At 40.3% G+C, this 144,179-nt stretch overlaps 3 protein-coding genes across 4 annotated transcripts; 2 read left to right on the top strand and 1 right to left on the bottom strand.

Annotated features, from left to right (window-relative positions):
- Positions 1-7,146: 7,146 nt before the first annotated feature.
- arhgap36 (Rho GTPase activating protein 36) lies at positions 7,147-100,263 on the top strand. Of its 2 annotated transcripts, none has more exons than XM_055156273.1 (12): positions 7,147-7,398; positions 49,439-49,595; positions 56,761-56,829; positions 81,682-81,980; positions 91,271-91,481; positions 92,861-92,916; positions 93,259-93,409; positions 93,587-93,735; positions 94,638-94,805; positions 94,889-94,977; positions 96,078-96,298; positions 98,814-100,263. In XM_055156273.1, exons 1-12 carry the CDS (start codon positions 7,345-7,347, stop codon positions 99,395-99,397), a joined length of 2,208 nt encoding a protein of 735 aa, XP_055012248.1. In that variant the 5' UTR covers positions 7,147-7,344; the 3' UTR covers positions 99,398-100,263. The 2 variants fall into 2 exon arrangements, with proteins under 2 accessions (XP_055012248.1, XP_055012249.1); XM_055156274.1 differs by lacking the exon at positions 7,147-7,398 and adding an exon at positions 33,848-33,914.
- An 8,691-nt stretch (positions 100,264-108,954) lies between these two features.
- Positions 108,955-123,416, bottom strand: usp12b (ubiquitin specific peptidase 12b). The gene is made up of 10 exons (XM_020917791.2): positions 123,219-123,416; positions 120,304-120,384; positions 119,374-119,457; positions 119,068-119,197; positions 118,197-118,474; positions 117,354-117,430; positions 117,173-117,256; positions 116,584-116,781; positions 115,896-115,974; positions 108,955-110,517 (listed from the first exon to the last, which is right to left on the bottom strand). Exons 1-10 carry the CDS (start codon positions 123,264-123,266, stop codon positions 110,416-110,418), a joined length of 1,161 nt encoding a protein of 386 aa, XP_020773450.1. The 5' UTR covers positions 123,267-123,416; the 3' UTR covers positions 108,955-110,415.
- A 4,131-nt stretch (positions 123,417-127,547) lies between these two features.
- Positions 127,548-143,607, top strand: rasl11a (RAS-like, family 11, member A). The gene is made up of 8 exons (XM_020917798.2): positions 127,548-127,903; positions 134,146-134,202; positions 134,325-134,407; positions 138,238-138,275; positions 138,560-138,689; positions 140,564-140,639; positions 142,791-142,867; positions 142,986-143,607. The coding sequence occupies exons 1-8, from the start codon at positions 127,780-127,782 to the stop codon at positions 143,130-143,132; spliced, it is 732 nt and encodes a 243-aa protein (XP_020773457.1). The 5' UTR covers positions 127,548-127,779; the 3' UTR covers positions 143,133-143,607.
- Positions 143,608-144,179: the final 572 nt, after the last annotated feature.

The raw sequence follows: 144,179 nt of genomic DNA on the forward strand, positions 1-144,179 counted from the left end.
GATATATGTCCAAAATTCTGAACTGTCCCTTTAAACTGCACTAAAGACTGAGAGAATCTGACAGGAGCCACAGAAAAGGCTCCGTCACCTCTCGTCTTGAGTCTAGTTTTGGTTACAATATTGTATATACTTTATACAGTATATACAGTCTATATCTGCTATGTACTAAATAATATCCATAACGCGGTTGTCTTAAGTCCAAAAAGCACATTTAAAACACAAGATTTAGTGATATGTTTTAATAACTCTGCAGTGATTTTTAATAAAGTGATAGCTCTTGGGTCATTTGTTACAACATAGCTGGTTAGCCCTGAGCTTTCAAATGTTTAATATAATTAATTTCAGAAAGTCTATGGGAAAAATTAATGGGAAGTTTACGGGGAGTCGGCGTGCTCACTGTTGTGCTCCATTCGTTTATTTTTATAGCTATAGAACCGAAAAATGAAAAACAAATTATATATTTCCTTAGGTAAATGTTGCATAATGGTGCTTTAATTCAAACAAACAAAATGCCAAGGAGTCCATCTGATCTGATCAGAAATATTATCAATTTAAAAACAAACAGAACATTTTTAAACAGGTTTTGTATTAGATGTTTTCCATCGTCATTCTCATGACCTCATCCTGAGCTGAGCGCAGGGGATTATAAAACTCTGTGGGTGATTTACTGTTTTTGAAAGAAATCTACAAACTTTATCATTATTTGTTTGACATTGGCTCCACAAACTTGTCATATTTTATTAATCTTATGGTTTAAAGGTGCACTGTGTAACTTTTCTGGTGGAGCGTCCGTCAAATGATTTTCTCCATGCAGATGTTGTTGCTTTATCTGGAATGTTTCACAGTGTGGCACTGAAGCTTTCTATCTTCACGGAGACCAAACCAGACCAAGTTACAGGTCAGATCTGTGGAGAGGTGACCCCGCTCACCGTCAGAAAGTCTGTTTTCTATGTATTTTTGAGCTATAAAACCACCTGTAATTGAATACATGTAAGTTATAACTGTTTAATGTCATACTGCGGAACATTCCAGGCAGAACAATAACATCCATAAAAACAAGAAGCTGACAGACCACTAGAAAAGTTACACAATTCATCTTTAAACAGCAAATTCCACCTCAGAGCTCTGACCTGTCCTCCAGCCCAGTTTAAAACATTTCAACGTTTCACATAATTTAAAGCATTTTTGAGTAATTTTCCATGTTTTTGTCGATTTTCGTGTTCACATTCAGTCTATGCATCCGCCGTATGAATGTACTCGAATGACTGTTACAGGAAATGATCTCGCTTGATTTTTGATTTCTTGATTTCAGAACAGAGATCAGGAGGTAAAAAGACGATATATGGCACAAACACGGGACGATTTGTGCAAAAACGGACCTTAAATTTGAACTCTGATTGTTTGAAAGTTTGAATCATCTTTTTTTTTTTCACTTTTTCAGAGAAGGCCAAAATGTAATGTTTGTAGCTTTTGAACAAACCACTTTAAATTATAGAGATGTTGTTATTATTATTATAACAATGAATGCCCGATTTATTACGTATTGCACAACGATATTTTTTAGTGTAGGCAACATTTTAAAGGGCCCATATTACGCTGTTTTCTGATCTATGTTATAATGTTGTTTCCTCATCACAAACAGACCTGGAGTTGTGTTTTGTTTCATTCACACATGTTTAACACACACTCCCCTCAAACTGAAAACACTCTGTTCCACCTTGTGATGTCACGTGGTAATACAGGAAGTGCTCCATTGAGTCATTGAGTCTTTTAACTCCATAATTTCAACCCTGGAATACTCTGCTGAACTAAAAGTAAAAGTAGCTGTTAACTTGAAAACTTCATGACATCACAAGGTGGGACAGAGCATTGGTGGGGGCAGTTTATGGGGAGCCCAGTCCTTACTTATGTGTGTGTCAACTTGTGTGATGATTGGATGAATATTTTAGCCTGCAGATGGTTCAGAAATTGATGAAATTGCCTGTCCTTTATAATGGTGTGACCTTTCAATTGACCCGTGTGACCTCAAATGACCTCGGATTGTCACTAAACTTTTTTTTTTTTTTTTTTTTTTTTTTTTTTTTTTGCGGTTTCGGGCACGGGGGCTTGACCCACGTACCAAATTTGGCGACGATCGGTCCATAAATGGTGGATTTATTGTGGGTGGACAGACACACACACACAGAGAGACACACAAAGAGACAGACACACACACACAGAGACACACACACACAGACAGACACACACACACACAGACACCCCCACACAGAGACACACACACACAGACACACGCACACAGACACACACACACAGAAATGCACACACATGCACACAGACACATGCACACACACAGACACACATGCACACAGACACACATGCACACAGACACACACACACACGCAAACAGACATACACACACAGAGACACATGCTCACAGACACAGAGACACACACACACATGCAAACAGACACACACACAGACACGCACAGAGACACACACACACACATACACACACACACACAGAGACACACACACAGGCACACACACAGAGACACACATACACACACACAGACACACACACAGAGACACACATATGCACACAGACACACACACACAGGCACACACACAGAGACACACACACACATACACACACACAGACACACACACAGAGACACACATATGCACACAGACACACACACACAGAGACACACACACACAGACACACACACAGACACACACAGACACACAGGTTGAATACACAACCTGGTCAACCCTTCGGGGACCAGGTAATAAAGGATTACTCAAACTTGTGAATGAAACAAAACACAACTGTAGGAGTGTTTTTGAGGGATAACAGTTTTCTAACTTGACTCAAAGCTCACAAGAAGCAGTTTTGTGTAATATAGGACCTTTAAGAACAAAGGAGGCCAAAAAAGAATAAAGCATGAAAATAGCAAAATGATATTGAAACCTGTTGGTTGAGATCACTACTGGAAACTGGACTAAATCCAGTTTAATCTGGTGCAGCGAGAGCGCCCCCCGGTGAGACCTTGTTTATTGAATATTTTACATTTGCTCAAATGATCTTGAATATATTTTCATACATTTAAACTCACGTGCAATGCTTTAAAACTAAATACAATTTAATGAAATGTAATAAAATATATTATAAATGTGCAATGGTCAAAACGTTTATCAGGGTAAAAGTAAATAAAGAAAATAACTTCTAAGAATTATTAAAATGAATAATAATAGAAATGTTATAATATTTATAAAGGACACCTAGTCCAAAAATAGGACAAAAACATATATGCTAAAAGTTAAGGTGAAATTAAACAAAAATATTACAATTCATAGCATATTATTAAAAGTATACTATAATAAAGTTCTATAAATCAGCAGATGCATAAACACAGATTCATGAAGCTCTTGAATGTTGATTTGACTTTTCCTTTTGTCACTGGTGCAAAGACACAAACATGAGAAGTGACCACAGAAACCTTTGGAATCATGAGATCTGATGATTTTGATGATTTTTGATTCTATTTGATTCTATTTTTGTTATTTTCATTTGAGGAGACATGTGGAGTATTGTGTCTGTGAAAGGCCGAAGAGCACAGCCTGATAAATGAAATATCCTATGAATAAATTATTTTCGGGACGTCGGTGTTTGGATTCTTGTTCATGTCTGAAAGTGATTTGAATGTTTCACTTTTGAATTATACGTTCGTAACTTTGGCACTAGAGGGCGCCCAAGATCTGTATGCTCTGGTTTTGTGGAGAGAAGAGACTTGGCACCAAAAAATGTAGCAAGAAACACAATCATTTTGCTTTCTGGAGGTGGCACATCAGTTAAAACAAATTAAAACCATACTTCAAAACATTAGACATAGACAGGTTTAATGCCGTACTGTGGAATATTATAACTAAAGCAACGACATTCACATGGAAACAAACAGGAGGTTCTCTTCCAGATCAAATAAGAGTCAGGTTTATGGAGATGCAAGCCCGCTCACTGTGAGAACACATGTTTTTCTATGTTTTTAGTGCAAAAAATGCAACCAAAATGATAAAACATGCCTTTATTTTAGATTATTTTTTGGTGAAAAAGTGAAATACTGTTGCTTTAAATTCTTTCTTTATTACAGAAAGCTTTTGCCAATTATAAACTGGTTTAGCTTGAGTTTAGAGGTTTTTGATAACTGAATAAATCCGGGTTTACTACGAGGAATCTGGTGCCATCTGGTGGAAATATTAGGAAACTACAACCACACAAAATCAAACTTTTACACACCTTTTTTGTTGAAAATCAATCAGTTTTTATCACTGGCTCCTGAAAATGTGCTGTTTAAATCCATTTTGTATTTTTCTTGAACTTTCAGACGATCTTAACACTTTTTTTGACAGGTCAAATTGAGATGTTTTTACAGTGAGTCCAGTGAGCAAGAATCAGAAGAAGACAGAGGAACGAGAGAAAGGCAGAGAAAGTAGAGTAGAGGAAGAGACTGGGCAAACAGAGAGAGGAAGAGGAGGGAGAAAGGAGTGAAAGAGGAAGAAAAGGAGTGGATGAAAGAGGAGGATGAGTCTTATCAGTGAAATCCAAATGAAGAGGTGTGGACAGAAGAGGAAACTCCAACTGACCCCAGCAGAGTTCAGTCCTGGTTCAGTTGTGGTTGAGTAATGGTTCATTCCTGGTTTAGACCTGGTTTAGTCATGGCTCAGTCTTGGTTAAGTCCTGATGCAGTCCTGGTTTAGTCCTGGTTCAGTCCTGTTTTAGCCCTGGTTTATGGAAGTATAGTTGTGCCAGAAGTTTTGAATTAGAATATTTCATAATGAATGAAATAACTTGAATAAAAAATTGTTGAAATGGAAATAATTTGGGGGAAAAAAGCATTAACATGGGATAGGTGGGTGTGATTTTACATTACTTTTCAGCATCTTTAATTCAGACAGATAACATTCAAGTTGAGAAATTCAAGGACTGAACCAGAACTAAACCAGGACTAAACCAAGGCTAAACCAGGACTAAATCAAGACTAATCCAGGACTAAACCAGGACTAAACCAGAACTAAACCAGGACTGAATCAGGACTTAACCAAGACTGAACATGACTAAACCAGGACTAAACCAGGAATGAACCAGAAGTGAACCAGGACCGGGGGGGTTACTTTTCAGACTGATAACATTCAAGTTGAGAAATTCAAGTTGAGAAATTCAAGATTGAAAACATTCAGGTCAAAGTTCACTGCACATTCTGTTACTATGGGAACTTGCTAACACCAGGGGGCGCCGTGCTCATAGAGGCCAAAAAGCAGAAGACATTCAACATTGACATACACCATGAACAACCAAGCAGTAAGTATTTTTAAAATGACTGTGTTACTTATACTTTAGTGGTTTGTGTTTTTTATGTATATTCAATTTGAGTTATTCTTCCTCCGTTATGAAATCAGATCTCTTTAACTGTGTTGGGTACGACGAGCCAGTTCAGTCGAACAAAATACAAAAAAACAATATAGCCTAGTGATCGATGTTCATGTTTTCCACTGGGCTATTTGGAGCCGTGACTTAAACTGTGATGCCAGACTTTTGCGACGCATACGGACTGATAAAACAGGACTCTATGAGCACGGCGCCCCCTGGTGTTAGCAAGTTCCCATAGTAACAGATTGTGTGGTGAACTTTGACCTGAATGTTTTCAATCTGAATTTCTCTACTTGAATTTCTCAACTTGAATGTTATCAGTCTGAATTAAAGATGCTGGAAAGTAATGTAAAATCACACCCACCTGTCACATGATAATGCTTTTCTCTCCCAATTATTTTCATTTCAGCAATTTTTTATTCAAGTTATTTCATTCATTATGAAATATTCTAATTTAAAACTTCTGGCACAGCTATACTTTCATACTGATTCAGCTCTGATTCAGTCCTGGTTTAGTCCTGGTTTAGTCCTGAATCAGTCCTGGTTTAGTCTTGGTTTAGCCCGGATTCAGTCCTGGTTTAGTCTTGGTTCAGTCCTGGTTTAGTCTTGGTTTAGTCCTGGTTTAGCCCTGATTCAGTCCTGGTTTAGTCTTGATTCAGTCCTGGTTTAGTCTTGGTTCAGTCCTGGTTTAGTCTTTGTTCAACTCTGGTTCAGTCCTGGTTTAGTCCTGATTCAGTCCTGGTTTAGTCCTGGTTTAGCCCTGATTCAGTCCTGGTTTAGTCCTGGTTTAGCCCTGATTCAGTCCTGGTTTAGTCTTGGTTCAGTCCTGGTTTAGTCTTGGTTTTAGTCCTGGTTTAGTCCTGATTCAGTCCTGGTTTAAGTCCTGATTCAGTCCTGTTTAGTCTGGTTTAGTCCCTGGTTTAGTCTTGGTTTAGTCCTGATTCAGTCCTGGTTTAGTCCTGGTTTAGCAGTCTGGTTTATTCAGTCCTGGTTTAGTCCTGGTTTAGTCCCTGATTTCAGTCCTGGTTTAGTTCAGTCCTGGTTTAGTCCTGATTCAGTCCTGGTTTAGTCTTGGTTTAGTCCTGATTCAGTCCTGGTTTAGTCCTGGTTTAGTCCTGATTCAGTCCTGGTTTAGTCCTGGTTTAGTCCCTGATTCAGTCCTGGTTTAGTCCTGATTCAGTCCTGGTTTAGTCAGTTGGTTTAGTCCTGGTTCAGTCCTGGTTAGTTTGGTCTTGGTTCAGTCCTGGTTTAGTCTTGGTTAGTCCTTGGTTTAGTCCTTGGTTTAGTCCTGGTTTAGCCTTGGTTTAGTCCTGGTTTCCCTGAGGTGCTTGTCTTAAATTAAACCCATAGTTCCAATGAGTCTCATGAAACAAAATTTTAACTCATCAAAATGTATCAAGTACAAAACACGAGCCTCTATTAAAGCTACAGTGCGTAACTTTTCTTAGTTAAGAATGACAGCCACTTAAACTTTTCCCCACTTCAGTAATTTTAGAATTTTCTATGACTGAATGTGTCTCTACTTCACTGTTCATCTGTGGTCAGAGTTTGCAGACAGGCTCTTATCAGATCTGCATCAATAAAAATAAGGAAATGACTGAAATCCAAACATGGGCGAGAGGAAGCGTGAGGGGGCGGGGTTTGAGCTGAGTGGGAGGGGCCAGACAAGTGAATGACAGAGCTAGACAGAGATAAAGACAGAAAGAGAAGAGGAGTGAGGTGTAGACCTGGTTTAGACCTGGTTTAGGTTCAGGGGAGGAGAGGTAAACACAAGAGAGACACAGGAGAGAAAAAAAGAGGGAGAGAGGAGAGGAAGAGAGAGAGAAAGAGTGGAGGGAGGAAAAAAAAGAGCAGAGAATTACAACCAGACCACGAGGAGAACCTGAAGGACCTGAGAGCGTCCGGACTCATGAGATCTGATGAGACCTGCAGGTTTTTCCACACAACAGCCCAGCATGAAGTTCTACTATGTGGTGAGTACTAGTCCTGGTTTAGTCCTGGTTTAGTTCTGGTTTAGTTCTGGTTAAGTCCTAGTTCTGTTTTTCTGTAAAGCATGTTGAATTACTTTGTGTACGAATTGTGCTGTACAAATAAACTTGCCTGGTTCAATTCTGGTTGAGTCCTGGTTTTAGTAATGGTTTAGTTCTGCTTTGGTCCTGGTTTAGTTCTGCTTTGGTCCTGGTTTAGTTCTGCTTTGGTCCTTGTTCAGTCCTGGTTTAGTCCTGATTCTGTTCTGGTTCAGTCCTGGTTTAGTCCTGATTCAGTCCTGGTTCAATCTTGGTTCAGTCCTGGTTTAGTCCTGGCTCAGTCCTGGTTTGGTCCTGGTTCAGTCCTGGTTCAGTCTTGGTTTAGTTCTGGTTTAGTACTGGTTTAGTCCTGGTTTGGTCCTGGTTCAGTCCTGGTTCAGTCTTGGTTTAGTTCTGGTTCAGTCCTGGTTCAGTCTTGGTTTAGTTCTGGTTTAGTCCAGGTTTAGTCCTGGTTTGGTCCTGGTTCAGTCTTGGTTCACTCTTGGCTTTGTCCTGGTTTAGTCCTGGTTCAGTCCTGCTTTAGTCCTGCTTTAGTTCTGGTTTAGTCCTGGTTTAGTCCTGGTTTGGTCCTGATTCCATCCTGGTTTAGTCCTGGTTTAGTCCTGGTTTGGTCCTGGTTCAGTCCTGATTCACTCTTGGTTTAGTCCTGGTTTAGTCCTGGTTTGGTCCTGGTTCAGTCCTGATTCACTCTTGGTTTAGTCCTGGTTAAGTCCTGGTCTAGTCCTGGTTTAGTTCTGGTTTGGTCCTGATTCAGTCCTGGTCTAGTCCTGCTTTAGTCCTGGTTCAGTTCTGGTTTAGTCACTTTACTGGACTCAAAGGTGAAAGTGATTTGGTTTTATAGTTTTATGACTGTTTTGTTTAATCGTGAGTCTGAACCACTGTGTGCATAGTCAAAATAATAATACAAATAACTAAACTAAAATAAGATACAAGTAAATAAATCAGGTTTTCTCATTTGTTTTGTCCAAATAGTGGATTTTGAGGCGGCTCCAGTGATTTTAATAGAAAACATCTTGATGAAAATGAGCCTAATATTATATTACATTGTATTACATAACCCATAAGCACATGTGCATATATTTATCATGAGTTTGGAACAGAACCAGGACTTCACTGCACATAAACACCACGAGCTTCTAGTGCAGGTCTGGGCCTGGTTCAGTCCTGGTTTAGTCTTGGTTGAGTCATGGTTTGGTCCTGCTGCTATAGTCGTGGCTCAGTTCTGGTTTAGTCCTGGTTCAGTCTTGATTCAGTCCAACTTCAGACCTGGTTTAGGCCTCGTTCAGTCCTGGTTCAATCTTGGTTCAGTCCTGGTTTAGTCTTAGTTGAGTTCTGGATAAGTGCTAGTTGAATCTTGGTTTAGTCCTGGTTTAGTTCTGTTTTAATCATGGCTGAGTCCCGGTTGAGTCCTGGTTTAGGCTCTGCTATATAGTCCTGGCTCAGTTCTGGTTTGGGCCTGGTTTAGTCCTAGTTTATTTCTGGTTGAGTCTTGGTTTAGTTCTGCTATAGACCTGGCTCAGTTCTGGTTCATTTCTGGTTTAGTCCTGGTTCAGTCTTGGTTTAGTCCTGGTTTAGTCCTGGTTCGGTCCTTGTTTAGTCCTGGTTCGGTCCTTGTTTAGTCCTGGTTTAGTCCTGGTTCGGTCCTGGGTTAGTCCTGGTTTAGTCCTTGTTTAGTCCTTGTTTAGTCCTGCTGTAGTTGTGGCTCAGATCTGGTTTAGTCCTGTTTCGGTCCTGGTTCAGTCCTGGTTGAGTCCTGCTATTTAGTCCTGGTTCAGTCTTGGTTCAGTCCAACTTCAGCCATGGTTTAGTCCTGGTTCAGTCCTGGTCCAATCCTGGTCCAGTCCTGGTTCAGTCCTGGTTAAGTCCTGGTCCAGTCCTGGTCCAATCCTGGTTAAGTCCTGGTCCAGTCCTGGTCCAATCCTGGTTAAGTCCTGGTTCAGTCCTGGTTCAAGCTCGGTTTAGTCCTGGTCCAGTCCCGTCTCAGTCCTGGTCCAGTCCTGGTCCAGTCCTGGTTCAGTCCTGGTTAAGTCCTGGTTCAGTCCTGGTTCAAGCTCGGTTTAGTCCTGGTCCAGTCCTGTCTCAGTCCTGGTTCAGTCCTGTCTCAGTCCTGGTCCAGTCCTGGTCCAGTTCTGGTTTTGCTGAGGCGTGCTTGTCTCATATAAAAACACACTGGTTCAGATGCAGGCCTGGTGTTTCCAGGATGTGAAATATGTGTGTGATTTTCCAAAACTTTGCACTTTTCTGTGTAAAAACAGAAACAGGAGCAGGACACGAGAGCAAACTCTGACAGAACTTTGGACCGGAGGATGATCGGAATCCTTTTATCTCTGAATAACTTTGCGTGGTTTTCGTATTAACTCTACATGACCCTGGTGTTTTTATTTCTCTATTTTGTCCATAAACCAAGATTTGAACATTAATAAAAGACTAATCAGGCATCTTCTTTTCTTTCTTAGCAATGGGTTTGATTGACAGCGTTGCTAAGATAAAAAAGGGGCGTTACTTTCAACAACCTTCCTTCCGATCGGCTGTTTTAGTCGCTCTTAGGAGTGGGACGAGATACAATTTCCACAATACGAGACGAGAAATGAGATTGGATCGACGAGAATGAGACAAGATGAGATTTTTTACATTCTTTATAATAATACATTTTGCAATTTAGTTTCCAGTTTTGGCCTCACCGTTTTTGATTTACTTTATTTGATATTTGATATTTCTGCTGTCATTGTAGCAGTGTTTTTCGGGACTACGGCTTCTCTAAAAATGTAACTCATCAGTACTTAACTCGATTTTTGTATCCAATCCAAATGTAAAAACATGGGGAAAAATCTCAAGTGATAATTTTCAGGATGTGTGTACAATCTCGCTGCAATTTTGTCTCACAAGATCTTTAGTTATTCCATCCCATCGGAATTCTAAATAAACCCGGCTCCAAATTCGCGCCTATAACTGTAAGCCTCGATGAGCTTCATTTGACTGGAGCTGAACGCTATGGGTGACTCTTTATAAAAGTCTATGGTGTAGTTTCTTCAGTGACTCAGTTCAGACCAGAAGTTTCGCTGCAGTGGTTGAATTTCACAAGTGTATTATTTGTTTTCTTGTTCTTCAGACAGTGAGTGCTTCCATCTGTTCTGGAGCCTCTTTGAGCCTGTTCCAAAATCTGTCCAGAAATCTTATATTATTCTGTTTTCTGATCTGTTAAAATAGCTAGATAGTTTTTTTTCCATTAAAACAAAACACAAAAACTTAAAACAATACCTACAACAAATATGAAACAACAAAACTCCCCTTCTCTTCCTTCCAACACACACACACATTTAAGAAAATAAAACAAAAGTTATGTGGTAGTACTGCATAACCATTGGCCCCCTTATATTTATATTTTGGCCAGTTTATAATTTAATTTCACTTTCTCTTTTTTCTCTTTGTTTTTCTTCCCATTTTAGTCACTACAACTAATATTATTTTCACCATCATCATTTATTTCATCATCTTTTACTTTTTACTACAGTATTGAAGCGTGTTGTTGTTATTATCATTATTATTATTATTATTATTATTATTATTATTAGTAGTAGTAGTAGTAGTAGTAGTAGTATTAGTAGTAGTATTATAAGTATTATTATTGTTCGTAGTAGTAGTAGTAATAGTAGAGGTAGTAATAGTATTAGTAGTAGTAATAGTAGTAATAGTAGTAGTAGTATTATAAGTATTATTATTATTATTATTATTAGTAGTAGTAGTAGTAGTAGTAGTAGTAGTAGTAGTAGTAGTAGTAGTAAGTAGTAGTAGTAGTAGTAGTAGTAGTAGTAGTAGTAGTAATAGTAGTAGTAGTAGTAGTAGTAGTAGTAGTAGTAGTAGTAGTAGTAGTAGTAGTAGTAGTAGTAGTAGTAGTAGTAGTAATAGTAGTAGTAGTAGTAATAGTAGTAGTAGTAATAGTATTAGTAGTAGTAATAGTAGTAGTAGTAGTAGTAGTAGTAGTTGTAGTATTAGTAGTAGTAGTAGTAATAGTATTACTACTACTGCTACTAATACTACTACTACTACTACTATTACTACTACAGTAATAGTAGTAGTAGTAGTAGTCATAGTAGTAGTAGTTGTAGTATTAGTAGCAGTAGTAGTAATAGTAGTAGTAGTAGTAGTAGTCATAGTAGTAGTAGTAGTAGTAGTCATAGTAGTAGTAGTAGTAGTAATAGTAGTAGTAGTAGTAGTAGTAGTAGTAGTAGTAGTAGTAGTAGTAGTAGTAATAGTAGTAGTAGTAGTAGTAATAGTAGTAGTAGTAGTAATAGTAGTAGTAGTAGTTGTAGTTTTTTCCATTACTTATTTAATAACAAAATTGAAAAATAAAAAATCGAATCTTTATCTGTTTTTTTCATTTTGGTTTTGGAGACCAATAATGAAGAAAACATTTTATTTTTTTTTCTCCTAACTTTTGGTTTTATCTTGAAAAACAAATGCACAACAACACCCGGCAGCATCACTGTCAGCGTCACTACTTCCTGTCAAAGTTTATCTCTGTGGTTTGCTGAGTTGTGCTAAAATGAATAAATATGTAAAGATAAGACAGGAGGAAAGAGAGAAGAGATGTTTGTCTCAGCGCTCACACTAATCCTCATTTTGAAGCTTAATAAATATGAAAACAACGCCACATACTTCAGTTTGTGGGTGACTCAAAAAGCGAATGAAACAAAACACAACTCCAGGTGTGTTTTTGAGGAGGAAACAACATTAGAACATGACTTAAAGCTCACAAGAGTCTATGTTGAGTAATATAAGACTTTTAAATTAATCTTTTCAGTCTGCTTCCTGTAGCTTCATCTTCTTTGCTCCAGATCTGAGATGATTTGTTGCAATATATGAGCTTAATAAAGATAACTTTTATGTGCATTTTCTGGTTATACATCTTTTTTTCAATAACTAATGTTTTTTATTGCCAAAACCACACTGTAAAACATGCATTCTTCTCCGCAGATCTGGCTTGTGACTTGGCCTGGCTGCTTTTTTCCTCCGTGGTTTTATTCTAGTTGGGGCCTTTCTGTGTGGAGTTTGCATGTTCTCCCTGTTTCTGCCCTCCATCCAGGTTTAAATACAGTTAGTAACATTCAGGAGCGGAGGATGAGGAGACATGAGTTTGGGACCGTTTTGTCCACAGCTAAAGTTACATGTTGTGGCTTTAATTACCACCTCGTCTGGTCCCGCCCTGGTCTTAGCTTTCATGTACCCAGCTCCTGTTACTCTGACTCTGAGTTTACAAGAGCAAATGAATACAATAGAAATAAGTAACACATATAAAAAAGAATAGTCAGATATACCAATTAGATCACCATGTTTCCTTTTATTCTTTTGAAAATGCTATATTCGCCAAAAACAACGTACTGACATGTTTTATAAGTTTCTCTTTCATTTCTGACACTTGTTTCTGAGTCTCCCCAAACTTTGCTCCTCGCACTAAGTCACTCTCCCTTCAGAGCACTGCAGCGTTGGGAGTAACGCGTTATAAAAGTAACGAATTACTGTAATGCATTGATTTTTGCTGTAACGCACTAATGTAAGGTATTACAGGGAAAAAACTTTTTATATTTTACTCGGTACAAATGTCAGTAATGCGCGTTACACTGCTTTTTTAACCTGGATTGAAGTGGTGGATTTTTCTTCATACAAATTTGCTAAAATCACCGCAGTATCAGCAGCGATAAAACGCCGGAGATGCGCCCATGTAGACCATCAGGTGACCGCGAGTGAAAGGACCGGCGCAGAACTCCATGCTCCACGGGGCTAAATGCAGCTGACGCCCGATCGCACCTTGTAGACATCCTGTTCCACAGACTCGGGGTTCTCTCAGGGGTGGTCCTATATTCCAAGTTCTAGTCCAAGATTAGTCCTGGTTTGGTTCTGGTTTAGTCCTGGTTCAGTCCACGTACGGCGTAAAAGTTCAGCATATTTTGGTGAAAGTAACTTAAAAGTAATGCAATAGTAAATCATGCGTTGCATTTTAAATACAGTAATATTGTAAAGTAACAAATGACTTTGAAATGACAGTAATAAGTCATAAATAACACATTACAGTTTTAAAGTCACTTGCCCAACAGTGGAGCACTATCACAAACGTCATAAACCAGGAAGTCGTTTGGAAAGATGCGATTACAACTTCCCAGGCCAAGTTTTCTTCATCTCCATGTCACTGTAATGTTCTGTTTTGTTCGGCAAATCAACAGTTACAACCACACGTCAGTTTTCATCATTTCCCCACTGACTCACAACTCCCTCCGAGCACACTGGGTACATGCGATTAGAAATCCTGATCCCTCGCTCCACCTTTGCTATGAATTTAAAAAGTCAACACCAAAGTGAAAGGCACCAACTGTTCATCAAAAAACACCTTCCACTGCAAAGCGACCAAGACGTGATGTTGCTGTAAAACCACAAGAACAAGAAAGTGCAGCTCAGCCTGTTTGTCTTCTGTAACTCTCACTTAACAAACGGGATCCCGCTTTGATGTTGCTCCACATACAAAATGTTCACTGCAAACTCGGGATGATTTAGTCAGTCAAAGGTTTCCTTTTTCGTCCTTCCTTTGCATCAATCCTGCCCATCGCCTTCACCTTTCACTATTTTTCAATTCCGCTGGGAAGGGAAACAGTTTGAACAGAGGTTTGCAGTCACACACATCTGATTCCCTTTTGCAGTTGTGAAGTTCACAAACTAATTTCTCGAGCCGTTTTCCACTGTTAGAACATCCAACAAACACACAATTACAATGTCCGAATCCTAGAACTAAAATATGACAATATCAGAACCAGAAACAAAAGTGATATGGTTCAAAAGACTAGAAAAGACTTTGACAATAGACACATCCCACTGGGAAAACAAACATGGCAGTTTGATGCTCACTTTTTCGGAAAATCCTTCCCAGTATGCATTGCGTGAATACTGGAAGTCTGAAATTCTTGATGCATCTATTACAACAGAAATCTGCATTAGAAGAATATTCACATCTGTATGAAATATCATCGTCATCATAGAATGTGGTGATGTCATCTGAAACTCTCGCGTGTGCAGCCAATAAAGTACGTGACATAAATCTAAAATTAGCACTGGTTTACTAAGACTTATTATAACTGATTTGATGCGATTAAAGTCAAATAAAGTATAATTATGTTTAAATCTCTCCAAATCCCACAAAAGACGGAAGCAACTGTTTTAGAGCACTGTTAATCTGAGAAAAGGAGGGAGAGAAAGAGAGAGAGAAGAGAGAGGCTCTACCCCCCTCTCCCATTTTCTCTCTCTTTCTCTCTGATTAAACTCTCATGAACTGTTCCTGGTTTTAAGCAGATTTCCTCAAGTCCAGGGTTGGTCCAAAAACTAGACTTCTTAAAAGGTTAGAGGTTACACAAGCAGCGAGCGAGCGGTCAGTCCTGGTTTAGACCTGGTTTAGTCCTGGTTTAGCCCTGGTTAGGTTAGGTTAGGTTTGGTTCAGTCTTAGGTCTTGATCTAATCCTGTTGTAGTCCTGGTTTAGTTCTGGTTTAGTCCTGATTTAATCTTTTTGTAGTCCTGGTTTAGTTCTGGTTTAGTCCTGGTTTTGGCCTGGTTTTGTACTGATTTTATCCTGTTGTTTTCCTTGATTATTCCTGGTTTAGTCCTGGTTTTGTCCTAATTTAATTCTGTTGTAGTCCTGGTTTAGTTCTGGTTTAATCCTGGTTTTGTCCTGACTTAATCCTGTTGTAGTCCTGTTTATTTCCTGTTTTTTTCTTGTTTTTTTTTTTCCTGATTTAATCCTATTGTGGTCCTGGTTTTGTCCTGATTTAATCCTGTTGTAGTCCTGGTTTAGTTCTGGTTTAGTCCTGGTTTAGTTCTGGTTTAGTCCTGGTTTAGTTCTGGTCTAGTCCTGGTTTAGTCCTGGTTTTGGCCTAATTTAATCCTGTTGTAGTCCTGGTTTAGATCTGGTTTAGTCCTGATTTAATCCTGTTGTAGTCCTGGTTAGTCCCTGTTGTAATTTGGTCCTGGTTTAATTCTGTTGTAGTCCTGGTTTTAGTCCTGATTTAATCCTGTTGTAGTCCTGTTGTAGTCCTGTTGTAGTCCTGGTTTAGTCCTGGTTTGGTCCTGGTTGAGTTTGTCAGACACAGGATGAGCTCTGATCAAAGTTCATATTTCCTCTGGGACTCAGCTGGATCTGAACCGGATTTGGACTGGACCATCATCAGTCTGAGCTGTCATCACGTCGACCTGGTGACCTCTGACCTCCCCTGCCCTCTAACCTCTGCTCGTGACCCCTGCCCACACAGAGACAGACTTTAGTGCGACGATTATTTTGATTATTAACAAGAGTGAAGTCCTTCATTCACTTTGATGCACACTGTCTACGGACTAAACCAGGACTAAACCAGGACTAAACCAGGACTAAATCAGGACTACTAAAAGCAGAACTAAACCAGGATTAGACCAGAAATAACCAGGACTGCACCAGGACTCAAACAAGACTAAACCAGGTCTAATCCAGAACTAAACCAGGACTGAATCAACATTAGATTAGAGCTAAACCAGGACTAAATGAGGACTAAACCAGGACCAAGATTAAACCAAGATGGGGACTGGGACAGGATCAGAACTGCGCCAGGACTGAACCAAGATTAAACCAGGTATAAACTAGGACTAAACAACTACTAGACCAGGACTAAATGAGGACTAAACCAGAACTGAATCAGGACTAAACCAAGACCAGCAAGTACTTCATTCACTTTCATTCACATTAAGACTAAACCAGGACTAAAACAAGACTAAAACCAGGACTAAACCAAGATTAGACTAGAACTAAACGAGAACAGAACCAGGACTGAACCCAGACTAAACCAGGATTAGACCAGGACTAAACTAGGACTAAACCAGGATTGAGGAGTAAACCAGGACTGAATCAGGACTAAACCAGGACCAGCTAATCCTCCAGTCACTTTCATTCCCATTAAGACTAAACAAGGACTAAACCAGCACCTAACCAGGACTAAATTAGGACTAAACCAGACCTAATTGAGGACTAAGCCAGGACTGAATCAGGACTAAACCAGGTCTAAACCAGGACCTGCAAATCCTTCAGTCACTTTCATTCCCATTAATAAGGACTAAACCAAGACTAACCGAGGTCTAGACCAGGACCAAACCAGGATTACGTCAGAACTAAACCAGGACTAAACCAGGTCTACATCAGGACTATCTTCTCTTCTCTAACTACTCAGACATGTGACCTTTTCAAACCTGTTCTCTTTAATTGTATTTGAGAAAACCGTTTTAAATCCGTGGAGAAGAATGTCCCACGAGTTTGATCTCATTACGATAAACTAACCCTGGACATGTGAGCGCCTCCACAGACCTGACGCCACGCTCGCAAACCGCAAATCTCGAATCAAAAAATCTCAAAATCCTGGTCCGACCTGAGCTGAGAACTGTACAGATACAAGAGGACCGTGACGAGAAGAGAATATGATTATCACAAAATCTACATTGCTTAAAAAAAAAAGACGAGTTTTATCTTAATTTAATTTGTCTTACTCGACCTTCTCTAACAGGCTGGACATTCCAAAAGTAAGGAGCAAATTGATAAAGAATCTGAAGAATCTGAATTGAAGATAAAACGTACGCAATAAAGTTACAGTTAATTTAATTGTGAGGGTTTTAAATTGGGGCATCCGTGATTAAAGGTTCTGGATTACGCAAAAAAACGACTCTTGTGAGCTTTAAGTTTCCTCTTCAAAAAACACACCTGGAGTTGTTTTTTGTTTCGTTCCCACTTTATTATTAGAGATGTAACAAAAACCAAAATACCGTGAGATCGTATTGTCAAAGTTCTCACAATAATATCGTAGAACACGGGTGTCAAACATAAGGCCCGGGGGCCAGATCCGGCCCTCCAAGACTTTTAATGTGGCCCTTGGGTGATTTTCTACTAAAATATTTTAATTATATTTTCTATTAAAATATTGGTAATTTTCTGTGGTGCTTAGCATAGCAGCGTCTCCAGAGTCTCTGTGCGTGGCCCCTCCCACCAGAGCAGCACAAATGAAGACTTGTCTCTGTCCAAACACTTTTAAAGGTTGTATAGAGGATTTTTTTAAGGGAAGAGAAATACAGCGACAGTCCTTGTGTGCATTCAGAATTACTGTTGAAGTTTCCTGTCTAGAAGTAATTCAGCGACCGACGCGTCAGTTTTTAGACCCTTCGTCTTCTTCGGTTGCGCCATCGCTGGACGAGATCTCCAAGAATCACCTCAGTTTGGCTTTGCTCCTTTTCCTCTTCTCTTCTTCTTTCAGCGACCTCAAAAACTGACTTTTTCTTCTTTCTTTTGCGGCGAACCGGTCGGATTCTCGTCCGCCGTCGCGACAAACTTTGTGCGAAATGCGAGGAAGCGACAGTTCGAAAAAGCCTCTAAGAACCGCTGCGTAAACCACGAAATCCCCGCGCTCCGACGAGTCAGTTATACTAGGGAGTTTGATTGACAACCTAACAGCCAATAGAAAATGAGGGAGCCTCGTTTTCTATTGGCTGATGTTTATCTGGCCTCAACACGTCCACAGTTGATAGATTTTTATTTTTATTTTTTTTGGTCATCATAATTACAAAGCTGCTGCGTCTCTGTAATGGTATTTTAATCTTTCACTGACAGTTTGAAACAAAAAAAAATCCTCCATACAACCTTTAAAGGACGATCATTTTGACTGTTGACGTGACACCCTCATCAGAAAAATGTCCAACATGAGAAAAGTGGAGCCGAGTGAAAGATTTTCCAAGAAAAATTGACTTATTCCTGTTTGCATACAAGTTCATGTTAAAACTTTGTGTTGAAATTGAATTTTTCTTAAAGTTTCAGGTTGTTCATAATATTATAAACTTATAATAAGAAAAGAGTTCATCAATTAAAAAAGATTTCTGTAATAGATTTGTGTTCTCTGCACAAATATTTGAACTTATTGATTTTTGGGGTTTATATGACATGAGTTTTCTGATCCGGCCCCTTTGGGATCAAAGTAGGTTGGATACGGCCCCTGAACCAAAATGAGTTTGACACCCCTGTCGTAGAACATCACAATATATTGAATTACAAGTCTCTTTGCTTAAACTGAGAGTTATGGTGCAGCGATAGATAAAAAAAAGACAAAGGGAACTACATAAATCCGTGTGTCATTCCTTCATTCGTTATTCAATATAAAACCAAAAGTTAGAAAACTAAAGAACAACTATTTTCTTCATTATTTGTCTCCAAAACCAAAATGAAAAAACAGATAATGATTTGGTTTTTTCAGTTTTTGATTTTGTGTTTAAACGACTAATGGAAAAAAAAATAGATAATGGACGTTTCCCGTTTACGTGACTTAACTGGTCAGTCTGGTCCTGGTCTGGTCCTGGTCCTGTTCTTGATTTCAATCCTGGTCTCAGTTCTGGTCTGGTACCAGTCTCAGTCCTAGGCTCAATCCTGGTCTGGTCCCGGTTTCAATCACAGTCTGGTCCTTGTCTGGTCCTGGCCTCAGTCTTGGTCTGGTTCCGGTCTGGTCCTGGTCTTCTCAGTCCCAGTCTCAGTCCTGGTCCTGTTCCCGGTCTGGTCCTGGTCTCAGTCATGGTCTTGTTCCCGGTCTGGTCCTGGTCCTGGTCTCAGTCCTGGTCTGGTCCCGGACCTGGTTTAGTCCTGGTTCAGTCCGGCATCGCAGTCACAGAAGTCACGTAAACAGGAAACGGCCGTTATCCGTTTTTTAACACAAAATCGAAAACTGAAAAAATTAATCATTATCCGTTTTTTCATTTTGGTTTTGGAGACAAATAATGGAGAAAATAGTAGTTTTTTTTTTCATTTTCTTATTTTTGGTTTTATTTTGAAAAAACAAATGAAGGAATGATACACGGATTTACATAGACCATGATCCTTTGCTCCATTTCAGTGTAAACTACATGAAGAAATAACACTTCTAAAATCTTTTACGTCTTAGTTCTTTGGATTAAGTCTTGTCAAGGCATTTTAAGAGGGAAAAGTAGCATATTAACAGTTTTGTTAGACTCCACAAAATATCGCAATAAATATCGTACCGTGAGATGTATATCGTGAAAATATCGTACCGAGACATTTGAATATTGTTACATTTTTAATCGTGAGCCTCCCCATCATATCGTGAGCTTTCCTATGATATCGCAATAAATATCGTACTGTCAGGTTCATACAGTGATGATATCGTATTGTGAGACTTGATTATTGTTACACCCCTATTTATTATCAATCTTTCTACATCTCCAAAGCTCAAAATGCTCTGTTCCACCTTGTGATGTCATGAAACTGTAATTTTTAAGTTAACAGCTTCTTTTATCTTTAGTTCAGTAGAGATAGGCAATTCCAGAGCTGAAATGAACCATGTGTGAATGAAACAAAACACAACTCCAGGTTTGTTTATGATCAGCAAACAACATTAGGACATAGCTCAGAAATGAACATAATTTAAAATAAAAATAAAAATAGTAGGAGTGTGAAGAGCTGAACAGAAACCTGATCTTTTTAAGCTTGTTTTCTTGTTGTGGTAAAATAAACGAGCGGAGAGTCTGTTGTGAATGAGCTGTTGTTGTGTCCTTGGGCAAGACACTTAACACTTTTGACATGCACATTGTTGGGTTCTTATGATGTCATGGACGAGACTTGACTTTTACAATGCTTAAGTTAAAGGTGGACTGTGCAACTTGATTTATGGATGCGGCTTTAAAAGCCCATATTAACACTATTTCAGTTGTGTTTTAGTTTCATTCACACATGTTTGAGTAACTGTTTATTATTAGTCTGTCTACTTCTGAAAGCTCAAAATGCTCTGTTCCACCTTGTGATGTCACGAAGAGGTAGTTTTCAAGTTAACAGCTCCTTTTACTTTTATAAATTTCATTTATATATGCAGCTGATCTATGTTATAATGTAGTTTCCTCATCACAAACAGACCTGGAATTGTGTTTTGTTTCATTCACACATGTTTAATTCACAGATCCTGCGTATTTACATTTAGAGAGTTCTCTGGCCCACCTTGTGATGTCATACTGGTAATACAGGAAGTGCTTCACTATGTTTTTAAACTCCATACAGTTTCACCAGAATCATTTGGATCATTTCAGATCTGGAATTGCCAATCTCTACTGAACTAATGCAAGGCAAGTTTATTTGTGTAGCACAATTCGTACACAAAGTAATTTAAAGTGCTTTACAGAATAAGAAATATATTTAAATCACAATACAAACAAATCAAAACATACATAATCATCATCAAATTAAAAAGAGAGAGAGAAGAGTGTGGAATGAAAAATGAAAACCTTTCAGTCATGTGCAGCTGAACAGACTGTTTTGAGCCTGGATTTAAACAGCGTCAAATGAGAGGCCTGACTCACATGTTCAGGAAGACTGTTTCAGGTTTTAGATGCATGAATCTGAAATGCTGATTCCCCGTGTTTAGTCGTGACTCTGGGCACCAGCAGGAGGCCGGTCCCTGAGCTCCTCAGAGTGCGAGATGGTTCATATGTCACTAACATGTCACAGATGTACTTTGGTGCTCGGCCGTGGAGAGACTTGTACACAAGCTATGAAACCGCTTTTAAGTCTATTCTCTGAGCCTAAAGGTAAACTAAAGGTAAAAAGAGCTGTTAAGTTGAAAGCTACCTCTTCGTGACATCACAAGGTGGAACAGAGCAGTTTGAGCTTTGGAGATGGAGACAGACTAATAAACCAGGGTTGCTCAAACATGTGTGAATGAAACAAAACACAACTCCAGGTCTGTTTGTGATGAGGAAAACAACATTATAACAGAAATCAGAAAATAGTGTCCTATTTAAAGCTGCATCCATAAATACATTTGTAAATGTAAAAGGAGCTGTTAACTTGAAAACTACATGATGACATCCTAAGGTGGAACAAAGCCGGACCTAAATTAAATATGTGGAATATCTATGACTTATTGATTTACTTAAAAATATCTACCTTCCATTTCTGCTCTATTTGCTGATTTCGGCAAATCTAAACTATTGGAGTCAATAATGAGAAAGCAGTATGAGCATGTGTAGTGACGATGCTGATGATGTTGAAGAGCCTGTCTCCTGTTTAGACCCTCAGAGGGCGGACATGTTTAAAACTCTCCTGTTTACATCAGGGCGGTATTTCCTTTGGACCAAACCCACAGAGACCACAGCCTTGTCTGACCGGGTTTGTGGCTCTGCTATTGTATCAGATGCCCTACCACATAGATATCTTTGTTTATCATCGTTAAAGCATTACGCGAAATGGACTGTGTAACTTTTCTGGTGGTGGGTCCGACAAACGCTTTTCTCCATGCAGATGTTGTTTTGTCTGGAATGTTTCACAATATGGCATTAAACCTTTCTATCTTCATGGAGACAAATCAGACCAAGTTACAGGTCAGATCTGTGGAGAGGGGACCCCACTCACAGTCAGAATGCCTGTTTTTCGAGGTATTTTTGAGCTATAAACTCACCTGTAATTGAATAAATGTAAAGTATTGCTGTTTAATGTCATACTGTGGAACATTCCAGGCCAAACAATAACATATCTATAGAAATGCTCCGCCACAAAAGTTACACAATGCACCCTTAAGACAATATTTTGAAATCTTTTTGCTCTTGTTCTCGTGACAGTTGTGACGTCTTTTTGTTTTTGTTGTCATGAAATCTGCACTGACCTTTAACTGAGTAATTTTACCTTCAACACAATGGTTCCTTAAGGCGAGAAACTAAAAATAAATATTGGTGTTAAGTGGAAAGTGAGAGACAGAGAGAGGGAAAGGAGGGTGAAAGTATAGTTTTCTTCTCCTCTTTGTAAACTCTATGGTTCCTCCAGGTGAGAAGCTCAAAATAAGCACAGGTGTTAGTGAGAGAACAGAGGGAGGAGAGGGAGAAAAAAGAGGAGAGGAAGTATTTCTTTTCCTCTTTGTAAATTTTATTGCTCCTTCAGGCTAGAGGTTAAAATAATCTAGTTTTAGTGTTGATACTTTGCAGCTGATGTCATTTCATGTGTTTTATGATTATAACTGTGACAAGTACACATTTTAAGTATCTGTACTTTACTTACTTTATTTTTAAGTGGACACTGTTTACTTTTTACTGTTTACTACTATTTTATTTTATTTTTTTTTTTTTAACTTGGCTGAAAAGTAAAAGTATTTTTATTATAGTTTGTGTAAATAACCTATAGTATAATTTGTCTTGGTTAAAATCTCTTGTGACATTTTAAATGATTAATTTTATATTGCACTATTTTCTGTTGTTAACCATTAACTTATGTGTTTATGTTTAGCACTTTTATTTTGAAGGGTTTATTTTCATTTACTGTATTTTCTGCACTATAGGAGCTCTGGATTATAAGGCGCACTGTTACTGAATGGTCTATTTTCAAACTTTTTTCACATATAAACCACACCGGACTATAAGGCGCATTAAACGAAACACAACAGTTAGATAAGTCAGTCAAACTTTATTTAACGCGTTCACAATAACTCTCAACTTTGTTCAATTGTAATGTGTAAAAAAATACTGTCTGAGACGCTAAATTGTTAGTGTTTTCACAATAACTCATAATTGTTCAAACAGTTGGGTGATTACAGCGTCCAGCACGCCCACATCCCTCTCGTCATTATCTGAGTCAGTGTGGTTACTGTTACCTGCAGTTCAGTGATGATTCTGGTCTTGGTGAAAGCTCAGACCACAGTTGATACTGATCCTTAGCCCAGGCGTCCACGATCCATTGGCAGATCGTGGCGCAAGTCGCTCGGCGCTGTCTCTCTGTCTTGGTGAATGTGTGTTCGTCTTCTCTCATCCACTGCTCCCACACAGCTCACACTTTCACTTTATAATAGCCTTGAGTTTAAAGTGGGCGTTGTAAGCGTGTCTCTTGACAGGTGCATTTTGATATCAAAAGGAATCACAGTATGTATTACTCCTGATGCTCCTGACTACAGGAGCCGTAATGCTGCAAGTGGTGCGGCTTTGTAGTTTACTAAAGTCGTACTAAGACACTTGAATAAATTCATATATAAAGCGCTCTGGATTATAAGGCACGCAGTCGTTTTTTGATGAAATTAATGGCTTTTAAGTGCGCCCTATAGTGTGGAAAATACGGTAATTACCTTGACAACGAGAACGGAAAAAAAGTTATATGGAGCAAATGTATACATATATATATTTTTTGGTATTTTCTTTGTTTAGCTTCCCCTCTGAAGAGGCACAAAGGTATGTTATCGATTTAAATATTTATTTTGAATAACTTTGTGTCTCTAGCTGTTATTGTTGATTGGTGTTGTCAAGATGAATGTAAATAATAATCAAACTTGCGTTGAGTTTTGTTTATGCGTATTTACAGCCTGTATTTTGTATTCCTTATAGCTCTTATAGCAGATTGGAGGATTTATTGCCGTTAAACCCAAAAATCACCAGTATACAAAGAATAAAAACAGCTAGAAAAACACTATTGATTCAAATGTTTCTGTTGAACAAAATTCAGCACAAATCTTAAAATAAAAAAATCAATATTTGAAGTTTTATAAGATCTCAAAATCATGACATACGTTTACTTTTAATTCTTTCAGTATATTTTCAAACAGGTACTTTAATAATAATGCATCAGTTTTTATACAGTGTTTTTTTGGACACTCAAAGACACTTTACAGTTCATTATTCATTCACACCATACTCAGGGATGGTAAGATACTACTGTAGCCACAGTTGCCCTGGGGCAGACTGACGGAAGCGAGGCTGCCAATCTGCGCCATCGGCCCCTCCAACCATCACTCACACACACCACTTTCATACTAGGCAATGTAGGTGAAGTGTCTTGCCTAAGGACACAACAACAGGTTTTACAACTGGCGCCCCACTGTGGCACCTGATTTTCCCAGCGGTCTCCCATTCAAGTACAAACCAGTCTCAGCCTTACTGAGCTTGTGAGACCTGACGGGATCAGGCTTTCACAAGCTGGTATGACCACATACTTGCAATACTTTTACATAAGTTGATTTTTTTCATGTGATACTTTTACTTGAAGATTATTTTACTCCAGTATTTGTACTTTTACTTAAGTTAAAAGTTAAAATTGAGTACTTCTTCCATCACTGTGTGACGGAAAGTGTGCAGAACCTTTTCTAAATCTATTCAAGGTCTAAAACAGAACTAAACCTTTGTCATAGAACCAAATGAGGTTCAATATGAACATGCAGTGGGCTCTCTATATCACTCTGGCTCCAGTTCACTTTCTGTTGCTGTCAGGCTTGTCATTTATAGTCTTATAATGTTCAAATTAACCAACTCTACATGATCCTGATGTGTTTATTTCACTATTTTGTCTATAAATCAAGATATGGACATTAATTACAGACATATCAGGTGTCTTCTTTACCCTGGTTGCTCCCACAAGCATTAGATAAAGGTTTGATTGACAGCCCAATGAGGTTCATTTGGTCTTCCTATAATTTGTGTTATTGGGTTTTTTCTTCAGATCAAGAGTTTGTTTTAATACCTGACAGTTTCGACTGCTTCCGTCCTCAGAGTGGTCACGTGATGTTGCTGTGACGTGTCCAATCAGCTTATTTATATGGGTTTTAGCGTCATCTTCCTACTAGAGGAGGTTGGACGACAGCGCCATCTACAGTCAGACTTCCTCAGGACAGTAATCCCATTTGTGTGAGATAAAAAGGTGTTAGCTCCGTCCGATGAGCTTCATTTGACTGGAGCCAAACACTATAGGTGACGTCACACTCACTTAGTCCACTTCTTTATACAGTCCATGAGTCCGCCCCAGGGCAGCTGTGGCTCCTTCTGCAGACAGAGGAAAATGACTGAACTTTTTGTGGAGCAAGTTTATGGAATCAGATGTGATTTTGTGATTTTTTTTTGATCTGGCCCATCCTGTTATGAAGCCCGAATCTACCCTGACCTTCTGACTCGGAAGTGCCCGCTGTCCCGCAGGAAGTGACTGATCAAAGATGGCGCTGAGTGACACAGATCAGGCAGAGAACAGGAAATCACTTTGACTGTAACACGCATTTTTCGCGCTTTATATAACTCCAGTCTTTGTGTTCTAATTGCTTTGTCTGGAACGTTTCACAGACCAAACCAGACCAGACCAGGTCAGATCTGTGGAGAGGCAACCCTGCTCACGGGCAGAATATATGTTTTTGTAGGTATTTTTAAGCTATACAACCACCTGTAATTGAATAAATGTAAGGCAGAGCTGTTTAAGGTCATACTGTCTCCATAGGAACAAGCAGGTGATGGATTTATTAATATATGCAGTCGGGTTGCCCAAATTTATGGACTAGATTCTGTTCAGATTTCAAGTTTAACCCTCGTAGAGCACCCATACTGCTACTTTTGACTTTTTTATGACCCAGTGATGCTCTCTACCTCTTCTCTTCACCTGACAACTCCAGATAGGTTTATGATGAAGAAACAACATTAAAACCTAGATTAGCTAAACAACATGTCCAAACTAAATCTGACAATTAACGATCATCGCATATTACTAGCAGGTCTTACAGCTGCCAGAAAAATGGTAATATGCCGGTGGAAATCAGTTCAACCTCTGACTGTGAGAGAATGGCTCCTATTTTTCGGAGAAATCGTTCAACTGGAGCTTTCTGCCGCTTGAATGCATGGAGCAAAAACCAAAAACATCTCTTGCTGGTACAATCTACTGGTCAAATTGAGATCTGAATCTACCTGGAGATTTTTCATTATAATATATGTTCTTAGAATGTACACAATGTATATACTCTTTGTCAAATTTCTATGCATGGTATGTAATAAGAATGTGTAACGCAATTTCTGCTGATGTCTTTGACGGAGGAAATTTGCTCTTGTTTTGTATAGAGGGAATATAAACCTGGACATGTTTGTCTTTCTTTATATATATATGTGTGTGTGCGTGTGTGTGTGTGTGTGTGTGTGTGTGTGTGGGGGTGTGTGTGTATATACATGTATATATAATATATATACTATAATATGTGTATATGGGTATGTGTGTTTCTGTAGATGCTGTATATGTGTATTATAAATGTATATGTGTGTATTCTGTATATGTATTTATGTGTATGTATGTGTGTGTACATATGTTTTCTGCAGATACCCATCAGCTGGGAGTTTAAGGGTGGGGGTTGTGGGGTTCAAAAGGGAGAAAAATGTCATGCTAACTGGAATATATATAGCTACAAATAATAGCACTTGAATAAAAATTTGATCACAACAACAACAAAAAAAGAAAACATAGATCCGAAAATAGCATAACATGGGCCCTATCATTTAAAAGTGGAAAAAAATTAATAAATATTATTTTTTTGTATTTTGAGCTCAGAAATGTTTTAGCGTTCTCCTGCAGGGGGCACTGTGAGGCTGTAGATACATAGGGAGATTTTTAGATGTTTGTTACTGTGAAATCACTTATCAGGAGTAACCCAAGGTGCACTTTTAGACCTTTTTTTTCCCCAGCAGATCCATAAATAACAATGATACACATGTTTTCCTGCCATAATCTGTTTTTTAAGTAGTGGCCCCATAAATGACTCAAGTCAGAGTAAAAAAGTACTTTGGAAAACTACTACTTGAGTAAAAGTAACTTAAAGGCGCACTATGTAAATTTTGGTTGGGCATCCATCACCTGCTTGTTTCTATGGAGATGCCATTGCTCTGCCTGGAATGTTCCACAGTGTGACTTTAAACAGCTCTACTTTACATTTATTCAATTACAGGTGGTTTTGCAGCTCAAAAATACCTAGAAAACATTCTGACTCTCCACAGATCTGACCTGTAACTTGGTCTTGTTTGTAACTTGATTGGTCAAGTTGCATTTTATCTTAAGTACTGTTACTTCAATACAAATATTACTCACATAAGGAATAAAAGTATGCTGGAAAAGTACAGTTTCTTTAAAAAGTTACTAATGTATCAGACTATGAATACCACTTAAACTTAGATTTAGACAAACTTTATTGATCCACAAGAGGAATTATTTGGACACAGTAGCTCACACATCACAGTATATTATAAGAACAGAGAGACTGGTGTCAAATAAAGAATAATTCTATAAATACAAGTAAAAGTCCCCGCTCTGTGCACTTTCTTCATGTTTGAATAGTTCTGGAGGGTGCAGTGTCAGGTCCAGACTGATATATCTCCTCCTCAAGTGTTTTTGGACCTGAAGTTCCTGTGACTCAATTTCGAAATATTTCTGAAATGAGGCAAGGTTTAGACCAGGATTGGAAAAGAGAGGAAAAAGTCTTAGGAGTGACTCTGAGGAAAACAAAACATACTTTACTACTACTGGAATTACGAAGGCTTTTTCCGTGGTAACTGCAGAACATTCCACCTCGGGAATAGAGTTGGAACACACCCAACGTGATGTCAAGTATCAGTATTTAGTGCATATTTCTAAATTTGTGCTGCAGGCATGGGGTAACCAGAACAAGAGCAAAATTTTGATTAAAAATAGGCAAGGCAAGGCAAGTTTATTTGTATAGCACAATTCGTACACAAAGTAATTCAAAGTGCTTTACAGAATAAGAAATACATTAAAATCATAATAAAAACAAATCAAAACATAAATAATCATGAAGATTAAAATTAAAAAAGAGAGACATAAATTGGAGAGAAGAGTGCGGAATGAAAACCTTTCAGTTATTTGCACAGTTAAACAGAAATGTTTTGAGCCTGGATTTAAACAGCGTCACAGAAGAGTCTGTCTCACATGTTCAGACTGTTCCAGGTTTTAGCTGCATGAACCTGAAATTCTGACTCCCCTTGTTTAGTCGTGACTCTGGGCACCAGCAGGAGGCCGGTCCCTGAGGCTCCTCAGAGTGCGAGATGGTTCATATGACACTAACATGTCACAGATGGACTTTGGTGCTCGGCCATGGAGAGACTTGTACAAGCAGAGCTGCTTTAAAGTCTATTCTCTGAGGCACAGGAGCCAGTGCAGAGACCTGAGCACAGGACTTATGTGCTCGTACTTCCTAGTTCAAGTAAGAACCTGAGCTGCAGCGTTCTGGATGTTCTGGATGTTCTGGATGTTCTGGATGTTCTGGATGTTCTGCAGCGTCTCACAGCTCGTTTGGAGAGACCAGTGAGCAGACCATTACAGTATCTAATCTACTGGAGACAAACGCATGGATAAGTTTCTCCAAGTCTGCTTTAGACAGTAAACCTTTGATTTTTGCTATGTTTTTTAGATGGTAAAAGGCTGCAGATGTTATTGATTTGATGTGGCTGTTAAAGTTCAAGTCTGAGTCCATTATTACCCCTAGATTTCTTGCCTGATTTGAAGGTTTTAGAGAGAGAGACTGGAGGTGACTGCTGACACTGTCCCTTTGTTTCTGTGGACCAAACACTATGACTTCAGTCTTGTCCGAGTTTAGCTGGAGAAAGTTGTTTTGCATCCACACACTGATCTGTTGGATGCAGTGACCAAGTGAGTCCACTGGTCCATAGTCTCCTGCTGCCAGAGAGACGTAGATCTGAGTGTCATCTGCATAATTGTGGTAGGACACATTATTGCTGCTTATTAACTGGCCTAATGGCAGCATGTAGAGATTGAACAACAGGGGGCCCAGGATTGACCCCTGAGGCACCCCACAGGTCAGGCCACAAATAATGTAAAAACAGGACCAGACAGGGTTTGCATTGCGTCATCATAGTAACTACTGAACATTCCACCATAGAGATACATGTAGAGCTCCTCCATTGTGATGTCACTGCAAAGTATCAACACAAAAAGACTGATTATTTAAGTATTAAAGGGAAAATGATAAAACCAAGCTCCCTGTTTGTATGTTTGAGTTTTTGATTAGAGTCCTACATGTCTGCTGCAACTGGACAGTCTTTACTACAGGTTACCATGACAACGATTTCTCTAATTCATTATTTTATTTCATTGGCTGTAAAAAAGGTCGTGGGTCAATTGTTTTTTGGAGTCTAAACAGCACAGCCACATAAGGGGTTCAGAAATGAATGGAATTTTCTTTGATTTCACCAAGTCAGAGCTATTTGGTCCATGTACCATTTGTTCTTTTGGATTTCAGTTAAGAATGAAAAACAATAAAATGGGAAAACAGTTTAATATTTCATTATTCTGTTTTAGTGTCAAACATAAAATTGATTTCAACCTCTATTTCCAATATTTAATTAAAGTTTATTTCAAATAACACCGATCAAAAACGTTCTCAGTGCCTATTTTAATTTGGATATTTTGTTCTCTTTGGTTTATTTGCCCTGCTTAGCGCATGTGAATTCAATGTGAATTCAATGTCAACTGAGGAGATTCCTACTGACATAAATACACACAAGCAGCATTTTCACTGAAATTGACATAAAACACCTTTTACAGTATCACAACTAGAATGTAGATACTTAAATTTAAAGCCTCAATAAACCTCATAAACCTCAACAATTCAAAGTTGGATCAGTGATAAATCTCATTAGTTAACAAAAGAAGAAGCGGAAATTTTACAATGTAAACAATGTTTATTTTGTTATTTGGCTATACCAGCTTGTAAAAGCCTGATCCTGTCAGATCACAGAAGCTAAGCAGGGCTGGGCCTGGTTAGTACTTGGATGGGAGACACTGGGAAAATCAGGTGCCACAGGGGAAAGCCAGTCGCAAAAAACTGCCGTAGTGTCCTTAGGCAAGACACTTTGCCTTGTATGAAAGTGGTGTGTGCATGAGTGATGGTGGTGGTCGGAGGGACCAATGGCGCCGATTGGCATGGCAGCCACGCTTCTGTCACTATGCCCCAGGGCAGCTGTGGATACAATTGTAGCTTACCATCACCGGGTGTGGAGAAGAAGAAGAATAAATAATGAAAAAAAAAAAACAAAAAAAAGCTCTGTAAAGTGTCTTTGTGACATGTCTGTGAAAAGCACTATATACATAAAAAAGACTTACTTATTTAAATCATTATTTAGAAATCTTAGGACATGAGTAATTATTATTCACAGTATAGAAATATATATATACCCTTAACCAATGCTTCATTCTAAATATTAAAATGACAGTTTACAGTACTTTACTGTACTAAAATTAGTTCATGTGAAGCAAAGTCTGAAAAAGCAAAAAATAAATATAAGCCTTATGAGTAAAAGTATGGACAGATGAGACTGAGTGTAGCCTCCTTTGTTCAGCTGACACTGAATTCACACACGGCATCTGGGGCCAATAAACCAGAATAAAATATCTACATTAAAATAGGCTCTGAGACTGTATTTTTTATTTTTATTTTTTTTGACAGGTATATGAAATAACAAACTGTTTTCCCATTTTATTGTTTTTCATTCTTAATTGAAATTCAAAAGAACAAATGACACAGACCCTGTTTGATTGAAGTTGTGTATTGTTGTATTTGACTCATTGCTCTGCTGAATGTTTTTGTAATATCAGAAGTGACCACCAGGGGGAGGTGTGACACGGCTCAGATTCAAACTTCACATGTTTACGTCTTTGTAAATAGGTCAAAGGTCCCAGTTTGGCACTTTATTTGATGTTTACATCCTCCTCTAAGAGTTACCACCACCTCTCTCTCTCTCTCTTTATTTCTTCTCTATTTATCATTCTTCTCTCTTATACTCTCTTTCTCTCCTTCTTCCCCTCACTTTCTTCCATCATTCTGTCTATCTCTCTTTATTTCCATCTACTTTCTGCCTCTCTTTCTCTTCACTTTCTGTCTTAGTCTCTCTATCCTGTCTCGCTTTGTTGTCTTCTCCTCTTTCTGCCTCCGTTCTTCTCCTTCTCTCTCCTCACTTTCTCACTTGCTCTCTCTCTGTTCCGTCTCTCCTCCTCTCCTCTTGCAACCTCCTCTCCTCTCCGTCCCCCTCTTTCTCTTTTGCTTTCTCTCTCGCTCCCTCTTTTCTCTTCTGCTCTTTCTCTATTCACTTTCTCCTTCTCCTCTTTCTGTCTCCTTTCCTCATCCTTCCATCCTTCTCCCTGTCTCTCTCTTTCTCTCTGTTTATGCTGTCCGTTCCTCGAAGCATGTGGAGTGTTGATCTAACTCACAGCGTGCCTCCTCCTCCTCCTCCCCCTCTCTTTTCCTCTCTCCTACTGTTTTAAATTATCTCCTTACCCTTCTCTCTTCTTCCCCTCCACCCCTCCTTCCTTCACATCTTTCGCTTCCTCTCTCCTTCCACTTTGGGCTCTTAAATCAGACCGATTCTGCAAAATCAATCTCCTCTATATCCTCCCCCTCTCTCCTTATGTCTCTTTTCTCTCTCTCATCCCTTTCTCTCTCCTGTCTCCTCCCCATCTCTCTCTTTTCCTCTCTTCTTCTTCTCTCTCTCTCTCCTCCCTTTCTCTCCCCTCTGTGCTCTCGTCCTCTCTTTCTCTCTCTCCACTGTCTCCTCCTCCTCTCTCCCTCTCTTTCTCCACTGTCCCCCTTTCCTTCTTTCTCTTCTTCTCTCTCACTCTCCTTTCTTTCTCTCTCTTTCTCCTTCCCCTCTGTGCTCTCTCATCCTCTCTCTGTCTCTCTCTCCTTCTCTCTCTTCTTTTTCTTTCTCTCCTCCCTTTCTCTCCTCTGTCTCCTCTGTGCTTTCTCCTCTTCCCCCCTTCTTTCTTTTTTCTCCTCTCCCTCTGTGCTCTCTCCTTCTCTCTCCTTTTTCCCTCGCTCTCTCCTCTCCCTCTGTGCTCTCTCCTCCCCTCTTTCTCTTCCTCTCTCTATTGTCTCCTGCCCCTCTCTCCTTCTCTCTGTTCTTCTTCTCTCTCGCTCTCCTCTCTTTCTCCCTCCTGTGTCCTAACCCTATGTGCTCTCTCCTCTCTCCCCCTTTCTCTCTCTCTCTCCTCCATCCTCCTTCTTTCTCTTCTTCTTCTCTCTCTCCTTCCCCTCTGTGCTTTCTCCTCTCTTCCCCCTCTCTATTTTTAACATCTCCCTCTGTGCTCTCTCTCCTCCTCTCTCTTCCTCTCTCCACTGTCTCCTCCTCCTCTCTCCTTCTCTCTCTTCCTCCCTCCACTGTCTCCTCCTCCTCTCTCCTTCTCTCTCTTCCTCCCTCCACTGTCTCCTCCTCCTCTCTCCTTCTCTCTTCCTCCCTCCACTGTCTCCTCCTCCTCTCTCCTCCTCTCTCTCTCCCTCCACTGTCTCCTCCTCCTCTCTCCTTCTCTCTCTTCCTTTTCTCTCTTTTTTCTCCTGTGCTCTCTCTCTTTCTCTCTCTCTCCTCCTCCTCTCATCTTTTCTCCCTTCTTCATCTCTCTCCTGTCTCCTCCCCCTCTGTGTGCTCTTCTCCTCTCTTTCTCTCTCTCTCTTTCTCCTCCGTCCTCTGTATTCTCTTTCTCTCTCTCCACTGTCTCCTCACCCTCTCTCACTCCATCTCTCTCCACTGACCCCCTCTCCTTCTCTCTTCTTCTTCTCTCTCTCATCCTCTTTCTCTCTACTGTCTCCTCCCCCTTCCTCTTCTTTTTCTTCCTCTCCTCCCTTTCTTTCTCCTGTGCTTTCACCTCCTCTCTCCTTCTCTCTCTCTTTCTCCTCCCCCTCTGTCCTCTCTCCTCTCTCTCTCTCTCTTCTTCTCTGTCTCTCTCTACTGTGTCGTCCTCTCTCCTTCTCTCTTATTTTTCTTCCTCTCCTCCCTTTCTCTCTCCTGTGCTTTTTCCTCCTCCTCTCTCTCTCTTCCCCCTCTGTGCTTTCTCCTCCTCTCTCCCTCTCTCTCTTCTTCTTCTTCTCTCTCTTTCTCCCCCTCTGTGCTCTCCTTCTTCTCTCTCTCTCTCTCTCTCTGTCTCTCTCTACTGTCTCCTCCTCCTCTCTCTCTCTTTCTCTCTTCTTTTTCTTCCTCTCCTCCTTTTCTCTCTCCTGTGCTTTCTCCTCTCTCTCTCTTTCTCTTCCCCCTCTGTGCTTTCTCCTCCTCTCTCCTTCTCTCTCTTCTTCTTCTTCTCTCTCTCCTCCCCCCGTGCTCTCTCCTTTCTCTCTTCCTCTCTCTACTGTCTCCTCCTCCTCTCTCCTTCTCTCTCTTCTTCCCTCTTTCTCCTCCCCCTCTGTGCTCTCTCTCTCTCCCTCTCTACTGTCTCCTTCTCCTCTCCCCTTCTCTCTCTTCTTCTTCTTCTCTCTCTTTCTCCTCCCCCTCTGTGCCCTCTCTCTCTCTGTCTCTCTCTTCCTCTCTGTCTTTTTCTACTGTCTCCTCCTCCTCTCTCCTTCTCTCTTCTTTTTCTTCCTCTTCTCCCTTTCTCTCTCCTGTGCTTTCTCCTTCTCTCTCCTTCTCTCTTTTTCCTCCTCCTCTGTGCTCTCTCCTCTTTCTCCACTGCCCCCCTCCTTTCCTTCTCTCTCTCTCCCTCTCTCTCTGGACTGTCTCCTCCCCCTCTCTGCTCTCTCCTCCCCTCTCGTTCTTTTATCCTCTCTGTCTCCTCCCTCTCTCACTTCAGTCCGTCGCTCTGTTCAAGTCACATTCACCATTTAAACCTGTGGATTTTATTTCAGCAAATTCCCAACAAAAACAGGTAGAATTTCACAACTTTTGACCAAAATTGTGTTTGTAAATTTGTTTTTTCTTTGGCTCTTTGGGTTCAGTTTCGTTGGATGGTGAAATATAAATGTAAAATGACTTTATAAAGCAGCATGTTTCACTTGACAGGACTGAGGACGGCTTTTATTTCTTCACTAAAATGATTTTTATTCACAATATTTTACTTCAAATATACTATATACTGCACTTTTTTTAGTAGTAGTGTTAGTATTTTAGAATTGGTCACCCTGAGTATTTCATTAAAGCCACAGTGTGTAACTTTTACGCTCAAAAACAGATTCAGTAAAAGCATGTTATTTTTTCATGTGTTCATGTGCATTCGGGCTCGCCTCTCCACAAACCCGACTCTTATTTGGCCCGGAGGAGGGTCTTGTCCTGCTTGTTTCCATGGAAATGTTGTTGCTTTGGCTGTAATATTCCACAGTACGGCATTAAACGTATCTGAAGTATGGTTTTAACTTTCTATTTCCAAGCAGGTGATGTTTGATTTAAAAATAATATTCGGACGACATCATCTTTTCGTTGTTTGATTTCGTCTGAATTTTAAAGCTGCACCATGTAACTTTTCCGTTGAAGCTGGTTGTCTCCATGGAGATGTTATTGCTTGGCCCTGAATGTTCCATAAAGTGGCATTAATCTTATTTATCGCCATAGAAAAAGAGTCAGAATGCATGTTTTGTCCATTTTATTGACTGAACCAAGACTAAACCATACTGAACCAGGACTAAACCAGGACTGAACCAGAACTAAACCAGGACTAAACCAGGACTGAACCAGGACTAAACCAGGACTAAACCAGACTTGAACCAGGACTGAACCAGACTAAACCAGGACTGAACCAGAACTAAACCAGGTCTAAACCAGGACTAAACCAGTCTAAAACCAGGACTAAACCAGGACTGAACCAAGACTAAACCAGGTCTAAACCAGGACTAAACCAGGTCTAAACCAGGACTAAACCAGGACTGAACCAGACTAAACCAGGTCTAAAACAGGACTAAACCAGGACTAAACCAGGACTGAACCAGGTCTAAACCAGGACTAAACCAGGACTGAACCAAGACTAAACCAGGACTGAACCAGGGCTAAACCAGGACTGAACCAGAACTAAACCAGGTCTAAACCAGGACTAAACCAGGTCTAACCAGGACTAAACCAGGACTGAACCAGGACTAAACCAGGTCTAAACCAGGACTAAACCAGGTCTAAACCAGGACTAAACCAGGACTGAAACCAAGGACTAAACCAGGTCTAAACCAGGACTAAACCAGGACTAAACCAGGACTGAACCAGGACTAAACCAGGACTAAACCAGGTCTAAACCAGGACTAAACCAGGACTGAACCAAGACTAAACCAGTCTAAACCAGGACTAAACCAGGACTAAACCAGGACTGAACCAGACTGAACCAGGACTAAACCAGGTCTAAACCAGGACTAAACCAGGACTGAACCAAGACTAAACTAGGTCTAAACCAGGACTAAACCAGGAACTGAACCAGGACTAAACCAGGTCTAAACCAGGACTAAACCAGGACTGAACCAGGACTAAACCAGGACTACACCAGGACTACACCAGGACTGAACCAGGACTGAACCGAGGACTGAACTGAGGACTAAACCAGAACTGAACTAGGTCTAAACCAGGACTAAACCAAAAGTGAACCAGAGCTAAACCAGAACTGAACCAGGACTAAACTAGGACTAAACAAGGACTGAACCAGGACTAAACTAGGACTAAACCAGGACTGAACCAGGACTAAACTAGGACTAAACCAGGACTGAACCAGGACTGAACCAGGACTAAACCAGGACTAAACCAGGACCGAACCAGGTCTGCTGCTGATATTGCTGTGATTTTAGCAAATTTGTATGAAGAAAAGCCCACCACTTCAATCCAGGATAAAAAAGCAGTGTAACGCGCGACATTGACATTTGTTCAGAGTAAAATATTATAATTTTTTTCCCCTGTAATGTCTGCGTTACAGCAAAAAGCAATGCATTACAGTAATTTGTTACTTTTATAACGTGTTACTAACACTGATTATTACAGGCAATAATCATAAACCATATTTAAAGGTCCAATGTTACACAAAATTGTGAGCTTTTCGCCGTGTTATAATGTTGTTTCCTTCTCAAAAACATACCTGGAGTTGTGTTTTGTTTCATTCAGTTACCATTTATTATTAGTCTGTCTACATCTCCAAAGCTCGTCCTACATCTCCTAATGCTCTGTTCCACCTTGTGATGTCATGTGGTGGCAGTTTAGCAGTTAAAATCAACCTTTTTACCTTTAGTTTAGTAAATTCCAGAGCTGAAATGATCCAAATGATTCCAGTGAAGGTGTTTGGAGTTTAAAAACACAGTGGAGCACTTTCAGTATTACCGCATGACATCACAAGGTGGAACAGAATGTGTGAATGTGTGAATGAAACAAAACACAACTCCAGGTGTGTTTGTGATGAGGAAACAACACTAGAACATACAGTAGATCAAAACATTGCGTAATATGGCTTTTTAAGCTTAAACTGATTTCCTCACTAATCCTTAAATTGCGAGAACCTCTTTCATTCATTGTCCTCTGTTGCGTTAGCTCTCAAAGATTCTTCTGGTGCATTGGCTCAAAGGCACAAAGGCAATCCCATTTCCTGCTGGAGTCAATCTCACCTCAGTCCAGTGGAGTCTGGAATGTGACCCGTGCTCAGAGTGTAACGCACAAACCCACAACCCATCAGACAAATTAGAACAAAAGACGACAACTGACCTCATACTTTTACTCCTACTTGAGTACAGAGCTCTTTCAGATAGAATTTAGTTTGTCTCATGTTTGTATCTGTTCTTTGAAAACACTAAATTTTGTGGATTCTTTAATGTTTTCTCCTTCACATTACATTCACACACCTAAATGAGTTACTTAAAGGGCCTGTATTGCATTATTTTCTGATCTACAATGTTGTTTCCTCGTCACAAACAGACCTGGAGTTGAGTTTAGTTTCAGTCCCACATGCACAGAAAAAAGTAGTGTTAAAATTGGCCCCTCACAGAATCAATTTTGACATTTTCTCTCTCATTTTCTCTCTCAGGGTTTATATGAGTCCGATCTGTTCTAGAGTTAATTTAACGTTTTTGGAAGTTTTGGAGTTATATTAACACTTTGAGAGTAAACAGTAAACACTTTGTACGGGTTATCCTGATTTAGCTAAACAACACAGAGGTCTTTTAGTTTTACGCTTTATTTTAGTTAATTTAAAATGAAATTATGTACCAGACTAGTTTGAACTGGTCTTCTCTTGTGGGAGTTTGAAGTGGTTGGTGGGAGGTGCCAAATTAACACTAAGTTGAATGAACTTCAAATAAATCAACTCAATAACAGAACCCCCATTTAACTTTCAAATAGTTAAAATAACACTTTTTTTTTGTTAAAACACACAAATTCTGCATATTTAGTTTTTTCTTTAGTTTAGTTTTTAGTTTTCTCTCAAACGCAAAACACCTAGTGATGTCATGTGGTGATACAGGAAGAGCTCCACTGAGTTTTTTAAACTCCATGCACCTTCACTAGAATCATTTGGATGATTTCAGTTCTTGAATTGCCGATCTCTACTGAATAAAAGATAAAAGATATAGCCATAAACTACCACTTCATGACATCACAAGATGGAACAGAGCATGTTGAGCTTTGGAAATGTAGACAGATTAATAATAAAGAGTTACTTAAACATGTGTGAATGAAACAAAACACAACTCCAGGTCTGTTTTTGAGGAGCAACATTATAACAAAGCTCACACAAGAGACAATTTTGTGTAATATAGCATCTTTAAAGCTGAATTGTGTAACTTTTCTGGTGGAATCTTTGCCTCCTGCTTACTAATACATAGCTAATGTGCAAGCCGCCGTGTTCCAAACAGGAACATGCAGGTTCATCCAACTCCTACTGACCCTGACTCCCTTTGACTCACATTGCAATATTGTATTAACCCGCTCTACATGATCCTGCTGTTTTTATTTCTATTTTTATTTCTATTTTGTCTGTAAATCAATTCCTATTCCTAATAAGGACCTGGCTCCAAATTCACCTCTACAACTACCAGCCTCAATGAGCTTCATTTGACTGGAGTGAGCACTATGGGTGACGTCACACTCCCTTAGCCCGCTTCTTTATACAGTCTCTGGCATGGAGATGTTATTTACCTAGAAAGATCCGCAGTTAAATTGATTTCTCTTAGATGTATTAAATGACAAGTGTTTTTATTGCTCATAAATCTCACTCGTCTCCACGGTGATAGACAAGTTTAATATCTTGGCGCATGAACATTTCAGGTAAAGCAATTCAATCTTGATGCAGACCAGCAGAAAAGTTACATAAAGCAGCTTTAATAAGGATACAGATATGATTTAGTGCAGCTGTTGTTGCCGATATTCAAGTCATGATTCTAGTCCAGACCTGGAGATGGGTGCTATTCAAAACATTTTAAAACAACAATCAAACAACAATCCCTCAAATTCAAAATGTGTGCTGTTGGAGGGTCCGCCACCCCCTTGTCAGATCTGTGAAGAAGCGAGCCTGCACACGGTAAGAATTCATGTTTTTAAAGTTTCCACCGTCCACCTTAAAAGTTACACAGTGCACCTTTAACAACAAATCTCATATTACTAGGGATGTAACAATATCCAAATCTCTCGGTACGATATTGTCACGATATGGATCTCAAGGTACGATATTTATTTCGATATTTTGGAGAGGCTGATATAATTATAGATAGGACACTTTTTTTGCTTTTTAAATTCCCTGACAAGATTTTGGTGTGAATTATTTCGGTCATAATCCCAAGAATTCAAGTAAAAAACATATTTTTTCATGTTGTCTGCACTGAAATGAATCATGGGATATGTAGTTCCTGATGTTTTTAAGCTGTTGCTTCTATAAAACCATGCATTATAGCAAAGGAACTTGTAATCCGATATATTGTGACAGCCCACGATATTATTGTGAGACTTTTAACGATATGATATAACGATATTTCGGTTATTGTTACATATTTTTACAGTCTCTGGCATGGAGATGTTATTTACCTAGAAAGATCCACAGTTAAATTGATTGTGTGTTTTTATTGCTCATAAATCTCACTCGTCTCCACGGTGATAGACAAGTTTAATATCTTGGCACATGAACATTTCAGGTAAAGCAATTCAATCTTGATGCAGACCAGCAGAAAAGTTACATAAAGCAGCTTTAATAAGGATACAGATATGATTTAATGCAGCTGTTGTTGCCGGTCGGTGCCAGATCTCCCGCGGTGTGTTTTTTCAACAAGTAACCACCTGTTTATGGGGCGTAACCCTGGAGCCGTGAGTGTGCATAAAATCCCTCAGTGTCCCGGGTTTGGGTTAATGGAAACTCTGTGTTCTGTTTCATAATGATGTTCTTTATGTTAATGAGATGGTCATTTCATTTGTATTTGGGACACTTTGGTTTGGTCTAATTTTTCATCCTAAATTTCCAGAACAAAAACAGTACAGACTTAAAGTTCCTAGATTACTCACAATGTATTCTTATGAGCCTTAAGCCATGTTAGAATGTTGTAATCACATCAAAAACACATCCAGGCTTGTGTTTTGTTTTATTTACACACGCTTGAGGAACCTTTTATTATTAGTCTATCTACATCTCCAAAGCTCAAAATGCTCCGTTCCACCTTGTGATGTCAGCAATATTTTATCTTTTGTTTAGCAGAGATTCCAGAACTGAAATCATCCTCCAGGAGAACTCCAGGTCTGTTTTTGAGGAGGTAAAATATTGTAACATGGTTTAAAAATCCATGTGTCATTTGTTCATTTGTTTTTCAATATAAAACCAAAAATAAGAAAATGAAAAAAACAACTATTTTCTTCATTATTTGTCTCCAAAATCAAAATGAAAAAAACAAAAAAACAGACAGCAATTTGTTTTTTCAGTTTTCGATTTTGTGTTTAAATGAATAATGGAAAAAACGGATAACGGATAATGGTTGTTTCCCGTTTATGTGACTTAAACTGAGATGGTGGACTGAACCAGGACTAAACGAGGACTAAATCAGGACTAAATCAGGACTAAATTAGGACTAAATTAGGACTGAACCAGGACTGAACCAGGACTGAACCAGGACTGAACCAGGACTAAACCAGGACTAAACCAGGAGTAAACTGGTCTCAGTCCTAGTCATGGTCTTAGTTTTGGCCTTGTCCCGGTCTGGTCCTGATCTGGTCCCGGTCTAATTTCTGGTCTCAGTCCCGGTCTGGTCCCGGTCTCAGTCCTGGCCTCCTTTCTGGTCTCAGTCCCGGTCTGGTCCTGGTCTCAGTCCCGGTCTCATTTCTGGTCTCAGTCCCAGTCTTATTTCTGGTCTCAGTCCCGGTCTGGTCCCGGTCTCATTTCTGGTCTCAGTCCCGGTCTGATCCCGGTCTCATTTCTGGTCTCAGTCCCGGTCTGGTCCCGGTCTCAGTCCTGGTTCAGACCTGGTTTAGTCCTGGTTTAGTCTGGCAACGCAGTTTAAGTCACATAAACAGGTTGTTATATGTTTTTTCCACTATTCATTTAAACAAAAAATTTTAAATTGAAAAAAACAAATCGTTATCCATTTGGAGACAAATAATGAAGAAAATTGTTGTTTTTTTCATTTTTTTTAATTTTTGGTTTGATTTTAAAAAAATGAATGAACGAATGATACACAGATTCTTAAAGCTCACAGGAGTCAATTTTGTGCAGTCTAGGATCTTTAAGTGAGTAAAGAACTTGGTGAAAATGGAACTTCTTGTCCTCAACTTTAAGCCTTCAGGCGGTCGGTGTGTTTACTCAGAATAAACATGGACTGAACCTGGACTAAACCTGGATTTAGCCTGGATTTAGCCTGGATTAAATCTGGTTCTATAGTAAACACTGACCCCCTGTCCAAAATATACTGCATTTCTTTTAGCGCCTTCTGTTTGTTTTCTGTACTTTTAGTTTTTATGTGGAAGAGTTAACTGGTTTACTGAATTACTGATTGTACAATGATCTACTACTACTGCTACTACTACTACTGCTACTACTGCTACTACTACTACTACTACTACTGCTACTACTACTACAGCTACTACTGCTACAGCTGCTACTGCTATTACTACTACAGCTGCTACTACTGCTACTACTACTACAGCTACTACAGCTACTACTACTACTACTACTACAACTACTACAGCTGCTACTACTACTACTACTGCTACTACTACTACTACTACTACTACTACTACTATTGCTACTACTGCTACAGCTGCTACTGCTACTACTACTGCTACTACTACTACTACTACAACTACAACTACTACTACTACTACTACTATTGCTACTACTGCTACAGCTTCTACTACTCTTACTACTACTACTACTACTACTGCTACTACTACTACTATTACTGGTGCCGCTGCTACTGCTACTACTACTACTACTACTACTACTACTACTACTACTACTACTACTACTACTACTACTACTACTACTACTACTACTATTGCTACTACTACTATTGCTACTACTGCTACAGCTTCTACTACTACTACTACTACTGCTACTACTACTACTATTACTGGTGCCACTGCTACTACTACTACTGCTACTACTACTACTACTACTACTACTACTACTACTACTACTACTACTACTACTACTACTACTACTACTACTACTGCTACAGCTGCTACTACTACTACTACTACTGCTACTACTACTGCTACTACTACTACTACTACTACTACTACTACTACTACTACTACTACTACTACTACTACTACTACTACTACTACTACTACTACTACTACTACTACTGCTACTACTACTACTACTACTACTACTACTACTACTACTGCTACTGCTACTACTATTACTGGTGCCACTGTTACTGCTACTACTGCTACTACTACTACTGTTACTATTACTACTACTACTACTACTACTACTACTACTACTACTACTACTACTACTACTACTACTGCTACTGCTACTACTATTACTGGTGCCACTGTTACTGCTACTACTGCTACTACTACTACTGTTACTACTACTACTACTACTACTACTACTACTGTTACTACTACTACTACTGCTGCTGCTTTAGTTCTTGGTATTTGTATGTGTTGTATCTTCTCCATTGTCGTCAGTGTTGTTCTGTCCCATTGTTTCGTGTGGGCTTTGGTGTGGTCTACTTCCTGGTTTGGTGCGGTCTACTTCCTGGTTTGGTGCGGTCTACTTCGTGGTTCCGGCTCAGACCTCACACAGATGAGAGCTTCTGGAGTTTACAATGACCATGCTCGCTCAGCGCACAAAATATAAACCATTTTCTCTTGTTCCATCGTTCTACCTAAAGAGACACATATCAGATTATAAAAATACAAATCAGGAAATAGCGATATGTGGGAACTAAAAAAATAAAAAAATAAAATTAAAGTCATACTCTAAAATAGGCAAAACTCTTAAAATAAAGCTGTAAAAGGCCAAGTGCCTCTTACAGTTGGGAACAGGGATGACTGAACAGAGAAGGTATTTTAAAAATGCAGTTTGCGCCAGAAATCCAAAAGACACAAAATGTTTGGACAAAATGAGGGTAACTTGAGTAAACCTTTGAAATGCCACAAAGTAAATTTATTTTTTACACTTTAAAATAAAATTCACTAAAGCTTAAAATAACTTGAATTAAGAATGTTTCTGAATGTTCTGAATCTGTTTTGACGGTTATATTTAAAGGTGTATTGTGTAACTTTTCTGGTGGAAATGTATGGAAATGTCACTTCTCTGTGTAGAATGTTCCACAGTATGACTTTAAACAGCTCTACTTTACATTTATTCAATTACAGGTGGTTTTATAGCTCAAAAATACCTCGAAAAACAGACATTCTGACTGTGAGCGGCATCGCCTCTCCACAGATCTGACCTTTAACTTGGTTGGTTTGGTGGTATGTGCAGGATTCAGAAGCGTCTCGTTGTCATTTTGGTACAAATGAAAAAAGTTTGCTACTCTTTAGTGTGATGTGCAGGTTTCTATTCAAGTCGCTTCTTTGTTCTGATGATGTTTATTAAGTCGTTTTAGATGAATATTGCGATTTAAAATGTCCAAATTGTAACTGTATATTAGATTATAGATTATATAACTGTAGAGAGGAGTACAATATGTCTTCTTTAAGAATACTCCCACAGACTTCCACTGAAAGTTCACTTTGGGCCGTTTTTGTTTATTTGAGTTTTACAGGGAAATAATAATAATAATTCAAATAATAGTCTTTACAGGGACATTAAGCTCATAAAAACAGATGTACTGCTCCAGATCAGAGCTAAAGATCTGCTTTAATCCCTGTGTCATTTGTTCATTCGCTACAACTATTTTCTTCATTATCTGTTTCCAAAACCAAAATGAAAAAAATGATAACGATTTTTTTCAGTTTTCGATTTGATAATGGAAAAAACGGATAACGACCATTTCCCGTTTTCGTGACTTAAACTGTGATGCCAAATTTTTGTGCCACATACGAACTGAAACAGGACTAATACAGGTCCAGGACCAGACCAGGACTGAGTCCAGGACCAGGACTAAGACCAGGACTGAGATCGGGAACATGACCAGGACTGAGACCGGGACTGAAACCAGGACCAGACCAGGACCAGACCAGGACTGAAAAAGGTCCTGGTTCAGTCCTGGTTCAGTCCTGGTTCAGTCCATATGCGGCGCAAAAGTCCAGCATCACAGTTTAAGTCACTTAAACGGGAAACAGTCGTTATCCTTTTTTTTAAATTTTATTTCCATTATTAATTTAAACACAAAATCGAAAACTGAATATCGTACATATTGTTATCCGTTTTTTTGTTTTGTTTTTCATTTTGGATTTGGAGACAAATAATGAAGAAAATAGTTGGTTTTTAATTTTCTTATTTTAGATTTTAGATTGAAAACCAAATTCTGTTTTTATCTGCAGTTTGATTGATTGTTCAGATTTTCCCTCGACCTCCTGTTTCCCGTCTGTCTGTTTCTCTCTCTGTTTTTGTCTGTGTGTCTGAGTGATTTAAAGGTGCACAATGCAGCTTTTCGAAGCTCCAAACACTTGATCCTCATCAGAGATAAACTCTTCCAGATGAGCTGTGTGTGTGTGTGTGTGTGTGTGTGTGTGTGTGTGTGTCATAAAAGAAATAAAATAAAACACTTCAAATGAGTCATTCTGAAAACTGTGTCAAAACTGTGTACCTGCTGCTGTGAACCTGCTCTTAAAATGTTCATATCGACGTGCTCTCTGTGATCCTGTTTTTTCTTTTTCTTTTATTTTGGTGTTTTGAATGTAGGATTCTGACTGAACATAATGTTATTCTCACTCTAGGCTCTATCAGTTGACAATGAAGTTCAAACTGGATTAAAGCAGGTCAGAGCAAACAAGAGTCATATTTTGAGGCTTAATCTAGAACTAAAACCAGCTATAGGGTCTAAACCAGGACTAAACCAGGACTAAACCAGGACTAAACCAGGACTAAACCAGGACTAAACCAGGACTAAACCAGGACTAAACCAGGACTAAACCAGGACTAAACCAGGTCTAAACCAGGACTAAACCAGGACTAAACCAGGACTAAACCAGGTCTCTAAACCAGGACTAAACCAGGTCTAAACCAGGACTAAACCAGGACTAAACCAGGACTAAACCAGGACTAAAACCAGGTCTAAACCCCAGGACTAAACCAGGACTAAACCCAGGACTAAACCAGGTCTAAACCAGGACTAAACCGTCTAAACCAACCAGGTCTAAACCAGGACTAAACCAGGTCTAAACCAGGTCTAAACCAGGTCTAAACCAGGACTAAACCAGGTCTAAACCAGGACTAAACCGGACTAAACCAGGAGGTCTAAAACCAGGTCTAAACCAGGTCTAAACCAGGACTAAACCAGGTCTAAACAGGTCTAAACCAGGTCTAAACCAGGTCTAAACCAGGTCTAAAACTAAACCAGGATCTAAACCAGGACTAAACCAGGTCTAAAACCAGGACTAAACCAGGTCTAAACCAGGACTAAACTAGGACAATACCAGGTCTAAACCAGAACTAAACCAGGATTAAACTAGGACTAAACCAGGACTAAACCAGGTCTAAACACGGACTAATCCAGGACTGAGCCAGGACTAAACCAGGTCTAAATCAGGACTAAACCAGGACTAGACCAGGTCTAAACCAGGATTAAACCAAAACTAAACTAGGACTAAACCAGGTCTAAACCAGGACTAAACCAGGTCTAAACCAGGTTTAAACCAGGACTAAACCAGGTCTAAACCAGGACTAAACCAGGTCTAAACCAGGTTTAAACCAGGACTAAACTCCTTTCACAACATCAGCCACGATCAAAAACAAACTGGAATTTATTTAATGGCCTTCCTAAAAATGTGTTTATGAGAAGAGAGAGAAGGAGAGAAGATGGAGAGAGAGGAGAAGAGACGAGAAGAGCTGAGGAGAGACGAGAAAATAAGAGGAGAGAGGAGAAGAGACGAGAAGAGAAGAGGAGAGGATAGAGGAGAGACAAACGTTATCTTATCTTATGGACTTCCCAAGTGTTTTTACGATGTGACATGTTCTCGGAAACTCTTAAACTTAATCAGATTCTCCTGTGTTCCTCCATAAACAGACACACATTTCTTTCTTTCTTTTCATTTGAGTCACAGATCTTCACCAGAGTCGTCCTCATGGTTCCTCACAGTCTCTGGGTTTGTCTGTGGGTTTAAGTTGAGTCCTTCTTTTTGTCGCAGATCTGCTCCTTCAACACACTCAAACAGCATCTCTGCTTTTCTACTGTGTTTTTAGTCTTGGTTCAGTTCTGATTTAGTCTTAGTTTAGTCAAGTCCTGGTTTAGTCCTGGTTCAATCCTGCTCTAGTTCTTGTTTAGTCCTGTCTCAGTCCTGTTTATTTGTTTCTGTTTTAGTTGTTTTAGTTCTGATTTAGCCCCAGTTTAGTCCTGGTTCAGTCCTGGTTTAGTCCTGCTTTAGTCCTGGTTTAGTCCTGCTTTAGTCCTTTAGCTTTAGTCCTGCTTTAGTCCCTGGTTTAGTCCTGGTTTAGTCCTGGTTTAGTCCTGCTTTAGTCCTCCCTTTAGTCCTGGTTTAGTCCTGTTTAGTCCTGCTTTAGTCCTGGTTTAGTCCTGTTTAGTCCTCAGCTTTAGTCCTGCTTTAGTCCTGGTTTAGTCCTGCCTTTAGTCCTGCTTTAGTCCTTTAGTCCTTTCCTGGTTTAGTCCTGGTTTAGTCCTGGTTTAGTCCTTAGTCCCTTTAGTCCTGGTTTAGTCCTGGTTTAGTCCTGGTTTAGTCCTGGTTTAGTCCCTGGTTTAGTCCTGGTTTAGTCCTGGTTTAGTCCTTTAGTCCTTTAGTCCTTTAGTCCTTTAGTCCTTTAGTCCTGTTTAGTCCTGGTTTAGTCTTTAGTCCTTTAGTCCTGGTTTAGTCCTGCTTTAGTTTAGTCCCTTTAGTCCTGCTTTAGTCCTTTAGTCCTTTAGTCCTTTAGTCCTTTAGTCCTGCTTTAGTCCTTTAGTCCTGTTTAGTCCTTTAGTCCTAGGTTTAGTCCTTTAGTCCTGGTTTAGTCCTGGTTTAGTCCTGCTTTAGTCCTGGTTTAGTCCTGCTTTAGTCCTTTAGTTTAGTCCTGGTTTAGTCCTGGTTTAGTCCTTTAGTCCTTTAGTCCTGCTTTAGTCCTTTAGTCCTTTAGTTAGTTTAGTCCTTTAGTCCTTTAGTCCTGTTTAGTCCTGGTTTAGTCCTAGTCTGTCCTTTTAGTCCTTTAGTCCTTTAGTCCTGTTTAGTCCTTTAGTCCTGGTTTAGTCCTGTTTAGTCCTGTTTAGTCCTGGTTTAGTCCTGGTTTAGTCCTAGCTTTAGTCCTGGTTTAGTCCTGGTTTAGTTTAGTCCTGGTTTAGTCCTGGTTTAGTCCTTAGTCCTGGTTTAGTCCTGGTTTAGTCCTGGTTTAGTCCTGCTTTAGTCCTGGTTTAGTCCTGTTTAGTCCTTTAGTCCTTTAGTCCTTTAGTCCTGGTTTAGTCCTGCTTTAGTCCTGGTTTAGTTTAGTCCTGCTTTAGTCCTTTAGTCCTGTTTAGTCCTGCTTTAGTCCTGGTTTAGTCCTGGTTTAGTCCTGGTTTAGTCCTGTCCTGTTTAGTCTTTAGTCCTGGTTTAGTCCTAGTTTACATTCTGAATATTTGTAGGTAAAATTCTCTAAACGGAGCTTTGACCTTTTGACCCAAACTCCTGGTGAGTTTTTCCGAGCCTGACACCAGGCTCCTGTTTGTGGTTTAATGAAGTAAAATAATCATCTGAAATATGTCCGACTCTCATCATCTACGTCATTCCTCCAGAGCGCCACCTGCAGGTCACACGGTCACTGCACACTAGGGTAAACTGAGGTGAAAAATGAAGGGATCTGCTGTTTTTCCGAGACATATTTGAAGAAAAGTCGTACATTTTTCTTTAATCTTTTGAGATCCTGGTGGTTCCTCACAGTTGGAGCACCAGGCTGGGTCGCTCCATGAACCTTCACCCCCTCACCTCTTCTATCCTCTTCTCCTTCTCTTTCCTTTTCTCCTCTCACCTCTCGTCTTTTCCTCATCTCCTTCTCTCTTCCTCTCTTCTCTGGTTCTCTGACCCCCCCTCAATCTTCTCCTCAGGGTGCAGACATTTGGAGCGTGATGCTGGGTCGCTCCTCTCCTCCTCTCTCTCTCCTTCTCTCCTCCTTTCTCCTCTCCTCTTTTCTTTCTCTCTCCTCTCTGGTTTTATGTCTGGTCCTCTCCTCTCTCCTCAAGGTGTCCACAGTTGGAGCACCTCCTTCCTCTGTTTCTCTGACCCTCTCTTCTTTCTCCTCTTTTCCTCTCCTCCTCTCTCCTCATCTCCTTTCTACTCTCTCCTTTCCTCTCAGTTCCTCTGGTTCTTTGAGCACAATGCTGGGTCTCTCTTCTTCCTCCTCCTCTCTCGTCTCCTTCTCTTTTCCTCTCCCTCTCCTCGGGGTGCAGACATTTGGAGCACGACGCTGGGTCACTCTCCTCCTCCTCTCTCTCTTCTTCTCTCCTCCTTTCTCCTCCTCTCTCTCCTCTCTAGGTTTATCTCTGGTCCTCTCCTCTCTCCTCAGGGTGCCCACAGCTGGAGCACCAGGCGGGGACACTCCTGACCTTCATCTTTCTCTGTTTCTCTGGCCCGCTCTTCTTTCTGCTCTTTTCCTCTCCTCCTCTCTCTCTTCCTCTCTCCTTATCTCTTTTCTTCTCTGGTTCTCTGACCCCCTCTCCTCTCTCCTCTGGGTCCTCACATTTGGAGCATGATGCTGGGTCACTCCTCTCCTCCTCACTGCTCTCCTCCTCACTCCTCCTCACTCCTCTCCTCCTCACTCCTCCTCACTCCTCTCCTCCTCATTCCTCCTCACTCCTCTCCTCCTCACTCCTCTCCTCCTCACTCCTTCTCACTCCTCTCCTCCTCACTCCTCCTCACTCCTCTCCTCCTCACTCCTATCCTCCTCACTCCTTCTCACTCCTATCCTCCTCACTCCTCTCCTCCTCACTCCTCCTCACTCCTCTCCTCCTCACTCCTCCTCACTCCTCTCCTCCTCACTCCTATCCTCTTCACTCCTCCTCACTCCTATCCTCCTCACTCCTATCCTCCTCACTCCTCTCCTCCTCCTCCTCCTCCTCTCCTCCTCACTCCTCTCCTCCTCTCTCCTCTCCTCCTCACTCTTATCCTCCTCACTCCTCCTCACTCCTATTCTCCTCACATCTCTCCTCCTCACTCCTCTCCTCCTCACTCATTTCCTCCTCACTCCTTTCCTCCTCTCTCCTCTCCTCCTCACTCCTCTCCTCCTCACTGCTATCCTCCTCACTCCTCTCCTCCTCACTCCTTTCCTCCTCTCTCCTCTCCTCCTCACTCCTTTCCTCCTCTCTCCTCTTCTGGTTGTATCTCAGACCCCCTCTCTTCTCCTCTCCTCCTCACTCCTCTCCTCTCTCTCCTCTCTCTCTCTCTCTGGTTGTATCTCTGACCCTCTCTCCTCTCTCTCACTTCTCTCCTCCTCTCTCCTCCTATGGTTGTATCTCTGGTTCTCTGATCCCCTCTTTTTCCCCCAGGGTGCTCTCATTTGGAGCATGATGCTGGGTCACTCCTCTCCTCTCTCTCTTCTTCTCTCCTCCTTTCTCCTCCTCTCTGTCTTCTCTGGGTCCTCACAGTTGAAGCTCGATACTGAGTCATTCCTCTCTCCTCCTCTTCTCTCTTCCTCTCTCCTCTCTGGTTGTTCCTCTGGTTCTCTGACCCCCTCTCTCCACCTCAGGGAGCCCATATTTGGAGCGTGATGCTGGGTCACTTCTCTCCTCCTCTCTCCTCCTCTGGTTGTATTTTTGGTTGTATCTCTGATCCCCTCTCTTCTCCTCATGGTGCCCACATTTGGAGCACGATGCTGGGTCACTCCTCTCCTCTTCTCTCCTCATCTCTCTTCTCTCTGGTTGTATCTCTGACCCCCTGTTTCCTCTCCAGGGTGCCCACATTTGGAGCACGATGCTGGGTCACTCGGTGCACCTGTCCCCCGTCCCGGTGCAGAGCCTGTCGGAGCTGGAGAGAGCTCGTCTCCAGGAGGTGGCGCTGTGGCATCTGGAGGAGAGAGAGTTGGACTTAAAGATCTGCATCCCCAAAGGTACACAACAAATACTACTACTACTACTACTGATAAGTCTTGTATTGATCACAGGCTCCTGGAAATGGGTTTTTTAAATCCATTTTGTATTTATGTGTCTCCATGGACACCGCTGAACATTTCACCATAGAGATACATGGTAGACACCCCAAGCATGATGTCACCGCAAAGGATTGATTACTACTGCTACTACCTTTGGAATAACTAAAGTATTATCTGTCTTATCTATCTACTGCTGCTACTACTGATAGTACTACTACTGCTTCTGCTGCTAATACTACTACTAACGCTGTTGCTACAAATACTACGAGTACTGGTACTGCTACTCCTATTACTGCTACTAATAATAATACAAATACTACTGCATGCTTACTGCTACTACTAATACTACTAACTCTTCTACCAAGTCTATTTATCCAGACGCCAGACGCAGCCAGTGACAGTGTTTTGGAGTATTTGATCTGCTCCTGTCTGCACACTTCACTTCTCAATAAACATGAGGGGGGGGGGGGCATCAGAAAGGTCAAAGGTCACCTGAGTCATGGATCACATGAACCTCACATTCCACAGATAAGAAATACACACAGTTTTATACTCGTTTTACTACTTTAACCGCTGCCCATTCAAATTCAGAAAAAGCGTTTGTACTTTGGACTTTGGACTGTTCTCCAAAACAAAGTAAACAAAGTCTATATATGTTTATTATTTTACCACAGATATTGTCTAGTTTTTATAGCTTTATAATTCTGGTGAAGTTTATCATTTCACTTCCTGAACACGGGCAGCACATGTGACATCGATTCTACAACTGTTATCGTAAAGTTAACAAGGGCCAGAACTTGTCTAAATGACTCCTCAATAGATATGATTAGACTAATTAAAAAAAAAAAAAAATCTTTATTTTGTGGGGAAAAAAAAAAAAACTTTGTATGTTTAAACTGACATAAAAATGTTTTAGTGGATTGTTTAACAGCACAGATCAGCCCACTTATTGTAGTTCCTGTTAAATCAGTTCTTTCTGATCAGATTGTGTTTAAATAAAACTCAGATTAAAGTCTAACAAAGCCTCAGACAGAGCAGTGCCTACAGTGAGCATCACACCCTCAGAAAATGTTGTTCCCATCAGCTGCAGAATGCAGAATGTGGATTTAGTGAGATCAGGGGAATAGTTACTAAATGATCAGGTTCAATACATTTTCACTGGAAATTTGTCTCAAAAATAAATAATTCAATATTCTCTTTAACCAGCTGGCTCTGGTCCTGTGGGAAAATGAGACAATCACAATCTGTAAACAACAGCTCCTCTGTCACTTTTTTGCTAATTTTGTGCTTCTGGATTTTCTGGTCCTTTCTGGTGTTGTTCTCAGCTCATGTGGTCATCAGGGACTTTGGAAATAGAACCAGACCCTCCCATTACTGCATGTTTCCCAGGGCTGTTACTGTAAATGAAGTGCAAAGAATAAAGCAACGGTTTCCATAAAAGTTGAATAAAAAAACAAAAAAAAAAAACCAAAAAAAAGATATTGTACTATAATTAACAAAATAGTTGTAGCCAGGATTAAACCAGGACTAAACCTGGACTAAACCAGGATTTAAATAAACCATCAGTAAACCAAATCTAAACCAAGATTAAAACAAGAAAAATTCCAAGATTAAACCAGTACCAAACCAGAACTAAAACAAGACTAAACTTGGACTGAACCAGGACTACACCAGGTCAAATTCAGGTTTAACCCAGTGACACCGAACAATGGGTCAAATGCAGAGGATGCATTTCCTTATGGGGATAATAAAGTCTGCCTAAACCTTAACCAATAAACCCGGTCTAAACCAGGTCTAGATTAGTACTAAACCAGGACTCAGTCAGCCCTAACCAGGTCTAAACCAGGTCTGAACCAGAACTAAACCAGGTCTAAACCAGGACTAAACCTGGACTAAACCAGGACTAAACCAGCAGTAAACGAGGACTAAACCAGGACTAAACCTGGACTAAACCAGGACTAAACCAGCAGTAAACGAGGACTAAACCAGGACTAAACCTGGACTAAACCTGGACTAAACCAGGACTAAACCAGGACTAAACCAGGTCTAAACCAGCAGTAAACGAGGACTAAGCCAGGTCTAAACCAGGTCTAAACCAGGTCTAAACCAGGACTAAACTAAATCTAAACCAGGATTAAATCAGGACTACAGCAGGTCTAAGCCTCATCTAAACCAGGACTAAGCCAAGTCTAAACCAGGTCTAAACCAGGACTAAACTAAATCTAAACCAGGATAAAATCAGGACTACACCAGGTCTAAGCCTCATCTAAACCAGGACTAAGCCAAGTCTAAACCAGGTTCAAACAAGGTCTAAACCAGGACTGGACCAGTACTTACAAAAGCCTTAACTAGGGCTAAACCAGGTCTAAACCAGGACTAAACTAGATCTAAACCAGGACTAAATGAGGACTACACCAGGTCTAAACCATCACTTAACTCTGTCCGTCCTGCAGTAGGGGCCATTTCCATTTCTTGTTCTAAAGTCTAAATCGCTTTGGGGCGTTTTGTAAATAAACTTTTAATTTCCGTTTTCTCTGAGAATCTGACCTTTGACCTCTGACCCCTGGAGCTCTGTAAAGCCACTGCTCTGTCTGCTCTGTGGGGACTTACACTGTGAGATCAGAGCTTCCTTCACGTCCCCACTAATAACAATAATATTACTACTGCACTAATAATACACAGAATCAGAGTGAGTCTAGTCAGCTGTGTTTTCAGATGGGTATAAAGAAGACTAAAGGCCGCCACCACAAACTACAGAAGAATTTGTCTGATTTTGGCTGCGATTTGCTTCTCTCTGAGTACGGGGACGCCGAATTTGTGTCTTCGTGTGCGATTTTGAAGCCGCTGCGTTCCTCGTGCGTGGTGTCAGTGTCAAATCAGGACCATCAAACATCAGTAACAGCCAAAACCACAGAGCAGAAGAGCGACGGACACAGAGACGCAGGATACAAACTCGGGATATAGTGAAAATAATGAGAAGGCTTTATTACTCACCTCTTGCAAAGTTGTAAATTTAAACTACAGCATCTTATTCACATTATGCATAGAAATAGTTCTCCACAAATAATGACATTCAGTCCACAAAACCGTTCTATTAATTCAGTTTGAGGCGTTCTCTAAAAGTAAAAAGGTGAGAGTAGTTCCTCACGTGTGTCTGTTTACATCCACACGCAAATCGAGGTGAAGCTGCAGATTAGAGATGGTGACTTTACTTCCTGTGGACTTTATCGCCAATCTTTTATGCTTTAAAAAATCATGTTTTTGAAGTATTGCGTCATATTTCACAAATAATAATGACACAGTTTTGACTTGCATCTGAACTAGAAGTGCGGTGCTCTGATTTTGAACACTTAAGAGTCTCAAAGGGAGTGGTTTTACTGTTGACAGGAAACAGCTGATGCGATCGCGCTCACACATGTGGACTGCAAACATATCTTGCTGCAGTCTTTAAGATCCGAGATTTTAAGTCTCATAAGATTCTCTAGTGGTGTGTAGTTTTTGTCACAGGTTTAAAAATCACTTAAGACCGAAAAATCCTGTAGTGTGTGGTGGCCTTAAGAGAGTGTGACATCAGCCAGAATTCAGCTTCAGTCAAGTGAAGCTCATTGAGGCTAACTGGGGCAAATTTGGAGCTGAGATCCATATTAGTAATAAGAATTTATTTATGGATAAAATAGTGAAATGCAAACATCGGTTTCATGTAGAGCTATGTCCATTTATACACAGTCTATAGGTGAAAGAGATTTTGTTTGGAAATGATATGTGACCAATGAATCACTGAAATAAGCAAATCTGATTGGATGATCATGTTTGGTTCTGGCCTGAGACACGACAGAGGGTGTGAAAACCAGGCTGATATTGATCTGTACAAAAAAATTCAGAGAGATTGGTCTGGATTTCACAGGCAAAAGAACATTTACCGTATTTTCCGCACTATAGGGCGCACTTAAAAGCCTTTCATTTAATCAAAAACGACTGTGCGCCTTATAATCCAGAGCGCCTTATATATGAATTTATTGGGGTGTCTTAGTACAACTTTAGTAAACTACAAAGCCCCTTCACATGCAGCATTACGGCTCCTGTAGTCAGGAGTATCGAGGAGTAATACATACTGTGATTCCTTTTAATATCAAAATGCACCTGTCAAGAGACAAGCTTACAACGCCCACTTTAAACTCAAATCTGTTATAAAGTGAAAGTGCGAGCTGCGTGGGAGCAGTGGATGAGAGAAGACAAACACACATTCACCAAGACAGAAAGACAGCGCCGAGCGACTTATGCCATGATCTGCCAATGGATCATGGACGCCTGAACTAAGCATCAGTATCAACTGTGGTCTGAGCTTTCACCAAGACGGGATAATGACGAGAGGGATGTGGGTGTACTGGACGCCGTAATCGCCCAACTGTTTGAACAATTATGAGTTACTGTGAATACCCTAACAATCTAGTGCTCTCAGACAGTATTTTTTTTTTACGTGTTACAAATGAACAAAGTTGAGAGTTATCTGAACGCATTAAATAAAGTTTGACTGACTTATCTAACTGTATTTTGTTTAATGCTCCTTATAGTCCGGTGAGGTTTATATGTGAAAAAAGTTCAAAAATAGACCATTCAATGACAGTGCGCCTTATAATCCAGAGTGCCCTTATAGTGCAGAAAACACACAAATGAATCTGTTATATCCTTAAATAGAAAAAGCAGCACTTCAAAACGATGAACACTCAGAGGCAGCAAACATTATATAAAGTGTTATTTCGTCACCACGGCAACACTAAGAGCCGAATGTCAGTGCTAGCATGAGGCACTAGAGCTATACTAAACAACCTTGTGACTAACATAAAAGTCAAAACTGTTCTAGCGTAAGTAAACAGTTTGCAGTGATTCAAATTTATACCTCACTTACCATTCTGCATTATGAGCATTATTCACTATGCTAACCGTGCACTTCCTGATTATTGCACAATAAAACGATTTATAATTTGATAATGTACTGGGGTATGACATGTTTTGCTCAAATACATGGAGAAAAATCTGGTACAAGGCCTTTAAATATATAGAAAATATTTTTTATAGTTACATTTCTTTTCTTTTCTTGACAATATTTTCTGCTGTTATAATTTGGAATGACTGATGGTTTCACAGCTGGGGTCGTAGCTTAAAAATAGCTGAAAATGAAATAAACAGGTGAATTGTTTTAAGTTTGACCGGCATTAGTCCCATTGTGAATCTGTTTTTGTTCTAAACACGTCAGAGCCGGGGTTTTATGAGTTCCATTTAAGTCCGACTCAAACGGTCCAAATAAACAATGACAAAGAGGTTATTCTCAGAAGGGCAGGAAAAGACATGATTGGCCTGACCCAGGTCTAAGTCTGAATGAGGTCTAAACCAGGACTAAAACAGGTCTAAAAACAGGCCTAAACCAGGACTAAAAACAGGCCCAAACCAGGACTAAAACAGGTCTAAAAATAGGCCTAAAACAGGTGTAAAAAACAGGACTAAACCAGGACTAAAACAGGTCTAAAAACAGGACTAAACCAGGACTAAAACAGGTCTAAAAATAGGCCTAAAACAGGTCTAAAAACAGGACTAAACCAGGACTAAAAATAGGCCTAAAACAGGTCTAAAAACAGGACTAAACCAGGACTAAAACAGGTCTAAAAACAGGACTAAACCAGGTCTAAAAACAGGAATAAACCAGGACTAAAAACAGGCCTAAACCAGGACTAAAACAGGTCTAAAAATAGGCCTAAAACAGGTCTAAAAACAGGACTAAACCAGGACTAAAAATAGGCCTAAAACAGGTCTAAAAACAGGACTAAAACAGGACTAAAAACAGGACTAAACCAGGACTAAAACAGGTCTAAGAACAGGAATAAACCAGGACTAAAAACAGGCCTAAACCAGGACTAAAACAGGTCTAAAAATAGGCCTAAAACAGGTGTAAAAAACAGGACTAAACCAGGACTAAAACAGGTCTAAAAACAGGAATAAACCAGGACTAAAAACAGGCCTAAACCAGGACTAAAACAGGTCTAAAAAAAGGCCTAAAACAGGTGTAAAAAACAGGACTAAACCAGGTCTAAAACAGAACTAAAACAGACCTACCCCAAGTCTGAATTTGGACCAAACCAAACTAAATCAGGACTAAAACAGGACTAAACCCGGACTAAACAAGGTCTAAACCAGAACTACAACATGACTACGCCAGGACTAAAGCTGAACTAAACCTGGACCAAACCATAACTAAAACAGAACTAACCCAGGACTAAACCAACTTTAACGCAGGACAAAAACAGATTTAAAAACAAGTCTATCCCAGGACTAAACCAGGACTACACCAGGACTAAAACAGGATTAAGCCAGGTCTAAACCAGATCTATGACAAGTCTCATTGCTAGCCTTGGACTTAAACAGGTTCAAAAGAGGACTAAAGTAGAACTAAACCCTGGACTAAACCAAGGTAAAAAAAAAAAAAAAAAAAAAAGTACTAGTAAATTGGGACTAATCCAATACAGATCTAACCAAAGTCGAAACCAGATCTAAAGCAAGCCTGAACCAGGACTAAACTGGGAGACTAAAATAGGACTAAACCAGGACTACACCAAGATTAAACCAGGATTAAAACAGGTTTAATCCCAGACTAAACCAGGACTAAAACAGGTGTAACCCAGAGCTAAACCAGATCTAACCCAAAACAGGGCTAACCTTGCACTAAAACAGGTTTAAAAGAGGATTAAATTAACTAAACCCAACCCAGGACTAAATAAGGACTAATCTAGGACTAAAACTGGTCTAACCAAAGTCGAACCCAGATCTATGCCAAACTTGAACCAGGACTAAACCAAGTCTAAAACAGGACTAAAGCAGAACCAAAGAAGGCTTAAACTAGGACTAATTTAGGACTAAAGCAGGAGTAAAGCAGGTCTAAACTAGGACAAACCAGGACTAAAACGGGTCTAAACCAGGTCTAAACTGCCCTTCAACATGCTCCCTAAGACTCTGACCTGTAGCTGGACTCATCTGGTGGGCTGTATTATATTCCGCTGGACTCAGATAATGGGCTCTTGTGTTCAAATGGACCATTGTTTTTCACTCACCACAAAATCTTCATCTTTTCCAGAAACGAGGAAGAGGAGGAAGTCCATCCGCAGAAAGTTTGACTCTTTTTCGAAGGAGAAGAAGGAGCGCGGTGAGTCTACGCCACACAATTTAAAATACATTTGACAAAAAATAAATCAAACTGCCCACACTAAACCAAAGTGTGTATGACAGGTCAAAGTACAGATTACACTGAAATGTAGTTATCATGAATATATTTATGGTTTTTAATACTCCTTTTCCTCAGTTTGACAATTTTGGTGCTTTCTGGTTGGACGCAAAAACTGACTCTTGTGTGTTTTAAGCCATGTTATAATGCTGTTTTCTCATCTAAAACATACCTGGAGTTGTGTTTTGTTTCATTCACACGTGTTTGAGGTGTTCGGGAGGTTTTCCGGGCACGTCCCACCGGAAGGAGGCCCCAAGGAAGACCCAGGACACGCTCGAGGGACTAGCTGGCCTGGGAACGCCTTGGGGTCCGGGGTGAAGGAGCCTGAGGAAGGATCCAGGGTGAAGGAAGTCTGGGAGTCTCTGCTTAGACCGGAGCCCCCGCGACCTGGCCCTGGATAAGTGGAAGAAAATGGATGGATTGATGGATGTTTGAGTAATCCTTTATTATTAGTCTGTCTATGTCTCCAGCAGGGTATTCCCAGGTTTGACTACCCCAAATTTAAGACTTTTTAAAGACCTTTTTAAGACCACTTAAATGAAAATTAAGACAAACGTCGCACTCATTACGCAGGCAAAAAACACCAGATCTAACTCTAATAATGACCAACCAATACCGGTATTATATCTAGAATCCAAGGCTGCGTTTATATGACGGTCCGAACAGAAGACACAAAAGTGGCATTGCGTCTTTTTATTCCAGGTTTAGACGAGCGTTTTCGGGAGCGTGCATACGGTGGTGCAAAAGTACGTGGAATTAGATTGTATGTGCATGCCAGGCGACTCGGTGGTGACGCAAGGTGATGATGTATGTGACGTAAACATGTACGCAACGTGAGCACATCTGACCAAAGTTTTGCGTCTTGGGCAATGTAGATGGAACTGATTGTTTACTCACTGCCGCCTGCGCCAAAAAAACAAAGTATTGTTGCACATACTCCAAATTAGACGTTCATTCATGTTATGTTATTTCACATTGTTGTTCTTTTTTTTTCCTCCTTGTGTTTAACGTTGCACTGCAGCCCGGTTGAGTAAACAAAAAATAGCCTAATGAAATTTAAGACATTTGTGAAAAAATAAGACTTGGACAACAGAATTTAAAACCTTTTTAAGACCTCGCGGCTGTCCTGTCCAGAACTCAAAATGCTCTGCTCCACCTTGTGATGTCATGAAGCAATAGTTTTCAAATGAACAGCTCCTTTTACCTTTAGTTCAGTAGAGATTGGCAATTCCACGGGCAGAAATTATCCAAATGATCCTAATAAAGGTGTATGGCTTTTGAAAACACGATGAAGCACTTCCTGTATCACCACATGACATCTCAAGGCTGAACAGTGTTTTCAGTTTGAGAGAAGAACTGAGCCTAAATATGCAGGGTTTGTGTTTTAAACATGTGAGAATGAAACAAAACTCCACTCCAGTTCTGTTTTTGATGAAGAAACAACATTAAAACAGATCAGAAAATAGTGTTATGGGTATTTTAAACAATACAAGCTCCAGGGACAGTTCTTTCTATTCAGTGTGTTTTCGTTGCTTCCTGTCAGTTAAAACCATTGCTTCCTTTGGGACAAAACCACAGATACATGAACTCTAGTTACTCTCAGAATATTTTTCTTCTCTGAAATAAAACTGCACTTTCACAAATTGGAGCCATACCAGTTAAGTTACTAATGGAGTATTAACCAGTGGTGAAAGGTAATGAAGTACAAAAGTAAAAGTACAATATTCAAGCACAGTTTTTAGGCATCTGTACTTAAATACATTTTATAGTAAATACTTCTTACTTCACTACATTTGAGAGCAGGTATCTGAACTTTTTACTCCGCTACATTTTAAATCTGGACTGAAAAGTAAAAAGTACTTTTCTTTACAGTTTGAGACCTGCTGAAATGACTGAGACTTATTTTTGGCACATTTAATTTGAGTTAACGTCCCAACTTTGAGCAAACAAAAAACACAAAAACAGATATAAAAAAAAAACACAAATCCATTGAATCACTTAAAATCAACTAAATTCTTTGCCAAAATCACAATATTTCATCCTATAATTGTTCTAAAAATCTCTGCAAAATACTTTCACTTTTTACTCTTACAGCACATTTTTAAACGGCACTTAAATACTTTTACTTAAGTAGATTTTTTCATGTGATACTTTTACTTGAGTAACTTTTTGCCCCTGTAGCTGTACAGTAATTGAGTACTCATCCACCACTGGTATTATCTAGAACACATAACATATTTAGATCTCCATGTTACCTTTTATTGTTTTGAAAATTCGATCTCTGCCAAAAATAACATATTAATGCATTTTTCCTACGCTAAGTTACTCCCCCTTCAGAGCAATATCAAAACACAATCAGCGTGCATCCCACTAATGAAACTACTGCACATCACATCAGGTTTGTCAAGTTGCGGTGTACAGTTTTGTGTCATGTTTTTGTATATTTATGTAGAACTGTTGTGTGAGAGCATGGGTGACGTAGGCTTGTGGGCGGAGTCTTATACAGAATCTTACAGCTAACCATAAGGAGGGTTTGAATAGGGCCCAGGAGAGATCACTAAATTATTCAAACATGCATGGGTGACTCTAACCTCTTCAGGCATGTTTTTGATGAGGAGACAACATTATTACATGGGAGAAAGCTTTGCATAATACTCCCTCTTTAAAGGACCCATCTTATGCAAAATAACTCTTTTCACATTGTATCTTCTGCACATAAACAAGCACAATTTGGGTTTTGGAACATCCATTACACAATAGTTATGAAATCTTATTGATTTCTTGGAGGCATCACAGACCAGGAACTATGAAAGTCCAACTATTACTCATCCCCCCGCACGTCCTGAGAAAACACAGGCTCTGCCCTCCAAACGTGACGTAGGCTCTGAGTGAGCCGCCCTTCCTCCGCCCATCTCAGGGAGGGAGAGGGAGACAGGTGCGCACCCTGATAGTGGTAGGAATAAACTTTTATTCATCATGGAGATACAGCGCGTTCAGCCGCATGTGTTGGACCCGGAATTGGACGAGGACTTTGAGGTGCATGAAGCACAAGCACCACGTCAGCATCAGCTGAACATTACTGATTGGTAAAATATTAATAAACACTAGTAGATAAACATATTATATCGTGTTCACTGCAGTGTAGAACAATTAACTTATGCTGTCGCTTTTGTTTAGGTGTTCATGTGGGAATTGTCAGCCGATGCGGAGTGGAGGCGGGGCAGAGGCGGTGGAGCAGGGGAGGGGGTCGGGTGCGAAGCACTTTCTGCTACGTCAAACGCGTCATAGGTGTATCTGCCGTGTCATTGTTCTAGCAGGTTTAGTTCGGTGTCACGTGGGAGGGTGGCAAAAATACACTGCATTTTTTTTTTTAAATCACTGAATCAATCTAAAAACCACTTCGGCGACATATACAAGGCCCACACATCACTCTTAGAAGGAAGAAAGCTCTAAAAAGTTGATTTTGCGGGAGATGGGCTCTTTAAAGATTCAGTGTGTTACTCAGGAAGGGCCGGTATCTGATTATATTGTATATTTGAACAAAATGTGTCTTGCCCCAGTACAGAAATATTGTATAAACAGCTCTTGAGGTCAAAGTAAGTCCGCTGTGTACTGCCTGCTTCTAATTATAAAGATTTTTCACTGTTTAAGAATCAAGTGCGTTGTGTTTGCATGCTAGTTGTTGTTAGCTTTTGGCCCACTGCAAACTGTTTCAAATTGACTAGTTCTGTTTTTCACGTTTTTAAGACCGTAAAAATCTGATTCAGCGCCTTTAATCTTCTTTATAGAACAAGAGAGGTGCATTAAAAGTAGATTTCAAATTACAAAAAAAAAACAACAGTCAGCTCTTCTTGTCATCTGTCAGTGTTTAGACCCAGGCACTAGCTCAGCAGGCCCACAGGAAGTGAAGGCTCTGGCTTTGTTTACACGTCCAATGAGCTGTTCACAGAGTAGTACACAAATACATGTGGATTCTAAAGCGCTCAGCTATTAGTGCAAATATTTACAAACCACCATTTATACCAAGGTTAATGTGTTTTAACACTGATACTTTGCTAACTGTGTGATGCTAACTGTAAGCACTACTCTGTCTGAAGTTACTCAAGTCAGACTTCATTTGAGTTTTATTTTAAAGGAACAGTCTGGAATTTTGGACATAGGGCCTCATTTCCTAGTGAGCCAGGGTGTTGGAGACGTGTGGAGACACTTTTTAAATCTTCCATCCAGTCCTTGTATTTGCAGAGGTCACTGGTGCTAGGCTAGTGCATGTCAATGGCCATAGTTAGCCTGTCACTAAAAACTTACCCACTTACCCAAGTCTTACCCACTCCGCCATTGCCAAGCTTTCTATCAGGAAGTACAACTTGCTGCTGCTGCTCAGACATAAATCCTTCAAATGCAAGGTTGGTTTTACTTCTAAAATGATTCTATCAACACAGACATTTACATGGACAGTCTGGTGTAATAATAGATTTGCTTTGGGTGTTTTGTGGAGTGGGTAAGACTGTTTTTAGTGGCAGGATAACTATGGCCATTGACATGCACTAGCCTAGCACCAGCGACCTCTGCAAACTACAAGGACTGGATGGAAGATTTAAAAAAGTGTCTCCATACGTCTCCAATACTCTGGCTCACTAGGAAATGAGAGCTTTAATTCAGAATAAAAATAATTTAATTCTGAATTAAAATGTATTCTGCTTTAAAAAAGACCATATAAGCACTTAATTTCTAATAAAAATGATTATGAATGAAGTAAGCGGGTGGTTTATTACGTCTTTAAAGCTGAATTAATGAATTCCTCGATCATGTAAACCTTTTATACTTTTTAAAAATCATTCTGGTTGTTCACTTCATGCTCGTTGGGTCGCCCGTCTGACCTGATCTGGATGATCCGGCTCCACCAGTCCTGGCTTCGGACTTTCATCTGCTGCTCTTTGGATTTGTGAGCAGGATGCAGGAGTGGGCTGAGGTAGAGCAGCCGTTGACTCAGTTTGTCTTCTTCCTCCCTTCTCTGACACTTTTCCCTTCTCCTCCTCAGCCGACAGACGTAAAGCATGATGAGAGAATTCTCGAGCTGCTGCTTCATTATTATCACAACAACTGCGAAAAAAGTTTGTGTCATGTTTGTGTCCATGGCTTAACAACAAACTGAAATGACAAAAAAGCTGGTAGCAGCTGAAGTGTGTTTCTGAAAATGTGCTGTTTAAATCAATTTTTATTTATTATTTTTTTCAGACAGTTTTTTTTGTCAGCATTTGCTATCATGTGCACTGTGTTACCAAGGTAAATGCTGAACATTCCACTATAGACATACATGTAGAACACCCTCAGTGTAATGTCATTGCAAAGTATAAACAGAATCTGAGTTTGTGCTAGCTAGCTCACTCGAGCTCACTCAAAGCTAACAGTCACTTTTATTAAAATGGTAAAACATAAAATAAGCAAACTAGTAAAAATCAAATTAATTAAAATAAAGACAACCTCATTGTTTTTATATGTAGAATCCTTCAGTTTGTGGCTTTGTTGTAATGCCATTAGCATTAGCACTGAGCCACAAACATCTCTCTTTCTAAACACAGAAGTGTCCTCTGTGGACATTCATTTTATTTGTGTCATGCAGTCAGTGACTTCCAGCCACAGCTCCCTGTTTGCTGCCTTATCTTTTAGTATTTATTATTTTTAGCACGATGCAGCAAAAACCGCACAGAGATAAACTGGACAGGAAGTAGTGACACCAACAGTGAGGGTGTTGAAGGCTGTTCTAGAATGTGATGACGCTGGGCCCCAAATGAGGCACGACTTACACTGTGCCTCTCTCTCTCTTAAAGATAAACTCACAAATGTTGAACTGGATCATTACGGTTATTGACTAGACTCAAGAACTCACTTTATATTGTTTTCAAAACTTGTAAAACAGAACAACTTCATTTTAAACACAACAGTTTGCAGTGGTTCAGTTATTCTTCACTTACCTTAAACATTCTGTCACAATTTTGCCTCTAAACGTTTTTCGACTGGAAGTGTCAAGTTGTAGGTTTGGTTTTCTATGGCAAAGTGTCTGTGGAAATGTCTTGTATGTTTTCCACCAGCTTTATAAATCTGCCCCATCACCAAATCTTCATCAAACAAGGTCCACAAAGGATAAACATTCTAACATGAAGAATTCATTCACTACTATCAAGGTAAGACAGATGAAAGCTTAAAGATGAAACAATGATTGGCATTGGCAAAACATAAGTAACCTTGTTAACTCAGACTGATTCTAGAATTAAAATTAAAATGTGGTTTCATGATGTCTATATTAGAATAGACAGAGAGATTTGTGCTACACATCTCTAGGATACCATAACGTTTTGCTCAGTAGTTCATAAATGTGTCGTCATTGTTCACCTTAAAGCTTTCATCTTTCTTACCTTGGCAGTTGTGGATAAATTCTTCATTCAAGAATGTTTATCCTTTATGGATCTTGTTGGTTGAAGATTTGATGATGGAGCAGATTTATGAAGCTGGTGCAAAATATGTGAGACATTTCCATAGATTTTTGCCATAGAAAAGATTAACTGCAAGTTTTGCAAACCCTACAGTGCGAGACTCTCGGCCGTTGTGAAAAAGGTCTATTGTTTTTTCCCAGTCCAGCCTGATCCAGTCCATCTTTTACTTCCTCACTGTTTTTCTTACAGCTGCCACTCATTCCCTCATCATCCCAGTCCAGTCTCTAGAAACTCCCTCTGTTCATTCCATCTGTGCTAGAATGCTGAAACACTCAAAATTTCTCTGAGCTCTGGATTCTGAAATCTGTTGTTTGCAATTTCTACATTATTCACCGTTCCTAAGACCCTGTTTCTGAGTTTTTTCCCAGCTCATTTTATAATTAACGATTTTCCCAGTTTTGGAGGATATTTTAGCTGACATAATAATAAAGTCATATGTTGTATCTGTTGTTTATCAGCATAATTCGTCATATTAATCTTGACCAATCAAAGGACACTTTCTGTTGAACTGAACTAAGACTTTTGACTAAGATGTCTGACTGAGTTCTTTGTGTTTTATTTGTACGGAAGTCGAGAGGGGTCACAACAAACGCAAACGCCGCAACAAATACAAATGCGACAACACAACAAAACGCCACAACACACAACACAAACGCAAATGCCACAACACAAACGCACAACACATTAAAAAGCCACAACACATTAAAAAGCACAACACATTCACAACACATTAAAAGCCACAACACATTAAAAAACCCACAACACATTAAAAGCCCACAACACATTAAAAAGACACAACACATCAAACCGATCAAGCGGCAAGTGGAGAAGAACTACAACATGAAAAGTAAAGGAACGGAGAAGTTGGAAACGTAAGTAAAAGTAATTTATTGTTTTATCATTATTCATTTCACTTTGTAGTTCTTCTTCTTCACTTGCCGCTTGATTGGTCCGTCGAAAAATAGAGTCCCTCGGTCACTTCCGGTCTGGCTTTTTAATGTGTTGCGGCATCTGCATTTGTGTTGTGGCGTTTGCATCAAAATAGTGTCCTGCGGTCATTTCTGATGTGGCTTTTTTTGGTGTGTTGTGGCTTTTTGTTGTGTTGTTGCATTTGTATTCGTTGCGTTTGTTGTGACCCCTCTCGGCTTCCCTGTATTTGAGCCCAAGTAACCTACGTGAAACATTCAGAGCATTCTAATTATTCACCCTCAGGAGTTTATAAGCGCTTTTCACAACTCTAGAGACCAGGGCAGAGTACAGCTAACAGCCACTAGTATGTTAACGCGCACTTCCGCATTCTCTGATAATAAAATGCTTTCAAAATCGATGCTTTTTAAATCAAACATATCTGTACTGGGGGAAGACATATTTTGCTCAAATACATGAAAAAATCTAATAGAAGCCCTTTAAAGGTTGTATGGAGGATTTTTTTTTGTTTCAAATTGTCAATGATAGCATTATAGAGGTGCAGTAGCCTTGTAATTATGATGACCAAAAAAAAAGAGAATAAAAATTCATCAACTCTGGACGTGGTGGGGCTAAACATTTGCCAATAGATAACGACACTGCCTCGTTATCTGTTAACTGACAGGCTGTCAATCAATCTCCCTACGTTTCTAGCGTAACTGACTTGCCTGCGCGCCGCCGGTACGTGGTTTCCGTACGCCTGTCACGCAGTCCACAGACGCACAGACGCTGTTTACTCCACCAACGCAACAGTTCTTAGCGGCTTTTTTTGACCTATATCTTCCTCGCAGTTAGCACAAAGTTTGTTGCAATGGCGACAAGAATCCAGGAGCAGTTCACCGCAAAAGAAAGTCCGTTTTTGAGGTGAAAGAAGAAGACAAGGGGAAAAGCAGCGAAGCCAAACTAAGGTGATTCTTATAGATTCATTCCAGCGATGGCGCAACTGAAGCAGACGCAGGGTCTAAAGACTGACGCACTGGTCCACAAATTACTCCTGGACAGGTCACTTCTGCTTATTATGAAAACGTACTTTATTTCCAAGAGCTAGACAAACATTTTTCAGGACACGAAAGCGATATCCTATGTCTGAAAACGTAATTTTCAAGGCAAAGAAAGAGTCCGCTTGCTGCTGCGTGTTGTAGCTAGTTCATTCGCACTGAATCTCCGCGCACTCTTCTCTGCACCCCTTTCCTGCTCCTGTCCCCGCTGCCCGTTCCGCTCTTCCCCCTGCTCCTCACTTCTCCGGGCACAGAATCTCCGCGCACCGCTCCCCTCTCTCTCTCTCCTCTCTCCCCTCTCCTCTCCTCTCTCCCTGCTCCGCTCTTCTCCCTGCTCCTCGCTTCTTGTCTGCGAACGAAATGTCCGCACACCCGCTCCCCCCGCTCCTCACTTCTCCACCTTGCCTAACCAACACTGTAGTTAGTTGTTTACAAGTCATGTGCAGCTCACCGGCTGTAAACAAACCTGTTTCTGGCGTAAAGAGAAGGCGGGAGAAGGCGTTTCTACGTAGGGAGCTGTAGGGGAGGGGGGGGTGGTTTCACGCATGCGCAACATTTGAAAAAGGACAAACAATCGCTGGATTTCTCGTTCCTTGGAAAATCATCTATACAACCTTTAAGGTGTCAGAAAACTTGATTCAAAAAAAAAAAAAAGAAACGTACTGCAGGATGTATGTGTCACGCCACCGCCTCTGTCTCTGGACATAAAGACGTGCTCCGTTCTCATCTGATTGACTCGTGCTGGTGAGATAAATCTGCTGGAGCCTGATTGGAGCTTAGCCGCCAACACTAATGCCAACGCAACTTTAACCCGCGACGGGACATCGGGACCTGGCCCCGGGCCCTCTGGCTCCTCACGCTGGATTAAGACAGAAGAGGGGGAGAGGAAGAGAGGGAGAGAGAAAGAGAGAGGGCAGAGGAAGAGAGAGAAGAAGGAGAGGAGGAGAATAAGAGGGAGAGAGGGCAGAAAGGGAGAGAGAGGGAGATAGAAAGGGGTAAGGAGACAGAGAGGGGAGAGGAGAGAAGGGGGAGATTGATTGATGAAATAGAGGGAGAGAGAAAGGGGTAAAGAGAAGGAGAGAGAAGGGAGTTGGTGAGAGAGAGGAGAGGGGGGAGAAAGGGGGAGAGAAGGGAGAGAGGGGGAGAGAGGATGAGTGACAGAGAGGAAAGAGAGAGGGGAGCTGGTGAGGGAAAGGAGGAGAGAAGGCGGAGAGAGGGGGAGAGAGGAGGAGAGAAAGAGGCAGACAGGAGAGGAAAAGAGGGAGAGAGAAAAAGATAGAGGGCAGAGGAAGAGAGGAGAAGAGAAGAAGGAGAGAGGAGGAGAAAAAGAGGGAGAGAGGGTAGAAAGGGAGATAGAAAGGGGTAGGGAGAGAGAGAGGGGGGAGAAGAGAAGGGAAGAGAGCTTGATGAAATAGGGGGAGAGAGAAAGGGGTAAAGAGAAGGAGAGAGGAGGAGCGACAGAGAGGGGAGAGAGAGGGGAGCTGGTGAGAGAGAGGAGAGGAGAGGGGGAGAGGATGGGGAGAAAGGTGGAGAGGGGAGAGAGGGGGAGAGAGCAGGAGGAGAAAGAGGAGGAGAGAAAAAGGGAGAGAAAGGGGAAGAGAGGAGGAGCGACAGAGGGAAGAGACAGGGGAGCTGGTGAGAGAGAGGGCAGGAGAGAAGGGGAGAGGAGAGAGGAGAAAGGAGGAGAGAAAAGGAGAAAGGGAGAGAGATTGAAGGGATAGGGGGAGAGAGAAAGGGGTAAAGAGAAGGAGAGAGGGAGTGACAGAGGGGGAGGGGGGAGAAAGGAGGAGAGGGAAAAGAAGGGAGAGAGATTGAGTAGAGAGAAACAGCGCGACAGAGAGTGACGAGAGAGGGGAACTGATGAGAGAGAGGAGGGGAGAAAGGAGGAGAGAAGACAGAGAGAGAGGAAGGAAAGAGAGGGAGAGAGACTGAAGAGAGAGAAAGAGAGAGGAGGAGCTGGTGAGAGAGAGGAGGGAGAGAGGTGGAGAGATTGAGGAGAGAGAGGGATAGAGGCAGAAAGCAGGAGAGAAAAAGAGAGAGGGGAGAAAGGGGGAGAGAGGAGGCACCATAGAGAGTGAAGAGAGAGGGGAGCTGGTGAGCGAGAAGAGAGGAGAGGAGGGGGGAAAAGGAGGAGAGAATGAAGAGAGGGGGAGAGAGAAGGAGGAGAGAGTAGAGGGGAAGAGAGGAGGGGGAGAGAGCGGGATAGAGGGAGAGAGGAGGAAAGAAAAAGAGAAATGGGAGAAAGGGGGAGAGAGGATGAGTGACAGAGAGGGAAGAGAGAGGGGAGCTGGTGAGAGAGAGGAGGAGAGAAAGGAGACAGAGAGAGAGAGGAAGGAAAGAGAGGGAGAGGGACTGGAGAGAGAGGGAGAGAGGAGGAGCTGGTGTGAGAGTAGAGGAAAGAAGGGGAGAGAGGAGGGGGAAGAAGGAGAAGAGGAGGGAGAGAGGAGAAGAGAAAGAGAGAGGAGAGAATCTAGAGGAAGAAAGGGGAGAAATGGAGGGAGTAAGGGGAGAGAGGAGGTGTTCTAGGAGAGAGGTGGAAAGAGGATGGGGCAGGAGGAGAGAGAGGAGGAGAGAAAAAGGGAGAGGGGGGAAAGGGGGAGAGGAAAAGAGGGAGAGAGGAGGCGTGACAGAGAGTGAAGAGAGAGGGGAGCTGGTGAGAAAGAGGAGGGGAGGAAGGAGGAGAGAAGACAGAAGGACAAAGAGAGAGGAAGGAAAGAGAGGGAGAGAGACTGAAGAGAGAGAGGGAGAGAGGAGGAGCTGGTCAGAGAGAGGAGGGGGAGAAAGGAGGAGAAGAGAGAGGGAGAGAGGAGGAGAGAAAAAGAGAGGGGAGAAAGGGGGAAGGAGAGAAAGAGGGAGAGAGGAGGAGAGACAGAGAGTGAAGAGAGAGGGGAGCTGGCGAGAGAGAGGAGAGGAGGGAGAGAAGGAGGAGACAGGGGGAGAGAGGAGAAGAAAAAGAGGGAGTGAGGAGAGAATGGAGAGGAAGAGAGGGGAGAAAGGGAGGGAGGAAGGGGAGAGAGGAGAGAAAGGAAGAGAGAGGGGAGAGAGCTCCAGGGGTGTGGCGTGGGGAGGACGGAGCCTGGTCCCGGGTGCCTCTGTGGGGGTCCTTCAGGCTCTCGGTGGGTGGTCCCTGAAAATCCCCGTCCTTTGATCCATCGTGACCTACAGTGTTTGGATTTGAGGGTCTTAAAGTTTCATTATGCAACTTTTCTAGAGGGGGTCTGCCATACTTGCCCCCGCGTTTTATTTGAGTTTACACGGTTTTATTTTATCCCCACTGATCCGAGATTCCGCGTCTGGAATGTTCCTTATTATGGCATTAAACTTATCTATCATTACAGGTGTTTTTGTTGCCTTGACTTATTGTGAGTGGGATCACCTCAGTCACTTTACAACAACAATGAAAAGACCAAAGTACTTAAAGGGACCATAGTTCTAATCTGTTTTAAAGGAAGTGCTCCGTTGTGTTTTTAAGCTCCGTACAAGTTCACTAACAGACATCAACACTTCATCCCTGTTTGAGCTTCTCTTCACTGGCTCCTGGGTGTTTTAGAATTGATTTGAAGATTTTACTGATCACTTTTAAAGCTCGTTGAGGTCTTGCACCAAGTTACATTTCAGAACTTTTAACTAGAGGTTTGCGCGGGACAGAATTTTCATTCCCGCTCCCGCCCGCATCTACGATATTTTGTCCCGCTCCCGCCCGCAAATCCCGCAACATGGGAACGTTCACTTTCTTAAGCTCTATCAAACACGGAGAAGCGGAAAGGAATTGTCTAAAACAGTGGTTCCCAACCTTTTTTGCGCCACGGACCGGTTTTATATCAGACAATATTTCACGGACCTGAGAAAGTTGGGAATATGGGAGGAGGCATAGTGGGCAGCATGGTTAAAGGTTGTATGTTATATGGTTTTTTTTTGTTTCAAATTGTCAAGTGAAAGTTTAAAATACCATTACAGAGATGCAGCAGCCTTGTAATTATGATGACCAAAAAAAAAAAAGAATGAAAATTTATCAACTGTGGACGTGTTGAGGCCAGATAAACATCAGCCAATAGAAAACGAGGCTGCCTCTTTATCTATTGGCTGTCAGGTCATCAATCAAACTCCCTACGTTTCTAGTGTAACTGACTCGTCGGGATGCGGGGATCACGTGGTTTATGCAGCGGTTCTTAGAGGCTTTTTCAAACTGTCGCTTCCTCACATTTCGCACAAAGTTTGTTGCGACAGCCGACGAGAATCCACGACCGGTTCGCCGCAAAAGAAAGTCGGTTTTTGAGGTCGCTGAAAGAAGAAGAGAAGGGGAAAAGGAGCGAAGACAAACCGAGTTGATTCTTGGAGATTCCTTCCAGCGATTGCGTGAATGAAGCGGACGAAGGGTCTAAAAACTGACGCGTCGGTTGCTAAATTATTTCTAGACAGGTCATTTCAACAGTAATTCTGAACGCGCACTGGCTGTAAAAAAAAAACTTGATTTTTAGAGTAAAGAGGCGGGAGGAGGTGTTTCTACTGAGGGAGCTGTGGAGGATGAAGGTGGTGTCACGCATGCACAACATTTGTAAAAGAACTGTCGCTGTATTTCTCTTCCCTTAAAAAAATCCCCTATACAACCTTTAAGCTCTATCAAACACAGAGAAGCGGAAAGGAACTGTCTAAAACAGTGGTCCCCAACCTTTTTTGCGCCACGGACCGGTTTTATATCAGACAATATTTCGCGGAGGGGGAGGCACAGTGGGCGGCATGGTTAAGTCCTGGCTAAATCCTGTTTTAGTCCTGTATTAGTCCTGGTTTTAGACCTGTTGACCTGTTTTAAACCTGTTTTAGTCCTGGTTTAGACCTGGTTTAGTTCTGGTTTAGGTCTGGTTTAGTGGCATAGCTCGCGCGGCGTACGGGATGGGGGATGGTCCGTGCGGTGTAGGGAAAGGGGGGCGGTCCGCACGGCGTACAAGACGGTCTACTGCTTAAAATGTTTTTATTAATGCCAAATGAAATATCCAGCACAAATGATTCATGATATGCTTACATTCATCATTAGTCTGTTTTACTTTACACTCCTGCTCCTGTACTGTGTAGTCCCGCTCCTGCTCGCAATAACTTTTCAAAATGTGTCCTGCTTCACACTGTTTTGCGTCGGTTGCAGGGCTCTATTTTCAACCCCATATGAGCCTCCCTTACTGACATGGGCATTTTTCATGGTTGGTCAGCAGAGGGCGCAAAGAAAGTTTAAAGGCACTCTATGTGATTTTACTGGTGGAGGCACGCAAATTTAGAAAAATGGCAGGGTTATGTGAGGAGTTAGGGTTAGAGTTGAGGTTGAGGCTATGGTTAGGGTTACCACTAGGGTTATGTTTAAGGTTAGGGTGACGTTTAGGGATGGGCCTAGTGTTAGTGGGTTTGGGCAAGGGGTTCGACTTGTGGTTGGGGTTTACAGTTATTAGGGTTAGTATGGGGCATGGCGATTGGGCGAGGGCCGTTTGATGCAGTGGGCATGGGTGAGGGCCGTTCGACGCCTCTTGCAGTTTTAATTATCGGTTGACCCTCCTTTAACTGATTTTAGCTTGATTATAATTTCTGTTTTTATTTCTTTTTATTTATTTATTATAATTTATTGGATTCTTTGCATCATTGTCTGTTTTTGTCTGCTTTCTGTGTGCTATTTTTATGCTTTTTTATTGTTCTTTGCTGCTTGTACAGCACTTTGTACACAGCACTTTTTTTTTTTTTTAAAGTGTTTTATAAATAAGGATTTATTACCTGGTCCTCAAATTGTTGACCAGGTTTTGTATTCACCCTGTGTGTCTGTGTGTGTCCACCCGCGATAATTCCGCCATTTATGGACTGATTGTCACCAAATTTGGTACGTGGGTCAAGTTTGGTGACGATTCGAGGTCATTTGAGGTCACACGGGTCAATTGAAAGGTCACACCATTATAAAGGATAGGCAATTTCGGCAATTTCTGAACCATCTGCGGCCTAAAATATTCACCCAATCATCACACAAGTTGGCCCACACATAACCGGGGCTGGGCTCCTCATAAGCTGCTGGTGATAAACTGCCCCCACCGATGCCTCATGGGGGACCAGGTTGCTCTCTCTGATTGGGCTTGTTATTATTATTATTACTACAATCATTTGGACGATTTCAGACCTGAAATTGAGAATCTCTACTGAACAAAAGGTAAAAGGAGCTGCTAATTTGAAAACTACCACTACATGACATCACAAGGTGGAACAAAGCATTCTGAGCTTTGGACATGTAGACAGACTAATAATAAAGAGTTACTCAAACATGTGTGAATCAAACAAAACACAGCTCCAGGTCTGTTTTTGTGGAGGAAGCAACATTATAACATGACTTAAAGATGCATTGTGTAACTTTTCTGGTGGAGGGTCTGTCAGATACTTTCTCCATGGAGATGTTATTGCTTTGTCTGGAATGTTTCACAGTATGGCATTAAACCTTTCTATCTTCGTGGAAACCAAACCAGAGCAAGTTACAGGTCAGATCTGTGGAGAGGCGACCCCGCTCACAGTCCGAATGTCTGTTTTTCTATGTATTTTTGAGCTATAAAACCACTAGTGATTTAATAAACGTAAAGTAGAGGTGGTTAATGTCATACTGTGGAACATTCCAGGCAGAGCAAATGGCATCTCCATAGAAACAAGCAAATGACGCCAATCAAAAGTGTTAGTGCACCTTTAAAGCTCACGAGAGTCAGTTTTATGTAATACCGGAGACACTTAAATAAAACAAAAAAACAAAAAACGAATAAAGTGTAATTTAAAAAAAATATATAAACTACGGCCAGTTCAGATTGTACTGTTTAGACTGAGTGGTTTTTGTGGAGTTTGCATGTTCTCCCTGTGTCTGAGAGGGGATTAGTGGATTTTTCATGTTTGATGTGGGAAAAGGCAGAACTCCCACTGTGACAGAATTACGGGGTTAATGTGTGCGGCGTGTTTTTAAAGGCCTTTACTTTAAACCAATGTTTCTCAAAGTGCGGTGCGCCAGCTCATTCAGGTTTTCAGTTTGTGGAGTTAATTTGATTCATCTTAATTTGGATCATTTCTTGTTTACAGTGGAAATGGTGTAGTCCACTTTGAGACCCGGTTTAGCCCTAGATTAGACCGGGGATAGTCCTGTTATAGACCTGGTTTAGTGGTGGTCCTCGGAAAGACAAATATTTTCTTTAGTGGTACTAGTGTTTGAGAGAGACAATAGTTTTGAGCTTTTCACCCTGTTCTAAACTTCTAATGTGAGGTAAGTGGGGCTTTAAAGAGGCACTGTGTAACATTCCTAGTGCTCATCCCCATGTAAATTCAGTGTACCATTAAAGCCTCACTGAGCAACATGACATCACGTTAGAAGTTTAGAACAAGGTTAAAAGATCAAAACTCCTGCTTGAACTGGTGACCTCCAACTTTCCAAGCACCATTTAAAGAAAATATTTGGTTTTCCAAGTACCAGCAGATCTAAACCAGGTCTATAACAGGACTATCCCAGGTCTAATCTAGGGCTAAACCAGGGCTCAAAGTGGACTACACCATTTCCACTGTAAACCCACTTTGAGTTTGATGAAATGCTCCATACTGGGTCTTTCAACGCAGTTTTAATCTGATGAAATGTTCCACAGTGGAGCTTTAACCCAATTCTAATGTGATGAAATGTTTCACAGTAGAGCTTTAACCTCATTCTAATCTGATGAAATGTTAATATAGTGGAGCTTTAAGCCTGTTCTAATGTGCTGAAATGTTCCACTGTGGAGCTTTAAACCAGTTTTAATCTGATAAAATGTTCCACAGTGGAGCTTTAACCCAGTTTTAATCTGATAAAATGTTCCACAGTGGAGCTTTAACCCAGTTTTAATCTGATGAAATGTTGCACAGTGGAGCTGTAACCTAGTTCTAATCTGATTAAATGTTCCACAGTGGAGCTTTAATCCTGTTCTATTGTGCTGAAATATTAAGTAGTGGAGTTTTAACCCAGTTTTAAACTACTAATGTGATGAAATGTTCCATAGTGGAGCTTTAACCCTGTTCTATAGTGATGAAATGTTCCACAGTGGAGTTTTAACTCTGTTCTACTGTGCTGAAATATTACATACTGGAGCTTTAACCCAGTTTTAAACTACTAATGTGATGAAATGTTACGCAGTGGAGCTTTAACCCAGTTTTAATATGATGAAATGTTTCACTGTGGAATTTTAGCTCTATTCTAATGTGTTGAAATGTTCCACAGTGGAGCTTTAACTCAGTTCTATTGTGCTGAAATGTTACATAGTGGTGCTTTAACCCAGTTTTAATCTGATGAAATGTTCCACAGTAGAGCTTTAATCCTGTTCTACTTTGCTGAAATATTAAGTAGTGAAGTTTTAACCCGGTTTTAAACTACTAATGTGGTGAAATGTTATATAATGGAACTTTAACCCAATTTTTAGCTGATGAAATGTTCCACAGTGGGGCTTTAATCCAGTACTAATCTGATGAAATGTTGCACAGTGGAGCTGTAACCTAGTTCTAATCTGATGAAATGTTACGCAGTGGGGCTTTAACCCTGTTCTATTGTGCTGAAATGTTACATAGTGGAGTTTTAACCCTGTTCTAATCTGATGAAATGTTCCACACTGGGACTTTAATCTCCAAAAACCATTCCTTTGAATATATATACAAAGGAAATAACTAGATAAACATCTAAGTATTATAACAGCCAGCACACACACACACACACACACACACACACACACACACACACACACACATGTCGTGCGTCTGGAGATTGTCTGATGCTTTTCTGTGACTCAGGTTTGTTTAAATCTCAGATCTGGGTTCACTCTGAGTTCGTCCACACGCTCGTAAAACTCTATAAAATATAAACCCTATCAACTGTATAACTATTCTTCTGGGGTTGGCTGCTCTTTTGGCTGAGCAGCTAGCACACTGAGCAGTTTTTAAACTTTAAAAAAATGTTATGTTACATTTTGATCTTAATATTTGGGGATTTTGAAGTACAGCCTGCGCAGTTAGAAGGACAGAAGTTACAGACTATTGGATTATGTGATTTGAGCAGTTTTTTTCCCGTATCCATGGCGACGCTGCTTGGAGATAGCTATACTAAGTGGCTAGCTCCGAAATGCTACTTTTTATTATGATATGTTTTATTTTTAAGCACCTTTCAAATATCCAAGGACACTGTACAGGACAAGTTAAAAATCTAAAAAAGTAGAACAATGCAACAGGTTTTCAGCACTCGCAAAGGGAAGGTCACGTCTCATCACCGACGGAAAAAACAGAGCGAAGTGTGAGAGAGAAGCTTAGAAGCGGCTTTCCTTTGCGTGCCCAGAGTTCACCTGAATCCGTGTATCATTCGTTCATTTGTTTTTCAATATAAAACCAAAAATAAGAAAACGAAAAAACAACTGTTTTCTTTGTTATTTGTCTCCAAAACCAAAATAAAAAAACGGATAACGATTTGTTTTTTCAGTTTTCGATTTTATGTTTAAATGAAGAATGGAAAAAACGGATAATGGCCGTTTCCCATTTACGTGACTTCCGTGACTGCGATGCCAGACTTTTGCACCGGGTACGGACTGAACCAGGACTGATCCAGGTCCGAGACCAGACCGGGACCAGACCAGAACTGAGACCGGGACCAGACCGGGACCAGAGCAGTTCCGTGTCATCGTCTGTGCGCTGGTTCCGTGCGGGGAAAGCGAGAATGTGCTGTGGACTACAGGTCCGGACGGGCTGCTCCAGTCCTCCGCGCTCAAGAACCGCGGCTGGTTTCGAGGTGGTGCAAAGCATCCAATTGATGCTTTCACACCAACGAAAACTAACCGAGCTAAGAGCTTTTGGTTCAAATGGACCAGGTCCGGGACCAAACCGGGACCAGAGCGGGCCTGAGACCGAGACAAGACCAGGACCAGACCAGGACCAGACCGGAGGCTCAGAGCCCACAGCAGGGCCGGAGCTCGAAGCTACGGCTCGGACCCCGCGGAGGCTTGGAGTCAAAGCTCGGAGTCCGCCCTGGTCCAGCTCTGGTCCCGGTCTGGTCCCGGTCTCGGTCCCGCTCTGGTCCCGGACCTGGATCAGTCTTGGTTCAGTCCGTACGCGGTGCAAAAGTCCGGTATCGCACTCACTCAAGTCACATAAACGGTCGTTATCAATTTTTTCCATTCTTCATTTAAACACAAAATCGAAAACTGAAAAAACGAATCGTTATCCATTTTTTCATTTTGGTTTTGGAGACACATAATAAAAAAAATCGTTTTCTTATTTTTGGTTTTATATTGAAAAAAAAAAACGAATGAACGAATGATACACGGATTCACCTGGCGCCCCCTGGAGGCTGCTGTGATGCTGCAGGACACAGACCAAAGACACTTTTGTTCTGAGGGTTGTTACTCCCCTCAAACTGCCCTGAGTCTGGATCTAATGACTCTACCATTGAGCTGCACTGGGATTTTGGGTTGAGCTCTTCTGTTATTATTGCATTTCACTGCTTAAATAACTCCTCTGGGACAAATAAAGTGATTTTAGTCCAGAGACTCTCAAGGGTCAGTGTGAACAAGACCGGGGCCCAGAGCGTAGTTCTGTAATGAGCACTCACAGGCTCCAGGAAAATAAACAGAGCTGTCCCATGAGCAGCAGACTGTGGATGTGTAAAAGAAGCACAAACATAACAGTGAGTCAGTGAGCAGAGAGGTCGCCCACTAACCAGGAGGTCTAAGTTTCAAAAACAGCTCTGACACATCCTAGTCTGTATGAATGAGTTGTGTGAGGAGTTGAGTAAAGACTGAATGAAACTTTGCGAGGCCTGTCAGATGTGCAGTTTGTTCTCTTGGCTCATTTTAAACCTGAGACATGACTAAAAAATAGACTAAAAAAAATGAATGAATGTGTTGGTTGCATAGAAAAAAAATTGAAAAAACGTCAACGTACATGAACATTCACATAAACAGTGGCTCCCTCTTCTCTGCATCACTCGAGGAAAAACTAAAACACAACACTACCCAACCCAGGTCATCTTTCCCACAAGCCTGCTCACATTTTATTACTGTGAGTGGTGAGTATAAAAATGTATTCAACAGATACATATGTACTCTAGTTTATGAAACTGTTTACCTTTTTTCTGTACCATTTTTGGTTCTAAAGTTCCATACGTTTTAAACAGACCATGTATGAAACATGGAACAAAAATTATTTCCCAAATTTCAAAGACCTGCAAATCATATAAAGAAATGGATGTATTTCATCATATCTTGTGTTATTTGATCTTTGAACTGTTGATGAAGGTACATGATTTTTCAAAAAAAATTATTTAAAATTATAAAAAATTGCTTACAAGGACTGACATATTTTATAGAAATAGTTTCCTTTCATTTTGAAGTAATATTAAAGTATTTGGAAGAAAAAAGTTGACAAATTATGCAAAATCATGCACCTTCTACTTGCTTGTACAATTCTCCTCCGTTACTTTTCCCTCCGTTACCATGACCTTTCTTAATAAAAAATCTCATGAGTCAAAAAGTAAGAGGTTTTTCAACCTAATCTTGTACCATATGGTAGAAAACTATATGAAGCAAATATTCAAACCAGTTTGTTAAGGATATGTAAGTGAGAACCAAGCTAGTTATCACTGTTTGGATTTATTGCCCAAAAAGTGCTGCATATTTCATTCCCTCCGTTACCGACATGAGTTTTTTGATTTTTGTCAGCAACTTGAAAGAATATCACAGGTTTAACTTGACCCTGTTGGAGTGTAACTCTTTCCTACATTCTGATACTTTACTTATTTCAATAGTCCCTCTAGTTTCTGAATAAGAGACATTTGAATGTAAAAAAATCTGCCTGTTTCCCTCCTTTACCACTTGACCGGACCCTTTTATTTGTCTTGAAGGAGGCCTAGTTCTTTTGTGTTTCTATAGAAGTGTTACTTTGGCTGTACTATTCCACAGTATGGTATAAAACATTGTTTCCCAAAGACTGAGTCGCAACCCTCAGGTGGGCTGCAAGAGATTTTTTTGGGGAGTCGTCTTGTCACGATCTCCATGTAGATCTGTAATATACAGTTCTGAATTCATGTATCATTCATTCATTCGTTTTTCGAAATAAAACCAAAAATAAGAAAACAAAAAATAACTGTTTGTGGGCCATTATCCGTTTTTTCCATTATTCATTTAAACCAGGGGTGTCCAAACTTGTTTCATCAAGGGCCACATATCTAAACACAGACGAAGCAGAGAGCTGATTGAGAGCCGCAGACTGGTGCTCAATACAGTGAATAATTGAAATATGTGCATGTTTAACACGTTGGAATGAGTCATCAGTCTTTATTCACGCTAAGATCCTTAAAACCACACACTAAATATGAAATATTAGCTTTAGCAAGGTAGATTTTCAAAAAAATTGCAGTAAAAATTATTTTGTAATTGATGCAAGGTAATTTGGGCCAATTCAACTGGATCTGTGAGGGCCAAGAAAAATTTGTCTGAGGGCCGCATTTGGCCCCTAGGCCATAGTTGGGACATGCCTGATTTAAACACTAAATCGAAAAACTGCAAAAACAAATCGTTATCTGTTTTTTCATTTTGGTTTTGGAGACAAATAATGAAGAAAACTGTCATTTTTTTTGTTTTCTTATTTTGGTTTTATATTGAAAAACAAATGAAAGAATGACACACGGATTGTTCTGGCACATGAGATTATCTGTGCTCACAAAAATGCAAACAAAGTACAGAAACAAACTGAATGCAGCGCCTGATAAGCGTGTTGTGCTCTCCGCCTGCACTTGGACTGGAAAGTGCAACAAAAACACAGACAGGCCCACATATCTCATTAGAAATATTGAAATGTTAAGACTTGTTCCAGTGCTGCTGGTTCATTTGAATGTTGAAAAGAAAAAGAAATGAGCTGCATTTATAGGTAACTTATGAAGAACTTTTATTGCTGGTTCAGTTACTGTTTTTCATTGTTTAAAACTTGAGTAAGACTAATTGTTCAGAGACACGATCACTCAGTCAACAATAAAATATCCTCATTAATGTTCAATAATGGTCAAATCCACCTTTATTTTGTGATTTACGAATAATGTCTATTAACTTCGGTCGCGGAGGTTTGTGACTTTTAAAATATGGGTCCCCAGAAAAAAAGTTTGGGAAACATTGGCTTCAAATGTATCTATCTCCATGGGGAATGTTCTATTTACATGTTATAATATCGATCTGGAAAAAAAAAAAAAGAAAAAGCGGAGGCAGATTTCAGGGAGTCAGTTTAGTTAATCTTGAATAAGCCTGATGATCCTGAGTTATTCTGAGCTCTAAGTCTGAACAGGGCACGGTGCCAGTCTGTGACCTTTGACCTGCCAATTCAGGAGCGTGCACGTAGAAGTGTGCACGTGCATGTGTGTGTGTGTGTGTGTGTGTGTGTGAGATGAGGTAACTTTAGATACATTAATCTGATCAGAGATTCTCAGAGCCTGAACCTGAACTGTCCACGTGAAAAGAGCTGCATTTAAAAACCTGCTCAGATTTCAATTTAAAGATGCACTGTGGAACTTTTCTAGTGGGAGAACTGCCACTTGTTGTGATCTTGTTGCTTTCATTGGAATGAACTGATCCAATTTCAGTTGTGTGTATTGATAAAAAGCTTCTCCACAGATTTGTTGTAACTTTGCCTGTATCACAATCTTGTTTCCATGGAGATAAATACATTTCACGGCACAAAAGTTCCACAGAGCGGCTTTAATCCGATTGATATAAATGATGTAAAAGACTGAAGTGTTGTTGGTTCAGAGGTCGTAGGTCGTAGAGTCGAATCCCGTTGACCTCGTTGCCCTCTGTTGTTGCTATAGTAACGTGTTTGTTGTTGTTGACTGTAACAGGATTGGTAGGTCATGTGACACTGCACGCCCATTAAACCTGCACCAGACAGAGAGAGAGAGAGAGAGAGAGAAGGAGGGAGAGAAAGAGAGGGGAGGGGGGTAAAGAGGGTGAGAGAAAGATAGAGAGGAGGACATAGAGAGATAGAGGGAGAGAGAAAGAGAGGAGGAGAGAGTGAGGATAAAGAGGGAGAGAGAAAGGAAGAGAGAAAGAGAGGAGGGAGGGAGAGGGGTAAAGAGGGAGAGAGAAAAAGAGAGAGGAGGAGAGAAAGAAAAAGATAGAGAGGGGGACATGGAGACACGGAGGGGGAGAGGAGGAGAGAGTGAGCAAAGAGGCAGAGGGGAGGAGAGAAAGAAGGAGAGAGAGAGGGATAGGGAGATAGAGGGAGAGAGAAAGAGAGGGGGGAGAGAGAGGGGGTCAAGAGGGAGAGAGAAAGGGAGTGCAGAAGAGAGAAAGAGAGGTGGGAGACGGGGGTAAAGAGAGAGAGAGAAATAAAGAAATAGAGGAGAGAAGGAGATAGAGAGAGGGACAGGGAGAGAGAAAGCAAGGAGAGAGTGAGGGGTAAAGAGGCAGAGGGGAGGAGAGAAAGAAGAAGATAGAGAGAGGAACGGCGAGAGGCAGAGGGAGAGAGAAAGAGAGGAGGAAAGAGTGAGGGGTAAAGAGAGAGAGGGGAGGAGAGAAAGAAGAAGATAGAGAGAGGGACGGCGAGAGGCAGAGGGAGAGAGAAAGAAAGAAATAGAGGAGAGAAGGAGATAGAGAGAGGGACAGGGAGAGAGAAAGCGAGGACAGAGTGAGGGGTAAAAAGAGAGAGGGGAGGAGAGAAAGAAGGAGATAGAGAGAGGAAAGGAGAGATAGAGGGAGAGAGAAAGAGAGGAGGGAGAGGAAGGGGGGAAGAGGGAGAGAGAAAGGGAGAGCGGAAGAGAGAAAGAGAGGGGGGTAAAGAGAGAGAGAAAGAGAAAGAAGAGGATAAAAAGAGAAGGTGATAGAGAGAGGGACAGAGAAAGGGAGAGAGAAAGAGGAGAAGAGAGTGAGGGTAAAGAGGGAGAGGGGAGGAGCGAAAGAAGGAGACAGAGAGAGTGACAGGGAGAGAGAAAGAGAGAGGTTGAGCGGTGGTAAAGAGGGAGGGAGAAAGAGAGAGAGTAGAGAAAGAGAAGAAGATAGAGAGAGGGACGGGGGGAGGGGGGTAAAGAGGGAGAGAGAAAGAGATAGAGGAGTGAAAGAGAAGGAGATAGAGGGACAGGGAGAGACAGAGGGTGAGAGAAAGAGAGGAGGGAGAGAGAGGGGGTAAGGAGGGAACGAGAAAGGGAGTGCAAAAGAGAGAAAGAGATGAGGGAGAGAGGGGGGTAAAGACAGAGAGAGAAAGAGAAAGAGGAGAGAAAGAGAGGAGGGAGAGAGGGCCGGTAAAGAGAAAGACAGAAAGGGAGTGCGGAAGAGAGAAAGAGAGGAGGGAGAGAGAAAGAGAATGGGATAGAGAGAGGGACAGGGAGAGAGAAAGAGAGGAGGGAGAGCGGGGGTTAAAAGGGAGAGAGAAAGAGATAGAGGGGAGAATGAGATAGAGAGAGGGATAGAGAGAGAGAAAGAGCGGAGGAGAGAGAGGGGAAAGAGGGAGAGAGAAAGTGAGAGAGGAGGGGAGAAAGAGAAGGAGACAGAGAGAGGGACATGGAGAGACAGAGGGAGAGAGAAAGATAGGAGGAGAGAGTGAGGGGTAAAGAGAGAGAGAAGGAGATAGAGGAGAGAAAGAGAAGGAGATAGAGAAAGGGGTAAAGAGGGAGAGGGAAGAAAGAGAAGGAGATAGAGAGAGGGACAGTGAGAGACAGTGAGAGAGAGAAAGGGAGTGCGGAAGAGAGAAAGAGAGGAGGGAGGGGGGGCAAAGAAGGAGAGAGAAAGAGGGAGAGGAGAGGAAGAGAAGGGGATAGAGAGAGGGAAAGGGAGAGAGAAAGCGAGGAGAGAGTGAGGGGTAAAGAGGGAGAGGGGAGGAGAGAAAGAAGGAGATAGAGAGAGGGGTGGAGAGACAGAGGGAGAGAGAAAGAGAGGAAAAGAGAGTGAGGGGTAAAGAGGGAGAGAGAAAGGGAGAGCGGAAGAGAGAAAGAGGAGGGAGAAAGGGGGGTAAAGAGAGAGAGAGAAAGACAAGGAGATAGAGAGATGGACAGGGATAAAAAGGGAGAGAGAAAAAGAGAGGAGAGGAGAGAAATAGAAGGAGATAGAGAGATGGACCTGGAGAGACGGAGGGAGAGAGAAAGACAGAGCGAGGGGGGTAAAGAGAGAGAGAGAAAGGGGAGCGACGGAGGGAGAGGAGTTTGCAGGATTAAGTTTGTAAGTGTCCAAAGTGCATGAGTGTCTGTAAATCGAGCTCTGAGGAAGTTCATGGGGCTGTGATCTGTGTATCTTCTGCTTCTGAGTTGTAAAAGTCAGAATAATCATGTTTTTGTTGTGTTTCCTCCTCAGAGACGGCTCCCAAAGTGTTCGGCCTGCCTCTGTCCCAGGTCATCGCCAACGACCGCGCTCACAAACGCAGACAGGACGAGCTGAAGGAGAGCCGCAGGGACTGTCTGGATCTAGAGGCCAGCGTGCTGCGCTTCAGAGCCCAGAAAAGGCTCCTGTTCTCGGGCAGCAGGCCTCTGATGAACCCCCCCTTCAGTGTGGCTCCTGCGTCTCCCTCCGCCAACTCGGTGGCACCCGCTCCCTTCTGCGACAAACCACAGTCGCCCACGTTTCTGGACAACAGCGGGAGAGTGCAGCGCAGGGTAGGGCATCTGCTTTAATTTAAGAATGTGTTTATGCTGCTTCGGCCTGCACTGCAAAAAGCAATGTCCCGGTAATTTAAAATGACTTAAATTAAAAACATTTGACTTTATTTGAGTGGATTTTAAAAGGCTCATGCAAAATCAACTTTTCAGAGTTTTCTACCTTCTAAGAGTGATGTGTGGGCCTTGTATATGTCGCCGAAGTGTTTTTTAGATTGATTTGGTGTTTTTTTTTTACAAATTGCAACGTATTTCTGCCACCCTCCCACATGACAACAAACTAAAGCTGCTACAACGATGATGTGGCAGCTACAACTATGACGCTTTGACGTAGCACCTCCACCGCCTTCACCCCACATCGGCTGACAATTCCCACATGAACACCTAAACAAAAGCGACAAAAAATTATTCTATCAACACAGACATTCACATCAACAGTCTGGCGTAATAATAAATTTGCCTTGAGTGTTTTGTGAAGTGGGTAAGACTGTTTTTAGTGGCAGGCTAACTATGGCCATTGACATGCGCTAGCCTAGCACCAGCGACCTCTGCAAATACAAGGACTGGATGGATTATTTCAAAAAGTATCTCCACACATCTACAGTGCTCTGGCTCACTAGAAAATGAGGCCCTATGTCCAAAATTAAAATTGTCCTTTTAAGTTCTCATTAGGCTATTATGATTATTTCCAAACATCTACGCCTTTTGTTTAAAAGAGACGTCAATAAATGCACTGACAGGATTTTGAATGTTAAAAACTATAATACCAAACCATAAGGTGAGTGGAAAAGGGTTAACATTTCATATTTAGGATAGTACATTATACTATTAGGATAGTACATTATACATAGTATAGATAGTACATAGTAGTCATCGACATTGCGCAACTCTCACCTGGCAAAGCTTTTTCCCACTGGACACCAAAACATCTACACATGTAGGCACTGTAAAATAATGGAAAATTCATTTTAGGTCATGAAAAAGTCATGGAAAAGTTTTAAAATTTTGTCAGTGAAACATTTTGAATTTACCTATTTATGAATAAAGCAACGTAACCAAAGTTGCTATAGTATTTATCATGACCGGCCTGGTGCTCTCTGCTGGTGAACTGTGATGTTTTACTTATCTTATACTTTTGTCTTATATATCTTATACTTCTACTTTTTTATATACTTTTATCTTGTACTTTTGAGCTTTCATTCTGATCATTTGCACAGTAGCTCACAGTAGTCTAAGTCTGCGTCTGCTTTCCCCCCCTGTAATAACCCCAAGTTTAGCGGTAACATCCGAGATATAATCCAACCTGTTGTTGTGTCCATAGGCAAGACACTACACCCACATTGCGTAGTATGAATATGATGTGTGAGGGAGGGGCTGATGGTTCAGATTGGCGGCCTCACTTCCTTCAGTCTTCCCCAGGGCAGCTGTGGCTACAATACAAGTTTAGAGTAGTAATCATTTTCAAATGTACTATCCAAAAAATGACACTGGGTTGTATATTTTGTTTATTGATTTAAGTTATTACATTTCTTGTCCACTTTTTTTTTTTTTTCCAAACATGTCGTGTTAAAAGACTTAAATTTACACATTACAACAGAAAAAAAAAAATCCACCATTAACTCTTTCCTCCATTAAGACGACATTTGTATTCTTAATGACGTGTTTTGACACCTCCGCTGTATCGCTAAAGACGTGATTTGACGACCATTAGAAACGGCTCGGTTTTTCACATGTAAACAGAGACTGTGATAGGTGGGGGCCACTACAACCCACACTAGACTGACCAATAGGATTCAAGGATACGTTTTCACTGTTTTTTTCTGAAGTTAATCGATGTGGTGATGATTGTAGCTTCCGTAAAAAACACAACACAAAACACGTACAATGGAAAGATTGCGGCGCTATGGTGCACAGTTAGAAATAATGAGGAGCAGGTGTATTTTAGGGATAAGTTGAGAGAAAGTGACTTTTATAGATTTCAAAGTGATGATGAAGTTGATTATAAAGTGGAAAACAGAGATAGTGATGGACTTTCAGAGAGTGAAACTTACGAAGGTGATGCGTCTGTGTGGAGTCCTGCAATATCCAAACAAACTATCGGGGACTTTATACTCGATTATGAACCAAAATTGCCCTGAAATCTGGATGTTGCTCAGACGAGTCCTTGGAAATATTTCAGTCTTTTATTCCAAGATGCGATGTATGACAGAATTTCTACAGAAACAAACACTTATGCGGAGCTCTGCGCACGAGAAAGTGACCCAGATGACAAATACTGAACACCCACTGACGGGGAAGAGTTTCATTATATTATTATATTATAATAAGCTAAATGAGTTGAATAAATTAAATGGAAAAAACGAATGACACAGGTGTACAACAGGTAAAAACAGGTGTACACTTGGCTATACTGTATCTGGTGGTTTAAATACTCGGTAACACTTTATAATAACTACACCTTATTTAGCCTTAATAAAGCATGAACAAAGACTTAATTAATAATGATTCACGCTTAGTAACTACTTAATTACTGCCTTAATTAGCACTTACACTTAATTTGCCTGTGCTCTAAATAGTTACTTATAATTATTTCATACTTAATTACTCATGAACTAACCATTTGAGCATTTATTAATCATTAGTAAACTATGAGAGAATGATTTACTAATCATGCAATGCAAGATAATTCAGGCAGCTGTTGTCTGTTAGTTAAGTCTTTTTGAGAGCTTTTCTAAAGTGAAGAATAATTATGCTTTATTAAGCATTTACTAAGCGTGAATCATTATTAATTAAATCTTTGTTCATTATTAATTAAGTCTTTGTTCATGCTTTATTAAGGCTAAGTAAGGTATAGTTATTATAAAGTGTTACCAAATACTCTGACAAATATATATATATTTTAACATGTTTTAAATGAATATAGTACTCAGAACATATATCATATATCAGATGCTGAATGTAGTTTTTTGCACCTGACCAGGTAAACTGTCATATTCAGTGAGCTGTTATATACCTTTAAATGAGTTGAATCACATTTAAACATCCATAAATGAAGAGTTCAGAGTCTAAGGTTTCCAGAGATACAAATATGTCTGTGTTTCAATTAAGTTCATGAGTGTGAAAATCATTATATTCACTCGTGGAAGTCCGTTTCCTTTTATGCAGTTGTGCTCTATGGGCAGCCCTAGTCATATATGTGGGTTGTTCTTAGTAGGTGTCCAAGGGGGAAAGAGTTAAGTCAACTGTATCTGGGATCTGGCATGTTGTTTAAAAACTGTTGAAGTATGTGTTTTCTTCTCTAGTGTTTTGACTTTTGACCTTTCCTCATGCTTGTTTTTCTGAGGGCGACATAACCGTAAATCTCCTCCTTAAATCTCACTGTGTTTCGGTCAGAACTCGAGATAAGCCGTGATATCTGACTCCCTCCCTGAGTTTTACGGATATCTCAAACACTTTTTCACATTTTTATGATTTTTATTTGATTTTATCGTCCGCAAACGCGCCTCGTCTGCGGTCACGCCTCTGGGCCTGTCTCCGCTCTGATCCACGGACTTTTGGAGAGGAGAGTTTCATTTTTCTGTTGCTTAAACCTAAAGCCCTAAAGTTATTGATTTGTGACGTTCCACAGCATGGCATTAATCTCTATGGAGAAAAACAACAGGTAAGATCTGTGAACAGGCAACCCCGCTCATAGTAAGAACACATGTTTTTAAGGTAGTTTTCAACCAATAAAGCTACTGTAACTGAATAAATGGATCCGTTTAATGCCATACTGTGGAATCTGTCTATCCCAATGCAAATGAATGGTAAAGCAAGTCTCTATAAAAAATATTCAGCTTTATAAACGGTCATGGGCCTGGACATCCACTGCTTTCCACATAGGAATGGGGTCAAAGTGGTTTCTTGGAGCTCTAGTTGGATTCTGACCTTAAAACGTTCACTTTAAACCACACTACATGATTCTGGAGTTTTTGGTTCACTTATTTGTCCCTAAATTAAAGGGCCACTAAACATCAAAATCACTTTTTTATACTAATTCTACTTATTTGGGCATTTTAGTACATATTTGTTAATCTGACTTTTGGATCAAAAGTGTCTGTAACAGCCTCTTTTGGGTAAACTACAGCACATTAGAATTTTCTGGATGGACTAACGGCCGCCAATCAGTCAGATGCAGGGTTATAACATAAGGAACCCCTCTCAACCCTGCCCTACCTGGCACCGCTGGGCACCACGATGTCCCGCTGTGTCTGGGGAAAATGGAAACGGCGTGATCCGAGCACAAATGTCCGCTCTGTTTCAAAGTCCGGAGAGATCTGAGAGAATAAAGAAGGTTGTCGATTGGGGATGGGCATCATCAGTCGATTAAACGATCAAGAATTTTGTCGATTATGTTCATTCTTAATGGACAAACTGAATGTAAGTTGCTATGCGTAGCGTAGGGTGACCACATGTCCATTTCTCCCCAGACATGTCAGTTTTCCACATCCTGTCCTGGTCCTCTGGGTTTTATTTAAATAAAGTGATGCAAATGTCCGGGTTTTCATGATCTTTCATTGGGCCATTAAACTAAAACTCTCTGCACTCAGAAGGAGCAAGCAGACATAAATAGTCGGTCAGCCTGCAACGTGCCGAAGCGCAAATGCGTATTTAACGATGACTTATACAAGAAATTCCCCGCTTTTTGTCCCGGTCAAGACAAGTGGGAGCCATGTGCACAGTGTACAAAGCAGGCACATATGTTTCGGTGTCCAGTGGCAGTGTCAGGGACCTCAAAGTTCACCAGGACACCGAAAAAAACATTAAAAAGCTTTGCAAGGTGAGAGTGGCTCAATGTCGATGACGAGGCCCCACTCCCCACCTCCTGTACGGTGTCCTGGTTTTGACAAATGGAAATATGGTCACACTAACCTGTATTCCACTGAGTCGTGTCCTTTAGTCCGACAGAAATTTATCGCATCAGCGCACAAGAGCAGTTTTTTTTTTCTTCGCTTAATTTATGCAAATTTACCATGCAGTTTTGTTTTTGTGAGACTTGCGCAAAACTGCATTATAATGTATTAAACACATTCTAATCTCAAACGGGCTGATGTAGCTCTATAGTACTTACGGTTTGTTTATATGTCGTAAAGTTGAATTTATTTATGCATTTATTAGTAGTGCAGAAAGTAATAATAATGATAATTTCAATATAAATATGTTAATGATTAATCGATAATCGATTGTTAATCCTCCCGACGATCGATTAAGAAAATTTTATCGAATGCCCATCCCTACTGTCAATCATCGCTCCAGAGCCCGTCCCACACCCGCTCCCCCCAGATCTTGCTTAGGGGCGGAGTAAAGCTTCAGAATGGGTTTAATGGTTCTTTAAAATATGTTTGATTGACAGAGTTGCTAAATGCCAACCTCGCTGAAAAACCAGTGACATGAGTACAAGGGGGCGTGTACCTTCAACAGCCTCGTTCCTGATTCCTCTTTGGTTTTCACGCTCTTATCTTCTAAAACTTAACATTTTGTGACAGTGTTTACTAATGTGTGCATTGTGTCACCATGGTAACTGTTGAACATTCCACCGTAGAGAAATGTCGCTTTCTATTGAATCTTTCATTGGCAGTGGATAAATCTGAGTCAGTCTCTTTACATCTGTTATAAATGTGTTCCATTGCAAAAGTTGGAGAAAATATGGATGCCCGAGGAAGTTTAATGTAACATCAACATCTTTTTTTTTTTTTTTTTTTTACTTTTTTTTTTTCTCCATTCAGATTTTTGCCATTTTTGAGCACTAGTACAGAGTATTAGTGACTTGCTCCATAACCCGTCAAATGTTTGGCGACATGCGGCTGTTAGCTTTAGCGTTCGTAATTAGCAGTTGTAGTCTGTACTTCTCCAACACTGAGCTACAGTTATGTTAAGCTGCTAATACCACCGAGAGACGTGTCATTTGTGTATCTGCAGCGCTACATGACCCAGGAACCAATCAGGCATTGGAGAAACAGTCATGTGACGCACCAAAGTTGTAGTTTAGGTTTTCTGTGGGTTTGAAAGCTTCAGACGTATGATCAGCTGACACAGTTTCAGCCTAGAAGATAAAATTATTTAGTATTAAGTTATAACACACGTATCAATATCATACATTTTGTTCATTGTAAACCACAATATTGATCTGAAACACCTTAAAACAGATCCACTGACTTCCTGATTATTATTTTTAAATAATAAACACAGTAAGCAAAGAACAGTGAGCAGCTATAGGGGTGAAACTGGAACTTTTCTTTTGAAATGAAATCTACTTGCAAATGTGATGTGCATGCGGCGCTTTGTTGTCATGATGTTTACAGTGACGTCAGCTCCCACTGAGAGCTGCAGTTTTCTAAGACAGAAGTTAATACATGCATCATGAATTTCGGACTTCCGGTCATTGTGCAATGCACAGTGGGGAGAATTTTTCGAAAAAGCAACCATCAAACTGCCATGTTTGTTTTCCCAGTGGGATGCGTCTATTGACAAAGCCAGTCTTTTCTAGTCTTTTGAACCATATCACTTTTATTTCTGGCTCTGATATTGTCATATTTTAGTTTTGGGATTCGGACATTATAATTGTGTGGTTGTTGGATCCTAACAGCGGAAAACAGCTTGAGAAATGGGCTTCGGAAGTTTGTGAACACCATAAATACAAAAGGGAATCAGATCTGTGTAACTGCAACCTTCCGTTCAAACTGTTTCCCTTCCCAACAGAATTGAAAAATAGTGAAAGGCGACGGCGATGAGCCATACTGATACTCAGGAAGGACGAAAAAGGAAACATTTGACTAAATCATCCCGTGTTTGCAGCGATCATTTTGTATGTGGGAGAGGTTTGCAGTCACACACATCTGATTCCCTTTTGCAGTTATGAAGTTCGTAAACAAATTTCTCGAGCCGTTTTCCGCTGTTAGGACATCCAACAACCACACAATTACGATGTCAGAATCTCAAAACTAAAACATGACAATATCAGAACCAGAAACAAAAGTTATATGTTTCAAAAGACTAGAAAAGACTGGCTTTGTCAATAGACTCATCCCACTGGGAAAAGAAACATGGAGGTTTGATGCTCACTTTTTCGGAAAATCCTTCCCAGTGTGAATTGCGCAATAAGCAGAAGTCCGAAATTCATGATGCATCTATTGACTTGTTTCCTCTTTGTTTTAGATGAATATTGAGATTCCAAAATAAAACATATTGACCCACGGGTGTCATCGATTCTAACTATATGGCAGACACAGGCACAATAGGTCATCTTTAAAGGTGCACTGGTGGAGGGTCCATCACCTGCTTGTCTCCATGGAGATGTTATTGTTATGTCTGAAATGTCCCAGTACAGCATTAAAAGTATCCATCTTGCACTTATTTAATAACATGGGGCTTTATTGACCTAAAAACGTCCACTGACTTCCATCCGACATGTAACTTGGCCCTGCGGTGTCACCTGCTGTCTCCATAGAGATACATATGTTACACAATGTACCTTTAAATTATACTATACTTTATACTTTGGGGATTTATGGCAATAGTTGATGAGCGGACGGAGAATAAAAGGCCACATCGTTCCCACTGGTTTCGTGCCAGATATTTCTGTGAGTCACCGTTGAGCTGAGAAGCTGTTTACATTAGAGTCACCCCCTCCCCCTTCTCCCCTCATCGTCCTCCTCCTCCTTCCTCCTCCTCCTCCTCCCCTCTCCCAGACCAATGTCCCGTAAAGCTGTGGATAATGCAGACAGATTTAATGTCTTACCGCTGAACATCCCAGGCAGAGCTACAGTATATCGTCATGGAGACAAGCATGCCACAAACCAACCAAAAAAGTTATAGTGCAGCGTTAATACAAATAAACTGCAGACAGAAATAAAAATGTGTGTTTAATATTGATGGGACCAGATCATGCCGAGATTTTATGTCACCAGATCTTTCCCAAATGTGGAAATGATTTGGTGAGCCTTTTCTTTGTGTGTTTATATTTGGATTTAACTAAAAGGGGAGTGAAGAATGATGAATTTACCCCTTCAGATGATCGATAGTTGCTTTATTGATCCTGAAGGAAATTCAAAGCTCATCGGCCCCAACACAGAAACAAACATAGCAACATAGACACGACATTTAAAAGTGCATTGCATAACTTTTTGGTCGGGGGTCGATCATTTGCTTCTTTCTGTATATGATATGTCATTGTGCTGCTTGAAATGTTCCACAGTTTGACATTAAACAGCTCTTTTATTGCTTTCACAGACGTTATGACTGTGAGCGGGGGTGAGCGGGGTCCCCCTCTCCACAGATCTGACTCTAACTTGGTCTGGTTTGGTCTCCATGAGGATAGAAAGGTTTAATGCCATATTGTGAAACATTCCAGACAAGCAATAACATTTCAATAAAGAAACGCATTGGACAGACCCCCATCAGAAAAGTTACACAATGCGCCTTTAACAGTCCATCCTCTTGCATTCATCAGTTATAGGGATGTGTCTCACCTGTCTCTCACCTGTCTGTTTTACTTGACTGTCTCTCCTGTCTGTCTCACCTGTCTGTCTCACCTGTCTTTCTCACCTGTCTGTGTTGACAGGGCAGTCTGTTTGTCTCACCTGTCTGTCTCACCTGTCTGTCTGGCCTGTCTGTGTTGTCAGGGCAGTCTGTTGGTCTCACCTGTCTGTCTCACCTGTCTGTCTCACCTGTCTGTGTTGTCAGGGCAGTCTGTTTGTCTCACCTGTTGGTGTTACCTGTCTGTCTCACCTGTCTGTCTCACTGTCTGTCTCTGTCTGTCTCACCTGTCTGTCTCACCTGTCTGTGTTGTCAGGGCAGTCTGTTGGTCTCACCTGTCTGTCTCACCTGTCTGTCTCACCTGTCTGTGTTGTCAGGGTGTCTGTCTTGTCTCACCTGTCTGTCCCTCACCTGTCTGTGTTGTCAGGGTGGTCTGTCTGTCTCACCTGTCTGTCTCACCTGTCTGTGTCAGGGTGTCTGTCTGTCTCACCTGTCTGTCTCACCTGTCTGTCTCACCTGTCTGTCTTACCTGTCTGTCTGCCTGTCTGTGTTGTCAGGGTCTGTCTGTCTCTGTCTGTCTCACCTGTCTGTCTCACCTGTCTGTGTCTCTGTCTGTCTCACCTGTCTGTCTCACCTGTCTGTGTTGTCAGGGTGGTCTGTCTGTCTCACCTGTCTGTCTCACCTGTCTGTCTGGCCTGTCTGTGTTGTCAGGGCGGTCTGTCTGTCTGTCTCACCTGTCTGTCTCACCTGTCTGTCTCACCTGTCTGTGTTGTCAGGGCGGTCTGTCGGTGGACTCTATCTCAGACCTTGTAGAGAGCCAGTCTCGCCTGTTGGAGGCGCTGCAGCTGTCTCACCCTGCGGAGCTGGACCTGAAGAAGCCTCAGGAGTCCAGCAGGGGGCGCACTCCCTCCAAACTGAGCCTGAACCCCATCTACAGACAAGTGCCCCGCCTGGTGGAGAGCTGCTGCTACTGCATCGAGAGCCACGGTCAGACACACTTTTCAAACAGTTTCAACATGAGTTTGACTTGGTTTGGTGGGACGGTTCCAGAGACTGTATAAAACGGACATAGCAAACCTGATGGCCCCAGGGTTATCAGGTAAGAAGTGAGCATGGACACGTTTCCAGCTCTATCCACTCTGGCTCCCATTCACTTTCTACTGGAAAACAGTTGCCCCTTTCTCTGTAACTTCTTTGTGAGTTTCGTCATTTTGGTCTTTAAATGTTGTATAAAGCTGCTCTACATGATCCTGGGGTTTTTATTTACTGGGTCAGTCCATATGAAATCAGCCGCCCTCCCCTATGAGCCATCTCAGATTTGGCTGAAAAAAAATTCCAAAAACCATCACAAACAATGTACCACAAATAATCTCCAATTGTCTTCCCTTATAACAAGCAGTTAGTGTTCAAGTCTATTAAAGGTAACTGAACCTTTCCAGCAGGTGGAAAAGTGCCTAAACTCCACCAAAAATGACCCATGAGAGATCATTTTCAAAAATTCCGTTTGAAATGAAGGAAATTAATAGTAGATGTTTTTATTACTTTAAACTAATCAGAATATGCCAAAGTTTCTCATCGTTTCTTATCAACATCTAACTGTGTCACATGAGGAACCGAGGGTCCAAAGAAGGAGCCAGAAAGATCACATTTGGTCTGTGACCGTATTTGGGAGTCTACACCATCCACATGAAAGCTCAGAAAAGTGTGAGATTGTTGTCAGAAATGGTCTTTCTCTCAAATATTCAGGTTCAGCAGTTAGTTTGTAAATATCTGCTTGGAGTAAATAGATCTTGAAACCTCAAAAATAAAAAAAAATAATTAATTAATGAAGCGGCAACCAAATATAAGATTTTGGGGGCCCACAGAGCCCCCCTTAATAAAGATACCCAATATTTGACAACAGACCATGAATCTACAATAATCCAAATTTTCAGCTTCCTAGCTCTATTTTTGATGAACTTCCGGTCTCTCAAACGTGCTTATAAATTAAGGCTTCCGAAAAAGTGAGCATGGCCCCAAAATGTCAATGGGCCTTAACTCAGGAACGACTGAAGCGATTGAGCTACAATTTGAGATTCTTTCATTTGGTGATTTTTAGAAATTTTTGGAATTTTTTTTCTGCCAAATCTGAGATGGCTCATAAGGGAGATTCCTTGAAAATGGCTGATTTCATATGGACCGACCCTATTCTATTTTGTCTGTTAATCAAAATATGAACTTTAATAACAGACAAATCAGACTACTGGAAAAGCGAATGGGAAATTTCTCCCAGAACCAGCGAACCTGTTAAGCTCCATGGTGATGTGATATGTGGAGAACTGGAATGGAAATCTTTCTAGAATTATTTGATTTCTTTGTTTGTGCAGGGTTACAGACGGTGGGCATTTTCCGAGTGGGGAGCTCCAAGAAGCGTGTCCGCCAGGTGAGGGCGCTGGTCTCATGCTGGGCTTTGTGTAAAATATGTTTGACTTCAGAGGTCATAGGTCATCTGGACACTGTTTTTGAAATGTTTTGACTCACATCCAGGAGTCATTTTCAATCTGAAGGTGCTGGACTGAAAAGATCTGAGACTGAGGTCTCCCTGAATTCAGATGGGAGTGATTGACAGGTGGATTAGCCAATCAGGGACATGTGCAGGGCTGGCAGGTGAACAAAGTCAGATTGTTTCGGTTTTGATCTCCCTGGCCTCAGAAGGAACAAAGTGTGATTTATCTGAAATAGTTTCTCATATTTATTGTGATTTTTCTCATATTTTTCTCTTCAGTTACGTGAGGATTTTGACTTGGGTCTGGACGTGCGGCTGGACGAGGAGCAGAGTATCCATGACGTAGCGGCTCTGCTTAAAGAGTTCTTACGGGACATGCCTGACCCTCTGTTACCACGGGAACTGTACCCCGCCTTCCTCCATGCCAACGGTACAAATAAAACACTTTCTCTCTTTATCACTCTTTCTCTTCTATTCATCATTATGGCATAACTCAGACATTTTAAACGGCAATATTGATCTAGGTGACCTGAATAAAAGAAACACGTCCGCTAACTTCCGCGTTACAGAATTGAAGTGCTCAGTGGGCGTGTTTTTCTCCTCACAGCTTTGCACGGAGCAGATCAGATTGAGTTTCTGCAGTTCCTCCTCTTCCTCCTCCCTCCCTGTAACTCAGACACTCTGTGGAGGCTCCTGTCTCTGCTGCACCGAGTCCAGAGCCACGCCCACGACAGCGTCAGCCCAAACGGAGAACAGGTAACAGCTGCTTATTATCTTAAAGGGACAGTTCAGAATTTTGGCCATAGGGGCCTCATTTCCTAGTGAGCCAGAGTACTGTAGATGTGTGGAGACACTTTTTGAAATAATCCATCCAGTCCTTGTATTTGGAGAGGTTGTTGATGCTAGGCTAGTGCATGTCAATGGCCATAGTTATCCTGCTACTAATAACAGTCTTACCCACTCCACAAAACACCCGAAACAAATCTATTATTACACTAGACTGTTGATGTAAATGTCTGTGTTGATAGAATAATTTTAGAAGTAAAACCAACTTTGCATTTGAAGGATTTATGTCTGAGCAGCAGCAGCGAGTTGTATTTCCTGATAGAAAGCTCGGCAGTGGCGGACTGATATCGTCTAGCATCAACTGGCTCTGTAATAGTTTGTTTACTTGCAGTTGCCACACATAGAGCACATGAAGTTCCAGTTATGGCCAAGTTCATATCATCACAACTAACTAGAGCAGAGTAAAATTCCACTGCTGCTGAGAAAATAGTTCCTCAACATGCGACGATTCATGCGATACAAGGTTGGTTTTTCTTCTAAAATTATTCTGTTGACACAGACATTTACATCAATAGTCTGGTGTAATAATAGATTTGCTTCGGGTTTTTGTGGAGTGGGTAAGACTGTTTTTAGTGACAGGCTAACTATGGCCATTGACATGCACTAGCCTAGCACCAACAACCTCTCCAAATACAAGGACTGGATGGATTATTTCAAAAAGTGTCTTCACACATCTCCAACACTGTGGCTCATTAGGAAATGAGGCCCTATGTCCAAAATTCCGACCTGTCCCTTTAACTTAAATATTTACAGCACAGTTTTTGATAAAGCTGTGTTTGACTCATATTTATCCTCGTGCTGTGTTCCTGCAGATCTGTGGAAATAAGATGACGGCTGCTAACCTGGCTGTGATCTTTGGTCCAAACCTTCTGCAGAAGGAGAGGACCTCAGAGTGTCCTCTGTCTCTGGGCATCGAGGACAGCAGCACCATCATCAACGTGACTCTGGTATTGATCCAGAACTACAGGAGGCTCTTCACGGTATTTTATTTGTTATTCACATGACCACATTTGCATTACTACAGATCTGAGACACATTCACTCTGTTTCATTTGTATTTGCAGGTTTCAGCAGAGCTCCAGCAGGAGGTGCTGATGAGCCTGATCCAGACCGACCCCGACATCATCGACTACCTCCTGCGACGCAAACTCAGGTAACCACGGCAACAGTACACTGTAGATTTCAGGAGACAGATTAAAATGAAATCTAAAGCTGCACTCTGTACCTTTTCTGGTGGAGGGGTCTGCCAGCAGGTTGTCTCCATGGAGATGTTATTATCTTGTCTGAAATGTTCCACAGTATTTTATTGCACAAAAATCCCTTGACGTGGCCTGGGAGTGTCACCTGAGATGTATGTTTGATCCGCTGGCAGACCCTCCACAAAGTTACATAGTGTATCTTTAAATAATCCTCTCTGTTTTGTGTTGGCATGGTTACCAAAACCTTCATTACAGTCAGGTTTGCCAAGTAACAGCAGCAGTAGTGTGAAACACATCAAACTACAGAAGAATCTGAAATCTGAATCTGATCTCTCTCTCTCTCTCTCTCCCTCCTCTTTCCCTCCTCTTCCTCCCTCTCTCTCTCTCTCACTCACCCACAACTCTCTCTCTCCCTCCTCCCCTTCCTCTTTCCCTCTTCCTCTCTTCCTCCTCTCCCTCTCTTTCTCCCCCTCCTCTCTCTCTCTCCTCTTCATCCGCCCTCTCTTTCTTCTCTCTCTCTGTCTCTGTCTCTCCCCCTCTCACCCACAACTCTCTCTCTCCTTCCTCTCTCTCTTTCTCTATCTCTCTCCTTCTCTCCTTCCTCTTTCCTCTTCCCCTTTCTCTCTCTGTCTCTATCTCTCCCCCTCTCACCCACAACTCTCTCTCCTTCCTCCCGTTCCTCTGTCCCTCTCCCTCTCTCTCTCCCCCTCCTCTCTTCTCCCCTTCCTCTCTTTCCCCTTCCTCTCTCTCCTCTCCCTCTCTGTCTCCCTCCTGTCTCTCTTCTCCCTCTCTTCCCCTCCTCTCTCTCTATATCTCCCCCCCTCACCCACAACTCTCGCTCTGCCTTCTCCCCTTCCTCTTTCCCTCTTCCTCTTCTCCCTCTCTTTCTCCCCCTCCCCTCTCTCTCTCTCCTCTCTATCCCCCTCTCTCTTCCTTCTCTACCTCTCTTTTCCCCTCCTCTCTCCTTCCTCTCCCCCTCTCTCTGTCTCTATCTCTCCCCCTCTCACCCACAACTCTCTCTCCTTCCTCCTCTTCCTTCTCCCTCTCTCCACAGCACCGTCCCCCTCTCCCCCTCGCCCTCCCCCTCCGGTCGCCACGACACCCGTCCCTCTCTGGACTCAGTGGGAGCTTCCAGCGGCAGCGTCTCTCCCCAGGACCCGCCCTCTCCTCCGTGCCCCCCAGACGGAGCCTCTTCCGTGGGGACCCTGAGCGGCGAAGTCCTGCTGAAGGCCATCAGACTGAACCAGAGCCGGAGGAGACAGGAGCACCAGAGGGGTGAGCACTCCCATAGACTGTGTATAGAAATGTACACACTAGCTGCTGTGCTCTAAATAGGAAGTGAGCATGGGCATGTTTCCGGCTCCATCCACTCTTGCTCCTATTGACTTTATATTTAAAAATTTTCACTCCTTTGTCTGTCAATTTGGTCTTAAAATGCTCGTATTAACCCGCTCTAAATGACAATGGTGTTTTTATTTCACTATTTTGTACGTAATTAAATTCTTCTACGAAGTGAAATCAGCTGATGAATCTGGCCAGACGTCCCTATTTACGGTCCCAGTTTTGAGCCCTGTGTCCCCTGTACCATCAGATTTATCCAAAACCAGAGATTTGTCCTAGTTTTATACAAGAAATGTCCCAGGTGTCTCTATTTGTTCTAATCCAGGTCTAAACTAAGCTTAAACCAGGACTACATCAACTCTAAACCAGGACTAAAACAGAAATATTACAGTTTGTGACTAATCTGATCACCGGCAACAGTAAAGAGAAGCATAAATTGTCATTTGTTTAGCCAAAATACAGAAATCCGTGCAAAGCAACAACAAAAAAATGCAGCAACAGAAGTCCCTCAGATTATGACTGACATGAGAATGCACAATCTTACATGGTCTTTTCACAATTTTATTTATACCACCATCCCAACCCGGGTGTGTCCCTGTTTTTTTCTGAAAATCTGGTCACCCTAACCTAGAACATTAATAACAAAATAAACATGTATAACAAGACATAACAAAAGATAAGACTAACACACACAGAAAAAACAAGAGGAAAAACAACTATAACCACAAGCCATGGTGAGCTTCATTTGACTGGAGCCGAACGCTATGGGTGAAATCACACTTAGTCTGCTTATTTATACAGTCTGTGTCCACTCCTCACCCCTGCCCCAGCACCTGTCATATCACCTGACGTAACACCTGCCATAACTGTGATGGGGGGTGTTCTATGTGTATTTTCATTGGCAGAATATTCAGCAGTTACCATGGTGACACAAGGCAAACAGACAAAAAACATGTCTGAAAACATAAGAAAAGCAACACATTTTCAGGCGCCTGTGATCAACACGAGCGTTCATGGTTCTGTGTTTGGTTTTCAACAAAAAGGTGAGAGTGACGAACTGAAAAACTGTTGGATACTGCTTATCTTGTGATTGTAATTTTATGTGAGAGTACGGTGATTAAAAGTCCCTGTTTACCCGGAACACTCCCAGTTTTGAGCCCTGTGTCCCCTGTTCCAGCAGATTTATCCAAAACCAGTGATTTATCCCAGTTTTATAATGAAATGTCCCAGGTGTCCTTATAGATGCATCAAGAATTTTGGACTTCCGGTCATTGCACAGTACATACTGGGAAGGATTTTCCGAAAAAGTGAGGATCAAACCACCATGTTTGTTTCCCAGTGGGATGGGTCTATTGACAAAGCCAGTCTTTTCTAGTCTTTTGAATCATATTGCTTTTATTTCTGGTTCTGATATTGTCATATTTTAGTTTTGGGATTCAGACATTGTAATTGTGTGGTTGTTGGATGTCCTAACAGCGGAAAACAGCTCAAGAAATTTGTTTGCGAACTTCATAAATGCAAAAGGGAATCAGATGTGTGTGACTGCAAACCTCTGTTCAAACTGTTTCCCTTCCCAATGGAACTGAAAAACAGTGAAAGGTGAAGGCGATGGGCAATAATCATCCACAGGAAGGATGAAAAAGAAAACCTTTGACTGCCTAAATCATTCCGAGTTTGCAGTGAACATTTTGTATGTGGAGCGCCAACAAAGCAAAATCCCGATCCCTCGCTCAACTTTGGTTACGAATTTAAAAAGTCAACGCCAAAGCGAAAGGCACCAACTGTTCACCAAGAAACACCTTCTACTGTAAAGAGACAGACGTGATGTTGCTGTAAAACCACAAGAACAAGAAAGTGTGAGCTCAGTCTGTTTGTCTTCTGCACCTCTCACTTAACAAACGGGATCCCACTTAAAGTTTTTCTATAGAATTCAAGTTCTTTATTAATAAAATATAGATTTTCATAGGGGGGTCAACATACCATAATAGGATTCTGACCCCGGGCTCACATCACTGTGGGGTCAAAAGCCTATACCACACCGGGATGTCCCAGTATTTTTTATTTTGAAAATCTGGTCACCCTGGTAAATACACACTGCAAATACATATACAGTATGTGTTTTTATACAGTCTACGCTACAGATACAGTAAAATGAGCTCAGTGCACCATCTAGTGGAGGAAAGCAGACATTACACATTATGTTAAATTACGCCACCCTTAAAAATGAGATAGTTTTTGTTCCATAAACTCTATTTGTGTACACAGATAGGTCTAAAGGAGCATTGTGTCACCATAGTAACTGCTGAACTTTTTACCATAGACATAGATGTACAATACCCCCAGCATGATGTCACTGTAAAGTATCAGTACAGCCGATGGTGTTGTAAAATACAGAGGTTTCAGGAGTTTTAAAGTGAAACCTTGTCTGTCTCTGTGTGTCTGTGTCCAGGTGACTGCGCTCTGGTCAAGTCCTTCTCCCACATGAGACAGTTCCACTCCCACCACAACCTGCTGAGTCTGACCCTGCCCTCACCCTCGTCACCCACCTCAGACTTGTCCCCTTTCTCCCCATTCTCTCCCTGCTCCTCAGCCTCTCATCCCTCCCCCCTCTCCCCCCTCTCTCCCTTCTCCCCCTCCTCCCTCTCCTCCCCCCAGAAAACAGACAACCAGGAGCTCCAGGACCCCCCCTCTGCCCAGCCCCTCTCCCCCAGCGCAGAGGCCCCGAGGCTGGGCAGCGGCTCCGGTCCGAGCGGGTCCAGTGAGAGCAGCGTGTGGGTGCGACAGACTCCATCGGAAGAGACCAGAGACCAGACCAGAGACCAGGCCAGAGATCAGACCAGACACCAGACCTGGGACCAGACCTGGGACCAGACCTGGGACCAGATCAGACACCAGACCAGAGACCAGACCAAGGACCAGACCAGGGACCAGACCAGAGACCAAACTAAAGATGAGCTGAAAAATGAGCAGAAAAACTCAAACTTCTGGGACTTTTTCAGTGGGAAAGGCTCCAGCTCTGAGACCACGGTCTGAGGAAGAACTACTGGTTTAAAGAGGAGCAGCTATAGAAGCTAAACACCTCTAGAACTGAAAATTGATTCTTTGGAGAGAATTGGAAGAGACATTTCTTCAGCTCTGTTCAAACACTACAGCAGACATATACATATAACACTTTGCCCCAGAGACATATTACACTATTTTTGTGTTATATATGTTAGAATGTTGCTTCCTCGTCACAAACAGACCTGGAGTTGGGTTTTATTTCATTCACACGTTTAACACACAAACCCTGCATATGTAGGCTGAATTTTTCTCTGTTCCACCTTGTGATGACATGCGGTAATATAAGTGTTCCACTGTGTTTTTAAACTCCATACACCTTCACTATAATTATTTGGCTGATTTCAGCCCTGGAATTGCCATATTCTACTGAACTAAAGGTAAAAGGTAGCCATTAACATTTTGAGTTTGAGATGTAGACAAATTAATAATAAAGAGCTACTCAAACCTATGTGAATGAAACAAAACACAACTCCAGTTGTGTTTTGAAGAGGTAACAACATTATAACATGACTTAAAGCTCACAAGAGTCAATTTTGTGTAATGAACCAAGTCTGCCTCATTAATGACACTTGTAATGTACATATTCTTCATACGTTTGTAAACATAAATGTCTTTTCACAAAAACTACCTTTTAGTTTAGATTAAGAAGTGCATGATTTGAAGAGCTCCGTAAGAGACAAAAAAGGTCATATATTAAGATTTTTTTTTTTTTTGACTTAATCTGTCTGGTTTTGTCAATGTAAATAAACGTATAACAGAAAAACTGACTGTACATAATTACTGCATTTATAATTGTTAAATGAATAAATTATATTTTATACAAGTTACTACATAAAGCAGAATAGTTTTTCTTGTCTTGTCTCATTTCACGCAGGAACTCCATCTAACCACCAGAGGGCAGTAGACACAAACCTGATCATTTTTCATAAAGTTCGAAAAATAATTTACTTCTTGTCCTATTATTATTATTATTATCATAGTAGTAGTAGTAGTAGTAGTAGTAGTAGTAGTTCTATTAGTAGTATTAGGAGAAGTAGTAGTAGTAGTAGTAGTTCTAGTAGTAGTAGTAGTAGCTGTAGTAGAAGTAGTAGTAGTTCTATTAGTAGTAGCAGTAGTAGTCCAGCAGTAGCAGCAATAGTAGTAGTAATAGTTCTATTAGTAGTATTAGTAGCAGCAGCAGCAGCAGTAGCAGCAGCAGCAGTAGTAGGCCTAGTTCTATTAGTAGTAGCAGTAGAAGTCGTATTAGTAGTAGTTCTATTAGTAGTATTAGGAGCAGTAGTAGTAGAAGTAGTAGTTCTATTAGTAGTAGTAGTAGTAGCAGTAGTAGTCCTGTTAGTAGTATTAGGAACAGTGGCAGTAGCAGTAGTAGTAGTTCTATTAGTAGTAGCAGTAGTAGTAGTAGTAGTTCTAGTAGTAGTAGTAGTAGCAGCAGTAGTAGTAGTTCTATTAGTAGTAGCAGTAGTTGTAGTAGCAGCAGCAGCAGTAGTAGTAGTAATAGTTCTATTAGTAGTATTAGTAGCAGTAGTAGTAGTAGTAGTTCTAGTAGTAGTAGCAGTAGTAGTAGTAGCAGCAGCAGCAGCAGCAGCAGCAGTAGAAGTAGGCCTAGTTCTATTACTAGTATTAGTAGTAGCAGTAGCAGTCATAGTAGTAGTAGCAGCAGCACCAGCAGCAGTAGTAGTAGTAATAGTTCTATTAGTAGTATTAGTAGCAGTATTAGTAGCAGTAGTAGTAGTAGTAGTAGTAGCAGCAGCAGCAGCAGCAGCAGTAGAAGTAGGCCTAGTTCTATTAGTAGTATTAGTAGTAGCAGTAGCAGTCATAGTAGTAGTAGCAGTAGAAGTAGTAGAAGCAGCAGTAGAAGTAGTTCTATTATTATTATTAGTAGTAGTAGTAATATTAGTAGCAGTAGTAGCAGCAGCAGCAGTAGTAGTAGAAGCAGCAGCAGTAGTAGTTCTATTAGTAGTATTAGTATTAGTAGCAGCAGTAGTAGTAATAGTAGTATAGTAGTATTAGTTGTATTAACGTTTCACTCAAACTGAACGGGAATCTACCAGTAAGAACTGAAAGTACAGAACAAAAAACAGGCTCGAGTCCAACACAGAGCAGGATGTACTGAAGACTGAAGGACTGGAGAAGAAAACAGGTCCACAGCAGAAGGCTGCAGAAGATGCTCTCAGTCAGTTGTTCCTGTGCTGGAGGTATGTTCTGTATGTAGCTCATGTTTATTACCGACTCTGCAGATGTGGAAGCAGTGAGACGGACCAGTGCGCCCTCTGCTGGACATGCTCTCAAAGTGCACCTACACAAAAATTTACAAATGTGTGACAAAAAAAAAAAAAAAAAAAAAAAAAAACACGACTTGAAAAACATTGAAATGCTCTTGTGCATACACTTGGGCAAGAAATACAACAGGAGATGCACTGTTTCCTTCAACCTACCAAGCACTGATGAAGAGAGATGATGGAAGATGACCAAACTTGCCCTCTCAAAATAAAGGCTTTTAAAGATTTTCTAACAGAGTAACCTTTTTCATGAGCACCCTTAGTTATAGGGACATCATCAGCTCCCTGTTTTTGTACTCTTGTTTTTTAGTCTTTATTTTAGAATGGTTCTCTCGTAAGCATCAGTTCACGGTCTGTATTTTAAAAATGCATTCTCATATTATATTAATAGAACGAGGTTATTACAAATATTTAGTTCAATTCCTGAAAATTCACCAAGTGAGGGGGAAATGTGTAACATGGAGATAAATAAATGACCAAATTACAGAAACAAGAGAATAGGAAAAACCCAGATCACATGTAAATATTGCGTTCACACTTCTCAGTTTCTGTTTGTAATTTATTTGAAAGGCCTAATATTGAGACCTCGGGTTGTACTGACGGTGCCAAGAACTGTTTTTAAGGTTTTAAGGCAGGGGTCAGATTGGTCAAAAATAGTGACACATGAGACATCTCTTGTATAAAACTGGGACAAATCACTGGTTTGTGTAAATCTAGTGGGACAGGGGACACAGGACTCAAAACTGGGTAAACAGGGACGTCTTTTCCTCCTGTATTTCCAGCGGCTTTGTGACGGGAGCAGGTGCGAAATGAAACGTCAGCCTGTGTGAAAAAATATCAGCCCATGTGAAACTACAATGCAGCTTTACCACAAAGGAGATCTGTGCTGAACTGTTTTAGTCTGCCTGTCTGGATCTGATCAAATTTGGTGGCCAGAAAAGAAGGATGGACATTATTATCATATTAGGAATTTCACTGCGTTGTGAAAACCCCCGTATGGCTCCTACAAGTAGTATTAATAAGAGGTAGTAGTAGTAGTAGTAGTAGTAGTAGTAGTAGTAATAGGAGGAGTAGTAGTAGTATTAATAGTAGTAGTAGTAGTAGTAGTAGTAGTAGTATTAATAGGAGTAGTAGTAGTAGTAGTAGTAGTAGTAGTAGTAGTAGTAGTAATATTAAGAGGAGTAGTAGTAGTATTAATAGGAGTAGTAGTAGTATTAATAGTAGTAGTAGTAGTATTAATAGTAGTAGTAGTAGTAAGTAATAGGAGTAGCAGTAGTATTAATAGGAGTAGTAGTAGTATTAAGACACTTAATACTACTACTACTCTTAATTTAAGAGTAGTAGTAGTAGTATTAAGAGTAGTAGTAGTAGTAGTAGTAGTAGTAGTAGTAGTAGTAGTAGTAGTATTAATAGGAGTAGTAGTAGTATTAAAAGTAGTAGCAGTAGTATTAAGAGGAGTAGTAGTAGTAGCAGTATTAAGAGTAGTAGTAGTATTAAGAGTAGTAGTAGTAGTAGTAGTAGTAGTAGTAAGTAATATTAAAAGGTGTAGCAGTAGTATTAATAGGAGTAGTAGTAGTAGTAGTAATATTAAGAGGAGTAGCAGTAGTATTAATAGGAGTAGTAGTATTAATAGTAGTAGTAGTAGTATTAAGAGTAGTAGTAGTAGTAGTAGTAATATTAAAAGGAGTAGCAGTAGTATTAATAGGAGTAGTAGTATTAATAGGAGTAGTAGTATTAATAGTAGTAGTAGTAGTATTAAGAGTAGTAGTAGTAGTATTAAGAGTAGTAGTAGTAGTAGTAGTAGTAGTAGTAGTAGTAGTAATATTAAAAGGAGTAGCAGTAGTATTAATAGGAGGAGTAGTAGTAGTCGTAATATTAAGAGTAGCAGTAGTATTAAGACACTTAAATTAAGAGTAGTAGTAGTATTAAGTGTCTTAATACTACTGCTACTCTTAATTTAAGAGTAGTAGTAGCAGCAGTATTAAGAGTAGTAGTAGTATTAAGAGTAGTAGTAGTAGTAGTAGTAGTAGTAGTAGTAGTAGTAGTATTAAGTAGTAGTAGTAGTATTAATAGGAGTAGTAGTAGTATTAAGAGGAGTAGTAGTAGTATTAAGAGTAGTAGTAGTAGTATTAAGAGGAGTAGTAGTAGTATAGTAGTAGTAGTAGTAGTAGTAGTAGTAGTAGTAGTAGTAGTAGTAGTAGTAGTAGTAGTAGTAGTAGTAGTAGTAGTAGTAGTAGTAGTAGTAGTATAAACATCACGAGACAAGCAGCTGCCAGACTCACCACCCGAAAAGTTCCAGAGTGCAGCTTTAAGCGGGAGTAAAGACATTTTTCAACATTTAAAACAAGGAAAACAGCTCCGGTAAAGTTGTAAGTTTGTGTTTTATTTCAGTCCAGAACTTTAATCCCAAACTTTGAACTGCATTTACACCAAAGTGATCATGTGACAGAAAAAAAACAAACAAAAAAAAAACAGCTTCTTAAATGAGCGAATAAATAACAAAAATAATACTTAATGTTCTTTTAATGAGAGGTAATGTTTATCCGAGGTTGCCATGGAAACAGACTGAGAATTCTGTAGAGTTAAAATGACGGGTGCACGTGTAATTTTTCTGGTGCTGGTCTCCATGGAGATGGTAATTTACAGATTTGCCTAGAATGTTCCACAGTACGGCATTAAACTTGAAACTGCATTTATTCAATTCCAGGTATTTTTGGTCGCCTCTCCACAGATCTGACCTCCATGGAGATAGATTCTTTTCCAGGCAAAGCAATAACATCTCCAACCAGGGGAAAAGCAGGCAGCAGATCCTTCACCAGAAAAGTTACACAATGCAGCATTAACTCCATTTGAGGCAAAATCATTATTGTGATTACAGGAGCCCTGGAGGGACATTTCAAGTACAAGACCAGTCAAAAGTCATTTTTTTTAACATTTCAACATTTTAACTACCCCAAGAAAATATCAAATATATGAAGCAAGACATGGAATTAAAGGTGCACTGTGTAACTTTTCTGGGTCCGTTACCTAATAGTCCTCCTTAGTATTGCATTAAATGAATCTATCTCCATGGAGACCAAAAAGTGACACGCAAGCCAAGTTACAGGTCAGCTTTTTTTTGTTGTTTTAAAGCAATAAAAACACCTGTAACTGAACATTTAATGCCATACTGTGGAACATTTCAGGCAAAGCAAGAACATCTCCCTGACGGAGCCTCCACCAGAAAAATTACACAACGCACCTTTAAGTAGAGGAGAAAAACGTGAAAGAACTCTAAAAATGTTATTATGAAAACAGGAGAAAGGTGAGCGCTACCTGGTCCATGTTAAAAAGTTTCTTGATAAAGTCTCCTGAAATGGTTTCCACTTCAGAGCCGTGTGATTTCAGGGTCAAGAAACGCTAAAAGTGCAAAACCGACGTAGAAAGCAAAGGGTGGATATTTTTAAAGGTGCACTTTGTAACTTTTCTGCTCGTCCCCCTGGAGATGTCGCCGCTTTGCCTCGATTATTTCACAGTATTGAAATAAAATTGGTTATCATCACAGCGGATACTAGTTACATCTGCGTGTAGTGAGAATTCATGTTTTTCAAGGTATTTTTGAGCTCTAAAAATCCTGTAATTGAATAAATACAAGGCAAATGTGTTTAATGCCATACTGTGGGAGATTCTAAGCAAAAAAATTACATCACCGTGGAGACGAGCAAGCAGCAGACCCTCAGAATCTCCACCTTAGAAGTTACGTAGTGCAGCTTTAACAGTCTACAATTTAAAAGAAGTTATTTTGAGTAAAATTTTTTGCTTGCTTCATCCCACATACCGTACTTTGAACAATATAGGGTGCACTTAAAAGAATTTAATTTAATCAAAAAACAACTGCGCCTGAATTTATTGGGGTGTCTTAGTACGATTTTAGTAAACTACAAAGCCGCTTCACATGCAGCATTACGGCTCCCGTAGTCAGGAGTATCGAGGAGTAATACATACTGTGATTCCTTTTAATATCAAAATGCACCTGTCAAGAGACACACTTACAACGCTCACTTTAAACTCAAGGCTATTATAAAGTGAAAGTGCGAGCTGCGTGGGAGCAGTGGATGAGAGAAGGAGAACACACATTCACCAAGACAGAGAAGACAGCGCCGAGCGACTTAAGCCACGATCTGCCAATGGATCGTGGACGCCTGGGCTAAGGATCAGTATCAACTGTGGTCCGAGCTTTCACCAAGACCAGAATCATCACTGAACTGCCAGGTAACAGTAACCACACTGACTCAGATAATGACGAGAGGGATGTGGGCGTACTGGACGCTGTAATCGGCCAACTGTTTGAACAATTATGAGTTATTGTGAAAACACTAACAATTTAGCATCTCAGACAGCGTTTTTTTTTTACACGTTACAATTGAACAAAGTTGAAAGTTATTGTGAACCCGTTAAATAAAGTTTGACTGACTTATCTAACTGTTGTGTTTCCTTTAATGCGCCTTATAGTCCGGGGCAGTTTATATGTGAAAAAAGTTCAAAAATAGACTATTCAATGACAGTGCGCCTTATAATCCAGAGCGCCTTATAGTGCAGAAAATACGGTATGTCTTCCATAGTTTTGACGCTTTCACCGAGAATCTACAATTGAAATAATCACGTAAATAAAGAAGAAATACAAATGAAAAAGTGTCTCCAAACTTTTTACTGGTCGTCTTGAATAAAAGCTTTTGGTAGAATGCTTCACGCCCAGTTTAGTGTTTCCTCCAAAATAAAACAAACAAACAAGAATTCTAATTTTGAAACCAATTTTTCATAGTTTCAAAATGTTACACTTGTGATTATTTCAAGCAAGCATTTATAATAATTCCAATATATATTTTTATGTACACGTCTTGTCATGTAATCCACTGGTTACACAAAACATCTTTGAGTGATCTGAGCTGCCTCAACACAAGATAAACAAAAACAAAATCAACAGAGAGAGACATCTGAAAACTATAGACCATTTTTAGAACATTAACACATTTAAATAAACACTCTTTCAGCATTTTCAGGTCATTGGCGGGTCTGTCACCTTCTTGTTTCTATAGATACGTCATTGCTTGGTCTGGAAAGTTCCGCAGTATGACATTAAACAGCTCTACTTTACATTTATTCAATCACAGGTGGTTTTATAGCTCAGAAATACTTCAAAAAACAGGTATTCTCTAAGATCTGACCTGTAACTTGGTCTGGTTTGGTCTCCATGGTGATAGAAAGGTTTAATGCCATACTGTGAAACATTCCAGATGAAGTAATAACATCGCCGTAGAGAAAAGAGTCTGACGGACCCTCCAACACAAAAGCTACACAATGCACCTAGAAATTCAAAATATGTGCTTTGTCATGGTTTTTGTGCATTTTCAAAAGAAGACACATGATTTTCAAGCAACTGGGAATTCAAAACAAAGGAAAAATTTGAAAAATTGTTTAAATAACAGAACAATTTCCAATATATCGTATTAAAAGGTGCACTATGTAACATTTCTAGGGGAGAGTCTGCCATCTGCTGTTCCCCATGGAGATTTTTTGCTCTTCCTGAAATGTTCCACATTATAGCATTAAACTTATCTTGGAAAAGTTCAATTAAACGTGTTTTTATTGCCATACAGACCACAAAAAAATGGATTCTCACTGTGAGCAGGATTGCCACTCTATAGCCCTGAAGTTTATACATGCATCACGAATTTCAGATTTCCAGTCATTGCGCAATGCATACTGGGAAGGACTTCCCGAAAAAGTGAGCATCAAATCGCCATGTTTGTTTTCGCAGTGGGAAACGTCTATTGACAAAGCCAGTCTTTTCTAGTCTTTTGAAGTATAGATCTCTTTTGTTTCTGATATTGTCATATCTTTTTCGTTTGTGTGGTTGTTGGATGTTCTAACAGTGAAAACGTCTCAAGAAATTTGTTTGCGAACTCCATAACTGCATATGAGAATCAGATGTGTGTGACTGCAAACCTCTGTTCAAACTGTTTTCCTTCCCAACGGAATTGAAAAATAGTGAAAGGCAAAGGCGATGGGCAGGATTGATCCACAGGAAAGATGAAAAAGGAAACCTTTGACTGCCTAAATCACCCCGAGTTTGCAGCAAACATTTTATATGTGGAGCGCCAATAAAGCAAAATCCAGATCCCTCACTCTACCTTGGTTACGAATTTAAAAAGTCAACTCCAAAGCGAAAGGCACCAGCTGTTCGCCAAAAAACACCTTCCACTGCAAAGAGACCAAGACATGATGTTGCTGTAAAGACAGTCGAACAAGAAAGTCTGAGCTCAGTCTGTTTGTCTTCTGTACCTCTCGCTTAACAAACGGGATCCCACTTTGATGGTGCTCCACATACAAAATGTTCACTGCCAACTCGTAATGATTTAGGCAGTCAAAGGTTTCCTTTTTCGTCTTTCCTGTGTATCAATACTGCCCATCACCTTCGCATCTGACTATTTTTCAATTCCATTGGAAAGAGAAACAGTTTGAAGAGAGGTTTCATATAGATTCACACAGATCTGATTCCCTTTTGCATTTATGGGGTTCGCAAACTTCCGAAGTCCATTTCCCGAGCTATTTTCCAGTGTTAAGACATCCAACAACCACACAATTACGATGTCCGAATCCCAAAACTAAAATATGACAAAATCAGAACCAGAAACAAAAGTGATATGGTTCAAAAGACTAGAAAAGACTGACTTTGTCAATAGACACATCCCACTGGGAAAACAAACATGATGGTTTGGTGCTCACTTTTTCGGAAAATCCTTCCAGTATGCATTGCGTGATGACCAGACGTCCAAAATTCGTGATGCATCTATTGCCACAGTGTGGAACATTTCAAGCAAAGCATCAACATCTCCATGGAAACAAGCAAGTGGCATACACCTGAAAAGTTCCATAGTGCATTTTTAGTATTAGTGTGTGAAACATTTTTCCACCGTGTGTTCATTCTATTTAAATAAAAAGAACACTTTTTAACTGTAGATAAAGTATTGATACTTTGCAGGGGAGTGTTTATGTTTATGTTTATATGGTGGAATGTTCAGCAGTTACCACGGTGACACAATGCACACAATAGCAATAACTACCAATATTTTTTAAACATCTGGAAATTCTAGAAAAAATTAAAAATGGATTCAAAGGGACAGTTTGGAATTTTGGACATAGGGTCTCATTTCTTAGTGAGCCAGAGTAGTGTAGATATGTGGAGACACTTTTTGAAATAATCCATCCAATCCTTGTATTTGCAGAGGTTACTGGTGCTAGGCTAGTGCAAGTCAATGGCCATAGTTATCGTCCCTCAACGTGTGATGATTCATATGACAATACAAGGTTAGTTTTACTTCTAAAATTATTCTATCGACAGTCACATCAACAGTCTGGTGTAATAATAGATTTGCCTCGGGTACACTATGGAGTGGGTAAGACTGTTTTTAGTGGCAGGCTAACTATGGCCATTGGCTTGTGCTAGCCTAGCATCAACAACCTCTCTAAATACAAGGACTGGATGGATTATTTCAAAAAGTGTCTCCACATATCTACAGTACTCTGGCTCACTAGGAAAAGAGGCCCTATATCCAAAATTCTGAACTGTCCCTTTAAAACCGTACATTTTCTGGAGCTTGTGATCACTGCACATGCTCATGGACTTGTTTAGGCCTCAAACAGAGCAGAGCCTCCAGTTAGCTTCACACTCCCAGACAATGTTGGTGACATAAGCTGCAAGGTATCAATATGCCTGAACTTTTAGTGGTTTATATATTTGGGTTGCAGGTTCGATCCCTACTGTGGTCATGTCCTTTTGCGAGACACTTCCCACACCTATGAATTACAATGATTTAATAAATACAGAGTGCTTTTGAATGGAGAGTTTATGGCGAAATGTATAAATAGGAGCGCAGACAGAGCCCATGTGTTTTTTAGTGTTATTTTGAGCTGAAAAACAGAAAAAACTGTTATGTAAAAATGAGCAAGCGACCGCCAGAGATTCAGATGAGAAGTTTGGTGAGAACTGCTTTTGAAAACTTATAAAAGAAATAACATTCAACAAAACCTTGGCATGATTCAGTTGGAAAATAAAAAAAAGCATAAAAGAGCAGCCAGGGTGAACTTTTGGAGCAAATTGTACTTTAAAAGGTGCACTGTGTAACTTTTGTTTCTATGGAGATGTCACCTTACATTTCTTCAATTACAGGTGGTTTTATAGCTCAAAAAATACCTGGTAAAACAGGCACGCTGACTGTGAGTGAGGTCGCCTCTCCACAGATCTGACCTGTAACTTGTTCTGTTTGGTCTCCATGAAGATAGAAACGTTTAATACCATACTGTAAAACATTCCAGACAAAGCAATAACATCTCCAAGGAGAAAAGCAAGTGGTAGAGCCTCCACCAGAAAAGCTACACAATGCACCTTTAAGTAAGAGTACGCTTAACTCTTGAGACATAACATTTTGTCTCTTTACTTGTTTCATTTCCAAGCTCACGAATCTCCACTCACTTCCAAATCCATCAGCGGTCGTCTTGTTACTGTAAGGTGCTCGTTTTGATCCTGGCGGAGGCGGCGGACATTCTGAGTCTGTTCAGTCTCGTCTCTGGCTCGTCCCGTCGGAAAAGCCCGGGTTTGTGGCGTTAGCTCGTGTGCAAAAGCTAAGTGTTTCCTGTTGGGGCGGGGCTGCAGATTTGGGGGGCGGGGCTTCAGTCTCTGGATTGGTAAAACAGGATGTAACCGGATTCAGAGTTTTTAGAAATGTCCGATGTCAAACCGTAAAACTCCTCTATCGCCTGAGCGTCAATTTTCTGAAAAACACAAACACACAATTAAATGAACATGAACGTTTATGCTGAAATCAAAGGTTAGACTTGATATGACATTTTAAGTTGAAACACTGGCCAAAATTGCAAACATTTGGATATATAATTTTGAAAACTTGATAGAGTTATAGATTAAAAAAAAAAAAAAAGAAACAAAGGGGAATTTTGGTATAATTTTGGATGGATATATTAAGGATTTAAGGAGTTAATGTTTTGGCAGCTATACTGGAGGTCAAGGTTGGGGTTGATCCGGAAGGTGTTATTCAGTTACTACAATATAATTATTGCTACTTTAAAGACCGCAATTGTCCAAAATTGCCAGCTCGTTAGATCAACCGTCATTAGAAAGGTATAAAGCTGAAGTCATCCTCCTGGGTTGTGGAATAGGCTCCTAATTCTGACGCTCACTCTGTGCCCCACCTCCAATATCCAGAAATTTCTAACTCCTTAATTCATTCTACATCGTCCTACAGCAACCAAGAAGTGAAAAGTTACAAGGGGTTAGAGGTTTATAAATATTTTGTCGCTGGATGAGTGAGATCTTTGTTGATCACCAAGACATCACATCTGTTCCTGATAACAGCCAGGGGAAGTAGAATGGGGGTCAACATCAGAACTGTAGCTATCCCGGGTGGTGGAAATTGAGATTCCAACCCGGTGAAAGTGAGGACCGGGCCGGGCGGGATTCCGTGCTGCCAAAAGTGAGGACCAACGGGGGATTTCGTGCCCCTGAAAGTGAAAAACGCACAGCCCATCCGTCTTATTTTATCGCACACAAATACGACACATTGGCCCAGGTGGATAGTTTGACCTCCAATATGGCAACATAAACAATGCTTTTGTGACATAGAGGCAAAACCTTAATAGTATTTGATAAAAACAAAATCTTACTATAAATTGGCAAACAAATTTGAGCTGAAACTTGTAAATATATCAACGAATCATTCTGTATTATTTGTCAAAAGACATACTGTGCTTGTGTCTGCTTTATAGTTAAAATCTATGACATGTATCGATCATTAAGTTATATTTTCAATGTTTTTAAATCACAATATTCATCTAAAACAACTTAATAAAAGAAACAAGTGTGCTGATTTCTGCATTAGAAAACAGTGGTGCCCAATGGGAGCTGCACTGTGTCGCCGCATGCTGTCTGTACCTCCTGTGGATAGCTGCAGATCACACTAGCGAGTAGCAGTATTTATTTTTTTTCCATTTGTACTAAAATGGCAATGTGACACTGCCGAATCCTATGTGTTTCACTGATTAAGAATTCAAAATGAGAGGGAAGTAAGTACAGAGCATTGGGCAATATGAAAACGGCTGAAGACCAGAGCAATGACGTCTTGATTACAAAATAAAGTTTACTCAAACATGCACAAATCAGTGCAAATACAAAACTATTATAACATGGTTAAAAGATCTGAAAAGCCAGTTTTGCAGAATGAGCCCACTTTAAGTACAACATCATAAAGTTTGGTGTATGTAGCTGCTACTAAAATGGGCGATCTTTATGTCCATATGTTATAAAAATGCATTTTGAGAAACAGCCCGTGAAATTTGAGTGTTTTTCCTCCAGAGACGTGCTCCAAACTGTTTCTTATTACACAGACTGGGCCCAGAGCTGAAGAGCTGTGTCTGACTTTAGGCTAATCTCCATTTGTCTTGTGTTTTGTGCAACAGAAAAACATTACGGGTCAAATCAGGACGAGATCGAACTCCTGCAGAGACCAAAGATAAACAAGGGAATGTGATGCAATAATGGACTGGAGGGTGGAATAATGGAGGGTGGTATCAAAATTCAATACCAGTTCAACATTAAGGCTAGACTCACAACTAGATTCTCATTTGATACTGGAAAGAATCACTCAAAAATTACAAAACTGGACCTTCCCTGAATAGTTTTTGAATGTGCTGACACAAAATCACAAATGTAAGGGGCCTCTATTACACTATTTTCTATGTTATAATGTTTCCTCATCTCAAACATTCCTGGAGTTGTGTTTCGTTTCATTCACACATTTTTAACACACAAGCCCTACATATTTAGGCGGAGTTCTTCTCTCAAAAAGAAAACACTCTTTGGAGATGTAGACAAACTAATAATAAAGGGTTACTCAAATGTGTGAATGAAACAAAACTCCAAAACACAACTGCAGGTCTGTTTTTGAAGAGGTAACAGAATTATAACAAGGCTTAACGCTCACAAGAGTTGATTTTTGTAATATAGGACTGTCTTTGTTATAACAGGTCTTTTAAGAGTCCGAATATCAATATACAATTATGATTATTTTAATAGCCAACTAGTCACGGATAATCCAATGAATCAACTTCAGTGTAATAGAGTTTTAAAGTATTGTAGCGACCTGGGCTGTTCTGGGAATTCTTGTGAAACAGACACAAACTTAAACATGTGGTTAAAATGTGAAGTGGATACATGTGCTCTCTCTTCACCTAACGTGGCCTTCAAAAACACAATAAAAATGAGGATTTCCAGGCAGGGATCAGATCGGACTTTTGTGGAATCCAAAGAGACAAAGGGAATTAGACAAAACAAGCCTCATTTTGTTGTTGGATTACTCTAATGAGAGTCAGATCAAAATAAACAGCTTTTTTTTTTCCACAGTTTAACAGTACAATGAGTAACTTTTCCGGTGGAGGGTTTGCGCCGTTCTCGTCTCCATGGAGATGTTAATGCTTTGCCATGAATGTTCCACAGTACGGCATTAGATGTACACATGGATTACAGGTATTTAATAGGAAAAAATGTGTTGAAATACATGCAGTAATACTGAGAGTGGGCTTGCCTCTCCATAGATCGAAGTTATAATTTGCCTGATGTTGTTGCCTGCTTGTTTCCATGGTTGCAAATAAGTTTAATGCCATACTGTGAAACATTCTAGACAGAATTAATACCTAATTTATTAATGAAGAAATCTGATCTTATCAAATTGTACTTTAGAGACTTTAGAGACTTTACAACAGAATGGTGAAGGTGAAGGTGAAGGGTTAGCCGAGTCACCAGCAATATGTGTCAGATGTCCTTCTTGGGTGTCACATGCCCTTCTTGTGTGGCAGGGCCCTGTGAGTCTTGACTCTTCTCTCCAATTTCTAAACACACATTTCTAAAATTCTAATCTTTATCCACTGTTTTTAAACTCTTGGTGAAACTTGTGCTTTATTTTAAATGTTCTTATTCAGATTTGAGAAGTTGGAGACACAGTGAGACCTTCGCTGCAGTTGGAAATGTATCATATTATTATTATTATTATTAAAAACACATGAGCTCAGATACTGGAACGTTCCAGGCTTTGGAGAGGAGCCCAAAAACTCAAAAACAGTTCCTGAATTTTGTCCTCACAGTTTATCTTGTCTTTATGTTATTTTTGTATTTTGTTATATAGGCTGCGTTCAGACTGCAGCCTGAAGTGACCCAAATCCAATTTTTTGGCTTCTATGTGACCTGTATCCGATCTTTTAATGACGGTCCGATTTTTTCAAATGCGACCCAGGCCACTTGGATATGTGGTCCTGAAACCGATACATATCCAATCTTTTGACATGCGACTTCAGTCTGAACGGCCAAAGCGCATTCATTCGACCTACACATCATCAACAAGCGACAAACGTCACTATTCTGCGCTGAAGCAGGCGGAAACCAGAACTGTAAAATCGCCAGGTGCTCAATGCTCGCGTCCATGTTTGGACAACTTCCGTAAACACAGAGCGCTGCGGATGACGCATGGGGTTGACGTCATCGTGTCCTCCAGTGCACATGCGGGACACTTTCGGGCCGTTTACCGTTCACACTGGAGTCACAGACAAGTCGCATTTAATTGGAAATGTGAACGACCTCGCAAAAACATCGGATTTCACAAAAAAATCGGAATTGAGCATTAAGCCCTGCAGTCTGAACGTAGCCTTTGGTAGAGTAAAAATAATCATGAATTAAACTTTTCTAGATCCATGGAGATGTTATTGTTTAGTTTGAAATGTTTCACAATATGCCATTAAATGTTTTTCTCTTGCTTTTATATTTCATTCCCTTTATTCTGATGACCTTATTAACAATGAGAATCTTTTAGGGACGGGCTGATATGGACTTTTTGAGCTGATATGATATCCGATATTTGGCCTGCAACTGTGGCCGAATACCACACCACAGATCTGACCTTGAACTTGACCTGCCTGGAGATCATGGTAAATGTAATGCTATACTGTGGAACATTCCAGTCAAAGCAAATACATCCCTGGAGACAACAGGCGGCTGACTCTCCAGCTCCTACCTTCTTGTCTCCATGGAGATGCTATTGCAATGACTGGAATGTACTGCAGTATGGCATTAAATCATCTATCTCCATGGAGACAAGTATGTCAAGTTACAGGTCAGATCCCTGGAGAGGCGAGCTCACACAGTAAGAATGCATGTTATTTAAGGTGTATTTTAGGCTGCGTTCAGACTGCAGCCTGAAGTGACCCAAATCCGATTTTTTGGCTTCTATGTGACTTGTATCCGATCTTTTAATGAAAGTCTGAACGACACAGATCCGATTTTTTCAAATGCGACCCAGGTCATTGGATATGTGGTCCTGAAACCGATACATATCCGATCTTTTGATATGTGACTTCAGTGTTAACGGCCAAAGCGCATTCATTCGACCTACACGTTATCAACAAGCCACAAACGTCACTATTCTGCGCTGAAGTCGGCGAAAATTGTTAATGAACTCCGTGTCACTGAAGCGAAGCACATCACCACTCACGGCTCCGTCTCCGAATTCACACGTTCCTTTCAACGGACGTCGCTGCCGCTGCCCCACAAAACGCCACAGCCAAAAACCTCGTCCTTCTCCTTCTCAATCTCCTCCTTAAAACAAGTAAGTTGTTCATGTTCTGGCTCCGGTACGAGAGAAACTTTAAAATCGCCAGGTGCTCAATGCTCGTGTCCATGTTTGGACAACTTCCGTAAACACAGAGCACGCTCGCTGCGGTTGACGTCATCGTGTCCTCCAGTGCACATGCGGGACACTTTCGGGCCGTTTACTGTTCACACTGGAGTCACATACAAGTCGCATTTAATTGGAAATGTGAACGACCTTGCAAAAAACATCGAATTTCACAAAAAAATCAGAATTGAGCGTTAAGCCCTGCAGTCAGAACGTAGCCTTAGTTATTGATATGATGCAAGATAGACAGGTTTAATGCCATACTGTGGAACATTACTGGCAATGTAACACATCTAAAGACAAGCAGACCACAGGCCCCCAACCATAAAAATTACATAGTGAAGCTTTAAACCTGTCCCTGGCTTTGTTTATGTGTTTGTGTTGTTTTGATGTACCCAGTGTATTTTGGTTTCTCACCTCCACGATGTCGTCGTCAAACAGCAGCCAGAAGCCATGGCTCTTGACAATGGTGATGTAATGTCCCCGATTCGGACCGCTGAAAAACAAACAACAAAACAACCGCAGGTGAGGATTATGCTGACGATAATGAAAGAGTTCACAAGAGTATGACGTAATCCAGCTAAAGGTTTATAGAAACAGTTTAAAGAGGTGTGAAAACAGATTAAGACTGCACAGTTTATCACAAAAAAGTGAAGCAAACATCTGTAAACAGCCAATCTACAAAAACAGCAGGTTTAACAGAGATACGGATTAGGGATGTGTGAACGATACTATACTACTACTGACTGAGGTATTGAAAGGTAGGAAAGTGAAAATACCTTTGCAAAGTGACAAATAATATAAAATAAAATCTGTTTCATTCCTGATTTAGTTACAGATTTAGTCTCTGGTTTAATCCCTTTTTAGTATTTTTTAGTCCCTTTTTAGTCCCCATTTTAGTCCTTGTTTTAGTCCTGGCTTAGTACCTCCCATAGTGCACGTCCACAGCCACCAGGTCATACATGTGGTCTGGGTTAGTCCTGATTTAGTCCTGATTTAGCCATGGCTCTGTCCTGGCTCTGTCCTGTCTCAGTCCTGTGCTCAGTCCTGTGCTCAGTCCTGTGTTCAGTCCTGGTTTAGTTCCGGTCTAGTCCTGGCTCAGTACCTTCCACAGTGCACAACCACAGCCACCAGGTCGTACATTCGGTCTGGGTTGGTGGCGTCTCCGGAGGTGTTGAAGAGGCGGAGCTCCAGGGGGAAGACCACACGGTAGGACAGTTTGGTGTAACGATGAAGCTGGTCCATGTATTTAAACCTCTTCAGGTGCAGAGCCAGGATCATCGGCAGCTTTTTCACTCGCATCCTGAACACAAACATGAGGATTTCAGATATATTCACTCAAAAATTATCACCATGTCACCTTTAATTAATTTAAAAATGCTATATTCACAAAAAACAACGTATTAACATTAAGTCACTCCCCCTTCAGAGCGCTCACACATCGTATATGTGACCTTTTTTGTTCTACATAAAAAAAGTTTGGTTTTTGATATAGTCATAGTGATATCAAAATCAAGTTGGAAATGTTAGTACCATATAAAACTCTTCAGGAGTTTTTTTCACAGTTATGTCATTCCTATTCAGTGTAGCTCAATCCTGAATCTACATTTGATACTAGTTTTATTTGTGATTAGTATCTGGGTTTTGCTTAATACATGAATAATAACTCTAAAAAATACATGTCCATGTCTGACCTCTTCTGAGCCTCCTGTTTGCTGCGGCACTGCTCACAGTAGTATTTATACTCACTGCACAGAGTCTCTGTGTTGCTGAAGCCCCTGAAACACACAAGACATGAGAGTTTAAACATATGCACTGTCATTACACTGTCATTATACTGTTATTATAAATAATGACACAGAACAGGAGTGGTACCTGAGGCAGTGCGTTATGGACGTGTTTTGTTCCACGTCAACTGATAAATCCAGGAAGTCTTCATCTTTACTGCTCACCTAAAAACACACATTTATTATTAAAGATGCACTATGCAACTTTCTGGTGGAAGGTCCATCATCTGCCAGTCAACATGGAAAAGTTATTGCTTTGCCTGGAATGTTCCATGGTGTCGCATTACATTTATCTTTTTTTACATTACAAGTGTTTATACTGGTAAAAAATATCTTGGAATAACATACATTTTTACTGTGAGTGGGGCTGCCTCTCCCTAGACCTGACCATTAATTTAGTCTAGTAGCATCACCCATTTGTTGCTATAGAGTTGTATAATTTTATATCGTTGAACACTGAATGCAAAGCAATAACATCTCCATGGAGACAAGCAGGACGTGTACTAAAAAGTTACATAATGCAACTTTAAGGACAACAGATATTTATGACTCTAACGCTGCAGGCTGTAGTCTACTAAAGACGTGCTGTCAATAAATTGGTTGAATAAAAAGGAGGAGTGGCAAAAGCTCATGCAAGAAAAAAAGTACTAGGAAACAATGTATTTATATAAACTACTAATCTACTCACTGTATCACATGTTATTTTTACAGTGTGGAGAACTGTGTTACCATAAAACAAGTATCATCTGTCCGATGTTGCAACAGCTCCCAAAACACTTTATATTGTCCATTTGACTCATGAGATCATTCAGAAGGTTTTTGTTTCATGGCCAGAGTTAATGTATCATTATCAAGGACAGACATGGACCAAGCCAGAAACAAGAAGGAGCAAAGGAGAGGGTCAGAGGAGCAGATGGAGCAGAGGACTCACAGTTTCACAGTTTAAACAGCGCGTCTCATTGGTTAGCGTTCCTTGGAAGATCTCGTGGACCCAGGTCTCTTGTGTCTCTTTGTGCCCGTCACCGTCGGTCCCGCTCTCGTTGACTCCGCCCCCTCCTCCTCCTCCACCACCGCTGCCACCATTTTGGATGAGCTTCCCGTTGTGCTGTTTTTCTTGGCTCTTCTCTTCTTGGAGCAGGTCAGCGATGGTGTTCAGGAGGTAGTTCAGAAACTCGTGAGCGTCCTGCTGCATGTAGTTATCAAACAGCTCTGAGGAAAACAAAGGAGGAGTTGTGGCATCGCTGGACATAAACAGTTTAAAGAAAGAATGTAATTATAATCTATGACCTGTGGATCTTTATGTTATAATATGGACATTTTAAATCACAATATGGATCTAAAATGACTTAATAAAAGAAACAACACTTCTGCTTTAGAGAACTGTAGTGTCCAGTGGGAGCTGATAAACGTCATCACAACAAAGAGCCATGCAGCTGTTGGTCTCTCCTATGAATAGCTGCAGAACACACCGCGAATAATGGATTTTTTTTTCTCATTTGTACCAAAATAACTAAGTGACGCTACATATTTCACTGATTAAGAAAATAAAACTGGAGGATGAAATAAGTACAAAGTAGTGGGCGTATACTCGTGGCCGTGAAAACTGGAGTAGATTGGAGCAATAACGTCTTGAATGCAGGAGAATAAATATTACTCAAACATGCATGAATCACTCCCAATACAAAATAAATACAAAGTGTGCATATGATTAGAGAAACCCATTATAACTTGGTTTAAAAGTACATTTATCAGAATCTCCTTTAAGTGGGATTTTATTGAACATCATTAAATTTGGTTTTCACCATTTTCTTTTCGGAGGCGAGAGATGAACTTCTTTGGGGGTATGACGCCCACTTTCTTCTTCTGCGTGGCGATGCTGTTGAACAGGTCTGACAGACAAGTGAGCAGAGACTCCTTACGGCGGGGCTGCACCTGTTAAACACAAATTGACAACAAATTGGGAAGAAATGTGTTATGGTGTGGTATTTTCGGAATTAATTTATCACATTATTTTATTGTGACAGGCCTACAAGCACCTATCAGAGATCCACGCACTTGTCAAGTTAACCAAGCTGGATGATTTTCCTCTTGTTGAAATGTAAACTCACCTTATAGGCCAAGACCTTCTCTCTGAACGGTCGGCAGAAGTAGAGAGCCTGCAGCACCGAGTTACAGTAACACGTGTTTCCAAACTGCAAAAATAACACAAACAGACAGCTTTAGTTTTATACTTTTATAATTAAAGGTGCACAATGTTACTTTTCTGAGGGTCAGTCACCTGCTCATCTCCATATTATTGTTGCTTGGAATGTTTCATAGTATGGCATTAAGCCTGTCTATCTTAATGGAGACAAGCAGGGTATGCCAACAGATCAGTCTGCCCTAGGGCAGATGTGGCTACAATAGTAGTTTACCACTGGAGTGTGGAGTGAATGAATAATGCTCTGTACTTCTGCATTTTGTTGCATTTAAATGGTTAAACAGTTTTTCCAGAGCAGATTTCAGTCTGTTTAATGAAATAATTAAATTGGTGGTTTTCAGATTCTTCCCAGATGGAAGCAAAAGACAGATTTCCCAATTGATTACACTATATTTTGTCATGAAATCTCCAAAAGGCAAATGCTCAAATGTTGAACAAGATCATTTCTATGAGTGACTAGATCCAAGAACATACGCATTTGAACAATATTAACTTTAACTGCCCTATCTGTATTAAATGATTGACCTCTAAAATGTTGTAATGTCATCTGAAACCCAGCAATCCATATGTTGCAGTGACAACACACTGGGGGTGTTCTGCCTGTATGTCTATGTATGAATGTATGAACGTTCGGTAGTTACCATGGAGATACACTGCACATATTAGCAAACACTGGCAAAAAAAATCTGATCTGAGAACTAAAGTAAAAAATACAAAATGGATTTAAACAGCGCATTTTCAGGAGCCTGTGATCAAGATGATGGTCCATGGTCCTGTTTAAGCGTTTGATTTTCAACAAAATGGTGAGAGTGACTAAACTGATGGCTAATGCACTTACATTAACCAGTCCAAAGTAGTGCTCATTTACGGGGAACTGTTCTGGTCCAATCTCCTTTTCCAGAGCAGAGGCATTGGCGCCCTGAGGAAAAACAAACACAGAGATCATACATTATTATTCCAGCATTATTGAATTTGTATTATTTATTATTAAACTGTCATTGCTATTATACTGTTCAAAGGCCCTGTATTAGATATTTTCCCCATCCAAAATGTATTGTATGCTTCCTGCTTCCTGTTCTTTGTGGCGTTTTCCTGCGTTTCTGAGCTCTTTTTTTGCAGCTGTGTCCTGTCTTGTCCTTCAAATAACAACAATAATGCTCCCTACAGAGAAACCGGTTATGGGTTGGTCGATATTTGTGCTTTAAAGAGCAATATTACGCTATTTTCCTCATGACAAACATACCTGGAATTCTGTTTTGTTTCATTCAAAAATGTTTAACGCACAAGTCCTGCATATTTAGTCTGAGTTCTTCTGTCAAATAGAAAGTATTTTGTCTGTTCCACCTTGTGATGTCATGTGGTAACACAGGTAGTGCTCCACTGTGTTTTTAAACTCCATGCACCTTCACTTGAACAAAATGTAAAAGGTAGCTGTTAACTTGAAAAAAGTAGCTATTAACTTGAAAACTACTGCTTCCTGACATCACAAGGTGGAACAGAGCATTTTGAGCTTTGGAGATGTAGACAGACTAATAACTAGTTTATTAGTCTGTCTACATCTCCAATTACTAAATTACTCAAATATGTATGAATGAAACAAAACACAACTCTGGGTTTAATAAGTTCACTAATACAAACTTTGGTTGACTCCAATGACTGATTAATCCACTAACAAATTTAGAACAACAGCCCTATGGAGGACTATATCACATGTAAAAATATCATTATTATATTTTTTTAATATTGTGTTTAAATAAGTCCTGTGGTAACAGTCCTATTGTATTGTCCCATTCCAGTAGAAGAGCAATGTGTAGGTGCAGGTCAGTACAGGCTCAGGGTCAGATGAGCAGATCATGAGATGCCAGAAGACTGACTGACCTGAGGCACTGACCTCTGCAGTTCACAAAGCTCCACTCATAAAACAATTATTTCCAATCAGCAAAGAATTAACTGTACGGTAGTAGTGTCTTCTGTTTTTGTAGTGTATGTCTTCTGTTTTCACAGACACTTCCCCCACATTACCTTGCTTCCGTCAGTGTGTCTCAGGACAGCTTTTCTTGCTTTAGATAACACTGTGGACCACACTGTGGTCCAAAGCAAGAAACATGATTTCACAAAGGCTTTTTGCCTTAAACGTTATTTTTAAAATAAAGAAAGCTTTCAGACATCTGCCATCTGAGTGTGCTAATGCTTTTTTAACTTTTAAATAGCTGTTCCTTGCATTTGCACCTCTACAAGAATTTTGGTGTGCGTTTTCTGTTTCATTTGATAAAATAGTATCTCTTACCAACACAGAGTGTAGAGTAAATGAGTATTCCATGAAATCGTATCTCTTACCAACACAGAGTGTAGAGTAAATGAGTATTCCATGAAACTGTTACGCAGTACTAATGATACTGCTACTGCTACTGCTACTACTATACAGCTACATTTTAAATTTGTTGTACAAAACACACATATAGAAAATTCTAAAAAAAAACTAAACCTGTTTCAACAGTCAACATCAAATTACATCTATGTCATCCCAAAAATTTATGAATTTTTACACTGCAACATCCTGTACTACCACACTGTTCTTACTTACTACATGATAAATAAAATGTATGAATAATATCCATAAACTATTTGAACCTATTCGAAATAGATCTACAAAATACTGACGGGAATTTTCCATCTTCATTCTCCTCTAAACACACCCTGCACTTGGTACTTGCTCCATCACAAACAATAATAAAACTCTAAGCATAAATGTGCAGAGGTTTGCCACAGAATCCCAGAGAACTTTACACCAACATAAAGCAGAAAGAGGACAACAACAGATAAACAAAATCCACTAGAAGATCCCAGACTGTGTTCTTCCACAAAGCTCTAAAAATACAACTCTTTATCTGGGAGTTTCGCCTCTGACACATGACATGATCAGTTTTGTTTATTAATAACACTACTTTAACATTTATCAGCACTCTTTTACAACATAAATGTGTATTATGCGTTTGTTAAATGAAACTTAAGTGGAATAACGACAAAAGTCCAGGAATTCCATTTACGAGTGGGATGAGTAAACAACTTTGTGCTCTGATCTGGGATGAGGTTAGCAGGCTAAGCTAGCGACTGCGTGCCCTGCCCTTCCCGCATAAACAAACTACTTTAACACAAAATCACACTTTAAATTTCACCGCATTCACTTTGTACTTCATGTGGATAATGAACGACCCTTCTGCAGTGTGTCTGATCGGTAAAAACATTCGTATCGCGGGATTAAACTAATGTTAGACTTGTGTTATTATTGCCCTATGAGGTTAGCATGGATGCTATCTGTGCGATTCTCTAAAACCCAGGCATTTCGCGCGGGGGCGAGGTCACACTTCACTAATTTTAAACATTATCTTTAAAAACACTAAAAAATTTATTACACATTTTGATCATTATTAGGTGTTAATGTCAGGATTACACATTTTTGTATTATCTTAATAATGCATTAAGTGAAATGTTGACCAATTTTGTTATTAAGTGTAACTACTTATAACTATGTGAAATAACTTAACCCAGTCATATTTTTTTTTATCTTAAATTTATCTAAATGCTTGTTCCTTAACAATTTCTTAAGCATATAACCCCAAAACTGACTCTAAACTTTAATCATTTCATAATAAAAGTCACATTCACTCCTATAACTCTGCCTGCATATTTCAAACGCCTGGGATTTGTGCGCGCCGCTTTAGCTTAGCGTCAGCCGCGTGCCGTTCCACTCACCATCGTACAAATGGAGGCGATCTTCCGGACTGTCATGAGTAGTTCCATCCGTGAGCCTCCTCCATGCTGCTGCGAAGCCCGGTTGGAAAAGGTGCCGCTCCCGGTGGGACTCGGAGCGGTGGAGGCTGCAGAGGGAGCCGCTGTACACGCCTGTCAGGCTCTGGTCCCCGGCTACGAGACTCTGCGCTCTCCGGGACTTCCGCTCCGCTCCGTCACCGCTCCGTCACCGCGGCGCACGTCAGGGTCACAGATTACGGGATGATTTGGTATTTTGAATTGGTCTGTTTAGTGTTATTTAAAAAGTTGTGTTTACTGTTTGAAGCTCACACGCAGTTCTTATCATTTAAAGAGGCTTAAATTGGTAAATGAAGGCTTAATACACCCTTAATTAGTCAAAAATAAACAGACCTAGGCTTACTCCATAGGCCAGGGGTCAACATTTTTCCTTTACAAAACGAAAATGTCAGAGCTACGATTTAGCAGCCGCAGGAAATAAAGTATACATAAGAGCCATGGCAAGACTTAGATGGGGTCCAGTTAGATAAAACAAAACATTATTCATTTATGAGTGCACAAAGTCAGGCATCAAAATGATAGATTTACAATAATAATAGGCATTTAATTCATCAAATTTGAGTTATTCTGGACAATATGTGTAATTCAGAAATTTTTTGGCGAGCCACTTGGCAGGGGTTGAAGACCTACTGGTAGTTTACAGGTTGGAGACCCCTGACATACACAGCAAATTGAAAAGTGTTAAATTAACAGTGTTGGTGTTGTTGTGAGTAAAGTGAAGAACATCCAGATGTTTCAACATAGTCAAGAGTTATTTCAACTATGACAGTGCTGTAGAGTAAAATAAGTAGTTGTTGATTCACAGTGTTGACATAAAAATGTGTAGTTGTTGATTCACAGTGTTAACGTCAAACACTTAGAAAATGTCTATTTTGAATATCATACTACATCAGTGTTGGGCTTTTGTAATGTTTCCAGCAGGAGAACTGAAGGTCTAATACTAGTAGTAGTATTGAGAGGTAGTAAGCTAACTAACTTATCTGTGACAATCAATGTTGCTGTCACTGATGTCCATGAAAATTGGAATGAAAAATAGCCACAAATTGTACTGAAGTAAGAGTAACATTACTTAAAAAAAAACAATTTCTCAAGTTTAAGTAAAAAGAAGAAGTCCAAAAAATGTGTTAAGTTTCTAAGACTAAAAGTATTCGGGGAAACTACTCAAGTAACTTAAGTTAAAAGTAACTGGACGAAACATCTTATTTGTCATTTAAAGTTAATGCAGTTGCGAGGATGAAACATGAAATAGTACTCATGCCTTGTATTTTCACAGTGAGAAGAAAGTACAATATCTGTAAATAGTGATGCAAGTAAATGTATTAGGTCATAACACATTATGTCATTGTAATGCTTGTGACACCTGCCCTACACTCACTGTATGTAATATAACGATTTAGGACAGTTATGAGCTATTTATGAGCCATTTCAAGAGATAAATACAAAAATGTTGGCGATAAAATAATGTACGTTTATTTCATTGTTGTCACCACACTTTTGTGTAGCGTGTTGAGGAAGGATACTGTATCAAAGGTAGAATTATTACAATAATTTGAATCAAAAGGTAGTAGTATTCTGTAAAAATTAAATATCTTCAAGTATGATGTCTTACCCAATACAATATCTTAACATGCTATTGACCTTTAGTCAAAAAGAGTAATGATACTTTTTTTTTAATTTATTTATTTTTGTATTTTCTTTAGGGTGAGTGTCTTGCTGCTGGTTCACATGCATCCCCAGCTCCTAAAGGCTGCAGTGGAAAGATGAAGGCTCAAGCCATTAACCATCTCGTCAGAGATTTGTAAGTGTGTCAAGAAATGGTTGAACTGATAATAATTTCGTAATTCACTAACTGAATTTTGCTTATGTGCTAAGTAGTTGTAATTTTTTCCTTAATCTCATTGTATTTTTGTGATTAATGGCATTTAGGTGTTTTGTTTCTTGTGGGTCTTGCATTTAAAAATTACCTTTTCTAAGGGGCTAAATTTTTTTCAAATTAACTCTTCGTTAATTATTTGAATGGTTCATGTATACAAAAACGTACAGCTCATGCAACAGAGTATCGTAACCTGCTTAATAGGAACAAACAAATAATGATATATGCACCATAATATATTTACTATATATTTACTTTTTAATTTTTATTCATGGCTCAATAAGTATTGCATAGCCCGGTTTTGCAAGATCTCATTTTTGGAGATGAGCATGCCTGAATTCTATTCAAATGGAGATCTTGATTCATCCATGGACTGCTTGCATTGAAAAATCAACTTTAAAAAAATAAATGACAATCATTGTGACCAACTGTTGAGGCCACAGAGAATTCCTGCTGTCAGTTGGATTTTCCAGAAATAGTATTGTGTCATATGACTTGGTTAAATTGAGTTGATTGTATGATGTGCTTTGTTTTAATACAAGTTAAGCTGAAATGGAATTTTGTGGTGGTTTTCATTATTTTACTTTTCTAAAAGGGATTATGAACTTGAATGACCACAGCATTTACACCGTATTTAGTGAAGAAAGAGATACTATTGAATAGTGTAACATGAAGAACACTCTACACTATTTCTACTTCATCAAGTGTTCAAACATAGCAATATAGAGTTATTAGTTTTTCATGATACACTAGTGTAAAAAAATCAGATCTTAATCAGTGTCAGAATCAACTATGAGGAGTGTGGTTACATCACTTTACCAGTGTTGAGCCTTCTACACTTTGGAAAGTGTAGTTTTAACTCATTTTATTGTGGACCCCATATGACATGGTAAAAGTGTTAAAATTAACAATATATGAGTTAAATGAACACTTGAATTTGCTGTGTAGGCCATATAATACAACAGTTTTATTATGAGACAAAGACCAAAAAGTACATAACCTATTTAACTAATTGCTGGGTTTCAAATTGCATCACAGCATTCTATAGACCAATAATTCATATTTTACAAGCAACATCACACTGGGGGAGTTCTACATGTATTTCTCATGTTTCTGCAGTTACCATGGAGACAGAATGCACACAACACTGACAAAAAAGTTTTAAAACAGTATGAAAAATACGAAATGGATTCAAACAGCACATTTTCAGGAGCCTGTGATCAGTGCGAGTGGTGGTTGTCCTGTTTGCTGTTGGCTCATGCCTGTGGCTGTAATTTTATGTGTGAGAGACTTGAACAGCACAAATCATCCCACTTGTAGTTCCAACCAAGTCAGCTCTTTCTGGTCAGATTGTGTTAAAATAAAACTCAGATGAAGTCTAAGTTGAGCATCGGAGCTTCTAACAGAATAGAGCTTTCAGTGATGCTAATTGTAGGCACTGCTCTGTCAGAAGCTCTGTTAGACTCTATTTTTTATTTCTACGCAGTCTGACCAGAAAGAGCTGACTTAGTTGAAACTACAACAAGTGAGATGATTTGTGCTGTTAAACAAGTCTCACACACATAAAATTACAGTCACAGGCATGAGCCAACAGTAAACAGGACAAAGTTCATACCGCTCGTACTGATCACAGGCTCCTGAAAATGTGCTGTTTAAATCCATTTTGTATTTTTCAAACCATTTTAAAACTTTTTTGACAGTGTCTACTAATGTGTGCATTCTGAATCCATGGTAACTGATGAACTACAGGTACATGTAGAACACCCCCAGCATGATGTCCCTGCAAAGTAACAATAGAAATGATCAGGTTCAACATTTGTGAATTCTCTTGTCCCCATCTGGGAGTATGACATCATCAAACTTGAATCTGAAAACCACCAAATGCACGATGATGAAATAACAACAAAATAAAATTGGTCTTCATGAATAAAACACCCTAAAAACTTGTGATCGAAAAACACAATCTTGAATAAGTCAATATTTAGACCAATATTAAGGTTTGTAGTCCTGCCCACAGACTTTATGCTTTCAGAAGAACGCCTCAACGCCTATAACACGAAGAGTTCATTGTTATATAACTAATGTTTTGGCTGTCTCGATTAATTGACCCTTATGTGTTGGATGGGCATTCCTATAGTCTGCCCCTGTGCAGTAGTGTGTAAGTCTATCACATCACCATTCACCGGTGCGTAAAACTATTAGGGGGCTGTCCGAACACTGGGGGCCGTGCTCTTCTGACCAACCACTTTACGCACAGACCAGACCAACTTTACGCACAGTCCGGACCACCGCTGCCCGACATTTGGACTCCATATGGACCCGGACTGCGCTACGGGGCTGTCACGTAAGCACCGGGCACAAACCTATGGAATATATTTTTATTTTCAATCATCTTTGACGCTCTGACACGGATGGAGAGTGGAGTGTGGAAACTGCGCAAACTATCCCCAGATCAGGCGCACTTCCTTCGGGTTTAAATGAAGTTAGATGCGGTTTTCTCCAGCGGTGGTGACTCTGGACCTCAACAAGTAGAGAAGAGCGGAGGAGCTGACAGCTGCATTGGGGTCCGGGCTGGAGGTGCATGCGGGAAAAGACGCACTCTGAGCCGGGAAGATGAACAGCGGAGGCTCGGGGAACTTTCTGCTGGTGCCCATCCCGGAGTATCCGCTTCTAGACTGCGTCCCCAACAAGACAGTGAAGCTCGCGGTGCTCGGAGCCAGCAGCGTGGGCAAAACCGGTACGTAATTTACACCTATATTTAAGTTTCTCCAAACCACATAAAATTAGCTGTAAAAATCCACGTAAAAAGTGCATTACCTATAAGATTTAATAGAGACTCAAATTAAGTTTTAAGACGTGACAACAGGTGGCGACAAATCCAAGTTTAGGTTATTTAAATAGTGTGGCCTACAGTTTGTTTGTTTTTTTCAATGGCTTTCTGAAACTTTTGATAAATCCGGTAAATGTTTTACACACTTTGCAAAGCTTCACACAGCACCCAAAACAATTCAGAACATATGAAAAATGTAGCTGTTTAGACAAAACCTTACAAGACTCTTGGAAAAAAGGACTCTGGTTAAAACATAAACACAATCTTCAGATTTATAACCTTATCTAACCATTCAAATATAAACTAAATATAGGACCTTTACATTGGCCATCTGTTCATTTTTATGGAGGGGAGAAACTCTTTTTCTCTCACATTTGCAGTTTTGACCTTTATTTAAACAGGGCCGCTTAGACTCATGGAGTAGATTACATTCAAACTGCAGGAAGACCGCACACTATCTAGGAATCAAACCTAGAATCTTGCTGTAAGGAGGAGAGCTGTACCAATATGCCACTATGCAGCCATTAGTTGGTCGGAAGTCGGTTATTAGTTGTAGTAGTAGCATAGTATTAATAGTATTAGTATTAGTTAGTAATAATAGTAGCAGTAGTAGTAGTAGGGTCCAGTCAAGTGGTAACGGAGGGAAACAGAGGCAGATTTTTTACATTCAAATGTCTCTTATTCAGAAACTAGAGGGACTATTGAAATAAGTAAAGTATCAGAATGTAGGAAAGAGTTACACTCCAACAGGGTAAAGTTAAACCTGTGATATTCTTTCAAGTTGTTGACAAAAAATTAAAAAACTCATGTCGATAAAGGAGGGAATGAAATATGCAGCACTTTTTGGGCAATAAATCCAAACAGTGATAACTCTTGGTTCTCACTTACATATCCTTAACAAACTGGTTTGAATATTTGCTTCATATAGTTTTCTACCATATGGTACAAGATTAGGTTGAAAAACCTCTTACTTTTTGAGTCATGAGATTTTTTATTAAGAAAGGTCATGGTAACGGAGGGAAAAGTAACGGAGGGAAAATTGTGCAAGCAAGTAGAAGGTGCAGGATTTTGCATAATTTGTCAACTTTTTTCTTCCAAATAATTTAATATTACTTCAAAATGAAAGGAAACTATTTCTATAAAACATGTCAGTCCTTCCAAGCAAATTTTTATCATTTAAATTTTTTTTTTTGAAAAATCATGTGCCTTCATCAACAGTTCAAAGATGGAATAACACAAGATATGATGAAATACATCCATTTATTGACATGATTTGCAGGTCTTTGAAATTTGGGAAATAATTTTTGTTCCATGTTTCATACATGGTCTGTTTAAAACATATGTAACTTTAGAACCAAAAATGGTACAGAAAAAAGGTCAACAAAAAATGTATTCAACAGATACATATGTACTCTAGTTTATGAAAACTAGAGTACATATGTATCTGTTGAATACATTTTTATATCAGATGCATTAACTTGAATTTTTGGCCTTGCTGTTTACTTCTGCTTTACCAGGTCCAGTAGTATGTTTACATTTCAGAGGCTCAAAATGCTCTGTTTCACCTTTAGATGTCATGAAGCAGTAATTTTCAAGTTAAGAGCTCCTTTTACCTTCTGATTGACAATTCCAAGACTCATCCAAGTGATTCTAGGGAATGGAGTTTAGAAACACAGTAGAGCACTTTATATTACCACATGATATCACAAGGTGGAACAGCCGAAATATGCAGAGTTTGTGTGTTAAACATGTGTGAATGAAACAAAACACAACTCCAGGTCTGTTTGTGATGAGGAAACTACATAATAATGTAGATCAGAAAACAGCTTAATATGGGCCCTTTAATAAATGCACTAATCTTTGTCCATTATTTTGAAGACTTATGGTGACATTTATGGGGCCCATTTTAGTACAAAAGTCATTCAGAATTTTCCATTTTCCATCAAAGTTTGAAACATAAAGTGGATTATAATAACTCGAATGACCAACTTCCACTTAAGCCCAAAAGTAGCACAAAATAGTGGTACAAAAATACTCAAGTACAAGTAAAAAAAATGGGAAAACTGCAACTCAAGTAACATCGATTTATAATTTAATAAAGGATGAACATTAAATAAGTCACAAAATCTGGTATTTTCAAAGGACAGACATGAAAATGAAACAAACTAAATCATATCAGAAAAAGTGGCACAAGAAACACAAATGTTCAAATCATTTAAAGGTTCAGTATGTAACTTTTTTGTGCAGGGTCCAACACCATACACTTATATGTCTTTTATTTACTAAATATAAGTGTTCCCAAAAGATATAATAATTTGTAGAAAAATCAGTATGTATTCTTATTGTGAGTGGGGTCATCTCTCCACAGATCTGACCTGTAATTTGGTGTGGTAGTGTTACCTTCTTGTTTCCATGGAGATTGGTTAACTGGCCTATATTATGCTATTTTTAAAATGATGAAATTGATTTGATATAATGTTGTGTTTTGTTTGACACACAAACACTGCATATTTAGACTGAGCTCTTTTCTCAAACTGAAAACACTCTGTTCCACCTTGTGACGTCATGTAGTAATAAAAGAAGTGCTCCACTGTGTTTTTAAACTCCATTCGTCTTCATTAAAATCACTTCAATGATGTCAGCCCTGGAGTTTCCAAACTCTACTGAACTAAATGTAAATGTAGCTGTTAACTTGAAAACTACCACTTTATGACATCAGAAGGTGGAACAGAGCATTTTGAGCTTTGGAGATGTGGACAGACTAATAATAAATGGTTACTCAGCTCACTCCAGGTCTATTTTTGAGGAGGAAACAACATTTTAACATGGCTTAAAGCTCTCAAGAGTCAATTGCTCTTATAATAGAACCTTTTAAAACCATATTGTTTTTGTATGAGGACAGCAGGTTTCTGACTCTGACCATGCACCAAAAATGTTACTGTGACATTTCATACTGTCAACACAAAGCTCTTGTCACTTGTAGACTTACTCACAGCGGGAGGGTTCTTGTGAATTCTTGGGGAACTATTTATCTCACTTTAAACTCTCCCATTCCCACACATAGGCCCAGTATACGCTCTATTTTAGTTTGGCATTCTAAATATGTCATGTCTGCTGTCTCCGAAGAGGTCTGAGCTGAAGTGTTTGAATGTTTCACTTGGAGTTATCTGCTGTGAGTCGACTTAAGGCTCAGTGTCATTGTGGAGCAGAGCAGAGAAGAGGATCAAATACTGACCCAAACATGAACTAAAACTAAAACCAGGGCTGTCAAAACATAGACTCCCAGAAAACCATTACTAAATCTAGGAATCAAATTTGCATACTCATTTGAAGAAGCATGAAACTTTGCAGTGACATCACGCTGGTGGTTTTCTACGTGTATCTCTGGGGTGGAATATTCAGCAGTGACCATGGAGACATAATGCACACATTAGCAAACACTGCCAAAATGGTTTTAACCCTCTCCAGGCAGGCGTTGCAGATTTGCAACAGCTAAATGCCAATTACCTACGTACTCCACATCCATATTTTATGAGCTTTTTTTACCCAGGAGCCTTTTCTCCCATCCATGCTGATAAACGTGGACGATGCAGACTGTGCAAGAATGGCTACTCGCAAACGGCCTGCCAGAAGTGCAAAGTACTTTTGTTGTTTACAAAGGATAAAAATTGTTTCTTGTAGTACCACACGAAAAAGTGATGTTGTTCTGCCACTGTAAAGCTCTGTTACACTGTGCTTTATGTTTTCATTGTTATGAAAAGTGGTATACACATGAAGTAAGCGTTCATATCCTTTTCAGTGTTCAGTGTTAATTTACCACACTGGGCCAATGCTGCAAATCTGCAACATCCCAGAACTCACTGGATGTGAAGGTCTCTCTCAAAAAAAGTCAGGATTGTATATTACTACCTCATATGATCATTTTCCCCAAATATCAGATTTTTCCTGATACTAAAAATTAATTTGAGCCTGAGAGGGTTAAGATAATTTTGTAACATTTTCAGGAGCTTGTGATCAATATGAGCGTTCATGGTCTTTCTTAGGTAACTGATTTTCAACAAAATGGTGAGAGTGGCGAACTGAAAAATGTTTTTTTTTTCCACAGCCGATGCAGATAATGATTGTTTAGACTTCAGAATGTGTGCATTGTGTCTCCATGGTAGCTCCTTAACATTCGACCATCAGATATACATGTAGAGCACCCCCAGCGTGATGACACTTCAAAGCAGCAATAAACTTCGACCATTAAAATGAGTGATGGCGGAGGAGCTCGGTTTGGTCAGGAGTGTCTCTGCTGGAGGATTTGACTGCAGTGTATGCTTTGGGACACAGACACAGGGATAATATGCAAATTCCACACAGAGAGACCACCCAGGGATCACACCTGGGACCCTCTTGTGGTGAGGCGTGATAAGTGCTCGCCTTCAGTCTTTCTGTCAGTTAGTAAATTTGAAATGTGATTTGAACTTTGAGGAGAAAAATGTGGGCTGGATTCAGGAATGTCTTTTCCAGATGCTGCTGACTCCAGATGTTTTACTCATGTGTTTTTAGCCTGTCAGATACAAAGAATATGCAGTGTAGTTATCATAGTATTAGAAATTGTTGAAGTAGTAAATAGTAGGCTATTAAGCGGGTACTAACCTCACTTCTACTTTTTACATTTTACTTTAAGAGTAGTACTTGTACATGTACTTGAGTAATATATTTTGAAGTAGCCGTACTGAGTATCAGTAACAGCAGAAGCAGTAGTAGTTGCAGAAGTAGTTTTAGTAGTACCAGTAGTAATAGCAGTAGTAGTAGCAGTGGTAGTTGTAGCAGTAGTATTAGTAGTAGTGGCAATAGCAAAACTTGAATTTCCCTCAGGATCAATAAAGTATCTCTATCTATCTAGTAGTGTCAGTTGTAGTAGCTGTAGTAGTAGTAGTAGTAGTAGCAGCAGCAGCAGTAGTACCTATAGTAGTAGTAGTAGTAATAGTAATAGTAGTTGTTGTGGTAGTAGTAGCAGCAGTAGTAGTTGTTGTAGTCGTAGTAGCAGTATTAGTACTAATAGCAGTGGTTGTAGTAGTAGTAGCAGCAGCTGTAGTAGTTGTAGTAGTAGGAGTAGCAGTAGTAGTAGTAGTAGTAGTTGTTGTTGTAGCAGCAGCAGTAGTAGCTGTAGTAGTAGCCGTAGTAGTTGTAGTAATAGTAGCAGTAGTAGTAGTAAGTAGTAGTAGTAGTAGTAGTAATTAGTAGTAAGTAGTAGTAGTTGTTGTTGTTGTAGCAGCGGCAGCAGTAGTAGTTGTAGTAGTCGTAGTAGTAGTAGTAATAGCAGCAGCAGCAGCAGTAGTAGTAGTAGTAGTAGTAGTGGTAGTAGTAGTTGTTGTTGTTGTAGTAGCAGTAGTAGTAATAGTAATAGTATTAGCAGCAGCAGTTGTAGTTGTAGTAATAGTAGTAGTAGCAGCAGCAGTAGCAGTTGTAGTGGTAGTAGTAGTAATAGCAGCAGCAGCAGTAGTAGTAATAGTAGAAGTAGTGGTAGTAGTAGTAGTTGTTGTAGTAGCAGTAGTAGTAGTAATAGTATTATCAAGCAGCAGTTGTAGTTGTAGTAATAGTAGTAGTAGCAGTAGCGGTAGTAGTTGTAGTAGTAGCAGCAGTAGCAGTAGTAGCAGTAATAGTAATAGTGCTAATATCAGTATCAGTATCACTTTTAGACTTGAATCTACAAATGGAATCTCAACCCTGATCCCAACTGTACAGCCAAGACTCTTATTTGTCCGTGTGTGTCCGTGTCTGTGTCAGTGTGTGTCCGTGTGTGTCCGTGTGTGTGTCCGTGTGCGTCAGTGTGTGTGTGTCTGTGTGCGTCAGTGTGTCAGTGTGTCTGTGTGTGCATGTGCCCGTGTGTCCGTGCGACTGCTGCTCGGTGTTTACTGTGATTTCAGTTTGACGTTCAGAATCTGCAGAATCAGACTTTGTTCTGTTTGTTTAAATCACAAATGTCTGAAAAGCTCCAGCGCTCTGGTGTTATGTAGGTCACTGTCAGCCCACTGTGTCCAAGCAGGAAATAGTGATAGTAGTGGTGTTAGTAATTGAAGTAATAGTAGCAGTAGTAGTAGTAGTTGTGGTATGTGGTGTTACGTCGGATATAATAATAAAGGTTTTTTGTTTTGTTTCAGCTCTGATCGTGCGGTTTCTCACCAAACGTTTCATTGGAGATTATGAAGCCAACACCGGTCAGTTTGAGACACTCTTCAGTCACACTTACTTGTCCATTTTCCCTCTGTTCTCCTCTCTCACATCCATCTATCCCTCTCTTCCTCTCTCCTCCTCCATCTCATCTCTCTGTGTTCTTCAGGAGCTCTGTATTCGAGGAAGTTGCCCCTGGACACAGAGGACGTGTCTCTTCAGATCCAGGACACTCCCTGTGTGTCTCTGCAGGTACAATCATCTTCACACTACCAGTGTTGGGAAGGTGACTTTTAAAATGTATTCCCTTACAGATTACAGATTACACACCCCAAAATGTAGTTTGTAACGTAATCCATTAAATTACTTAAAGTGAGTAACGTAATCTGAATACTTTGGATTACTTGATATTGTCTTGTTTTTTAAAACTACATGAATGTAGCAACCACATCCTGAAAATTCACGTTTGTTCTCTTCAAATTGGCCCTTGTTTAGACCTGGTTTAGTCCTGGTTTAGACCTGGTTTAGTCCTGGTTTAGTCCTGGTTTAGTCTTGGTTTAGTCCTGGTTTAGTCCTGGTTTAGACCTGGTTTAGTCCTGGTTTAGTCCTGGTTTACTCCTGCTTTAGTCCTGCTTTAGTCCTGGTTTAGACCTGGTTTAGTCCTGGTTTAGTCCTGCTTTAGTCCTGGTTTAGACCTGGTTTAGTCCTGCTTTAGTCCTGGTTTAGTCCTGGTTTAGTCCTGCTTTAGTCCTGGTTTAGTCTTGGTTTAGTCCTGGTTTAGTTTAGTCCTGGTTTAGTCCTGGTTTAGTCCTGCTTTAGTCCTGGTTTAGACCTGGTTTAGTCCTGCTTTAGTCCTGGTTTAGTTCTGGTTTAGTCCTGCTTTAGTCCTGGTTTAGACCTGGTTTAGTCCTGCTTTAGTCCTGCTTTAGTCCTGGTTTAGTCCTGCTTTAGTCCTGGAAGTCCAGGAAAATACCGCCATGTAATCCATTTATTTCAACAAAGTAACTGTAATCCAATCACTACTCACTGAAACAGTAACTGTAACTGAATACAGTTACTCATAATTTGTACTCTGATTACGTAACTCTGGTACATGTAATCTGTTACTGCCCAACACTGCACACTACGCTCACAGACACACAACAGCACCCAGATAGCTCTCTGTTAGCGTCTCTGTTACTGCGTCCAATTGCATCTCTGTGAGGTTTTTGCAGAGTTGCGCTAAAATCACTAAATCCTGAACAGAACAGACAGTGAACAGGGAGCTGTGGGTGGATGTCACTGGCCACATTCTCAACACTTTACAAATGAGGAGAAAAGATGTCTGTGTAATCCTTCAGTCGCGCAGATATTATCCATAGTAAACAAAAGATTCAATTGTGTCGACAGGACAAAAGTTTAGAGTGAAAAACTTTTGTCGAGTTGGCAGAATAGAATTTTTCATTTGCAACAAGGAGAAAACTTCAACGGAGCACACGTCTGCATTCAGAAAGGCAGATGTTTGGGCCTCAACGCTAAGACAAGTTTTGATGCTTAAAGGGACAGTTGGGAATTTTGGACATAGGGCTTCATTTCCTAGTGAGCCAGAGTGTTGGAGACGTGTGGAGACACTTTTAAATATTCCATCCAGCCCTTGTATTTGCAGAGGTCGCTGGTGCTAGGCTAGTGCATGTCAATGGCCATAGTTATCCTGCCACTAAAAACAGTCTTACCCACTCCACAAAACACCTGAAGCAAATCTATTATTACGCCAGACTGTCGATGTAAATGTCTGTGTTGATAGAATAATGTTTGAAATAAAACTAACCTTGCATCTCATGAATTGCCTCATGTTGGGGAACTATTTTCTCATATATCAGTCCGCCGTTGTCAAGTTTTCTATCAGGAAGTGCAACTCGCTGCTGCTGCTCAGACATAAATCCTTCAAATACAAGGTTGGTTTTAATTCTAAAATTATTCTATCGACACAGACACAGTTTTGTGGAGTGGGTAAGACTGTTTTCAGTGGCAGGCTAACTATGGCCATTGACATGCACTAGCCTAGCACCAGCGACCTCTGCAAATACAAGGACTGGATGGATTATTTTAAAAAGTGTCTTCACACGTCTCCAACACTCTGGCTCACTAGGAAATGAGGCCCTATGTCCAAAATTCCAAACTGTCCCTTTAATAAACATTACAGCAACACAAACAGAAGTATGCTTCAATAAAACAACTGGGTATCTTAGCCTATTATCTCACAGTTTACTAGTCCTACACCTATCCTACACTGGAATATTGAGGTATGGGCCTTTCATGACTTAATTATTCTGTATTATGTAGATCTGATTAAGAGTTAGATTTGAATCTTTGTGGGTCATCTCATTTTTTAATATCCTGCTTCACTGATTCCTCTAGATTAGATTCTTGGATCAGTTTAAAGTTTAGATTTTAATCTGTTTGTGAATTCTTCTGGACATGTTTCAAATTCATATATATATTTGAAGGTTTGTTTTGGATGAGGAAGTGAGATAGGAGCTGGTTTAGATCTTTGGCCTGAGTGTGAGTCCTCTGCTCTTATCTCCCTGAGGAAACAGCCCTGCTCCTGTAAACACACAAACTCCCCGACAGTCCAGACAATTAAATAAACTCAGTTAGAACAGCCACTCCCCCAAAGTCAAGACAACTCAATCAGAGGCATTATAGGCCCACTGCAGGTCAAACAGCAGCCGACTCCAACCAGGAAGGAAATCTGAAACTAAATGCTTTTTACCGATAAAGTCCATCTAACTTTACTTTGCACATTTGTGACAATATGAAGACATATACTAGTCATTTTTTTGCTATATTAGTACAGGTAATACTAAGTTGTTTTGTGGTTAATGTAATCAGGAGTGAATGCTAAACAGGGGGTCACCCTAGGGTCAAAGGTCAGAGGTCAGGGTGTCCATAAATATGACCTCTGAGGAGCGACCACCTGCATCAGGGCGACAGATACAGCAACAAAAGAGCGCGCGGGGACGGGCAAAGAACAGTGACATTTAAAAAATACTTTAAAGTACTGAAGTGAGGGTACTGAATATTTAAACAGAACTAAAAGTGTGGACAGATAAAACTCCACTAGAGGTAAATAATTTATACACAGAAGAACAACAGCAAGCAATAGCATCTCCATGGAGACAAACAAGTGGCAGACACTCCACCAGAAAAGTTACATAGGGGTCCAGTCAAGCGGTAACAGGGGCATATTTTTGACATTCAAATGTCTCTTATTCAGAAACTAGAGGGATTATTGAAATAAATAAGGTATCAGAATGTAGGAAAGAGTTACACTCCAACAGGGTAAAGTTAAACCTGTGATATTCTTTCAAGTTCTTGACAAAAAATTTTAAACTCATGTCGATAACAGAGGGAATGAAATATGCAGCACTTTTTGGGCAATAAATCCAAACAGTGATAACTAGCGGTTCTTACTTACATATCCTTAACAAACTGGTTTGAATATTTGCTTCATATAGTTTTCTACCATATGGTACAAGATTATGTTGAAAAACCTCTTACTTTTTGAGTCATGAGATTTTTTATTAAGAAAGGTCATGGTAACGGAGGGAAAATTGTGCAAGTAGAAGGTGCATGATTTTACATAATTTGTTGCTTTTTTCTTCCAAATACTTTAATATTACTTCAAAATGAAAGGAAACTATTTCTATAAAATATGTCAGTCCTTCCAAGCAAATTTTTATCATTTTAAATACATTTTATTTGAAAAATCATGTACCTTCATCAACAGTTCAAAGATTGAATAACACAAGATATGATGAAATACATCCATGTATTGACATGATTTGCAGGTCTTTGAAATTTGGGAAATAATTTTTGTTCCATGTTTCATACATGGTCTGTTTAAAACGTATGGAACTTTAGAACCAAAAATGGTACAGAAAAAAGGTCTACAGTTTCATAAACTAGAGTACATATGTATCTGGTGAATACATTTTTATATTAGATGCATTAACTTGAATTTTTGGCCTTGCTGTTTACTTCTGTTTGAACGGGCCCATAGTGCAGCTTTAAATATATTTGTTTGTTTGTTTGTTTTTCAGGAGGACGACGGCTTGTACTGCCAGGAACAAATCAACAGGTCAGACATTTAACTTTTTTCATATGTTTTACAAATATAAAGTAAGAAAGAAGATATTTGGTGAACAAGTACTGAGCAGAGTAAAGTATCTTGTACTTGGGGATACTACCAACTTAAAAAAATAACTGTCAGGACATAATATCTGATTTATGATGTGAAGTGAATGTAATGTGAAGGACAAAATCTGGTATTTTCAAAGGACAGACACGAGAGCGATGTGAGAAACACAAATGTTCAAATCATTTCATATTGTTAGATGTTTAAATTTGTGCATTTCTCCGCAGATCTATTTACTGGGCGGATGGATACGTGTTTGTGTTCTCCATCACAGACTACAGCAGTTACCGCACGGTGCAGCCTCTTTACCAGCACGTGCGCCGCATCCACCCCTCCGGAAACATCCCCATCATCCTGGTACTTTCACCTTTTTACTGATCAAAGGGCTCATATTACGCTATTTTCTGATCTGTTCTAATGTTGTTTCCTCATCACAAACAGATCTGGAGTTGTGTTTTGTTTTATTCACACATATTTAACACTCAAACCCTGCATATTTAGGTTGAGTTCTTCTCTCAGACTAAAAACAGGAATTGCCCCACTGTGTTTTTAAACTCCACACACCTTCACTTGAATCATTTAGATCATTTCAGCCCTGGAATTGTCCGTCTCTACTGAACTATAGGTAAAAGGAGATGTTGGATTGAAAACTACCACTACATGACATCACAAGGTGGAAGAGAGCATTTTGAGCTTCAGAGATATGGACAGCCTCATAATGCAGGATTATTGATGATTAAAAATGATTGATTGATATGAATGATGAAATGATTAGTCTAACTAGTCTAGTCACATGCACTTTAAAGATCTACTATGTAACTTTTCTGATAAAGGGTCCGCCACCTGCTTGTTGGAATGGAGATGTTATTGCTTTGCCTGAAATGTTATACAGCAGATATGTCAAACTCAGGCCCGGGAGTCCACGATATAATTATATTTGGCCTGCGAGATCATATTAAATATGTATCAGAGCTGCCCGCTGGCTATAGATCGGCTATAGAGACATTATTTATATGAAATTTTGTTATTATCTCATATTATGTGTGTTCTGGATTCAATATTTAAGCAAAACTATTATTAAACATTTATTTCAATAAGAAAAGGTTTAACATTACATCTCTCAAAAGAAGAGAAAATATGCAGGTGCTGTTAAAAATTTTCATTAAATATTTAGTTTGGCCCACGACTTAGTCCCAGTTTTTAATTTTGGCGTCTGTGAATTTGAGTTTGACACCTTTGTTATACAGAATAGCATTAAAGATATCTGTCTCCGTGGAAACAAGTGAGCAACTCCACCAAACCATGTTCAAAGATCTGTGGAGAGGTGATTGCATTTATTTATTTAATATATATTTTCAAGGTATATTTTTTCAGATAAAACACAGCCATGGTTAAGTACAGCATCACAGTTTAAGTCACGTAAATGGGAAATTTCGGCCGTTATTCGTTTTTTTTTTTTTTTTTTTTTTTTTTTTTTTCAATTTGTTTTTGGAGACAAATAATAAAGAAAATAGTTGTTTTATCGTTTTGTTATTTTTGGTTTTATTTTGAAAAACGAATGACACACGGATTCTTCATTTTCCCGCTTTCTGACCCCTCCTCCCCCAGCTCTCTACAAGTGCAAATCAGTTTTGCCACATGCACTTCGCAAAATGTGTTGCAAAAGTCAAGGTGCGCAGATTTGAACCTGCTGGGACACATCTGAGAAGTCGCAGTCGCTGAATTGTGGTTGTATCTGTCATAATGGATGCAGATGTCCCTCTGTTCATGCAAATATCAATCTACACATTCATTCATATTTTTCTCCCGTGTGTAAAAATATTTTCCACAAGTGAAAATTTCAGTCCACAATTGCACACATTTTTTTCAAGCACTCATGTGTGTTTTTTTTCACCTTGACTGCAAATTCAACACACACGTATATGAAAATAGTTAATTACAAGTTCAAAGTTTTGAACATTCTCACATTATATTCTACAAGTTCTCAAATCAAGTTTATACGCTCTCTCATTTTGCCACATATTTACCTTCCTAAAGTACATACTGGATAGATATGTGCCATACTGTGGAACATTCCAAGCACAAATGTTTTCACATAGAAAACAGGCAGCAGATTCGCCACTAGAAAAGTTACACAGTGCACCTTTAAGGACCAGTCAGTGCCTCGTGTTCAGATGACCTCATGACCCCAGATTGACCCTAATCCCTCTAATCCTGTGTGTGTCTCTCAGGTCGGGAACAAGAGCGACCTGCTGCGAGCGCGACAGGTGTCCGCTGACGACGGAGAGACGCTCGCCACCACGCTAGGTCCGCCATCTTTGCTCCTTCTTCTCTTTTTTTAGTTTTAGTTTTAGCCGTAGACTGTATAAAGAAAGCAGTTACAGCGTCTAATCTGCAGCCAGGAACCATACTTGGAAATCCGAGTGCAGGTGTCATAGCAACTAAACATCCAATCAGGAGTGAGGCTGTTGAAGGTAAAGCCCCTTCCCATAGCAGCGCTGTCAATCAAACCTGTTGCCAACAAGAGTGAGGGCAACCTCGGGGAAAGAAGACCCCTGATTATGTCTGTTATTAATGTTCATATCTTGATTTACCGGACAAAATAGTGAAATAAAAACACCAGGATCACGTAGAACGGCCTAATACAGGTATTTTAAGACCAAAATAATAAAATAAAACAACAAAACAACTCAGCAGATACAGAGAGCGGGGACACAAATTTTCAATAGAATGTGAATTGGAACCAGAGTCTATGGAGCCAAATCACAGCCATGCTCACTTCCTATTTGGAATGTGGCAACTGGCAGGTTAACTTTGTCCACATATATATACATTCTATGGTTTAAAACACTTCTGAAAACAATATTTTAGCAAAGAAGACGATGAGAATTTATTTAAAACATACAGTTTGATACATATTTAGAGTGCACACAACACACAGATTAAAATACCACAGTAAATAAAACAATTAACTTGATCATTTGAAAGGAAAAGATCATTTTAAATCATTTCATTACATTATTTGAACTGGTAAAAGATTCTGTTGTGCATGTTCATCAGTCTAAATTCCTCCATGTCCATTAGTTTTCTGTTTTGTAAAAACAATAGAGATAACTCCTCTTTAGCACATTTCACTGTGTAAGATTCCTGTATTTCTCTTTTTCTACTTGAGGTCTGAGCTGAGAGCGAGTCACTCTTATCTGAGCTCTAAATACTGCCGCTGTTTAATGAGAGAGGAATGTTGTTATCTGCACAGCCACTTTAAAGTGTAACTGTGCAGAGGAGGTATGTTAAAGTGTAACTGTGTAGAGGAGGATTTTAAAGTGTGACTGTGTAGAGGAGGATTTTAAAGTGTGACTGTGCAGAGGAGGATTTTAAAGTGTGACTGTGTAGAGGAGGATTTTAAAGTGTGACTGTGCAGAGGAGGATTTTAAAGTGTGACTGTGCAGAGGAGGATTTTAAAGTGTGACTGTGCAGAGGAGGATTTTAAAGTGTGACTGTGCAGAGGAGGATTTTTAAAGTGTGACTGTGACTGTGCAGAGGAGGATTTTAAAGTGTGACTGTGTAGAGGAGGATTTTAAAGTGTGACTGTGCAGAGGAGGATTTTAAAGTGTGACTGTGCAGAGGAGGATTTTTAAAGTGTGACTGTGCAGAGGAGGATTTTAAAGTGTGACTGTGCAGAGGAGGATTTTTAAAGTGTGACTGTGTAGAGGAGGATTTTAAAGTGTGACTGTGTAGAGGAGGATTTTAAAGTGTGACTGTGTAGAGGAGGATTTTAAAGTGTGACTGTGTAGAGGAGGATTTTAAAGTGTGACTGGTAGAGGAGGATTTTTAAAGTGTGACTGTGCAGAGGAGGATTTTAAAGTGTGACTGTGCAGAGGAGGATTTTTAAAGTGTGACTGTGTGTTCAGGACACGAATAACACACTTTAAAGGAGACTTTTTGGAGCAGTTTAACCATGACGTTATAGTTGTATTTTGGTGTATTCCCCATTCCCTGGGTTAGACCTGCTGCTGCAAGATTAATGGAGCTCAATAGAGACTGCTCCAATTTTGTATAATTTTTTTTCACTTTCCAAAAAAAAAAAAAAAAATCTGTCTGAAGGGACAGATATAAGGCAGGGTCGGTCTAACCACACATAGCAACATGGATTCTCGAGATATTTGTAAGTTCATAGCTCATGAGAATCCATCTTGACATGTGCCTGCTGTACGGATAATTTGGTGGGCAACCAATCAGGTCGCAGCGTTGAGGTTTGTGCAGAAGCCAAAGGTGAAGCGCCCAAACAAGCTAAAACAAATATGGAAACACCAACAGATGTATTTCAGACAATTTAAGTGTCAATACTACAGGACTATTTGGATTTTTGGATTTTTTATTTTGGATGCTACTTGAATAACTGCGGGATTAACCAGATAATACCCCCTGTTTAATGACATAACTGTGTGTGTCCATCAGGGGGAGTGTACTTTGAGACGTCAGCGCGAGAAAACCACCACAGCGTCCACAGCGCCTTCCTGCATCTGTGTCAAGAGGTGAGAGGTCACTCGTTTAGGCTCTTTTTTGTTTTGCTGTAAACTATTATAAAGTAAAAATCTATTATTAAAATGATCTCGTGAAAGTCTTTGATGATAAAGGTTTGTGTTGTTTCAGGTGATCCGCTCCTTTGGTTCTGGAAACGGAGAGAAGCGCCGCGGAGGGCTTCATTTAGCACGACCCAAGTCTCCGAACATGCAGGAACTTAAGAGGAGGTTCAGACAGGTGCTCTCGTCTAAAGTCAAGTCTGCACCCACGCTATGATCCAACACGCAACCAAAATGTGCCCAGAACATAGCCAAAAACGGACCCAAAACTCACCCCTCTGAACTAAAGAAAAGGTTCAGACAAGTGCCCTCGTCTAAAGTCAAGTCTGCAACAACGCTGTGGTCTGAAACACAACAGAAAGGCAACCAAAACTCACCCAAAATGTGCCTAGAATATAACCAAAAACTCACCCCTCTGAACTAAAGAGGATGTTCATGTCTGCCTCCACGCTGCCACCCAAAAACAATCAAAGCTTAACCGAAAAGCACTCAAATCTTACCCAGAATATAGCCAAAAACTGACCCAAAACTCCCTTATCTGCTGCAGTGATGTAGTGGGGATTTTTGAAGTGGGGGTGATTCGTGACGTCATCGATGTGACACCTCCCCTCAGAATGGTGTGGAATTATGTTATTAACACTAACGCCATTCAGAATCACCTACAGAGCATAAAGCACAGGATGCAACACCTGACCCAGGACTGAACCAGGACTTAAACAGGACTAAACCAGGTCTAAACCAGGACTAAAATAGGACTGAACTAAGACTGAACCGAGACTGAACCAGGACTAAACCAGGTCTAAATCAGGACTGAACCAAGACTGAACCAGGTCTAACCAGTTCTAAACCAGGACTAAAGTAGGACTGAACTCGGACTGAATCAGAACTAAACCAGGTCTAAGCCAAGACTGAACCAAGACTGAACCAGGACTAAACCAGGTCTAAAACAAGCCTGAACCAAGACTGAACCAGGTCTAAACTAGGACTAAACCAGAACTGAACCAGCACTAAACCAGTACTAAACCAGAACTGAACCAGGACTAAACCAGGACTAATTTTGGACTTGAGAGTGAGAGAGATCCTCAAGCCCGTGGAGCAGGATGTCCGCAAAGCGCGATTGGGCAACAGCTACACTCAGCTCGGCATTGGTCCTTTTTCCTGCGGTCACCCAACGGTCAACACGGGCGCATCTCCGGGCCCGTCCCGACACTCAGTCCTGGTTCAGTCCTGGTTTAGTCCTGGTTTAGACCTGGTTTAGACCTGG

Source organism: Boleophthalmus pectinirostris, unplaced genomic scaffold (assembly GCF_026225935.1).
Source record: "Boleophthalmus pectinirostris isolate CB_2022bp ecotype Guang Dong unplaced genomic scaffold, ASM2622593v1 HiC_scaffold_20, whole genome shotgun sequence".
NCBI lineage: Eukaryota > Metazoa > Chordata > Actinopteri > Gobiiformes > Gobiidae > Boleophthalmus > Boleophthalmus pectinirostris.

Coding starts and splice junctions, on each gene's coding strand:
- rasl11a (XM_020917798.2), top strand. CDS start 127,780: ATGAACAGCGGAGGCTCGGGGAACTTTCTGCTGGTGCCCATCCCGGAG. Junction 134,408..138,237: donor CTCCCTGTGTGTCTCTGCAG/GTACAATCATCT, acceptor TTTGTTTTTCAG/GAGGACGACGGCTTGTACTG. Junction 140,640..142,790: donor GACGCTCGCCACCACGCTAG/GTCCGCCATCTT, acceptor TGTGTCCATCAG/GGGGAGTGTACTTTGAGACG.
- arhgap36 (XM_055156273.1), top strand. CDS start 7,345: ATGAGACCTGCAGGTTTTTCCACACAACAGCCCAGCATGAAGTTCTAC. Junction 56,830..81,681: donor GAAGGAGAAGAAGGAGCGCG/GTGAGTCTACGC, acceptor TTTCCTCCTCAG/AGACGGCTCCCAAAGTGTTC. Junction 94,978..96,077: donor CTCCTGCGACGCAAACTCAG/GTAACCACGGCA, acceptor CTCTCTCCACAG/CACCGTCCCCCTCTCCCCCT.
- usp12b (XM_020917791.2), bottom strand. CDS start 123,266: ATGGAACTACTCATGACAGTCCGGAAGATCGCCTCCATTTGTACGATG. Junction 119,458..120,303: donor ACTACTTTGGACTGGTTAAT/GTAAGTGCATTA, acceptor TTATTTTTGCAG/TTTGGAAACACGTGTTACTG. Junction 117,257..117,353: donor TCCATAACGCACTGCCTCAG/GTACCACTCCTG, acceptor TGTGTGTTTCAG/GGGCTTCAGCAACACAGAGA.